Here is a 102,242-nt window from a genome sequence, read left to right as displayed (position 1 = left end):
ATCCATGCCAACACCACAAATACATAAAATGCACTTCTATACTTTTACAAATACAAAACCATCATTGAAAATGGACATCAACTTACTTTCCAGGTTTCTTTGAAATAAAATTTGTAAAACTGAGAATTTTACAGGTGTTGTAAGCACAATCAGAAATGCAAATAAGATTCAATTATTTCAATTCATAAGCTTACTTTGTCCACGTATCCACTTAGAATTAAACCCAACATCACAACTGCACAACCTTTTAGTTACTAGGTAGATGTACAGAGACCAGCAGTGTCATTCTTATGCACTGAAACACATTTTCCTGATTTTGAATCTTATCCGTAATGCAAGTCATTTGAAGAAAGAAACGGCCTGCTTATGTGCTGCAAATGTTTTTAATCACAATATACAATATTTCTGTAGTATTGTACCAATTGTCAAACCAATTGCAGCAGTTACCCTTTCTGTAGATATAGTGATGATCCAATGTGTGATTTATTTCTGTCAGCCAAACATTTTATGTGGAAAATTAAATGCAGTGGTGATATTTTGCAGTCAGTCAGTCAAAGTTGCTGTGACAACATAACTTTTAGTTTTCTTAAAATTGCATAATAGATTTGTTTTATTACGATCATGTAGAATATGCAAGCATAGATGCTGAGAACTTATGACACTTTGTTGGAGATACTAGAACATAGGACCACGGTATTAGCCTAAATTGTGTTACATCAGAGGCAGAGAGAAATTACACTTCTTACAAGATTGTCAATCTTTAGAATTTGCTACCACATATACTCAATGGCTGATCGTCTATACTCTATGTAAAATAGAGATTGATTTTTGGGAAATTGGAGAACTTTGAAATAACAGAAGTGTGGGAAAGTGGAGTTGAGCTAGAATATCTGCTATTAAATGGCTGAGCAGGTTTGGAAGTTTAAAAGCCTTATTGCAGCATCTATTTTAAATGCTCTTATGTGTGCTCATTCACAACTCCTCAATATGCCATTAATGATCCATGCTGACTTATAAATTTAAAATCCTCAGCAGTGCAGTGGTGCCATTTCAGATTTAGATTTTTATTGTCACCTGTACTCAAGTAAAGAAGTACAGCAAAAAGCACACACGGCACTATCTTAAATACAAAAATAGCTAAGTACAAAACAAACTTAGTTAAAAAGGATAAGCATTATTTTTCTGACATAACAAGGCATAGAGCTGGATGAACACAGCAGGTCAAGCTTCATCAGAGGAGCAGGAAGGCTGACGTTTCAGGCTGAAGGAGGGTCTAGGCCCAAAATGTCAGCCCTCCTGCTCCTCTGATGCTGCTTGGCCTGCTGTGTTCATCCAGCTCTACACCTTGTTATCTCAGATTCTCCAGCATCTGCAGTTCCTACTATCTCTGAAACAGCTACTTATTCTACAAGGTAAAGAAATAAGGTCATAGTTAACATTTACCAGACTATAGAGTTGAGCAGAAAGGTGATGCTCAGTTTTAGGCTTGCCATCTTGAAACCATGAAATAAATTTACTTAATCAGTCCCCTAATTAACATACTGGTTTAAGTTAGATGTTATTGTTCCCATTTAAATTTCCAGGAAAGAGAAGGCAATATATATGGCAATTTGTAGCTTGGCATTTTTCTTTTGTTACAAGATGAGCTTGTTTCTCAGCAAAATATTTTGATGCATTGTTAGGATTGATCATCTCCGAGTTGGCCCTCATACTGTAGTATGGAAAACTAACATTTCTACAAAATGTTTGGTCCCGTTATACAAAATGAATATTCTTCAATCTGGTACAGATTACTCCCTGAAAACAGTTTCAGTGATACAAATGCTGTCTCATACAGGTCATCTCAACAAGTGAGAAATGGTTATTTAAGAATCAGGCTAATGTGCTCTTAATTTCAGAGTCAGAGTCACTCTCAAGTCAGATTGAATATTAGCTGCCCTATTTTCAATCTTTCCCTTCATATAACCAACAACTACAATGGAATTACTGAGACTGATTTGGCAAACCACATCTTCCAAACACAAAAGCAAAATACTGAGAATGTGAAATTTTTTGAAAAAAAAAATTCATCATCCAGACTAGTTTCCTGGGAAGAGAAAAAGACATCTGTGACCTTTCATCAGAACACTTCTGACAAAGTCACACATCTAAAAGGTTTAACTGTGTTTTTTGTTTGACAGCTATTGTCAGCCATGAGCATTTCCTGATTTTGTTCCAAACTGTCCCATAAGTTTTCTCAAACCCCAATTCTTCTCTTTGGGCCATGTGATATTCCAAAGCAAGACCAGTGAAAAGCAGTTTCCAAATTTCTACAAACTGGATGACCTGCCAATTAATCAAAAATAAGTAAGCCCTGAGTAACTTCTGCAATAATATTTTTAGCCTTATGAGGAGACGGTCTTTATTGTTGACTCAGGCAGCTGACCAAAGAAGTGTTAACAATGCAGAAATTTGTAGTCATTCTTCTTGTTGATAATTTCTTGCTTATCTTCCAAGGTACAGCATATCAATCACTGGCCTCCAGCATTAGTAGGAATGCAGTAAGTTGTAAGTACTACAATAAATAGATTCAGTTATTGCTCCACCATTTTTGAAATTTTCCTTTATTATGATTTTAATACTCGGTAATTTTGCAGTTGTTAGATTGCACATACACTTTGTAATTAAAACAAATGAAGTATTGATTACACAAAATAGCAAGTCATTAAAATACACGATTGAGCTCCATGGTAACTTTAACAAAGAAAAATAAAAGGTCATAAATGATGACTGTGCACTAAAGTCAACTTTCCATTACATGCCTGTGCAAAACTAAGTTATATATCAAATAATTATGATTCAGCATTTTGTAGGAATCCTTTATTGTGTTTTCAGGAATGCAACAACTATAGCAGAATATACAAACCATAATTACTAATAAGCTACAACTTAAAGACCATGTATATGTCTGTACGAGAGGGGTCAACATGATTTGTAGTGGACATGGCTGCCAACATGTCAGAATTTCAAATAAACTAACATTCTAAGAATGCCACCACTGATCACTTGAGTTTCCCTATCATCAGTATTAAATGTGGATTAGATACAGTTGATAATTACCTTCATTTTAATCTTAAAACGGTCATTACAATATTCCCCCAAATCTGAAATGGTCATCTTTCTTTGAACTACTCAAGTCATTTATTGCTACTTATTTTTCCTGTTCTGACTGAAGTAAATAATGTGTTCCACCAAGTTGGATTTCAGATTGGAAAAAGGACAGCACAAGAAAGTTAGTCAAGTTAAGGGAGGTACATTCACAAGGAATCTCCAGCTTACAAACCCCAAAATCTTTAATGCAGTCTTGCAGCGTTCACCAGCACATCATCGTTTTAACAAACAGTGGTTTTAAGTGGTTGAACAATGCAAATCTTATTTCGTAGACAAAGGTACAGCTATAGCAACTACACAAGTTATCTGTCTGGCTCTAAATCCCCAGAACATCTTTAGTTTCTATGTTGCTCTGCATGAGCTCAAGTTAGTTTTACATCCAGGAGCTTCTATATTTAAAACAAATATTGGTTGGGAATTTCCTAGAAACTTCTGCTGCATCTATATTGTAAAGCTGTTTCCAGCACAGGAGTTAAGGAAGATATTGTGTGGAATAACCTGGTTAATGCCATTCTATTTTGGCAAAACATTCATGAATTAGGTTAAAGTGCTTGTCAAACTCTCCAAAACAATAACACAGGTCTGTCCCCATTTTTAAAAAAAACTGCAAGCGCAAATTTCTTGTATTCATGCTAGTTTTAAGACAGTTATACAAAGTAATCTAGGCAGAGATGGGTCTAATATCACCTAACGTAGACTCATTCAGGACTTTCTGTCAAGCAAAATTATTTGCAATTAGATTTCTGAACTGCAGAATTGATTTTTTTTAGGTTTTTTTGGCATTTTGTTTGAATCAAATTTCCAGGTGCAGAGATCAGCAAGTTCTCATAGTTAATATTTGTTAGAATCCCAGTCTACACATTCCAAATGATACAGCAGCTGCACTGCTTGCTAGATTAGGCATTTTCTATTTATTCATGAAGAGGGGTGGGATGGGACAGGGTGTTGCTGAGGTAAAAAGGCAAGGTGAACAAATAACCATGTTATTAGGAGACAGCAGCTACCACCTCCTCATCCCAAAGAAGTGGGAAGAATGGACTTAAAATTTACAGATTAACAAGAAAGATTATGTAATGGGAGGAGCAATTTAATATCTATGATCAGTGATTGGTAAGTCACATTGAAACTAAGCAGAAATACAACGTGGATTTGTGTCAAATAACGAAGCGGCTCGGCATGAGCATTGTTGTTCATGCTCCCACAAGAAAGCTTTGCCGTTACAATACCTGTAATGATTTGAACTTGGCAGTATGCACTTGGATTGCTGCCCATTCAGCATAGAAAGGTTAATGCAGCAAGTGCTGTCACTGTTACATTTGCCAGTATGATCAAGCCCTCAAATTATTAGGTCAGAAAATGTTTCCAAATGTTACAATGACCAAAAGATGTTAATTGCTGCTTGTGGTTAAAGTCAGCAGTCACATGACATCTTCAGTGCACTCATTCCTTGTTCTCTGACACAAAATGACTAACAAGAAGTATCTGAATCGTGAACCTTGCAATTGGGCATAGATCATGAGAACGTTCTCTAGGACTATGAGAAGAGCAAGTAATACTACAAAGAATAAGGAATACATGGCCAATGATCATAGTCGGGCTTGCCAGAGAACCAGTACCAGCACAGAATGCATGGACAGAAATAATGGAACATTTTGTGAAACTGTACCCACTCTTGCATCACACTTCTTCCAGGGTTAATGGAACAGCATGTCACCGATACCATGTAAAAATTGGTTTTCCCAGCAATTATGGAATAGATACACCATTGGAAGATTGACAACAAAATCAGTGACTCAACACATCTTGCTCAGAAAATCCCATCCAGCATTTTAAAAAAAGTCAATGTTACACTTTGGCTATAATCCTCCATTTTGAATTCAGCAACCACTAGGTAACAATTTAATCTGTTCTACATTATTATATACCACTCATCCTGACAATGCCCATAAATAACAAAAACACAGAAGTCAAATATAAGTGATGAATTCCAAAAGGGAAAAATGGTACAGTGGCAGAGGCAAAAGTTACACCGAACACAGCAAGATGCAAACGGTGAGAAAATACGAAATATGTAGTCAGTGGACTTCTACGTCCACATATTTACTGCCACAGATCTTCTGTACGTCCAAACTTGAAAACCAGACCCCTGTGTGAAAAGAGAAATTTCACTTTTAAATAAAAGCTTCTAAATTTCAGTTGGTTTCAATTCCTGTACACTTTAATCTTTTAAAAAGATTTAGAAATAGGTGTCACATATATTTGACAGTAATGTAAATTTTATGCTTACCCAAAGAAGATAAACGCATTTTGGAAGAAGACAGCTATACCAGGGTAAACATCTGGCTTTTCTAGAAATAAAACATTTTTTCTTAAAAAAAGTCTGCAATAAATTAAAATATTGAAAAGCAAAATAGCACACATTTATATCAAACCTATAATCTTCAATATTTTCTCAATTTTGACCACAAGACATGTTGTCTACTCAATCTCATATACTCACTCATTGTCTACACATTTCGTTACATTCCAAATTTCATTTTTAATAAAATCTAAGAATAAAGAACTTGTACTTACATAGCAATTCTCATATCATTAGAATGTACTGAAGAACTTTACAGCAAAACACTTAAAATGAAAGGAGGATTTTAATGTCTTCTGAGGTATGTTTGCCAGTAGGGCATTTGTTATTTGGTCATGGCTTGTGGGCTAAGAGTCATCTATAGTGCCATGGACCTGGAGTCACAAACAGGCCAGACTAGGTAAGAATGGCTATTTCTTTCCCTCAAGGACAGGAATGAACCGAATGGATTTTTACAACATTCCACAATAGTTTTCTGGCCATCATTAAACTCTTAATTCCAGATTAAGAGTGGCATGGATACATGGTGGGATTCAAATACATTAAATCAAGGGAGGCAATCAGGCAGGAGAGTGTGGATGGAAACTGTAGTCTTCCTGCCTTCCCCTGACTAAGTCTGGTGACAGAAAGGGTCAATAACAATCTTTTCACTTCTAAGTGAGGCCTCGTGGACAAATGTTCACTTAAGGGTTTCACGTCTTCCTGCTAGTATTTACCACGTGGTAGGCAATGGATTCTCAGTGCAGGAAGTCTCTAAAGCAAATGCTGTTGGGAACCAAGATCAGGATTTTATTGTAGAGATGGTGATACAGTAGTAATGTCACTAGATCATTAATTCAAAATTACAGACAAATGCTCTAAGGACATGGTTTTACATCTCACCATGGCAGCTGGTGGTGAGATTTAAAGATAATTAATAGACTTGGAATATATAGCTAGTTTCTGGGATAGTAATTATGGGAGTTATCATTGATTGTTGTAAAAACCCATTTGTTTTCCTAATGCCCTTTAGAGTAGATTATTGGCCATTCTTACTTGGCCCAGCCTATGCAGCAGGCAGTGAAGAAGGCAAATAATATGTTGGCCTTCATTTCTGCATTAAAAGAAGTGTGATCACTTATTCTGAGATTAAGCCCTCTGGTCCGAGACTGCTCCACCAGTGGAAACCACCGTTCTGTATTTACGCTGTCAAAACGCCTAAAGAATCTTGTACGTTTTCAGAAGGTCGCCTCTCATTGTTCTATTTTCCAACGAGTATAGGCCTGCTTAATGCAACCACACCTCACAAGACAGTACCTTCATAACTAATAGCATTCCAGTGAACATTCTTCGGACTGCTTCCAACACTAATACATCTTTCAACAGAGAAAAGACCCAAAACTGTTCACTGTACCCCAGTTGTGGTCTGACTAGTGCCTTGTTTTTGAAAAAAATCCCGAACCTTTTACTCCATTTCTTTTGAAATAAAGTCAGCATTCCATTTGTCTTCCCTATTACCTGCTGAACTCAGATGTTGATTTTGTGATTCATGGATAAGGACTTTGAAATCCCTGTTCTATAGTTTTCTCCATTTGAATAATATTCAGCTTCTCATATTTCTGCCAAAGTGCACAACCTCACATCTTCCACATTACATTCCATCCATCACTTTTTTTGTTCACAGACTTAAACTTGCCTATATCCCTCAGCAGACTGTCACTCACATCACTTGGCTTCCCATCTATTTTTGTGTCATCTGCAAACTTTAGTACAATACATTCATTTCCTCATTTAAGTCATTGATATATATTGTAAATAATTGTAGTACCAGCACTGATTTGAGAGGCACACCATTAATGGCAAATTAGCAACCTGAAAATACTGTCTTTATCCCAATTCGTTGTCTTCAATTAGTTGGCACATCCTCCATCCATGCTAATATACTGCCTTGAAAACTAAGAGTTCTTATCTTATTAGGTAGTCTGTGTGGAACCTTATCAAACGTCCTCTGAAAATCCCAATACATTCCACCATTGCTTCCCCTTTACCTAACCTGCTTGTTACCTCAAAAGAATTCTAGCAGATTTGATATTGTTTTACGTATTCTCTGAATATTAAATGGAAGTTCAATTTTAAAAACTGAACCACTGTTAAATGACAAACTATATGAACTGCAAAAATTCACTAAACATCATTCACAATGATTATATCATTATCAACATGTTTGTGCTGTTATGTTCTCTTTAAACTTTAAGAGTCATTAACAAAGAAGTGACCCAACAACACAAAAGCTAGTAATAAACTAAAACTAATTACTTGAGTTTCAGCACTTGGGACTACATTTGAATTTCACAAAAGCAGATTACAGAATTACTTGCATTCACTTACGTGGCACAACATAACCACCAAAAAGGATCCACATGGATGCAATGAGGGATCCAAATGCCAACATAAAACCAACGAACAGCCAAACTCGAGCACCTGAGAAAATAATCAATTCTCTTAAGGGAGTACAATATACAAGCACTGATAGAAAACTGTCCACATTTGATCAAAACATATAGTTGCAACTTCAAGACCCGTGCTCGGGAGTCTTTCCAAAAGTGTGCTACAAATCTGTGTGCATTAGAGAGAAGATTCTCTATTAACTAACGAGCTGTAAGCAATGTGAATTACAAAACTATTGATAACAATCTATTGCAATCATGTTAAATTACAATAGTTGTACATTTCTGCAGTGATTAAAGTGAAAGGAAACCACTCAGATTATTTTTAATGATAAATCTCAGACGCAATGAACTTCCCAAACTATTTAGCAGAATTATGGTTTCTTCTTGCTAATGAATAGGATAATTAAATACTCAAAAGACATATTATCAGCTGGCTAGCCACGAGGTGAGCAGGTCCACAATCATATGCCCCACTGGGCAACTTAAATCAACAGTGGAAATCCTGAAGAAAGATGGACAGGGACAACATTACCCTCACTGGCTACAACTGTGGACAAAGAAAAGTTGGTGCAACAATTCACCAATGTACCAACTTTATATGTTTATTTACTATATTTTATATTTCTAAAGGGATCATGTTAAAGCAGCCATCAAACTAAGAGGATTCAGACTCAACTTGATAACACGGAATTCATAAAATGAGAATAAAACAAAAAAGAAAACATCAAGAACAGAATTTTACTGGGAACAACCTCAGAGATAGCATAATTCATACCATATTATGGATCAGAACGATAAAGAAATACCTGTTTGGCCCAAACAACCTTCACTATAACCATCACCACGAACTTGTCCGTTTGAAACTGCATTTATCCTAAAAGAAACAAACAATTACAAGTAAAACTTCACCGCAGAATGAGAATGAAAACTTATGCTTGTGAAACAAAGTGTCCGATTTCCTGCTGATTCAGTTATGCAGTTTGGAGACAATGCATAATGCTGCAACATTACACCGCAAGCACAACACATGCTCGATTGATGTGCAATCAGTAAGTTATTAAGTATGCAAGGAAACATGGCCACCTAAAGCCCTGTGGAATTAAACCAATCAAAAAATGAATATAGCTCTAAAAACAATGCTCGGAATATGTATAGCTGTGGTCAGGCTGCATTACTATTCTGCACAGCTGAGACACCAGGAAGACACTGAAGCTTAGGCATTGATATTGAATAGACCCCAAGACTATCCTGAAATCATAAATTCAGGAAAGATCAGAGAAATTCAGATCTGCAGTCCTGGAAAATAAATAAATAAATAATCTCAATAGTATATTCACATTACAGGCTGATTATTGATGGTTCAGTCTGGAAATTTGTCTGGAACACTATGTAATCTCTCCAGTCCTGAATGCTCAGGACGATCACTTCTGGAACGCTGAATTTTCTGAGTTAATTCTGTATAATTTTGAATGATGTGAGAATGTCTAACCACAATTTCAATTCTAAGTAATTAGCCAGCTGTCTTCCGCTGTTATTCATTTCATCTCTCTCTTTCATAGTCTTCCCTCTGGAAGAATCCAAGGATGTCACCCTTGCTTTCAGCAATTATTATTTATTCCCTTTTACAAAGTTCTAATGTAGCAGCAGTATTGTACACAGTCGAAGCAAAACCACGATAACAAAAACAAAGGCTAGCATGTTCATTATTTTCTGATTTGTCACAGAGTGGTGAGTGGTGGGTCTGCAAGTTGTGTGAACCTTCTTTAAAGAATTCCCAAAAGCTACTGTTCCCAATTGTGCTCAAACAAAATTTAATTCTTAAACATCCTGCCCTAATGTATCCCAACCATTATGTAATACAGAATCCAAAACTTAAAAGGTTCAAGTATCTTTTGTGGTAGAACAGAATCATAGAATCCCCACAGTGTGAAAACAGGCCCTTCGGCCCAACAAGTCCACAGTGGCCCTCACAGCATCGCACCCAGACCCATCCTCCTATAACCCACCTAATCAACACACCTCTGAAAACTATGGGCACTTTAGTATGGCCAATCCACCTAACCTGCACATCTTTGTACTGTGGAAGGAAACAGCAATACCCAGAGGAAACCCATTCAGACACAGGGAGAATGTGCAAACTCCGCATAGGTATTAACCGAGGGTGGAATTGAGTCCATGTCCCTGGCGCTGTGAGGCATCAGTGCTAACCACTGAGCCACCGTGTCACCCATGAAAGGGGTTAAATTTTCTTCAGCTCTTCACAGAATATCATAACTGACCACTTTAAATTAGATATCTTTAGTTATTTGAACAAATTATGTTTTAAATATCCAAACAATAAATTCAATTTGATTTTAGACTTTTGCCTCTTCCTTCTTGAGTTTTGTATCACTGCTCTGCACAGATTAATTTTAAAATATTTTGTAGATGGCAGAAAACTTTGTTCGGAAAAAATAGCAAGGTTCCCTGTGCACACAAATGCAGTTTACTTAAATGTCAAAAGGAATTATACAATCCTTCAATGTTAAATTCAAACAAAAGATCTTCTCTCTGAGCAGAATTACTTGAAATACAAAAATATACAATAAAAATTCTACTGTATTCAGTTGGATCAGCAAAAAGCAGGGCTGTGTGTGTACTGGTAAGCTCAGCACAAGAATTATTATCTTCTAACAGGCTTATATCCATATGTTGCATTAGATAGCGAAAGGCTTTTAGATATTTAAGAAAGGTTTTATTGAAAATCTTTAGTTGAGCGTAAACACCTGTTTCTCTCTGGAAGCCAACCCCAATAGTGGTGAAAAACCAAACTCTTATTTTGAAAATATTTTCTAATCTTGTTCAGAGATGTTATTACATGCCATTGGAGCAGGTGGGAATTCAACCTGGGTCTCCTGACTCAGAGGTACAAGCACTACCAATGTGTTGCAAGAACCCTAAACCAAGTTTTTTTAAAAATCAACTAGTATGATGTTATGACAGAGGTGGCACGTGAACCCAGGCCTCCTGGCTCAAAAGGTAGGAACACTACTAATGTGCCACAAGAACATGTCTAAACCAAGCTTTTCTTTTTAAAACTAGATTTGAAATTTCACTACTGCACTGGTGGGATCTGAACTCATATCTCCAAACATTACAGACCTGAAGCCTTTTTTCTATTAAAAACTGAATTCACATTTATTTCAAGACAGCAAAATGTGAGGCTGGATGAACACAGCAGGCCAAGCAGCATCTCAGGAGCACAAAAGCTGACGCTTCGGGCCTAGACCCTTCATCATTTATTTCAGTTGGTGACACTTGATCAAACTCTCACCCTTTTTTTGTTATTAGCTCCACATCCTTATATTTTCTAATCAACCTCTTCAGACCTGTTATTACATACTTAAGGTGCAGTGGACACGTGCATCCCGGCTCCAATGGAGGAACACTTACCAAGCTTTTCCTTCTCTACCCAGAAGTGTTAACATACACAACTGAGCAATTTTCTGACCACCAAAATCACTGTGACCTTTCCACTTTTTCTCCCTTTTCACCACCACTGGTAATCACCCTTATAGTCAACTAAGTATTTGCATTTAAAGCCCATTACGGATGATGCAAAGCATCAAAAGTGAAGGGCAAGTAGGGAGACCAGGAAGGGACTTAATTAAAATGGAGCTGGAGCACGAAATAAGACACTGTACCACCTGAGGTGCCCACCTCTCTCCAAAGACATTGACATTATTGACACACCGCATGCTCCCTCTCCAAGAACAATCAGGCACAAATGTGATTATAGAATCCAAGCTTTTTTTTTTATCCAGAAGCATTATCATGCACAACTAAGCAACTGCCCCACCACCCCACCATCAAAATCATCACGGTTGTTTTTCTTTTTGCTTTCTTTAAAAAAAAGAAACTAATAACCACCACCAGTAAAAACACCCGTGTTGCCAACTGAGTATTTACAACCAAAGCCCACTACAGGCAGGGCAAATCAAATTTTGGAGGAAGTGACTAAATTAAAATGGTGTTTTAGGGGCGGGGGGGGAGGGGTGGTGGAATAAAACACTGTTTCCCATGGCGCCCACCTCTCTCTAAAGGCAAGTCAGATGCCACGTGACACCAGGTTATAGTCCAACGGGTTTATGTGAAATCACACAAGCTTTTGGAGCATAGCCCCTTTATCAGGTGCAAATAAACATTAAATGACACTTGTCAGGAATTAGCTGTAGAAAAAAGTGGAGAATAACAAGGACATAAGGGTGCACCATATCAAAATCAGTGAGTGTGACTTTGATTAAGACCAATCCAATTCAATGACAAAAACAGAAATAAGATTACAATAAAGATAGGGATGGATCTTTGGTGGTAGTGGGGAACTGTTATCATCTTCAAGACTGAGAAAGCTTACTTCTACTTACATGAGAAATGCAAGTGTTGCTATAACACCACAGGTGTGGTAGGAGTGGTTGAATTTGTCCATTTCAGGGTACTTCACAGCAGCATCAATGATAACCCACCAGCCTGTGAAAAACTAGAGAAATAAACTGCTACAATATTCCATAAATGAATCATTTAAATAAAATTCATGACTCAATTTCACCAATTCAGATTGCCATATTACACTGAACAAATAAAATAGATTATAAACAAAATTAACACAGTAAGACACCTGAAAAGAAGTGTTCAAAGAAAATTAGTTAACAGAGAGGAGATTCAATCACTCCCCTCTCCCATGTTAGTTGTTCTAACACCACGATAGCAGTACCAGCGTTTTTATTTACCTCGGCTTATAGATGGAGATAGTTAGTAGATACTTGCTCTTGATCATAGTATAAATGACCATTGACAGCATTTGCCAAAACCATGACCTCTTCCATTTCAAAGGGCAGTAGATGCACAAACGCAGCTGCAAGTTCCTTTCAAAGTCATGCACCATCCTGACTTGGAACAATATTATGTTCCTTTACTGCCACTGGTTCAAAACCCTAGAACATTCTTCCCAATAGCATTGCAGGAACCCTTACATTCCAAGGACTGCAACAGTTCGAGAAGGCAGGTCAACACCACCTGCTCCAATCAATTAGGGTCAGACAATAAATGTTGTCTTCATTAAGAAAGCTCACATCCAAAGAATGAATATGTACAATATTGGGCAAGAATGGGATTTTGGTTGACAATGACAAACCCATAGTCAAACACATGCCAAGACTTACTTCTGAACATTAATTCAAGTAAAATAGTAGATACTACCGAGCATCTATTCAGTTGCCAAATGCAAGGTATTAATGTGTTCAAGATGAAAAAGTTATGAGATTTGGGAGAGTGGAGACAGAGAGGGAGTAAAAAAAAAAGATTAGTATTGTACAGAGAAATAAGGAAGGAGAGGATCAAATATGAAGTAGGCTAGCTAGTAATATTAGAAATGATAGTAAAAGTTTCTTTCAATACATAAGAAACAAACGAGAGGCACAAGTAGACATTGGGCCACTCCAAATTGATGCTGGAAGGGAGATAAGGAAACAGCTGAAGAACTTAATAAGTACTTTGTGTCAGTCTTCACAGTGGAAGACATGAGTAGTATCCCAACAATTAAGGAGAGTCAGGGGGCAGAGTTGAGTATGGTGGGCATTACAAAAGAGAAAGTGCTAGAAAAGCTAAAAGGTCTAAACATTGATAAATCTCCTGGCCCTGATGGGTTACATCCTAGAGCTCTGAGGGAGGTGGCTGAAGAAATAGCAGAGGAGTTGGGTGTGATCTTTCAGAAGTCACTGGAGTCAGGGAAAGTCCCAGGTGATTGGAAAATCGCTGTTGTAACCCCCTTGTTTAAGAAAGGATCAAGACAAAAGATGGAAAATTATAGGCCGATTAGCCTACCCTCGGTTGTTTGTAAAATTCTAGAATCCATCGTTAAGGATGAGATTTCTAAATTCTTGGAAGTGCAGGGTCAGATTAGAATGAGTCAGCATAGATTTAGTAAGGGGAGGTCATGCCTGACAAACCTTTAGAATTCTTTGAAGAGGTAACAAGTAGGTTAGACCAGGGAAACCAGTGGATGTTATCTATCGAGACTTCCAAAAGGCCTTTGAATAAGGTGCCTCACGGGAAGCTGCTGAGTAAGGTGATGGCCCATGGTGTTCGAGGAGAGCTACTAGCATGGATTGAGGATTGGCTGTCTGACAGAAGGCAGAGAGTTGGGATAAATGACTCTTTTGCGGAATGGCAACCGGTGACAAGTGGTGTCCAGCAGGGTTCAGTGTTGGGGCCGCAGCTGTTCACTTTATATACGATAGAACATAGAACAATACAGCGCAGAACAGGCCCTTCGGCCCTCGATGTTGCGCTGACCTGTGAACTAATCTAAGCCCCTCCCCCTACACTATCCCATCATCATCCATGTGCTTATCCAAGGACTGTTTAAATGCCCCTAATGTGGCTGAGTTAACTAATGATCTGAATGAAGGGACTGGGGGCATTCTGGCGAAGTTTGCTGATGATACAAAGATAGGTGGACAAGCAGGTAGTACTGAGGAGGTGGGGAGGCTGCACAAAGATTTAGACAGTTTAGGAGATTGGTCCAGGAAATGGCTGATGAAATTCAATGTGAGCAAATGCGAGGTCTTGCACTTTGGAAAAAAAGAATATAGGCATGGACTATTTTCTAAACGGTGAGAAAATTCATGAAGCCAAAGTACAACGGGATCTGGGACTGCTAGTTCAGGATTCTCTAAATGTTAATTTGCAGGTTGAGTCCATGATTAAGAAAGCAAATATAATGTTGTCATTTATCTCAAGAGGGTTGGAATGTAAAAGCAGTGATGTGCTTCTGAGACTTTATAAAGCTCTAGTTAGGCCCCATTTAGAATATGGTGTCCAATTTTGGGCCCCACACTTCAGAAAGGATATACTAGCCATGGAGAGTGTCCAGCGGAGATTCACACGGATGATCCCTGGAATAGTAGGCCCAACATACGATGAACAACTGAGGATCCTGGGATTGTATTCATTAAAATTTAGAAGGTTGAGGGGAGATCTAATAGAAACTTACAAGATAATGCATGGCTTAGAAAGGGTGGACGCTGGGAAGTTGTTTCCATTAAGGAGACTAGGACCCATGGGCACAGTCTTAGAATGAGAGGGGGTCAATTTAGAATGGAAATGAGGAGATGTTTCTTCAGCCAGAGAGTGGTGGGCCTGTGGAATTCATTGCCATGGAGCACAGTGGAGGCTGGGACATTGAATGTCTTCAAGGCAGAGATCGATAAATTCTTGATCTCGCAAGGAATTAATGGCTACAGGGAGAGTGCGGCTAAGTGGAGTTGAAATGCCCATCAGCCATGATTAAATGGGAGAGTGGCTTGATGGGCCGAGTGGCCTTACCTCCACTCCTATGTCTCATGGTCTTGAGTGAGTAAACTTCATCTAGCAACTGATAGATTGAATCAGTCCATAAAAGAGCAGGTGCTTACATATCACCATTTACAATTAAAAACCGTATCAACATACTCTTGCATATTAAAGATAAGGATACTACTTAAATTATGGTAGGAGACAGCAAGAACTGCAGACGCTGTAGTCAGAAACAATACAATGTGGAGCTGGAGGAACACAGCCGGCCAGGCAGCTTCAGAGAAACAGGGAAGCTGATGTTTTGGGTCGGGTCCCTTCTTCAGAAATAGGGAGGGGGAAGGGAGCTGGGAAATAAATACAGGGAGGAGAGGTAGGCCTGGGGTAGGTGGGTGGGATGATGATAAGAAAATACAGGTAGTGAGTGGTGGGGATTGGTCAATGGGATGAGTGGGGCAGACAGGTGGGAGAGTAGATGAACAGGTTGTGTCAGGTTGAGGAGGTGGGGGGGAGGAGGGGTAAGGGTGGGGTAAGTAAGGGTGGGGTGGTGAGAGATTGGATGCAGGTAGGGGGTAGTTGGGCTTGCTCGGATATGTGGGGATGTGCAGGTGGTGTCAGGTCAAGGAGATGGGGATGAGAGGGAGAATTGAACATGGGACGAGGCCAAGGGTGGGGAAATTTTAAAATTGGTGAATTCTATGTTTAGACCATTGGGCTGTAGGCTCCCGAGGTGAAATGAGGTGTCGCTTCTCCGGTTTGCATGGGGTATCACTGTGGCACCAGAGGCGGCCCAGGATGGACATGTCACCCAGGGAGAGGAATGGGGAGTTAAAAGGGCCAGTGACAGGAAGATGTTGTCATTTGTCATGTACAGAGTGCAGATGCTCTACAAAACACAGCACGAATAAATCTAGCAGAAAGTATTAGAAGGATCACACCAAGAACAAGATGCTGTAGAGCTTACTTACAATATCAAGTCATTACCTCTTTCTCATCACATAAGAATCTTGCACCTAATCAATTCTAATAATAAATTATACAATTACTTCTTATAAAACAAATTAGTCTGTTTTGCATGAATACATACCAACACACCAGCAGCCATTGATGCAATGGCGTTTCGCTTTTCGCTCCAGTCAATACATTCACATTCTGGGCATCTGATGTTATCTAGGAATCCCGACATCCTATAAGCCCAAAAAAAAAGCTTTTTAATGTCTAGTTTTCTTTTTCAACTAAACACATACCTATATTCACACTGAATTATGTTACAAAATCAGAATTGTTCAGCACATTCAGTTCCTTCAGTTAACATTCGATGTTTTTGCAGAACACTTCAATAAATGCCACTCCTCCACATCACTGATTTTTTTTTCTTTAAGTAGCTGTTCAATTCAAATCCTAAATCTTCATTATGTAAAAACAATTTTCCTTATGTTGCCTCTGCTCTCTTGGCTATTCTTCCAAATTGGTGCACACTGTTCATTCACCCTTCAACCACTGAACACACATTCTCGTTATTTCTTCTATCAAAAATCATTAATAATTTTGAATATCTTTAAAATCTCAGCCTTTGTTATCCAATAGGAATAATTGAGGCTTTTACTAGCTGGGAAGGAACTATTTTAAACGGATTAATCATAACTTCCTCACTTTTGGACTTTGGAAAAAAGCCACAAACCAAGGTTTTAAGTTGAAGGGATGTCCAGAGCAAATTGGGCTCACTTATTCTGGGTAAATCTAAAGATGAATAACATTCAGTATGATCCAAAACTCATAGGCATCTTTGATGCAAAGACTTGGCTTGGATAGTTAATCAATCATGATCAACAAATTAAGCGAGAGATTGCATAAAGCTGAACGCAAGTCCACAAAGTTGTAATGTAAAGCAAAAATACAGATTAGGAGAACTACAAAATAAGCAATAGACACAAAATAAAAATGTAGGAGGCATAAAAAGGAATGTGAAAAGAAACAAAGCCTAATAAGCGCTAAGAGTGTTTGGAAAATGATGTACTGAAAGATGGAAAGGGGTAACGTGGGCCTATTAAAGTGGATACAAATAAATGTTGGACTCAAATGAATACCATGTATCCATTTGCACAGCCAGCAAATGGATTTGATTACAAGTTTATAAAAATGCTGGTGGGGAGGACCTGAAGAAAGACAAATTCTCATGAATCTGAATAGTGAACCACATTGAACCAAATTAGGCACTGTTATGAGGACAACAGAATACTTATATGGACTTCCAGAAGGAATTTATTGTTGTGCCACTGGAGATGTTAGCAGCAAAATAAGATCGCGTGGAAGATAATTTTGTGATATGGGTAGGATAACAAATCCATTCCAAAAGATGGGATACAGTCATATGGTGAATCTGTAAAATGACCTTAATTCTTCACCATGCACGAATTAGTTGAGTGAAGAAACTGAATTGTACTTTCACGTCTGCAGGTGACTTAAGGTATGGATGTGAAGATGAAGTTAAAAAGAGACAGTTTTGGTCATTCACATATAACAGCTGGAACTGAATGTACAAAAATTGAGGTCACCCTCTTTGAATTTCTGAACATCAACAGCATATTTTCTTAACAGTGACATGCTAGGAACTGGGGAATTAAATATTTTAGATGTTCCTGCACAAAAAAAAGCCAATGTTGGTTTGAAATACAATTAGAAAAAAAAACAACATTCGTCCTCATTTCAAAGTTTCAAATGCAAAACATGGGTGATGTTTGAGCTGAATATGGATTTGGCAAAAACTCTCAGGAGTACTGTTTTAAATTTTAGGCATTGAATCTCTTCAAAATAATGAAAAACATGATGCACCACTTGCAAGGTTTTACTCCAAGTCACACATCATCCTGACTTGGAAATATATTCCCATTTCTTCAATTCACAGAGTTAAAAATCACTCACAGCTTTGAGGTGGTACCTACACCAAAATGGACTGCAGCAGTTCAAAAAGGAAGCTCACTACCACCTTCTCAAGGGTAGCTATGGATGATCAATAAATACTGTCAATCGGTGACACCCATACCTCATAAATTATCAACTAAAAAAGAACTACCTTTATACCCTTGTTGTGGAAGGAGATGAGGAAGAACTTCTTCACAAGAGGGTTGAGAATCTTTGGAACACTGCCACTGAAAGCTGTGGGGCAGAATCCTTCTGTACATTTGAGAACATAGGAATAGAAATAGGTCTTTCAGCCTCTCAAGCCTGTTTCACCATTTAATCAGATCATGGCTGATCTGTGGCTACTGGCGAATAACTGCCTTTACTTGCTTAACTGAAACGTAAGTAGCTCAGATTTAAAATTAACTGATCCAACATCCAATGCTGTTTGTGGGAAAGAGTTCCATACGTCTACCACACCGTGTGTGTACAAGTACTTCCTAACATCTCTCCTGTACAGTCTGATGATAATTCTCAAACTAGGTCCTTAAGTCTACAAAGTTCTAAGGTTGAATTAGAGTCATTCTTGATCAGTAGGGAATCCAGGGTTAAGAACAAAGACCAGGAAAGTGGAGATGAGGAGTGACAGATCAACCACGATCCTATTGAATATCAGAACAGGCTTAAGGGGCCAAATGGCCTCCATCTATTCTTACCTGACTTTTTCATAAGGCCATAACACATTTGGTATGCCAGCATATTTTAAAATCTGCCTACCACACTGAAAATAAATCCATGCTAGTTTCTTCCAATTTAGAATAAATATTCTTATAGTAGAATTGGAGACTGAAATCTGCCTAAATCATAAATGTTGTTAAGGGAGGCTTAGCATTTGCTTAAAACAACCTATACCTTACGCAATAACAGAAATTGCCAAACTCTGCAGTTCTGTAGGCATCTGTGAAGAAAAAGCAAGCCGCCGAGTTTGTCCAGCAATTTCTATTTTGTTTCAGATTTTCATCATCCGCGGTTGTTTGTTTTATTTTACTAAAACGTTCTTGCCCACGGCAGGAAATAACCATGTTTTAAAATTTACAATCACATTAGTGGAGGAGAATGGAAAGCCATGACAAATTTTACGCTGAGATAAGCCTGAGAAGCGAACGGCTCAGCCCTACAGTGCTCTCGGGATTTATAGTCCTACAAGAATCTCACTTCTTTCCTGGTGCTGAGGATACAGCTGCCAGAAAACTACGTTTCCCAGTGCAAGAAGAAACGGATGTGCGCATGCTCCAAACGCAGCTGCAGCGACCCCTTTAATACTCCGGTTAAGCCGCAGGGCATCTCTATCTAAAACAACGACGACGACGAGTATGACTGCTGCCAGACTGCGAATTAAAACAAACGCACAAATTAAACTCTTTTTAAAAAATCCCCCATCTATGAAAAGAATGCATACTTCCTCGGCCACCGATAAAGACGATCACAAACAATACTGGTTACACCCTCAGACGACAGCTGGAGATGCGCATGCCCCTTAGCGTCGAATAGTCACGTGATCCCTGACGGTTTCAGCGCAGTGACGCACGCGGTAAGTATATAAAGGGCAGTTGAAGGTCCGGCGCATGCGCACCTCCTCGCTGCTGTACCGACGACATGCCGAAGTATTATTGCGATTACTGTGATACTTATTTAACACACGATTCGCCGTCTGTTCGCAAGACTCACTGCGAGGGCCGCAAACACAAGGAAAACGTCAAGGACTATTACCAGAAATGGATGGAAGAACAGGCCCAGAGCCTCATCGATAAGACCACTGCTGCTTTCCGCCAAGGGAAGATCCCGCCCACCGCACCGTTTCCGGCGCCGGCTGGTCCTCCTCCCGGCGGAGCCGCCATCCCGCCGCCACACGGCAATGTTGGTGTTCCACCGCCGCGGCCTGCCATCCTGCCGGGCCCCCCAATGGGAGGGCCGCCCATGATGCCGATGATGGGCCCCGCGCCTCCTGGCATGATGCTGGTAGGCCCAGGGATGAGACCGCCTATCGGTGGCCCGATGCCTATGATGTCGGGGCCTATGATGGGGCCTCACCGGCCGATGATGGTGCCTTCCAGACCTGGGTTAGTCCGCTCGGGAAGATAAGCAGTGACTTACATCATAAGGTTTACTCTGTGCAACTTTTCATATTCTCGTGAAGTAAAGGCCGTTGGAGGACAGCGTCGACGGTTGAAGATTTGTACACATCTTTTGTTGAAGAAACTGCAGCAAGTTGCATGTCAGCCGCCATCTTCCTTGCCATTCCAACAGCCATGGTTAATATGAGTGCGTTTCTAAATGGCCAATCGTGATTTAGACTGAAGTACCCTCTCGAAATTGCTATTTACATTTGGAAATAACTAATGTCTGGTTTCGAAAGCAATTGTTGATTCCGACGTCCTCTAGATTTTGTAGAAAACAGATGGCCCCAGTAGCGCGCTTTGTGGCTTTGCCCCAATCTATTTGACAGTCAAATGGTGTTTTGTCTTTTTAATTCGTTTCAGTTCTAGTCCCTGCTCTGCCACATAGTGTAATTCCCTTTTTATTTTCCTGGTGTACATTAACTTTCTAAAAGATCCCTGAGCACACTGCTGTGGTTGACAGTACAAAAGTCAGACATTAGCATTGGTTTAAATTGTACATGGAATTTATTGTTTGTTTGGTCTTAAGTAATTGAACAGCGAACTGCAGATCTTCGCTTGGAAGTACACTGTTGAACATAACTTGTTGCATTTATTTTGTAATCCTTAACTTAGTGTTGGGAATATTAAAATTTTTATAGGTAATAAATGCCGTATGTTGGACAAATTGTATTTTTTTCCTTCCTCTTAGAACTGCAGTTTCTAAGGCAACTGAATTAATTTCTAAATCCCACACTGGGTGGAATAAAAGATAATTGCAAATAGCAGATGGCACTATCAGTACGGCTGTATTAGAATATCAGAATTTATAAAGCGTCAAGCTTCACTTGCATTCAGACTTGCCAGTGTGGAAACAGGCCCTTCAGCCCAACAAGTCCACGTGGACCCTTTGAGCATCCCATCCCACGATAACCCAAATAATTTACACATCCCTGAATGTTATGGGCGATTGAGCAATGGCTAATCCACCTAGCCTGCATGTCTCTGGACTGTTGGACAAAACCCTTGCAGACAAGGGGAGAATGTGCAAATTCTGCAAGGTCGCTTACGGTTTAGAAGTAAACGTAGGTTTCTAGTGCTGTGAGGCAGCAATGCTAACCACAGAGCCACTGTGCCACCCCTTAAGTGGCAGCAGTGGGCTATGGACACTTACAGTTCCGGTAAAGCTATATGAACAATGAATTTGGAGTACCTGCAATGTTTAAATCAAAGTTGATCATCATAATTGTAATAACTTGGTTGCTGTACTGTATGTAGTTGAATATAGCTAAGTCAGTTTCATAATTTTGCCTGGTCAGTGACTCCTTGCAGTTTGAAAGGTTTTACCATTTGATTTTTCTTCAGTTTGTAATTTGAGTTGGAAATAATGGCTCATTTCTGTCCAACTGCATTGAACTGTACAGAAACACAATGTGTGGCCATTATTGTTGCTAAAGGCACTTTATTGATCTTTGCAAAATGCATTTCAAAAATATTCTGAAATGCCTTCAAATTCATTTCTAACGAGAAACAAAATGTGGTGAAATAAGCGGAATCATTAAAATTTTCATTCCCAAACTGACGTAAAAAATGTTTAAACTAATCATAGTAGGATCCTGATAAATCATTACATGAGTTTTATAGAAAGCCAAGCAAGACAAAATTATACTTTGAGCCATTTCATTATTTAATATGCAAAAAATTAAACTAAGGGTGCTGAAAAATTTAATAACAGATACTGGAAATGTACAGATCAATGAATTGTTTTTTTTTCCCTAAAAAAAATTTCCATAGTTCAGAGGTAACTTTTCAAGTTGTGAATGTTCTGAATCACCCCTGTTCATCAGCCTGATATACACTTTGCCATTCTGTTTGCCTGTTGATTTAATTTCAACATATCATAATACATTCCACCTTTTGTAAGGTCAGATTGAAAACTATTCAACTGATGAGTTCTGAAGGGAGAATAAAGTTATCTTAGTTCAAGATTACATAATAAAATTAAATTGGGAATTACATGCACTTAAGCGAAGAAGATTTCCAAGTTACAGCAGAGAATATAACAGCCAGTTCAATTATGTGTTTTTTTTTGGTCTGGGGATTTGAACTACAAATGTCCAGCCTGTAAAATACAACTTTTCTATAATTTGCAATGCATCATTTTTCTTTTGTTAAATGAACAGAAAGAATGAAAACCTGTTATCCCACAAAGCCTAATCAAAATGGAATGCTTAACATATTCTATGACATTAACATTGACATTTAAGAAAACACCCATCAACAGCTGACAATGCTTGATAGGGATTAGTCATTAAACAAAGAAGTGGTGAAGATGATCCTCATTTCAAAATGGCTGAGCATATAAAGAACTACAGCTGTGCTGTCGGTCATTGATTTTTTTTTATTCCTACGTCCATCATAGTAGTAGAAGTATAATGACTCTTTATCCTGATGAAATAAGGGTTTTAAATGCAACAACCAGAGACAGAAAAATAACTCCCAGTAGACCAATGTATCCATAGGAACCATTCATTCTTTTCTCTGGCACTGTGAAGAAGCAGAAATAAATGCAATCTGATATGAAGTATGGTTTCATTGTGATTGTTAACACTATACAGGGGGAAAAAAAAGGCTTATGTAGTATATTGAAAAGTATGAATACTCAGCCAACTGGACATAGGAATTTCATTTCAGGATGTCCAAGGGTCCAGTGAATTTTATAGCATGTCCCCTTTCCCCCCCAACTTCTTACTTGCAGGCCACACATAGAGCAAGGGGGAAAAGTCTGGACTACTTAGGGCCTGGAGAGATAAAAACAGGCCTGGGCAGAGATGAGAAAAGCAAATAGAGCAGGAGAGACAGAAAACACTGACATTTATAGAGATAAAATTATGATCACAAATGCAAAATCCTGGAAATACATATCCTGTCAGTCAACATTTGTAAAAAAAAATGAGTTGTAACTTTTCTGTTGTATCTGATAAGGTACTGAATGGTCATTCTCGCTAGATTGGGAAAGAGATTGAATCAACAAATATACCATATGGAAAGTAGGATTAAATGAGATATAAACTGCTAGAGGCATAAGTAATAAAATACTTAGAGAGATACAGGTAAAAGTGTGCAAATAACGTGTAAAAATACAGGAAAGGCCATGTGGATGAAAATCTGACATGGAGCAAACTTATAGAATAACAAAAATTCTGCAAATAAAATTAAATTAATACAGAAAGAGCAAGTCATAGTAGAAATAGCAGATATAACACAATGTTTTATCTCTGACTCCAGCATCGGCAGTTCTTACTATCTCATAATAGACATAGCAATTAGTTTCATGTAATTATGAAAAAAGGTTAGGCACTTTGAACAGCTTGAATGAAAAAAGACAGAGTTGAAAAAAAAGGTTTTAAGTAGATACCAAGGTGTGGAGCTGGAGGAATACAGCAGGCCAGGCAGCATTAGAGGGGAAAGCTGATGTTTCGGTTCTGGACCCTTCTTCAGAAATGAGAGAGGGGAAGGGGACTCTGAAATAATGGGGTCGGGAAGGTGATAGAAGGTGGATACTGGAGCAGATAGGTGGGAGAGAGGACGGACTGGTTAAGGAGGTGAGGATGAAGCTCGTAAAGATGAGTGTAGGTAGGAAGTGCGGGTGGGGGTTGGTCAGTGAAGTGGTTTAATTAGGGTCTTCAAGAGGAAATGAAGAATCACAAGTGACCTCTGGAAGGTGTTCGAATGTGGGACCTTGCTGGCTTCTAATGCTGGGGAAGGGAAGGGTACAAAGAGACCACAGTCACCAAACAACAAGTCTGCTGCATGGTATGGAATTGCTGGGCTGTGTGAGACCCGGTACCTTATAGAAACAGATGAGGAGCAAAAGCAGAAAGAAATACAATTAAACATGAGTTCTGAAAATCAGATTTTTAATGAGAAACTTACGTAAAATCAATGTTTTTTGAGAAGATAGCAAATGAAAATAAATGTCTTGTTTATGAAAGCAATAGTCAAGGTTCCACTGCAAACAACTCTTAAAGGGGCAGCCAATAAGTTTGGACAGGAAAAGAATTTGTTAGGACAGAGGAGCAATAATGGGGAAATAACAAGTACTCATTCAAATCTCTTGAATTTAATCAGTTATTTTACACAAAAATCACAAAACTAATAGACCCAAAAGTTAATTGAAAATGCTAATAGAATGTTGGCTTTTATCTCGATAGCTCGATATTGAGGGGTGAAAGCTATGTTACATATTTAGTGCTTCAGACAAACCTGTTTTGCATTGTGTTTGGATAATATTCAGATCTTTTGGGAGCTGTAGTGCAGATTCGACTGAATGATACTGGGACTAAAAATGACTACATTATTAAGGCACAATACATGGAAAAGGCTTGTATTCCTTTGCATTTGGAAGGTAAAGGATTGATCTAATTGAGGTGTTTTAAGAGATGATCAAAGAAATTGATGGGGGTAATACAGGTATTAGTTCCTCAGGTACCGGAGTCTAAAACAAGATGGTGTAGGATTAAGATTAGAACTATGTCTTTAAGGAGCGATGTCCGAAATCACTTCTTTACAAGATATCTTGATAAGGTATACTGTACATCTCACTGCTGAGGCCAGGTCAATTAAACTTCAAAACTAGTATAATCAATACCTTTGTCTAACAAAGCTTTAAGGGTTATGGAACAAGGCAGGTAGATATGGTTAAAATATAAAACAGCTATGATTGAATTCAGGTATGGAATAGACTTGTGACCCTTTTGTGATGACAACTTTAAATCTGAAGCTGTGATCCACTGGGAAGAATTTACTGAGACTGTGAACTTGAATCATCATCATTTCTGGGGCCTATCAAACTCAGCACCCATTTTCACCCCAACCTCTGCAAAATTCTGGAGCAACTGGCTGAAAAGCCACCTTCTGAAATGCTGTTCAGTTAAGCATGGTGGGCAAATCCCCAGGGTGATAGGCCTAATTGGCATGCCTACAGCCCTGGAAAGATGGCACACCTGTTGCTCTTTGAGAGGCACTGTTAGGCTACCTCCATCATTTGGCACCTGCTGAAAAGGTTAGATTTCAATTAATAGAAATCTGATTGCAGCTGCAAGGGTTTCCCCAGACAGAGCCTGGGTGGCAGTGGTAGCAGCTATGGCTCACTGATTGTATTGGAGATTAATACATAAGGCCTCGATGACCAACTACTGGCAAGCTGCCATGCTTGACCTACATCAGGGAACCCATCCACTACTAGGAAGATCATAGTGGTGGCCCCAGTCAGCTCAGAAGTGGGCATTTAATTATGGAATATTGACCACTCACCATGCATCTAAGAAATATCTCCCTGTCCTAACTCAAAGCTCACTGAAAAACACCTGGAAGATTCCATCCACTGATCTGATTTGATTTATTATTGTCAATGTACTGAGATACAGTGAAAAATATTGTTTTGTGTGCTATCCAGGCAAATCATCCAGAGAAAAGTAAATCATTGAGAGCCAGTGTAGATCAGAGAGAACAATGATCTCTGGGAAGCAATACTTGATGACTACTTTGTTCAGAATCTGAGTTTTGGAAATTTTACAGAGAAAAGGGAAGGAGGTGGAATCTCTGGTCAAGAGGAAGAAGAAGGCTTATGTTAAGATGAGATGTGAAGGCTCAGTTAGGGCACTTGAGGGCTACGAGGTAGCCAGGAAAGACCTAAAGAGAGAGCTCAGAAGAGCCAGGAGGAGACATGAGAATTTGTTGGCGAATAGGATCAGGGTAAACCCTAAGGCTTTCTATAGGTATTTAAGGAATAAAAGAATGACGAAAGATTAGGCCCAATCGAGGATAGTAGTGGTAAGTTGTGTGTGGAGTCAGATGAGATAGGGGAAGCGCTAAATGAATATTTCTCAACAGTATTCACTCTAGAAAACGACAATGTTGTCAAGGAGAATACTGAGATACAGGCTACAAGACTAGGTGGGATTGAGGTTCGCACGGAAGAGGTATTAGAAATCCTTCAGAAGGTGAAGATAAATAAGTCCCCTGGGCCGGATGAGATTTAGCCTCGGATCCTTTGGGAAGCCAGGGAGGAGATTGCCGAGCGTTTGGCATTGATCTTTAACTCGTCATTGTCTACAGGAATAGTGCCAGATGACTGGAGGATAGCAAATGTGGTTCCCCTGTTCAAGAAGGGGAGTAGAGACAACCCTAGTAATTATAGACCAGTGAGCCTTACCTCAGTTGTTGGTAAAGTGTTGGAAAAGGTTATAAGGGATAGGATTTATAATCATCTAGAAAAGAATAAATTGATTGGGGATAGTCAGCACGGTTTTGTGAAGGGAAGGTCGTGCCTCACAAACCTTATTGAGTTCTTTGAGAAGGTGACCAAACAGGTAGATGAGAGTAAACTGGTTGATGTGGTGTGTATGGATTTCAGCAAGGCGCTCGATAAGGTTCCCCACAATAGGCTATTGTACACAATGCGGAGGAATGGAATTGTGGGAGATATAGCAGTTTGGATCGGAAATTGGCTTGCTGAAAGAAGACAGAGGGTGGTAGTTGATGGGAAATGTTCATCCTGGAGACCAGTTACTAGTGGTGTACCGCAAGGGTTGGTGTTGGGTCCACTGCTGTTTGTCATTTTTATAAATGACCTGGATGAGGGCGTAGAAGGATGGGTTAGTAAATTTGCAGACGACACTAAGGTCAGTGGAGTTGTGGATAGTGACGAAGGATGCTGTAGGTTGCAGAGAGACATAGATAAACTGCAGAGCTGGCCTGAGAGGTGGCAAATGGAGTTTCATGCAGACAAGTGTGAGGTGATGCACTTTGGTAGGAGTAACCGGAAGGCAAAGTACAGGGCTAATGGTAAGATTCTTGGTAGTGTAGATGAGCAGAGAGTTCTCGGTGTCCATGTACACAGATCCTTGAAAGTTGCCACCCAGGTTGACAGGGCTGTTAAGAAGGCATACAGTGTTTTAGCTTTCATTAATAGAGGGATTGAGTTCCGGAACCAAGAGGTTATAGTGAAGCTGTACAAAACTCTGGTGCGGCCACACTTGGAGTATTGTGTACAGTTCTGGTCACCGCATTATAAAAAGGATGTGGAAGCTTTGGAGAGGGTGCAGAGGACTCGGATGTTGCCTGGTATGGAGGGAAGGTCTTACGAGGAAAGGCTGAGGGACTTGAGGCTGTTTTCATTAGAGAGAAGGTTGAGAGGTGACTTAATTGAAACATATAAAATAATCTGAGAGTTAGATAGGGTGGATAGGGAGAGCCTTTTTCCTAGGATGGTGACGGCGAGCACAAGGGGCACAGTTTTAAATTGAGGGGTGAAAGTTATAGGACAGATGTCAGAGGTAGTTTCTTTACTCAGAGAGTAGTAAGGGAATGAAACGCTTTGCCTGCAACGGTAGTAGATTCACCAACTTTAGGTACATTTAAGTCGTCATTGGACAAGCATATGGACGTACATGGAATAGTGTAGGTTAGATGGGCTTGAGGTTGGTATGACAGGTCGGCACAACATCGAGGGCTGAAGGGCCTGTACTGTGCTGTAATGTTCTATGTTCTATAAAATGTCACCAAGAAAAGTATTCTAATAACTGACGCTAAAGGTGACAAAGTCAGAAATGAGTTTCAGCTTCAGACGGATTGAGTGGAGGCAAAGTGAAGTGCAGGATGGAAGTAATTATTCTTGCCTGTCATTAAAGGCTTGTTTTGGCTGTTAGCTCATCTATGGCTGTTGGTCAGGATTGTCAATTTTCTAAAGCTAACACCAAGAATGCTGAGGAAATAAAACAGGAACATTTCAAATGAGTAGAGAGGGGTGGTATGATGGTAGACTCAGAGAAAGGGCACTTATGAGCAAGGGTCAAAATATACCCCACCCAACAGCTCTTTCAGACAATTGCTCAGTGTTTTTTTTTGTTCTCTAGCTCATTCATTAAATGAAATGTGATCATGTATTAATAGTATCTCCTATATTCGTGTTTACATACAGCGTATTTGCACTCTCACGATCATGGAATTAGAAAACTTCAATATCCTCAATTATTATCACTCCATCGTTAAACTTAACGCTACAACACAAAAAAATCTTTAACTTCATATACACAACAATACTGGCTCAAGACAACAGGCACAAATTAGCAACAAAAGCTTCTCTTTTTATCAAAACGGCTCACATACCCCATAAAGAAAGCAAATCAATTTGTAAAGAATTCATTACCTCAATGACTTCATGATTCCATGGTTGCCAGTTAGCCAAGTATTGCTTTGTTGACAGGTTTAAAGCTCTGCTTCCCTTGATAGACACTATCCCCTTTGTTGCCACCTACTTCTCCCACCTCCACCTTAAAGGCATTCACTTTTTTTCCCTTCTCCTCTTTGCAACCACTCACTCCTCCCCAGCCTTGCATTTTTCCTATGGTCTCACCAAACCTGGATCACCACCACTCACCTGCTCACTGTTGCTCCAATGCAAGTGATCACATTAGTAGCAAGTAAGCAGCCTGCAATGGAGTTGCAGTTCTTTTCGAAATTTCTCATTTTCACATATGAGTGTGATTTTTCTCTGGTCACAGACTGAATTTTGTGTATTTAGAGCATTGCTTGCTGGGCTACATGGTCACTCAGTGGTTGTAACTGCTGCCACAGAGCATCAGGGACCCAGGTTTGATTACACCTATGGATGGCAGTTTGCATTTGGAGTTTTCCCCGGGTGATCCAGTTTCTTCCCACAGTCCAAAGATGTGCAGGTTAGGTAGATTTGCCCGATTAAGTTGCACTGTATTGTCCAGGCATGTGCTAGCTAGGTAGACTAGGAATGGGAAGTGCAGGACTATGGGGTGGGTCTGCCTGGGATGCTCTTCAGAGGGGTGGTATGGACTCAATGGACTAAAGGGCCTGCTTCCATACTGTAAGGATTCTATGAAAGCCATAGATTCTGGGTTGTCCAGGTGTTGGTGATTTCAAAGACCTCGGTCAGGAGATTTGTGTGTGAGGCCAGAGATCTGGAGGTGGAGGAGCTTGATAATCATCAACTTAATGAATGAACTGCCCAGCTACAAAACTATGCTCCTCACACAGTTCCATGTATTGATACTTCCCTTATAATTTGCCTTTTAACCCCACTGATACTCTACATGTCGCCTCTCCACACTGCTCCCATCACATGTACACCCTTCTGTCCAACCACCTCCACTCAGATCCTCTTTCCAATGCCCCTCCCTAGATTCATTCAACAGATTCTCTTCTGAATCTCCCTTTCAACCCATTCAGCAACCCCATTTCCCATACCCTATGCCCCATCTCAAAAGTTTACTCACCAATCTGCTGCACCATTACTAAGTCAGCAGGCCCTCTGCCTTACACCATGCCCCCACCCCACCCACCCCACCCCAACATCCCCAGCACTGCTCCTGGGCCCCTGCATGAGACACAGACCTTCTGGGCCCTGTTGCCATCCAACCATAGAACCCTACAGGTCTGGCAACAATTTAACCTTCCTTTGGATTCAAAAGTACAGTACCAGCCAGTCAGTCCTCCTGGTGACTGAGTGGGCAGTACAGCATATCCACTTGTACAGACACAAAAATATTTGGGCAAAAGCAAAAGGAAATCGGCCAGACATTTTCCAGGACAAATGAAATCCCAGAAAGCATAAACATGGGACCCAGGGCAAACCATAAAACTACAGGTCATCCTGGTTAGTATATTTCCTTCAGTATGTAACTGAAGTATTTAATCAAGAAAATTCTACATAAGCTAAAAGGATGCCATGTGTTTTGATTGACAAAGACGCTTCTGGCTCTTCTGTTGTTGAACTTTTTTTGTTAACTTACATTCTAGTTTGTCTAATTTGGTATTGTCTGCCTCCATATCAGGAAACAGGGTCAGATGTTTAGAACTTTATTACTACATTGGAAATGTTACCCTTCAGAAGAAACATAAACTGTTTACATGTTTTACTGAAATAAGATCAACTTGCTGTTCATTTAAAACAAAAATAGAAATTGTTGGAAAAACTCAGCAGGTCTGGCAACATCTGTGGAGAGAAGTCAGAGTTAATGTTTTAAGGTTGAGTGACTCTTCCTATAAACTGTTGACTTAATTTTTGTAGTGGAAATGGCAGATGCACTGACATTAAACCATAAAATTACTTATTGCCAATGGAAGAAATGTTATTTGTATGAGGGACACTCAGTTATTATGATCTGAAATGTACTGCCAGAAAGGGTAGTAGCAGCAGATTCAATAGTAGAATTCAAAAGATAATTGATTAAAGAAAGATATGACAGGGTTGGGATTAAGGAGAAAGTGAGAGGGGTTAACTCAATAGCTCAACAATGAGTTGGCACAAGCATAATCGACCAAATGGGCTCCTTCTGTGCTGGATCATTGTACAATACACATGGCCCTTTTCTCCCATTAATCCTATGATACATATAACGGATGTTGATATGCATTTAGTTTTTTCAGTATAAACAAAGAACAAGAAGGGAATTTGAATAATACGCACCTCCTGAGTAATATCCCCATGCATATGTAAATCGACTAGTTACCCAGATGATGCCAAGCAAAGAAGCACTGATCTGTGAAATATTAAATAAACTAGATTATGTCATTATTCATTGCATGCAATATGAATTAATATTAAGAAAGTGCGATGAGGTATATCTTAATGAAATACAAAAACCAGTTGAAAATACTTCCCAAACAAGGCTTGTCTAAAATTAATATGTCTCTTCTGGTTTTTCCAAATGTCACTGCACTTCAAAGCATATATAGTACATTGAGATGATTTTCAAGGTGTATTCCAATGTCATACAAATTGTAGAACGCAGGAGAAACTTCTTTATCCTAAGTTTATAATAATGTTCAAATATAGTAACATAGTATTTTTTAAAATCAGACAGCACACATTCTGATTTGCCCATGGTCTGGGGGAACAGAGAGTATTAATTTTAGTTGTTTCCAAGGAGGGGAAGAAGAGTCACCACTGTAGTAACATTTCCCATAGTGAAACTGAGTCATGCTAGTTTGAGAGACAATGAACGTTAGGAACATGAGGAATGCATTTTTAGTGTGCTGAAGTTAGGTGAATCAGTTCATTAAAGGATGATTTTTTTTGGCAGAACTGCATACAGAAATAAGAATAAATTACGTATTTAAAGAAAAACGTTTGTGGAAACACCTGCATAATACATAGTAACTCATGAATCTTAGCTCTACGGATACAAGTTAAAAGAGCTATCAAACTATCAGTAATATGGGATGAGTTGCCTTATTGGCTAAAAGGTAGCATGAAAAATAATATTTCTTTGAGTTATCATTTTCTTACCCTTACCGGATAAACAACTCCAGCTATCAGTTGGAAGATCAACCATTGAGGATATATTTCCACCGTACTTTGATGTGCTCGTTGGATGCAGTTGAATAATGGATCCTTATCACTGTACATGTCTGGATACTGGAAGGAGTTATTATGCATTATTACCAAGCTAATGAATGAGTGCATGACTGAATTTCAGAACTCTTATACATGTTTCAGCTTTAAGTGCGCGTTGCTAAAGACAGTCAATAGGAAATTAATCCAAGTAAATAATAATCCACCTAAACAGTTCAGAGTTTTCCAGAAATGCTTCAAATTATATTGCACAGTTCATTTACATTTTAATGATGAAATTAAGAATTCAAAAAATGTCTTCCAATTAAAATTCTTTCCCTCAACCCTAAAATTAACAATTCTTCTTGTTGCAATCCACATGGAGGAACTATAAATCAAAGTAACCAAAAGTAATTGAACATCCCCAAAATGAAGAAATTTCCTGCAAAAGTTCACTCTTTGCAATGTTTTCTTTGAATATGAATCCTAAATAATGTAAATTAAAATTGAATTAATGAGCATGTGAAACTTCAACTAACATGGTAGATTTCATTTTAAATAATAAAATAAAGTAAAAACAACATCTCAGTTCCTGATATTACAACTTTTGAAAATCAGCCAACTCTTTACTGGTCTCTAAGCTATTCACATCACTTCTCAGATTTTAACTACTCAGACAGTATATCTTCCCTTTCTTTTATGCCAACAAAGAAACTGATCACTTCCTGAGAGTGATTTGCTCTTCCCCACACAAGAATTCTCTGCTCCTCTTTCCGTCTCTGTTTATTCTTTGTGTTTGCATTTGAGCCTTCAACTTCACCCATCCACAGCTTCTCTGCTTTTAGCTCCCCTTTGTGGCTGCAGCTGTCTGCCAGCTGCAAGGGTTCTTTCTTAACTTGCTTTTTGTTGGGACTGTTTCCAAGTTAAGGGTCACTGGGTCATATGGGTCAGTATTCCTTGTTGTTCATGAAAATTACAACTGATCCCTTTACAGTTGATGCAAACTCTTAAAAGTCCCTTTCAAATATTGTTAAAAAGAATTACAGATATCTTGGGTAATAAAATGTGAGGCTGGATGAACACAGCAGGCCAAGCAGCATCTCAGGAGCACAAAAGCTGACGTTTCGGGCCTAGACCCTTCATCAGAGAGGGGGATGGGGGGAGGGAACTGGAATAAATAGGGAGAGAGGGGGAGGCGGACCGAAGATGGAGAGTCACTCTCCATCTTCGGTCCGCCTCCCCCTCTCTCCCTATTTATTCCAGTTCCCTCCCCCCATCCCCCTCTCTGATGAAGGGTCTAGGCCCGAAACGTCAGCTTTTGTGCTCCTGAGATGCTGCTTGGCCTGCTGTGTTCATCCAGCCTCACATTTTATTATCTTGGAATCTCCAGCATCTGCAGTTCCCATTATCTCTCTACAGATATCTTGGGCATGTTTTTATAAGATTACAAATTTTCCTTCCAGCACTGCTTCTGGATCAAAGTTTAACGCACTGTGAATATGATTCTTTGTAAACAACTATAAACAATTGGGATACAAAGGGAATTCACTCTTTTGAACTGTAATTTATTTTATTCTTTTGCAGAATGTGGGGATCACTGGTCAGACCTATTCCCTGTCACTTTTTGCCCTTGAGAAGGTGGTGGTTAGCTTTCTTCTTGAATTGCTGCAATCCATGCAGCAGAGATATATCCACAGATGAGATGACAAGTTGTTGGAGCTACAATGCAGAATTACATGGTGTGGAGCTGGAGGAGCACAGCAGATCAGGCAGCATCAGAGGAACTGGAAAGTCGATGTTTCAGGCTGGAACTCTGTTCTGGTGAAGATTCCCAACATGAAACGTCGACTTTCCTGCTGCCTGATGCTGCCTGACCTGCTGCATTCGTCCATCTCCACACTGTGTTGATTCTGACTCCAGCATCTGCAATTCTTGCAAGTTCTATGCAGAATTACATGCCAGCTAATCAGCAGAAGTTGCATACAACTGACAGACTCAAGCCATCCCACAACCATGGATTGGAACAAATCTCTGCATGCACTTGCAGTCATGAATGGTAGCGAGCACTCAAACAATTGACAGGAGAAGGGGTCTTCGTGAGTTTTCCCCATTCTCAAAGCTGGCAGAGACCAAAATATGAATGCAAAATATAAGGTTGAGGCAATTGGAACCATCTTCAGCCAGAAATGCTAAATGTATAATCCATTTCAGCCTCTTCCTAAGGTTCCTAGAACCATAGAAGCCAATCTTAAAACGGTTTGGTTGATTCCACATGATATCAAGAAATGGCTGAATGCTTTAGCTACTGCAAAGGCTATGGTCCATCCAACATACCAGCTGCATAACTAGATGTGTTTCTAGCAAAACCATTTCAACACAGCTACAACAGAAACATCTACCTGACAAAGTGAAAAATTTCCCAAGTACGTTCTGTCCACAGAAAGCGGGAAAAATCTATTTACCAACTCATCAGCCTAGTTTCAAACATCAGAAAGTGAAGGGAGGTGTCATTGACAGTGCTTAAAGCAACACTCTCATCAATTTAATCTGCTCACCTATGTTGGGACCATTTGTTCTAAGTCCTCTCCACAGCCTAGGTCCGACCATGGACAAAAGAACTGAATTGCGGAGCTGAGATGAGAGTGATTTCACTTGGCACAACAATATGATGTAGTGTGACATCAGGAGTCAATAAGAATCATGTGAAAAATTCTTCACTGGTTGAAATCATACCTAAAACAACTTTGGGGTCTAATCAACTCAGCCTCAGGATATTACTGCAGGGTTCCACGTGACAGTATTCTAAACTCAACTGTCCTCAGCTGCTTCATCAATGACCTTTCTGTCCACTATAATGTTAAAAATGAAGAAGTTCACTAATTATTGTAGTGTTCAATTCTATTTTCAACTCCTCAGATAATGGAGTAGCTGTGTCCTCCTGCTGCAAGACATTGAAGTTTTGGGCTGTTAACTAACAAGAGACACTTTTATTTTATATTGCTTCCTAGGATGTAATTTTCCATACATTATTGCCCTTGGGAAAATGGCAGTGAACTGTCTTCTTGAACCTCTGCAATTCAAGTGATGTACATCCTCAATGTTGTTAGGAAGGGTTCCAAGCTTTTGACTCGATGAAAATGAAGAAAAAGCAACGTGGTCCCAAGTTAAGGTGGTGTGTGCCTTGGTGGGGAATTATGGTGGCAGGTAATGACCATCTCCATCAAGAAAGAGTTTAACTATCTAAGGTTACAAAGAGATCTTGATCATTTGGGTCAATGGGCTGAGGTGTGGCAGATGAAGCTTAATTTGGATATATGTGAGGTATTACATTTTGGTAAATGCAAACGAGGACAGGACTTGTACAGTTAATTGTAGGGCCCTGGATAGTGTTGTAGAACAGAGAAACCTAGGGGTTCAGGTACATAATTCTTTGAAATTTGTGTCACAAATAGACAGAGTGATCAAGAAGGTGTTCAGCACTTATGCCTTCATTGCTCAGACCTTTGAGTATAGAAATTGGGACATCATATTGAGGTTGTACAGGACACTGGTGAGGTGTATTCTGGAGTGCTGTGTGCAGTTCTGGCCACCATGTTATAGGAAGAATATTTATTAGACTGGAGATGTTTCAGAAAATATTTACCAGGATGTTGCCAGGAATGGAGGGTTTGAGATATAAAAATATACTAAAAGACTGGGACTGTTTTCACTGGGAAGGTTGAGGAGTGACTTCATTGAGGTTTATGAAATCATAAGGGGCATAGATAAGGCAAATGACAAGGGTCTTTTCCCTAGGGTTGGGTAGTTCAAAACTACGGGGCATATTTTTAAGGTTGAGAGGAGATTTCAAAAGGACATGAGGGGCAACCTTTTTACACAGAATGGTTTCTATGTGGAATGAAGTGCCAGAGAAAGTGGTGGCTGTGGGTACCGTTACAACATTTAACAGGCATTTGGTTAAGTACATGAGTGGGAAAGGTTTGCAGGGATATGGGCCAAGTGCAGGCAAATGGGCCTTGTTTAATTTGGGAATATGGTCACGATGGACTAATTGGACTGAAGGGTCTGTTTCCAAGCTGTGATTCGATAACTACTTTTTTTGATATTATAGTGGAATCCCACATCACCAAGACATTTAAATATTGTGTCCACAAGAACAGATATAAAGCTATATTTTCATGACAAGCAACATACTTGCTTACTTCCCAAAGCTTTTCCACCATCAACCAGGCACAAGAGGCTGATAAAGGGCTGCTTCCACATTGCAATATTTGTGACAAACAGGAAATGATTTTATTTTCACTTAAAAGTTTTCTGTTCACCCAATTTGTTGTTGTTAATTATAGCTAGTCAGCTGTATTTTAATCCAATCCCACAGACCTTTCACCTGAACAGTAGTTATGTTCCAATGAAACATAAGTTTTTTTTCCTGAATTATTCTGAAATTATCAGCCGCATACTTTGAAGAAAATAGGTTTGCAATTTTTTCTGTTAAGATTTTCTAAGGCTGCAACTACTGGTAGAGACATCTGAGGTGTACAGGATTATGACAATTCTAGAAGAAGCAAACAAGGAAAAGCTTTTTCCCATAGCAGGTGATCCAAGAACTAAGGGGCAAATTTGTGGTTTTGACAAGAGATGTAAGGGGGACATAAGGAAGAATCATCTTATTCAGTGTGATAATGACCTAGAACCTGCTGCATGAAGTTTGGGATGATCAATCATTTCAAATGAAATTTAGATGAGCATTTTTAGGAAATAAATGTGGGAATACAGCAAAGAAACGAGACTGAGCGGAGTCCTACCGAGAGCTGTACATAACATTGCCTCGTCATATATAATCACACTATGATTGGATCGATTCTTGAGTTCTATCATTAGAAGTTTCAGTCAGAGGATATGGACCGGAAACCAAACAATCACCTTTCAAACCAGAGGCTGTTAGAAAATCCTCGGCTTTTTTTAAAATTACAAATCTCCAGAAATAATCATGGGTGAAATAATACATTAAAAAAACATAGGATTCAGCAGAGTGGAATTAAAAACAAAGTGACAGGCCGTAACCAGGGGATAATGGGCAGGAAAGTGGACACTTTATCCTGGTTGGAGCCCCACTATAACGATCAGGGTGTGATGACAGTAAAGCTGGCGAGTGAGGCCTGTGCTGATGGTGCAGTGTCTTCCTCCTTTACCTTGACATTGTATTTCTTCCTGGCAAGGCCCACTTTCATTCCCAGGTAAGCCAACATGATCCAGCTGTAGATAAACACCAGGATCACATAGCCGAAGTGCGGGTGTATGAGTTGGTTCGAGTGGGGCTGAATATTGTGGGTGGGAACGTATTGCATTAGAGACTGTGTGGCCACAAGCGACTAGTACAAAGGATCCCCTGGAGGCTCGAACCAACAGCGGCAGAAACCGAGCCCCCGGGGTGGGAGGAAGGGAGTGGACGGGATCGGGGGGTGTGGTGGTGGTACAAGCCGGCCGTCAGCGACCCCTCTCTCTCTGACAGTGGTACTGCAGCTCCTGGAGGACTGATCCCGGGTAATGGGCTTTGGGAGGTGTCAGCGATGAGGAAGGGGACAGGGACATCTCTGCCAGTCCAATCCATCCTGAGCGGCTCCACTGAAAAATACTCACGGGAGGCACTAAAATAGCTCGGATGCTCATTCTGAAGACGTCACATATTACACTCGAAACGTTAAATGTTGCATTTTTTCCTTGGTCTCTCTGCACACATCTGCAGGTTGCCCCCAGCATTCCCTGTTCTTAATGATATGGGACATAATGTTCAAAAATTATTTCATAAATACATTTTTTACATAAAAACAAAACCTTTGCATTCAGACATCGTCACAAATGCAGTTTGGTGTTGTGCAGTAGCATATCAAGGAAACAAAAATATTTTGAGTTTGACTCTATCCAAAAATCCTAAGGACATCTCTTACAAATACACGACTATATTTTACATGTAAGATAATAAAATGTGAGGCTGGATGAACACAGCAGGCCAAGCAGCATCTCAGGAGCATAAAAGCTGACGTTTCGGGCCTAGACCCTTCATCAGAGAGGGAGATGGGGAGAGGGAATTGGAATAAATAGGGAGAGAGGGGGAGGCGGACCGAAGATGGAGAGTAAAGAAGATAGGTGGAGAGAGTGTAGGTGGGGAGGTAGGGAGGGGATAGGTCGGTCCAGGGAAGACAGACAGGTCAAGGAGGTGGGATGAGGTTAGTAGGTAGCTGGGGGTGCGGCTTGGGGTGGGAGGAAGGGATGGGTGAGAGGAAGAACCGGTTAAGGAGGCAGAGACAGGTTGGACTCGTTTTGGGATGCAGTGGGTGGGGGGGAAGAGCTGGGCTGGTTGTGTGGTGTAGTGGGGGGAGGGGACGAACTGGGCTGGTTTAGGGATGCAGTAGGGGAAGGGGAGATTTTGAAACTGGTGAAGTCCACATTGATACCATATGGCTGCAGGGTTCCCAGGCGGAATATGAGTTGCTGTTCCTGCAACCTTCGGGTGGCATCATTGTGGCACTGCAGGAGGCCCATGATGGACATGTCATCTAGAGAATGGGAGGGGGAGTGGAAATGGTTTGCGACTGGGAGGTGCAGTTGTTTGTTGCGAACTGAGCGGAGGTGTTCTGCAAAGCGGTCCCCAAGCCTCCGCTTGGTTTCCCCAATGTAGAGGAAGCCGCACCGGGTACAGTGGATGCAGTATACCACATTGGCAGATGTGCAGGTGAACCTCTGCTTAATGTGGAATGTCATCTTGGGGCCTGGGATGGGGGTGAGGGAGGAGGTGTGGGGACAGGTGTAGCATTTCCTGCGGTTGCAGGGGAAGTTGCCGGGTGTGGTGGGGTTGGAGGGCAGTGTGGAGCGAACAAGGGAGTCACGGAGAGAGTGGTCTCTCCGGAAAGCTGACAGGGGAGGGGATGGAAAAATGTCTTGGGTGGTGGGGTCGGATTGTAAATGGCGGAAGTGTCGGAGGATAATGCGTTGTATCCGGAGGTTGGTAGGGTGGTGTGTGAGAACGAGGGGGATCCTCTTGGGGCGGTTGTGGCGGGGGTGGGGTGTGAGGGATGTGTTGCGGGAAATACGGGAGACGCGGTCAAGGGCGTTCTCGATCACTGTGGGGGGAAAGTTGCGGTCCTTAAAGAACTTGGACATCTGGGATGTGCGGGACAACCACACATCAACGAATACCAGTCACGGTTGGATATAGAGCAGTTTTTCCGCCGTCTTCGCCTCCATGCCTACTTCTTCAACCGGGAACCCAACCCTCCTTCCACTGACCCCTTCACCCGCTTCCAACACAAGTCCTCCTCCTGGACACCACCCCCAGGCCTCCTACCCTCCCTCGACCTCTTCATCTCCAACTGCCGTCGAGACATTAACCGCCTCAACCTCTCCACCCCTCTCACCCACTCCAACCTCTCCCCCGCAGAACGGGCAGCCCTCCGCTCCAACCCCAACCTCACCATCAAACCCGCAGACAAGGGTGGCGCAGTGGTAGTATGGCGCACTGACCTCTACATCGCCGAGGCCAGACGCCAACTCTCCGACATCACCTCCTACCGCCTCCTCAATCATGACCCCACACCCGAGCACAAAACCATCATCTCCAACACCATTCACGACCTCATCACCACAGGGGACCTCCCACCCACAGCCTCCAACCCCATTGTTCCCCAACCCCGCACGGCCCGTTTCTATCTCCTTCCCAAAATCCACAAACCTGCCTGCCCTGGTCGACCCATCGTCTCAGCCTGCTCCTGCCCCACCGAACTCATCTCCACCTATCTGGACTCCATTTTCTCCCCTTTGGTCCAGGAACTCCCCACCTACGTCCGTGACACCACCCACGCCCTCCACCTCCTCCAGGACTTCCAATTCCCTGGCCCCCAACACCTCATATTCACCATGGACGTCCAGTCCCTGTACACCTGCATTCCGCATGGAGATGGCCTCAAGGCCCTCCGCTTCTTCCTGTCCCGCAGGCCCGACCAGTCCCCCTCCACCGACACTCTCATCCGCCTAGCTGAACTCGTCCTCACACTCAACAACTTCTCTTTTGACTCCTCCCACTTCCTACAGACTAAGGGGGTGGCCATGGGCACCCGCATGGGCCCCAGCTATGCCTGCCTCTTTGTAGGTTACGTGGAACAGTCCCTCTTCCGCACCTACACAGGCCCCAAACCCCACCTCTTCCTCCGGTACATTGATGACTGTATCGGTGCCGCCTCTTGCTCCCCAGAGGAGCTCGAACAGTTCATCCACTTCACCAACACCTTCCACCCCAACCTTCAGTTCACCTGGGCCATCTCCAGCACATCCCTCACCTTCCTGGACCTCTCAGTCTCCATCTCAGGCAACCAGCATGTAACTGATGTCCATTTCAAGCCCACCGACTCCCACAGCTACCTAGAATACACCTCCTCCCACCCACCCTCCTGCAAAAATTCCATCCCCTATTCCCAATTCCTCCGCCTCCGCCGCATCTGCTCCCACGATAAGACATTCCACTCCCGCACATCCCAGATGTCCAAGTTCTTTAAGGACCGCAACTTTCCCCCCACAGTGATCGAGAACGCCCTTGACCGCGTCTCCCGTATTTCCCGCAACACATCCCTCACACCCCACCCCCGCCACAACCGCCCCAAGAGGATCCCCCTCGTTCTCACACACCACCCTACCAACCTCCGGATACAACGCATTATCCTCCGACACTTCCGCCATTTACAATCCGACCCCACCACCCAAGACATTTTTCCATCCCCTCCCCTGTCAGCTTTCCGGAGAGACCACTCTCTCCGTGACTCCCTTGTTCGCTCCACACTGCTCTCCAACCCCACCACACCCGGCACCTTCCCCTGCAACCGCAGGAAATGCTACACCTGTCCCCACACCTCCTCCCTCACCCCCATCCCAGGCCCCAAGATGACATTCCACATTAAGCAGAGGTTCACCTGCACATCTGCCAATGTGGTATACTGCATCCACTGTACCCGGTGCGGCTTCCTCTACATTGGGGAAACCAAGCGGAGGCTTGGAGACCGCTTTGCAGAACACCTCCGCTCAGTTCGCAACAAACAACTGCACCTCCCAGTCGCAAACCATTTCCACTCCCCCTCCCATTCTCTAGATGACATGTCCATCATGGGCCTCCTGCAGTGCCACAATGATGCCACCCGAAGGTTGCAGGAACAGCAACTCATATTCCGCCTGGGAACCCTGCAGCCATATGGTATCAATGTGGACTTCACCAGTTTCAAAATCTCCCCTTCCCCTACTGCATCCCTAAACCAGCCCAGTTCGTCCCCTCCCCCCACTACACCACACAACCAGCCCAGCTCTTCCCCCCCACCCACTGCATCCCAAAACGAGTCCAACCTGTCTCTGCCTCCTTAACCGGTTCTTGCTCTCACCCATCCCTTCCTCCCACCCCAAGCCGCACCCCCAGCTACCTACTAACCTCATCCCACCTCCTTGACCTGTCCGTCTTCCCTGGACCGACCTATCCCCTCCCAACCTCCCCACTTACACTCTCTCCACCTATCTTCTTTACTCTCCATCTTCGGTCCGCCTCCCCCTCTCTCCCTATTTATTCCAGTTCCCTCTCCCCATCCCCCTCTCCGATGAAGGGTCTAGGCCCGAAATGTCAGCTTTTGTGGTCCTGAGATGCTGCTTGGCCTGCTGTGTTCATCCAGCCTCACATTTTATTATCGTGGAATTCTCCAGCATCTGCAGTTCCCATTATCTCTGATATATTTTACATGTATTTGAGGCACTGAGGGACGCACAAATGAGCGACATAGGAATGTGCACGATGGCGAGAATGAGTTTTTTTCATCAGGTTTATTGTCACGTGAGCCTTTATTTTGTGTAGATGCACGAAAAAAAGACACAAAAACATGACCCTAATTAAAGGATGGGGAATCATAGTCACTGTTGGTAGAGAGTGAGAATTCACTTAGGGCAGGATTTTTGGGAATTTGACTTTATGGTTGTGCTGCGTAGGCACTAACTATTTGCCTCTGGGTAAGGTGGGCGTGCTGTCATGTAATGCTAATGCTCGCTCTTTACCTATAATATATCCATTTTTATGTTACCTGATTGTATATGTCACCACAATAAGGGAGCAGTATTGTTGTTTACTGCTATGTATTGGGTCAACCAGTTAAATTGCTGTTGTCAAATGCTGCGGAAGAGGGACGAGGGTGTTTTGCTTTGTGTGCCTTTGTGCTCCTGAGATGCTGCTTGGCCTGCTATGTTTATGCAGCTTGACACTTTGTTATCGTTGATCAACTCAACAATGGAATCGACAGTTACCAAGAGTAGACGAGAATTTGGAATTCGAAACACTATTTGATCACTTTTTTATTCAGGGCAGGCTTGAAGGGCCGAATAGGCTTCTTCTGCTCCTATTTTGTTCGCACTTTATTAATAGAAGATCAGTAACCTAAAACATCACTCCCTGGATTTCAGTGTAAAATTCAAATAAAGTTTTTAAAAATACAAATGGTGTAATAACATTATTTGAAATGAAAGAGGCCGTCTGACCAAAAGGTTAATAGAAAACACAGGTTTGGAGCAGGATTTACAGCCAAAGCATTGGCTTTCCAGATCCTTCCAGGATTTTCTGCGTCTTTCTCGTTTCGGACTTTAAGCAAATGCAACATTTTAGACACTCCCCGCATTTTATTGTTGATTGACAGTAAGTTTCACCAATCGGGCGTCGAGTTGCCGGCAGCGGTGCGGACCACGCTGTGACTGACAGCTGTATTAACCAGTAGGAAGAGGGCAGCTCACTGTTCTATAGGCTATTACTGCATTCAGTCCCCAACAAACGAATGGAGACCGCAATCACTGCGTATTAGCCAATGAGAGGGAGGTGAAGGTGGGGTAGCGGTGACGGTAGGTTATAAAGTAGGGCGAGATCGTCGTAATCGGTGCAGTAAGAAGATGGTGGTTGTTGTTGAGAGGCCTTATTGCAGCAGTCCGGACTCATCCAAGAAGCAAGCCGGTGATATTCGGTGAGTCCTTTTCAGAATACGAAGGAGTCTGACCATCAAAACGACTTTAAATAGAAAACTTGTTGGGGAGGTGTCGGGGTGATCTCATTTCATAAACTGGTTTAAAGCGTCGGTTTTGGGTGTGTCGTAGTTTTGAGCAACTGGTGAAATGAGATCGTTTGATTTAGGATCGGGATTAGACCCAGCGATTCTGTTGTGTTGTCGGGGTTTGTGGTGGATGAAGACCATTGTTGTTATCAGTTCAGACGAAAGGTCACCGGACCTGAAACGTTAACTCTGTCGTTACCTTCACAGATGTTGCCAGACCCGCATGAGCTTTTCCAGCAATTTTGTTTTTGTGGCCATTATTTAGGTTGCATTGCCGTATAAACAATTGATGTCAACGTGTCAATGGATTGGGCTGTCAGTGGGGAGAGGGGGGCCAAAGTGCCAGTGGATTGGGCTGTCAGAGGAGAGAGGGGGGCCAAAGTGTCAATGGATTAGGCTGCCGGAGGAGGGGGGACCAAAGCGTCAATGGATTGGGCTGCCGGAGGAAAGAGGGGGGCCAAAGTGCCAGTGGGTTGGGCTGCCGGAGGAGAGAGTGGGGACCAAAGTCAATGCGCATCTTTTTAAGTGCATTTTAGACAATTGTGGAGGCTTTTCAATCAAGTGTTTGTGTTTCCGGTTTTATATTACCATAATTAATGCTTAGCTTGTTTCTTTTGATAAAGCTACTTTAAATTGTCAACCTTAAACATTCTCATTGGTTTAGTTTTCTGCTGGGAAATGAGATACTGTATTTTGCACGAGTGTTCATACTGGTGAAAGCCAAGTCCTGTGACTCATTGTTGATCAGCAGCTCCACCCTCTGGCCGATTGAATTTCTTAAGCAGTGGAGAAATTTCCAGAAAGTGATTAACTCACCATAGGGTGGTGATATAGAATAGCAAAATAGGCACTTACTTTAGGCTTCAAGATTACTACTTTCTTAAACGAATAGAATAAAAATGCAGTGTTATAGCAGCTTGCATAATATGATATAAAACATTACAATATGCTTCACCAAAGTAATCTCAAAATACAAAAGCTGATAAACAGATAAATTGAAAGCGGGACATAACACCAGCGCTTCACCGGAGGCTCACTGGTGTCACCTAGAATGGTGACGAAACGTCTGAAAACAAACCTTCCAGCTCAGCGAGCAAACTCACATCCAGAACCTCAACCTGAGCTACAAATCTTCTCAAAACAAAAGCTGAATTGAACAGCTGAGGAAGAGAGTATTTGGGAAAAGTGGAGCTTAGATTGTTAAAGGCATTGGTTAAAGGAATGGCACGGTGTGTATATTGACAATGTCATGAAACTTGAGTAGTTGCTTCTGGTTTCTAATTAAAATAACTTCTTTTTGAGGCTTTGGTTGGTCTAGAGCCAGTGGAAATTTTAGTCATATGTGAGCAGTTTCAGATGTAATGTAATTTAAAATTGCATGGAGCTTCTGGAAGGATTTTGGCTTTACTGTGTTAAAATTTTGTTTTGTTCATGTTCTGTTGTTACATTGAATATAATTCCAAATCAAGCATTGTATAGAGTAAGTTTTTTCTTGTGTTAATAGGGTAAATGCCAGTGATTTTTCCTGGGAAAAAATGGAAGAGAAATCCAGCTATGGTAAGTCTTAGTTTTCTTGTATGTTAAATTTATCAAGTTAGTTATAGTTGAAAATCAGTGAGCCTAGCATTCCATAATACCTGAGCGAAACAATGCTTGGAGTTTGGGAATGCTATTATTTTACATTGTAAACAATCTGTATTGATTTGAGTGAATCATTGGTCATGCAGTGACTAGGTTTTATTCAGCGTATAAATTGTGTTTTTCCACTTCAGGTTAATGTGTGGAACTGCAGTGAGGTATTTGAGAGCCTACCATTGCTAGTAGAAACAAAAGTGTGTTTGTAACTTATTCATATTAACAGCACAAAAACATGTGTGCTTTTGAAAAAAAAACTAACTGCAGTCTCCGTGTCTCCTGATGATGGAGCAGAGGTTAATGCAGACTGACGGGGTCGGTTAGTTCACTTGGCTGGATAGTTGATTTGTGATGCATGAGTTTGATTCCAAACCATTTGAGGCTACCGTGAAGTACATTCCTCAACCTCTCCCGTGTCGTGAGGTAGGGTGACCCTCGGGTTAAATTTATCACCAGTCATCTCTCACGCATGAGAGCGCAGCCAGTGGTCTGATAAGACTATGGCAATTTGCATAATTTTTAAAATGCCGATCGTTTGTAACATTGGTCAGCCCTAGTGCATGGAGCACAAATGTCTGGAGTCATCAATGTAGAGAACTTGCGTTCGACCCCATTTGGAATACTGCAAACAGTTCTGGTCGCCACATTACCAAAAGGATGTGGATGCTTTGGAGAGGGTGCAGAGGAGGTTAACCAGGATGTTGCCTGGTATGGAGGGTGTGAACTATGAAGAAAGGTTGAGTAGACTAGGATTATTTTCGTTAGAAAGATTGAGGGGGGACCTGATTGAGGTCTGCACAATCATGAGGGTGGATAGCACGCTTTTCCCCCCAGAGTGGAGGACTCAATTACTAGGGGTCACGATTTCAAGGTGAGAGGGGAAAAGTTTAAGGGAGATATGCGTGGAAAGCTCTTCATGTAGAGGGTGGTGGGTGCAAGGAATGCATTGCCAGCGAAGGTGGTAGAGGCGAGCACGATACCATCATTTAAGATGTACCTAGACAGGTACGTGAATTGGCAGGGAGTAGAGGGATACAGATCTTTGGAAATTAGGTGACAGGTTTAGATAGAGGTTCTTTATCGGCGCAGGCTTGGAGGGCCGAATGGCCTGTTCCTGTGCTGTAACTTTTTGTTCTAGATGAATGCACCTGAGTCACCTGAGCAATGTTTTGGTGTAGTGACATAACGTCACCAAAATATGCAGTTGCCCGCTTTAAAATGCGCAACTGGCAAGAATATATTTTAAAAAAGGGATTTCATTGTTCATCTAAAATGCTGGTGATTGCCTCTGGGTTACTTCAGTCACCAAAAATCGAGGTGGAAAAACATTGGGTGTTTTTTAAATGATCACATGTTGAAACTGTCCCATGAGAGAAATTTTCTGTTCTTAATGGAGAAGATTAAAATTGAAAATGTTATCGTTATCTACATCGAGTTTAAAATTTTGAAATTACTTCAATTTTATACTGAAGTTTTAACTTCCAAACGTGGAAGGAAAATTTAGTTTAAAGTTGAATCGCAACATATGAAACTTGTGTACAGCTTCTGGAAGGATTGCAGTGGGTTGGGGAAGGCATGGCAGAGATTGAAAATAGGTTGAGGAGGGTACAGCATAGATTTACAATAATGACGCCTGAGAAGATTGGCAAATTCCGTGGGCAGTGAAGAGATGCTCCCTGTGGCACGTAGGCCAGTAATTGGAGAACAGAATTATGACCCGTAAACCCTATCTGGCAGGTGGAAATAGATTTCATAGAAAATTTCAGCAAAAATTTGATATATGCAGTCTTTAAATTTGAGGGAGAAAAGGTGCATAGCAATGGAGAAAGCCATGAAACAGTTGAATCATAGAATCTCTACAGTGTTGAAGCAGGCCCTTTGACCAAACAAGTCTGCACCGACCCTTGGAGCATCCCACCCTGATCCATCCTCCTATAACCCACCTAATCTACACATCCCTGAACACAATGGGTAATTTAGTCCACCTAACCTGCACATCTTTGGATCATGGGAGGAAACCAGAGCACCCAGAGGAAACACACGCAGACACGGGGAGAATGTGCAAGCTTCACACACGGTTGCCCAAGTGTGGAATCAAACCTGGGTCCCTGATGCTGAGAGACAGCAGTGCTCACCACTGAGCCACCGTGCTTCTTTTCAAGCACTAGCATAGTTGTGGTGTACTGAATAACTAATTAATTGTGCTTTGCTACAGTGATTAATACTAGACCCTTAAGTTTGATCTTAATAAAATGGAAAATAGCAACACACGAAATTGATTTATTCCACTGTGCTAGCTTTTATTCTTGTGTAATGTGTGTGATATGATTAGCAGAAGGTTTGTTTACTTCATTCTAATATTAGTGTTTATTGATCCATTAGGTAAACTGAATTTACAACAAATGTGTGACAATGTTCTTAAATCGAATTCAAAAACTGAGCAGGCGATGGAGAAGGACATTGAAATGGATTGTGAATCTGGTGGATGCAATGCCCAAGAACCGAAATCAGAAAATACATTTGCTGTGGATGAATTGAGACTTATTTCTCCTTGCCAGGGAACGGAAAAGAATCTCAGAATGTCCCGTTCCAGAATGGTTGCTGTCAAGAGGTCTAAAGACTCCAGATCGAGTTCTGTATCCTCCTCAAGCAGTTCCCGATCTGGTTCAGTGACATCTTCAGGCAGCTCCCGATCAAGTTCTGCATGCTCTCCAGGCAGCTCCCGGTCAAGTTCAATGTCATCATCGGGTCGTTCCCGGTCAACATCAATATCATCCTCAGAAAGGTCGCAGTCAAGTTCAGCATCATCAGCAAGCACCCGATCAAGTTCACTGTCATCTTTAGAGAGGTACGGTTCAAGTTCAGATGATGTCTCTTTCTCTTCAAGAGGCAGATATGTACCACGGAGGAGGAACTATAGAAGATCAAGACGAACCTGTTCAAGGTCCCGGTCTAGGAGCTGGTCACGGTCTTGTTACCGAAGATCCAGATGTCGAATGTCTTACCGGTCTCCGCAAAGATACAGGTCTAGACCCAGATATTCTAGGTCATACCGAAGACCAAGATCCAGCTTGAGGTACAGAAGATCCAGGTCCAGATCGTGGTCTCGGTCCCCATCCAGATTCCGGAGTGGTTACTATGGCTTTGCATACAAAACACAACCACGATCCCACCAAAGGAGCCGAAGCAGATCGAGGGACAGATCTTTCCACTTAACACAAAAAGGTAGTTACTTTTTTGAACATGCATAAGAGCTTTACAGCATGTTTTCAGAAGAATGGGGATATAATTGGTCGCAGTATCTCTTAAAAAGTGGGTCTCCTAAAATACTGACAAATCCTACGAAACCAGAAAAATTTGTAAATTTCACAATGTGCAAACGGAATTTGTAGGGTACTATTGAAGTTAAATAGCATTAGATTAGTCCATTAGCTAATGGCAGTGGATGTTGGAACAGCATTGGTTTGTTTGGCAAATTCGCAAATATTGCACATTGGCTGTTGCAAAACACTGTACTGCTTGTTAATTTCTAAACAACACTACAGTGTTTATTCTGCTGCCTTCCAGAATTTGGGAGAAATGACACTTGGTCATGTGGCATTTCTGCTAACTGTTTTTGAGCCCTAGGTAATCTGCATGATCTAGTATTGTACTTAGTTGCGGGACCTCTGCCTGCTCATTGTGTGTTGTGTTAGCCAAGCGTAGGAAGGTGTTTAATATCTTCAGGGCAGTCAGTTGGTCTAGTTATAACATAGAACATAACAGCACAGTACAGGCCCTTCGGCCCTCGATGTTGTGCTGACCTGACATACCGATCTCAAGCCCATCTAACCTACACTATTCCATGTACGTCCATACGCTTGTCCAATGACGACTTAAATGTACTTAAAGTTGGTGAATCTACTACCGTTGCAGGCAAAGCGTTCCATTCCCTTACTACTCTGAGTAAAGAAACTACCTCTGACATCTGTCCTACATCTTTCAATTTAAAGCTAGGCCCCCTCATGCTCACCGTCAGCATCCTAGGGAAAAGGCTCTCCCTATCCACCCTATCTAACCCTCTGATTGCTCTATATGTTTCAATTAAGTCACCTCTCAACCTTCTCTCTAATGAAAAGAGCCTCAAGTCCCTCAGCCTTTCCTCATAAGACCTTCCCTCCATACCAGGCAACATCCTAGTAAATCTCCTCTGCACCCTTTCCAAAGCTTCCACATCCTTCTTATAATGTGCTGACCAGAACTGTACGCAATACTCCAAGTGCGGCCGCACCAGAGTTTTGTACAGCTGCAGCATAACCTCATGGTTCCAGAACTCAATCCCTCTATTAATAAAAGCTAAAACACTGTATGCCTTCTTACCAGCCCTGTCAACCTGAGTGGCAACTTTCAAGAATCTGTATACATGGGCACTGAGATCTCTCTGCTCATCTACACTATCAAGAATCTTACCATTAGCCCAGTACTTTGCCTTCTGGTTACTCCTACTAAAGTGCATCACCTCACACTTGTCTGCATTAAACTCCATTTGCGACCTCTCAGCCCAGGTCTGCAGCTTACCTGTGTCTCTCTGTAACCTACAGCATCCTTCGTCACTATCCACAACTCCACCGACCTTAGTGTCGTCTGCAAATTTACTAACCCATCCTTCTACGCCCTCGTTCAGGTCATTTATACAAATGACAAACAGCAGTGGACCCAACACCGACCCTTGCGGTACACCACTAATAACTGGTCTCCAGGATGAACATTTCCCATCAACTACCACCCTCTGTCTTCTTTCAGCAAGCCAATTTCTGATCCAAACTGCTATATCTCCCACAATCCCATTCCTCTGCATTTTGTACAATAGCCTATTGTGGGGAACCTTATCGAACGCCCTGTTGAAATCCATATACACCACATCAACCGGTTTACTCTCATCTACCTGTGTGGTCACCTTCTCAAAGAACTCAATAAGGTTTGTGAGGCATGGCCTACCCTTCACAAAACCGACAATCCCTAATCAAATTATTCTTTTCTAGATGATTATAAATCCTATCTCTTATAACCTTTTCCAACACTTTACCAACAGGTAAAGGCTCACTGGTCTATAATTACCAGGGTTGTTGCTTATTACTCTTTCAAGAATTTTACTTGTTCTAAGGTTAACTCAAATTTGCAGAACCTCATCAAATCTACCTGCTGCTTCTTTGTTGAGTTATACATCAGCTATAATGCCAAATAAACGCAAATGTGTATTTATCTGAGATAATAAAATGTGAGGCTGGATGAACACAGCAGGCCAAGCAGCATCCCAGGAGCACAAAAGCCGACACCCCGGGCCTAGACCCTTCAGAGAGGCCCGAAACATCAGCCCCTGCGCTCCTGAGATGCCGCCCGGCCCGCTGCGCTCATCCAGCCTCACACTTTATTATCTTGGAATTCTCCAGCATCTGCAGTTCCCATTATCTCTGTGTATTTATCTGTTCAGCTTCTAATTTAGTATCTAATTTGAAGAAATTTATCTTCAGAATAGTTTTCTCCAAGATATTCAAAATTGTGCTTTATTTTTGATTCATCACTGAAAGTAAATCTTCCCAGCAATATTATTTCTGCTGCCATTAGTTTCTCGTGTGATTATTTATGTTCCTAATATTTATGGATACCACCTGAAATGTCAGTGCTGTTTTCCGTTCTTTTGAATTGTACCTGTTGTTGATTTAGTACTGTTATTGCCTGTCAGCAGTGTGTTTAAGCCAAGTTAAGGTTTCAAAAGCTTGAAGAATTGCAGCCTAAAATATTTTTTTTTGTTTCAGATAAACAGAAGCTACTTGAAATAGCAAAGGCAAATGCTGATAAATTATTGGGAAAGAGTAACATCTGCTTGCCTCCCAGTTTGAGGCCTGCCAGTCCTCTCAACAATGAGAGACTTTTTGAAATGAAAACTAACAGTGATGCAGTGAAAGCACTGACCAGAAAGGTGAGTGGTAGACTATTTATGTTCAATAAATTGTTTTAACTGCATGCCTGTGTCACAGCAAGTGTTTTCTATATAGTTATTTGAGAAGTTCTCATTTGTACAGTGAATTGCTTATCTTTTTTTAAAGTGGCTGTTGTCAATTTACCCACGTTGTGACATTCTTGCCGATTGATGTTCCTGCGGTGAGATGGAATACACTGGGTTATAACCCTTTTCAACTGTACCATTGTTACAGTGGTTTAATATCTAAATTACTGCTTGATAAAGAGACCACTTTTATTCACACAACTGTGCAAGAAATTGCCATGTGAGCTATTCTTAAAAAGCAAAAGCAGAAATTATACCATGCTGTATGGAAAAGAAACAATTTACACTTGCATTGTGCTTTTTGTGACTTCAGGTTTCCCAATGGTTTTATAGCTAATTAGTACTTTGTGTACTTTTTGTTATAATTTACAGTAATCATTAAAATCTGTAGCTTGTCAACGTCATTCAAACATTTCCCTTATATAAAAACTAAAGTTGGTTTGCGTGACTTGATTTATTTCTGTTTTATAGAAGCCTTGAAATGGACTGCACTTCTTGAAGATATGAGGTGGTATCTTTGTATCTGCGTGTGTGCAGTGTTTGGGGGCAGCTAGGCAGCTAAAATGATTAAAGGACAGTTGGCTTTCAGATATTCCATGTTATAAATGAAACCGGGGCATCATATCACCACTACCAAATATTAAGTGGGAAGGTTCCTTAGGATTTTTGTGTATTGTTAATATATTAGTTTTTGAGGATGTCGACTGGCTCGCTGAGCTGCTGTTTGATTGCAGACGTTCTGCCTCCCTGCTAGGTTACATTCAGTGTGCCTCCGGTGAAGTGTTGATGTTCTGTCCCACGTGTTTATACATTTTGGTCTACTAGGGTGGTTGACATCCTTCTGGTTTTTCAGTGGTTTGTATATCACAATCTGCTGTTACCTCCACAACACACCACAAAAGACTCAACATGGCCAGACACACTAGTCACCCTACCGTACATCAGAGCCATATCAGATGACCACAAGATTACTCAGACCCCTAGGTATCAGAGTAGTCCACAAAACAACAACCACCCTAGGACAGCTACTGATGAACATAAAGGATCCCATACCCACAACCAGTAAAACCAACTTAATATACAAAATACAAAATTGAGAAAATTGACTATGAGCAGTTCTCATTAGTCTCTGTTTGTATAGACAAAGAATGACAATTCAACTGGAACAGCACACCTAATAACACAAGCCAAACAGACATGCAAGGGAACTCCTGAAGGACTGGAATTCCAACTGGAACTCCATCAACAAACACATTGAACTGGACCTGCTATACAAATCACTGAAAACTAAAACCAGAAGTGATACCAACCGCTCAAGGAAACCAAGGATGTAGATAACAAGCAAGACTGAACATGAATGCTTCACCAGAGGCGCACTGGTGATGTTACCTTACAAGGTGACGAAAGATCTGCAGTCAGACACACCGGTTCGGTGAGCAAGTCTACAATCTCATCCACAACACAAGCTACAAATCTTCTCTAAAACTTTAAACATTAGTTTTTGTCACAGGACTAAGAGATGAGCCATTTGGCTCTGCTTCTGGGTAACCCTATAATTAGTTACCTGCCCACCATTAATATGTGGAAGGATAAACCAGTGTACATAGACTACTTTTACTGCTCCTCCTGTTTTTTGTTTATTGGGTCAAGGAGCTTCGTGATCTGTCAAGCCAGAAGTATGGTCAAATGGGCAACTAAGGAAAATATGGTAAGCTAGGTCTCTGTCTTGCCGCTAAGAAGACAAGGCAGCACAGTATGTTGTTCTTTAATATATTGCATTGCCTCTTGCATCAGGAAAATTTTCCTTTTATATCATTATTCTGATGTCTGTGGTGTTTAGTCTAGTTTGTTGATGGTGATATCAGCAGGTGCATCATTTCCTCATGACCAGTATTTTCAGAATCATTATTGTTTAGAAATGTTGTCAGTTTTTTTTAACGGAAATATAACTAACTACATAGAATACAAAACACAGAAATGGTGATTCTCCCCAAATAGCCTGTGGTTGTTCATAGTCCACAAGTCTTCTGCACTTCTATTTACCTCATGTCTGCCTTTCAGCATATTCTTATGTTCCCTTTTTTCCTGATGTACTCATCTGATTTATTTTTGGAATCTTCTTGAGATTGATCACGTAATAATTTCCACATTCTAGCCACAGCCATACAAGATCTCTTCTTTTTCCATTGAATGCGTTCTTTCACAAGCAAAAATGCCTTCTATACTGTCCAATCTTTTCATTGTTTTAAAAATCTTCTATAAAGTCATTTTACTTCTAAAAATTAAATCCTTAAATCTACCTTGCACCATTCTTGACTATATATTTTACACTTCAGTTTGTCCTTTTATTGTGTAAGGTCTCAGATGGTACACCATCCTCTGCCTCGTGACCTGATCGGGGTTCTGTACAAACTTAACATTTACTTCATTACTTTCAATTATGTACCTTGTAGAAATTGATCCCACTGGTCTGTTAGCATTTTCATTGTTTTACTGATATGCATGGCTGCTTTTGATGATTGCTCACCTGTATCTCTCTAGATGTGTTTAGGCTTCTACCCGATTCAATTTCTTATTTTTTAAAGCTGATGGGTTTTTTACTATCAGTGTACACCTCCTTTTGCCACTTATTTGCGCAGTTTACAAATTTTCTGGTGTATCCATATATTTAGCATTCTTCCTGTTTATGCCCTCCAGTTTGGAATTATCCCAGATTTCACTAGTTACTTTCTCAAGTATGTTGTTAGTTATAAATAATAATGGACCCATCTTTTGTGGAGCATCACCTTTTTCTGCTGTGGTGTAACCTGAACAATACAGTTTTTTCTTACTCTGTTTTCTATTTTTAGCTAATTTTCTATTCATCCACCAGTTTATTTCATGATTCCACCTGCTCCCTGGCCTTTGTTACAAGCCTAACTGAGTGGTACCTTATCAAAGGTATTTTGATTACTGGGAAATATTTTTTAAAATGTTGAAATATTTAAAAAAACTTTAAGAACTTGTAAGAGAATCTAAACTGTTGAGTATTCCATAACTATATAGCAAATCAATAAAGCCCAGTTCAATTTAAAATAGATTTGCAGTGTATTTTCAGTGGATGCCCAGATAATTTAAGGTATTTTGCACTGTTATCAATGGTTCAAGTCACCCAAGTGACCTCGAATACCAGAATCTTCTGCAGATGAAGTTTGTTTCAAAATGTTGGCATCTTTTTGGCTGTGTTCAAATGGAGCCCAGACTGTCTGTCTTTTTAAGGGGACTAGGATTGCCTGTCTCTCTCGTTCTGAGCAGGCCTGTGCCTACAGTTTAAACTAGATTGACAATTTAATTTTGGCAACATGTAATCTGATGAAAGTGGAAAGGTTAAGTTGCCAGTGTTCTTTCACGGTTGAGATGGATATGTAGTGAGGAGGGAACTGCAGTTTCAATGTGTCCATGTTGCACTTGACCTTGGAGTGCTTGGTCTATTACTGGGTCCAAAAGCATTTGGTGCTCACTTGGAGGAATTCAAAACAATGTGACTGTACAGTGCTTTCTGCTATAATTGTGCACCTGACAGAATTTACTTCACAAACTAATCCCTATGATGAGATCAGAGTTAAAAGTATTAAATTTTCCAAATCAGGACTATTGTGTTTGCGTCAGTTCCTTTGTGCACTGCAATGTCTCCAGTTGATCAGTGTTATTCTTTGCCTTACTTTGTAATGTGAGAAATCATATTTATTGCAAATTCACTTCCTCCTGATGCTTTACTAGATGCTGCTTTTGGAGTCAGTATTGATCATGCTTTACAGCTTTGCTCTAGGATTTTCTTGTCCTCATAACTTATTCACTGTGTTCCAGGAAGTTTTGAATATCAGATCTTTGCCGAAGAAGAGACCAACAGTTTTTGAAGATAAGTTTATTGGCTTTTATAGCCTAGAAAATATACCTTATCAACAGCTGCATACAGTCCTACATTTGTAGTAGAGATTAACATGTTATTGAAAGTGCTCAGAAGCATTTTGAGCTCTGAAGTCGAAACTGTCATTGAAATGACAAACATTCATTGGGAATTCACGTTGATCTGACCCATTGATTATATTGAAGGAGTCAATACCTATTCAGCTTGATCAGTGGATTAGATATTTTGGAATTTTTATCATTCTAAGTCTCATTCTTGTAACCTTGGGTCAGCATGATAAAATAAGGTTTGATGTGCTCTATACTGTTAATTGTTTTGGTGAAATCTTACAGAACTAGTAGAGTGTCAAGCTAGAAACAACAGTAGCAAATTCTGCCACATCAGGTAGAACAGTAGTGTCATTTATTACTCAAAACCCAATACTTTAATGTTGGATCCGTCCAACCAGGGCTAAAAATGCTTCATTCAGAAGGGACTGCCTGAAGTGGGTCACAGTATAATATGTTGGCCACATTTAAGATTAACCTGTAGATTTTCTGTATTTTTGTGCAGGAATACAAAAAAGAAGCTGAAGATGATGAACCACTTCAGAAATTAACCAGTGCCTCTTCAAGAATTGAAACAAACCATTGGATAGCTTTCAGTGTTAAAGTAAGTGATAGATCATAAAATGTTTACTGCATTATATCCGTCTTGATCATCCTTTAAATTTAGTATTTGTAAATTCTTGCCAAAGGAAATGTGTATAGCGAAGTTTGCAGCATCTCGCCAAGTACAGATCTGTAGCTGTTCTTCCTGCTTTGATGTTACACTAGCATGCTATCCGCTGCTTTGTTTACCAATTCTTTAATTGGTTTCCATCCTGTGAATGTTTTTGATTATGCATTAGTACATTGTGTAACTGATCAACTAAGATTGATGCAAAACTGCCTTGAGATGGCTTCAAACTTGTACCAACTTCAGGATGGTGAACAACACTTGCTACTGTGACATAATATATAACTTGCTGAAATACCAACCTACAATCCAAAAATAGGAACTGCAGATGCTGGAGAAGCTGAGATAACAAGGTGTATAGCTGGATGAACACAGCGGGCCAAGCAACATCGGGCTCAGGCCTGAAACGTCAGCCTTCCTGCTCCTCTGCTGCTTGGCCTGCTGTGTTCACCCAGCTGTACACCTTGTTATCTCTAACCTAAAATCCAATTCACGTTACAATTAACCTGAAATAATGTTGGCATACTCATGCTCTTGTGGATTTAAATTATTATTCAGTCAATATCTGTAATGCTAAACTAAATTTTTGCAGTTCTAGTTGCTTTTGGCAACTACTACAAACATATTTTATTCTTTTGCAGAATACAGTGGCAAAACCATTGAATCAAAAAACAGCAAACACTTCTCGAGAGTCTCCTGAATACAAGCGGAAAGGAAGCCCATATGGACAGTGGGTACTGGTACATAATGGCTGCAAGAACACTGATAAAACGAAGACTTGTTGAGCACCTTTTTAAAATGTTTAAAAGTATATATTTTTGTATACAAGACCAATTATTCTGATCCTGAAAGAAGTTTTAGTTGTGCAGAATATTGTGATAACACTCCACTTTGTGAATCATGTACCATTTAGCTATAGCTTAATCCTAAGTTTTCCTGCTTTTGTGAAAGTTAACATAACTGGACTAACCTTCATGAGTGGATCAATGTATATAGCAGTTGTGTGGACAGATGTTCAGGCTGTGACAGTTACATGCCCAGTGAAATGCTATATTTCTGAAATAAGTTGCTGTTTTGCAGGTAAGATGCTGGCGATTTTACCCAAGATTTCAGGTGGGACTTTATTTTGTTCTTGCAAAAAATACTTTCTTTTGTAGATATTCCCTGTTTTCCAAAATTCAATAAAGGTAATTTGTGAATTTAAATTGTTCTTGTATGTTTTCAATAAAATGTATGTATATATTGCTATTGTTTTCATAGAGACACTTTATAGATGCTTAACGGAACTTCAGGATGGTGAACAAATAGCCACCAAATAGAAGAAAAGATGATAAATCAGTTATGCACATTTTTGGTCTGAATTGTTGGGGTCTGACAGCTCTGAATTTAGTGAGTTTTGAGAAGATTTGTAGCTCAGGTTGAGGTTCTGGATGTGAGATTGCTCGCTGAGCTGGAAGGTTCGTTGTTGTACTTGTGCGTGTCTCTGTTTGGCTTGGGACAACACATCCCTCCGAGGACAAGCTAAACAGAGACATGCACGAGAATTCCTAGAAGCATTCCAACCGGAACTCCATCAACAAACACATTGATTTGGAGCCAATCTACCATCCCCTGAGAAAAAGAACAGGAAATGACATCACCAACCCAAGGAAACCTAACCAGATAAATAGAAAGCGGGATATAACACCAGCACCTCGTCGGAGGCTCACTGATGATGTTACCTAGAATGGTGACGAAATGTCTGACAATGAACCTTCCAGCTCAGCGAGCAAACTCACATCCAGCTCTGAATTTCCTAAGACTGACTAAAAGTAAGTAATAAATGTAACAGACTTTAATGTAAAATATTATATAGCTTCCAGATATGATTTTCATTTATCAGTGTTCATTATGTCTGCCTCATTCTTCGCTGGATTTTATTTCACACATTTGAGTTTTGTATCTTTTGGTCTTAATCAAGATGATCAGTAGTCGTCCTTTTGCATATTGTCAGCAATTCAAAGCACGTCTGAAGTGCTACAGACTAAGCTTACGTCATCAATTTGAGCTTTAAAACAGCAGCATTCTCTTTGCATATTTGGTGCCTATACTAGCAAAATTCATTTGCAGTAGATCTCATGGAGACATTATCCTTCACTATGGTGGGCAAATAACCACAAAATACAAGTGAAAGAATTGATAAATCTGTTAAAGAATGTTGTTTAGAGAAAGGGTATTCATTGAGCCTGTGTGTTGGTTCAAGCGTAAGTGCTGGTAAACTGCCAGTCAGAGGGAATGGTCTGGTGAATGGCAGAGAGTGCAGACAAGGTAGTTTTAAAATCATGGCCGCATCATACAATAGCATTTAGTCCTGGTCAACCGCATCTCCAAAACAATCTATTGCTAGATTGGTATAAGAATACCTCTTTCCAACTCATTGTCTACCTCATTCTCTTTGGGGGAGAAAAAAAACACGTCAGTCTGAGTTATTCCTTCAGAGACTTGTATATCTCTGACCTGGAAGGAAATGCATAGTTTGTGGTTATAGAATAGGGTTTTGCTTACCCTGTCTCCTGCCCCCATTGAACAGTATTTACTTACACTACTGTAACTTACATCTGTCTACTGCAGAATTAGAGCTAATGCTGTTACATAGGTTTAAAAAAAATTGCTTCGATCTGTATAACTGAATTGCATCAGTACTTTACAATGAAGTAAGCATGTCTTGGGGAGGTATGAAAGACTGTTTAGACTCAAATGTTATGATTTCAGCTGATAGTAATACTGGACAAGCCAGAGCCCAAAATGAAACTTGGCCTGATTATTTTAGTTAATGTAAAGGTTAAACATTGAAACATTCAAATGAGGCTGCTTTTAATTAGAAGTTTATTTCACAAATTTGAACAGTGTTAATACAGAAGACAATTAGAATGATCTTGCAAACGAAAGTTGCACCCTGTTTCTGCTATCCATTACACAGACTGAAGTCCACGGAAATTAGAGTGCTATCTCTGCTGTATAGGCATGTATGTAACTAGTTGCTGACAGTTGGCTTACCATGGACTTTTCCCATGAATCCTTTTTTGAAATCTGCTGACGTGAACTTTCTGCAACTCCTAGAATATAAACTTTTTCATTTCCGATAAACTGATTTTTAACTGAAGTACTGGCTTGTAAGTTTTACAGACTGAACCCTTCCTGAGGTCACTTCTTTGAATCCTCGAAGAAGAGCTAAACTTCTAAACACTGGTGTCTTCTAGACTTTTTAAAAATGTTGCTTGTTTTTGCTGGGCTGGAAGCAAATGAACGTAAATTTGAAATGTCGTTAAACAACGGTCTCAAACAGCTTCCTGTTAACTTGCAAACATACTGTTTGTGTAGATAACTTATTCAAATAAAAGGGAGGGTCTTTCCATGCTATAAACAAATAGAAGAAGGCAATACTGCTGTTGAAGCCTGCTGCACCACCCATTAAGATCAAGGCTGATTTGATATTGTTTTCAATTATGTATATATTTTTCAAGACCTTTGACTCCCATATAGTTCAAAAAACTGCCTGTCTCAGACTACGCATATACCCATGCAGTGTGCAAGTGTAGTTCTGATTTTTTTAAAGCCAAGTGTCATATCTCCACCTGGGTTCATTAATGATACTTAACCACAAAAGGAGCGTAGCAGTTCAACTGGCAGATTCTGTGGAGAGAACAACAGCAGTTTGGGTTCAGTATGACTTCCCTTTGTTTCATTATAGATTCCAAGCATCCATTGTACTTTGCTTTTCTCACAGTACTACTATTCTGTGTTGGCTGGATTTGACCATCCCATCATCCCTTTCTGAATCCTTCCAATAATGTTCTTAAAATATTTCTCATGAAGTCACAGATGGTATTTTCTGTAATAATGAGCCACTCCTAGTAGTTCTTTCACCTACTTGCAGCTTTTACCGTGACTGTTACTCGGTGGAGCTGCTGCAGCTTTCTTCAATTTTATTTGTATCTGAATAACCTGCAGTAGCATCTCTTTGGGTTTTTACTAATTTGAGGCTTTGCAAGTTCTGTACTTCCCGTTCTGCAACTTCTCGCGAGCATGCGCATCAGCTTTAAGCCCCTCGCGAGCATGCGCATCAGCTTTAAGCCCCTCGCGAGCATGCGCATCAGCTTTAAGCCCCTCGCGAGCATGCGCATCAGCTTTAAGCCCCTCGCGAGCATGCGCATCAGCTTTAAGCCCCTCGCGAGCATGCGCATCAGCTTTAAGCCCCTCGCGAGCATGCGCATCAGCTTTAAGCCCCTCGCGAGCATGCGCATCAGCTTTAAGCCCCTCGCGAGCATGCGCATCAGCTTTAAGCCCCTCGCGAGCATGCGCATCAGCTTTAAGCCCCTCGCGAGCATGCGCATCAGCTTTAAGCCCCTCGCGAGCATGCGCATCAGCTTTAAGCCCCTCGCGAGCATGCGCATCAGCTTTAAGCCCCTCGCGAGCATGCGCATCAGCTTTAAGCCCCTCGCGAGCATGCGCATCAGCTTTAAGCCCCTCGCGAGCATGCGCATCAGCTTTAAGCCCCTCGCGAGCATGCGCATCAGCTTTAAGCCCCTCGCGAGCATGCGCATCAGCTTTAAGCCCCTCGCGAGCATGCGCATCAGCTTTAAGCCCCTCGCGAGCATGCGCATCAGCTTTAAGCCCCTCGCGAGCATGCGCATCAGCTTTAAGCCCCTCGCGAGCATGCGCATCAGCTTTAAGCCCCTCGCGAGCATGCGCATCAGCTTTAAGCCCCTCGCCATCTCTGATTTGCTTTTGCCAGAAGCCAGTAGTACACTTGCAGAAATATCCTTCAATGAAATCTTAGAAAAACAGAAGATATTGAGATTGTGGTGATGAAAAACAACTTCCATTCCTGGTAAATGATTAAATCTAGTTTTGGACACCCCCACTCAACAGTAAAGACTTGGTCTAATCACCCTACCCATGCCCCTCATCATTTTATAAACCTCTATAAAGGTCCCCTCTCAGCCTCTCATGATCCAGATAAAATAGCCCCAGGCCCTTCAGCCTCTCCCTATAGCTCAAATTCTCCAATCCTGGCAACATCTTACGTCCTTGCAAATCTTTTCTGAACCCTTTTAAGATTATCAATGTTCTTCCTACAGCAGGGAGACAAGAGCTGAACACAGTATTCCAAAAGTGGCCTAATCAATGTCCTGTACAGCTGCAACATGACCTCTCAACTCCTATGCCGAATAAAGACAAGCATGCTAAATGCCGCCTTTACTATCCTATCTACGTGTGACACCACTTTCAAGGAACTGTGAGCCTGCATTCCCAAGGTCTCTTTGTTCAGCAACACTCCCAGGACCTTACTATTAAGTATAAGTCCTACTCTGATATGCCTTTCCGAAATGTAGCACCTCACATTTATCTAAATTAAACTCCATCTGCCATGCTTTGGCCCATTGGCCCATCTGATCAATATCCCATTGTACTCTGAGGTAACCACCTTCACTGTCCACTACATCTCCAAATTTGACGTCATCTGCAAACTTACTAACCTTACCTCTTGTGTTCACATCCAAATCATTTATATAAATGATGAAAAGCAGTGGACCCACCACAGAACCTTGTGGCATGCTGCTGGTCACAGGCCTCCAATCTGAAAAGCAACTCTCCACCACCACCACCCTCTGTCTTCTAGCTTTGAGCTAGTGCTGTAACCAAATAGCTAGATCTCCCTCTGTTCTGTGTGATCTAACCTTGCTAACCAGTCTACCATAAGGAACCTTGTCGATCACCTTACTGAAGCCCATATAGATCACTTCGATCGCTCTGCCTTCATGAATTATTTTTATCACTTCTTCAAAAAACTCGAACAAGTTGGTGAGACACACTTTCCCACACACAATGCCATGTTGACTGTCCTTAATCAGTCCTTCCTTTTCCAAATACATGTAAATCCTGTCCCTCAGGATTCCCTCCACTTGCCTACCACTAATGTCATGCTCACCTGTTTATAGTTCCCTGGCTTTTCCTTACCATCTTTCTCATATAGTGGCACCACGTTAGACAACCTCCAGTCTTCCAGCACCTCACCTGCGGCTATCAATGATACAAATATCTCAGCAAGGGGCTCAGCAATCACTTCCCCAGCTTTCCACAAAATTCTAGTGATCACCTGATCAGATCCCAGCGATTTATCCAATTTTATGCCTTTTAAGATGCCCAGCACCTCACGCTCTGTAATGTGGACATTTTTCAAGATGTTGCTATTTATTTTCCCATGTTCTCTACAGTAAAAACTGATCCAAAATACTCATTTAGTGATTCCCCCATAATGTGCAGTTCCACACATAGGTGGCCTTGTTGATCATTAAGGGGCCCTATTCTCTCCATAATTACCATAGTTATGTATTTGTAGAATCTCTTTGGATTCTTCTCAACCCTTTTTGCCTATCCTATCTCATGTCCCCTTTTTGCCTTCCTGATTTCCCTCTTGGGTATACTCCTACTGCCATTATAGTCTTCTAAAGATTCACTCAATCCCTGCTGTCTGTACCTGACGTGCTTCCTTTTCATTCTCAACCAAAGCGTCAATTATTTTAGTCATTCAGCATTCCCTACACCTCCCAGCCTTGCCCTTCACCCTAACAGAAACAAAATGTCTCAGGATTCTCATCTCATTTTAGAAAGCTTCCCATTTTCCAGCATTGCTTTACCTGCGAGTATCCGCCCCCAATCAACTATTGAAAATTCCTACCTAATACGATCAAAATTGGCTTTCATCCAATTTAGAAACTTTAACTTTTAGATTCAGTCTATCCCTTTGCATCACTATATTAAAACTAAAAGAATCATGATCACTGGCCCCAAAGTTCTCCCTCACTGACACTTCAGTCATCTAACCTGCCTTATTTCTCAAGATTGGATCAAGTTTTGCATCTTCTCTAGTCGGTACATCCACATACTGAACAGAAAATTTTCTTCTACACATTTAACAAATTTCTTTCCATCTAAGCCCTTAACTCCTTGGCAATCACAGTCTATGTTTGAAAAGTTAAAATCTCCTACCATTAAAGCCCTATTGTTTTTACAGATATTTCAGATCTCCTTAAAAATTTGCTTCTCAATTTCCCAATAACTGTTTCGGGGACCTGTAATACAATCCCAATAAGATGATCATCACTTTCTTATCTTTGTTTCACCCAAACAACTTCCCAGGATGTATTGCCCGGAAAATCCTCTGTAAGTACAGTCGTAATGTTATCGAAAACACCACTCCCCCTCCTCTCTTTCCGTCTTTCTATCCTTCCGAACACATCTATACTCTGGAAGGTATGGGGAGGCAATGGCCTGGTGGTTTTATTGCTGGACTGTTAATCCAATGACCCAGGTTCAAATCCTGCCATGACAGACGGTGGAATTTGAATTCAATAAAAATATCTGGAATTAAGAGACTAATGATGACCGTGAATCCATTGTTGATTGTTGGAAAAACCCGTCTGGTTCACTAATGTCCTTTAGGGAAGGAAACTGCCATCCTTATCTGGTCTGGCTGACATGTGACTCGAGACCCACAGCAACGTGGTTGACTCTCAACTGCCGTCTGGGCAATTAGGGAGGGGCAATAAATGCTGCCTGGTCAGTGATGCCCTCATCCCGTGAATGAATAAAGAGTAAAAGAACATCCCTGAGCCATGTCTCTGTAATTGCTGTGATACCCCAGTCCCATGTTCCCAACCATGGCCCTGTGTTCAGCTGTCTTACCTGTAAGGCTTCTTGCATTGAAATAAATGCTGTTTAATTTATCAGTCCTACCTTATTCTCTACTTTGTTCCTGCCTGGTGTGACTGACTTGCTTCTTTTCCCAACTGTACTAGCCTCAGACTAATCTCTTACCTCACTATCTCCTTGGGTCCCACCTATCTCTTGTAAATTCTTCATTGCCTCTAACTGCTGTTCCAACCAAGCCATGCAATCCAATTGGATTCACAACTAAACACACTTCATGCAGACATAATCATCAGTAACATGGAAACTCTCCCTAATCTCCCACATCTTACAGGAAGAGCACATCACTCTACTAAAGGCCATCTTTGCACCTTTAACAGTCTACAGTCACAGAAAATAGCAAATCTTACTGCTCTAAAAACAGTCTTGAAAACATCAAACTTAAGGAAAAAACATATAACTGTGCTCAGCTAAATGGCAAGTTAAATGACTGATTAAAATATGAAGAATGACAGGGAATGATTAACCGGTTAATCAGGAATAAGAAATAAGAGTATGAGACAAAGTTAGTAATGTAACAATGGAAAGTGAGTTTCTACAGGTGGTTAGAAGAGAAAAGAGAGCAAGTAAGTGAGTGAAAATGGGGAGTTAATAGATAATAAGGAAATGGTGGATGAAATGAATAATTATTTTGCTTTTGTCTTGACTATTGAGGATACAAGTAACTTACAAGTAATAGTTGTAAATCAGGAGTTGGAAGAACAGAGGAAGTTAGTAAAATTACAATCACAATGGAAGTGGCATCAATCAAACTGATCTAGCTGTTGGCTGCAAACCTTCAGGTCCTGATGGATTTCATCCTAAACTCCTAAAAGTGGTTGCTAATGAGATAATTGATGTGTTGGTGTTAATTGTTCAAAACTCCCCTGATTAAGCAATGGTTCCAATGTAAAGTGGTAAATCTGACATCTCTGTTCAAGAAAGGAGAACATTATAGATGAGTTAGCTCGGCATTTATTATGAGGAAGGTCTTAAAATTGATTACTAAAGAAATTACAGCCACACATGGAGGAAAACACAAGGTTATTGGGAAGAATCAACATGGTTTCATCAAACGGAAATCATGTTTAACAAATTTATTGGAGTTTTTGAAGAATGTGGATAAAGAGAAGTCATAGATGTATTATACTTAATTTTCCAGAAGGCAATTGATCAGGTGCCACAGCAAAAGTTATTGTAGAAAATAGAAACTCTGGTGTAGGTGATAATACGTAAGCTTGGGTGGAAGATTGGCTTGCTGGCAGAAATGCTAGCAGAAGGGTATACATAAATGGGTATCCAAAACAGAAATTGCTGGAAACTCTCAGCAGATCTGGCAGCATCTGTGAAGAGAAAGCAGAGTTAATGTTCGGAGTCAAGTGACTCTTCTTCAGAACTGTTTTGAAAAAAGGTCACAGGACCATTTAATGCATAAATAGATCTTTGATTGACAGGAAATGAGTGGAGGCACGGTAACAAAGTTTGAAAACAGCACAAAGATAGATTGAAAAGTATATAGTGAATCGGACATAAAAATGTTGCAAATGGTTGTGGATCGGTCATTAAGTGAACAAATGAATTGATAGATGAATATAACGTGGGAAAATGTGAAGTGGTTTACTTTGGCAAGCAGTATGTGACAGGATATTACTTAAATAGCGAACGACTGCAAGATTCCAAGTTTAGATATTCTGGTGTATGAGTCACAAAAAGTTAGCATGCAGGTATAGCGTGGAATCAAAAAGGCTAATGAGACACTATCCATTAATATGAGAGGAATTGATCATAATAGTAAGGAAGTTATGCTTCAATTACATGGGGAATTGGAGAGTGCATCTTGAAAATTGCTTCATTTTTGTCACCTTATTTAAAGATGTAAATGCAACAGAGTTGGCTCAGAGGATGTTTACTAGATTGATGTCAGAATGAGTCCCTGGAGAATAGGTTGGACAAGCTGCGATTATTTCCGCTGCAGTTTAGAGGATTGAGGATCAACATGATTGAAGCAAATGAGATCCAGCTCATGGCTGATGTAAAAAAGATGTTATCCTTGTGGGTCAGCCCAGAACTGGAGGGGCCATTGTTGTACAATTAATGAACAGCATTTCAGTCAGAGTTGAATGTGTTTCTCTCAGAGATTTGTATTACTTTGGAAATCTGCCTCAGAAGACGAGGTCATTGAATATCTTTAAAATAGAGGAAAATCAAATCATGTCAGGCATGGGAATGAAGTGTTATCGGGGTCAGATGCAAATCTGGAATTTGAAACAGAAACATTCAATGGTGACATAGACTTGAGGAGCTGATGGTTCTGATTTGTCTGCAGCTTGCCTTTTGTTTGCAGTTTGTAAAATAGGATTAATAAACCTGGAGACTCAAACTTGAGTATATTTAAGACGTTAGCTATAAAGACAACAAATCATTTGTCCTTGAACTTGTCCAGTTAAAGCTAATAAAGAGATAATGGGAACTGCAGAAGCTGGAGAATCCGAGATAACAAAGTGTGCGGCTGGATGAACACAGCAGGCTAAGCAGCATCTCAGGAGCACAAAAGCTGACGTTTCAGGCCTAGACCCTTCATCAGAATTTCTGATGAAGGGTCTAGGCAAGAAATATCAGCTTTTGTGCTCCTAAGATGCTGCTTAGCCTGCTGTGTTCATTCAGCTCCACATGTTATCTCTAAAGCTAATAAAGACACAGTTTGTGGGATCGTGATCAGCAAGAAAATTTCTTCTTTGGAGCTGACCGCCTTACCCCATTTTTTTTTAAGTGTAGGGACTCAGTGAAGACACTATTTTTGCAAATAAATTTATTCAATATTTCCACTATCAGGAAAAATACCCACATGGCCAGCAAACCAATAATAAGCAAAGCCTGGTAAAGGCAATGCCTTCTTACAACAGGGCATTCAAAGTGAGGTACTGGCAGTGGTGGAATTTGAGCCCATGATCTACCTGTTTAGAAAGGCAAGCACTTTAACCAGTTAAACCACAGCACCACCAGCCCAATAAACTTTTAGCACAGTGACCATTAGACTGTCATCATGTATGAGACAATTGAAAACTCCTCTTTTGACTAAGAGAGTACCCATGGTATATTGAAACTTTCAAAGTGGACGTTGATTCCAATTTTACTGATGAATAGGTTGTGCAATATTACCACTAGATGGCAGCAAAGCAACAGCCAAATCTAAAAATAAAGCATTGTGTTTGCAGTCCCCTAATGCTCATCATTTTGGTGAAAAAAAATGGAATCTTTCACTCAAAAACCGCAATTGAACAATGATGAGAGGAGCACAATCAGCTCATTGAAAGTACAAGTTTCAAATTGATTCTTGTTCATTAATTGCACACATTTTCCAGTCCTCTGGGACCCTCCCTGACTTCAGCGATTCCTGAAAGATCACCATCAACGCCTCTACAGTCTCCGCAGCTATCTTCTTAAGAACCACGGAGTGCAGTCTCTCTGGACTGGTTGATTTATCTATCTTCAAACTTTTCAGCTTGCCCAGCACATTCTCCTAAGCGATGGCCACTACATTCACCTCTGCCCTCTGACTCTCTTGAAATTCTGGTATGTTGCTTCCACTGTGAAAATTGAAGCAAAGTACCTATTCAGTTCCTCCACTATTTCTCTGTTCCCCATTACTACTTCTCCAGTCTCAATTTCCAGTGGCCCAATGTCCACTCTTGCCCTTTCCTTACATTTTATGTTATTAGTTGGCTTACCCTCACACTTCACTTTCTCCCTCCTTATGGCTTTTTTAGTTGGCCTCTGCTGGTTTTTAAAGTCTTCCCAATCCTTTGGCTTCCCATTAATCTTTACCACATAGTCGCTTTATCTTTTACTTTTATGCTGTCCTTGATTTCCCTTGTCAGCCATGTTTGCCTTGCCATCCCCCTTAATATGTTTCTTCTTCCATGGGATGAATTTCTGCTGTGTCTCCCGAATTACCCCCAGACACACCTGCCGCTGTTGCTCCATGATCTTCCCTGTTGGTCACCCCATCTAATCAGCACTGGCCAGCTCCTCCTTCAGGTCTTTGTAGTTACTCAATTGTAACACCATTACATCTGATTCTAGCTTCTCCCTCTCAAACTGCAGAGTGAATTCTATCATTTAATGGTCACTGGCCCTTGGGGGTTCCTTCACCTTAAGTTCCCTAATCACATCTGCCTCATTACACATCATGTAATCCAGAATTGCCTGCCCCCTAGTGGGCTCTAACACAAGCTGCTCCAAAAAGCCATCTTGTAGACATTCCATGAATTCCTTTTCTTGGGACCCGCTACCAACCTGATTTTCAGTCCAACTGCATATTGAAGCCCCCATGGATACGGTAATAGCCTTTTCTATCTCCTGATTTAGTTTCCGCTCCACATCCTGACTACTGCTACATAATTCCCATCAGGGTCTCCTGTCCTTTGTGGACAGAACTCAACTCTACCCCAGCAGAATCTACGCCTTTTGTTCTATATCACTTCTTCCTATGGATTTAATTTAATCTCTTTCAAACAATGTAACCCTGGTCCCTCTGCCCATCTGCATGTTGTTTAAATAGGATGCATATCCTCAGATATTTAGTTCCCAATGCTGATCCACTTGTGACCACATCTCTATGATACCCACAATATCATACCTGCCATTTTTTTATGTTTCACAACATAGCCCCCTTAATAATAGATTCTAGCATTTCCCTGTGACATGTTAATTGATCTTCAATTTCCTGCTTTCTGTCTCCTTCCTTTCTTCAACAAAGTAGTCATGTTCATTATTTTCCAATATAACAGGATCTTTCCAGAATCTGGGGAATTCAGAAAAATTAAAAGCAATGCATCCACTATGTCAGCCATTTATTTTAAGACCCTTTAGTGAAATCCATTTGGGCCTAGGAACTCCTCAGTGTTTCGTTCTAATAACTTTCTCAGCACGCTTTCCCTGGTAATTGTCATTGTTTCAAGTTCCTCCCTCCTGATTCACAATTATTTCTAGGATATTATTTATATTCTGTGTGATAAAGACAAATTCAAAATATATAAGGTGGAGGAAGCTAGGGTCAAGTTCAGCTAGAGAGGATTACATGCAGGCAAGGAAGGAGCTCAAAAATGGTCTGAGGAGAGCCAGGAGGGGGCACGAGAAAGGCTTGGCAGAAGGAATCCGGGAAAACACAAAGGCATTTTACACTTACGTGAGGAATAAGAGAATGGTCAAAGAAAGAGTAGGGCCGATCAGGGATAGCATAGGGAACTTGTGTGTGGAGCCTGAGGAGGTAGGGGAAGCCCTAAATGAGTTTTTTGCTTCTGTCTTTACGAAAGAAACGACCTGTGTAGTGAATGAAACCTTTGAAGAGCAGGTGTGCATGCTGGAATGGATAGAGATAGAGGAAGCTGATGTACTGAAAATTTTGTCAAACATTAAGATTGACAAGTCGCCAGGCCCGGATCAGATTTGTCCTCGGCTGCTTTGGGAAGCGAGAAATGCAATTGCTTCGCCACTTGCGAAGATCTTTGCATCCTCGCTCTCCACTGGAGTCGTACCTGAGGACTGGAGAGAGGCAAATGTAATTCCTCTCTTCAAGAAAGGAAATAGGGAAATCCCCGGCAATTATAGACCGGTAAGTCTCACGTCTGTCGTCTGCAAGGTGTTAGAAAGGATTCTGAGGGATAAGATTTATGACCATCTGGAAGAGCATGGCTTGATCAAATACAGTCAACACGGCTTTGTGAGGGGTAGGTCATGCCTTACGAACCTTATCGAGTTTTTTGAGGATGTGACTAGTAAGGTTGATGAGGGTCAAGCTGTGGATGTGGTGTATATGGACTTCAGTAAGGCATTTGATAAGGTTCCCCATGGAAGGCTCATTCAGAAGGTCAGGAGGAATGGGATACAGGGGAACTTAGCTGCTTGGATACAGAATTGGCTGGCCAACAGAAGACAGCGAGTGGTAGTAGAAGGAAAATATTCTGCCTGGAAGTCAGTGGTGAGTGGGGTTCCACAGGGCTCTGTCCTTGGGCCTCTACTGTTTGTAATTTTTATTAATGACTTGGACGAGGGAATTGAAGGATGGGTCAGCAAGTTTGCAGACGACACAAAGGTCGGAGGTGTCGTTGACAGTGTAGAGGGCTGTTGTAGGCTGCAGCGGGACATTGACAGGATGCAGAGATGGGCTGAGAGGTGGCAGATGGAGTTCAACCTGGATAAATGCGAGGTGATGCATTTTGGAAGGTCGAATTTGAAAGCTGAGTACAGGATTAAGGATAGGATTCTTGGCAGCGTGGAGGAACAGAGGGATCTTGGTGTGCAGATACATAGATCCCTTAAAATGGCCACCCAAGTGGACAGGGTTGTTAAGAAAGCATATGGTGTTTTGGCTTTCATTAACAGGGGGATTGAGTTTAAGAGTCGTGAGATCTTGTTGCAGCTCTATAAAACTTTGGTTAGACCGCACTTGGAATACTGCGTCCAGTTCTGGGCGCCCTATTATAGGAAAGATGTGGATGCTTTGGAGAGGGTTCAGAGGAGGTTTACCAGGATGCTGCCTGGACTGGAGGGCTTATCTTATGAAGAGAGGTTGACTGAGCTCGGTCTCTTTTCATTGGAGAAAAGGAGGAGGAGAGGGGACCTAATTGAGGTATACAAGATAATGAGAGGCATAGATAGAGTCGATAGCCAGAGACTATTTCCCAGGGCAGAAATGGCTAGCACGAGGGGTCATAGTTTTAAGCTGGTTGGTGGAAAGTATAGAGGGGATGTCAGAGGCAGGTTCTTTACGCAGAGAGTTGTGAGAGCATGGAATGCGTTGCCAGCAGCAGTTGTGGAAGCAAGGTCATTGGGGTCATTTAAGAGACTGCTGGACATGCATATGGTCACAGAAATTTGAGGGTGCATCCATGAGGATCAATGGTCGGCACAACATTGTGGGCTGAAGGGCCTGTTCTGTGCTGTACTGTTCTATGTTCTATGTTCTATGTTCTATATGTTTAATTAATCTATTTCCTTACTTCCCATTATTAATTTCTTGTGTTATTGTGTTATTTAGGGCGGCACGGTGGCTCAGCGGTTAGCACAGTTGCCTCACAGCGCCAGGGACCCGGGCTCATTCCACCCTCGGGCAACTGTCTGTGTGGAGTTTGCATGTTCTCCCTGTGTCTGCGTGGGTTTCCTCTGAGTGCTCTAGTTTCCTCCCACAGTCCACAGATGTGCGGGTTAGGTCGATTGCCGATAGTGTTCAGGTATGTGTGGATTAGGTGGGTAATATGCGTCTGGGTGGGATGCTCCAGAATGGAGCAAGACATTGCTCCAAGATGCTCCCAGACATTGGGCCACTGGAAATTAAGACTGGAGTAGTAGTAATGGGGAACAGAGAAATAGTGGAGGAACTGAATAGGTACTTTGCTTCAATTTTCACAGTGGACTTGTAGGGCCGAAGGGCCTGATTCCACACTGTAGGGATTCTATGATCTATGGTCTATTCTTTAGAGGATCAAAACTCACTTCACTTACTCTTTTCCTTTTGAAATACCTATCTGTTTTTATATTTCTAGCTAATTTTCTCTCATAGACTAATTTCTCCCTCCTTTTTAATCTTTTAGTCATTTATTGCTGTTCTTGACATTCCAAATTTATGATCGATTACTCATCTTTGTTCATTCGATTTGATATTATCTTCAATTGCTTTAGCTCACAGAACTACCCTCAGAGTAATTTATATTCAGAAAACCAAATTTGAGTATTCTGAAATATCTCCCTAAATAACTGCTACTGCATGTCCAACTTAATTGAAACATATAAAATAATCAGAGGGTTATATAGGGTGGATAGCGAGAGTCTTTTTCCTTGGATGGTGACGGCAAGCACGAGGGGTCATAGCTTTAAATTGAGGGGTGAAAGATACAGGACAGATGTCAGAGGTAGTTTCTTTACTCAGAGAGTAGTAAGGGAATGGAACGCTTTGCCTGCAACGGTAGTAGATTCGCCAACTTTAGGTACATATAAGTCATCATTGGACAAGCATATGGACGTACATGGAATAGTGTAGGTTAGATGGGCTTGAGATCGGTAGATCGGTATGACAGGTCGGCACAACATCGAGGGCCGAAGGGCCTGTACTGTGCTGTAATGTTCTATGTTCATTTGCCAGCCTACTCTTTAATTGCCCTTATTTACATTTCAAACTCCAATATTAGATCCATTATTCTCTTCCTCAAACTGAGTGTGAAATTCAATCATATAATGATAAATGTTCCCTCAAATTTTCCCTGCTGTTGCAGGGACATAGAACATAGAAAAGTACAGCACAGTACAGGCCCTTCAGCCCACGATGTTGTGCCGTGGAATAATCCTAATACAAAAATAAAATAACCTAGCCTACATTCCCCTCAATTCACTGCTGTCCATGTGCATGTCCAGCAGTCACTTAAATGTCACTAATGACTCCACTTCCACGACTACCACTGGCAAACTATCATGCGCTCACAACTCTCTGGGTGAAGAACCTCCCTCCGACGTCTCCTCTATACCTTCCTCCTAACACCTTAAAACTATGACCCCTCGTGGCAGTCAATCCTGCCCTGGGGGAAAGTGTTAGAGATCTGTGTGTGGCAACAGCTTCTGGAAGCTGAAGCTAAATGTTAGTAAGCCAATTGGTATACATGGAGATTCCATTGCTGCACAGCTTACAGGGATCATCCATTATGATTGCTATTACCTTCTCTATGAGGACATTAATTCTACCTCATTGCTCATTAGCAGAAGAAGTACAGCTTGCTCTCTGATTGGCTGTACTACTTTGATAAACTGTTCCAAAAACCTATCATCCAGGTTACCTTGACCATTTGGATTCATTCAATCTACATGTTATTTAAAATCATTAATGACTATCACTGTACCTTTATCACAAGCCCCATTACTTCTTTCTTACTCCACCCTACATATTTCTAGGGAGCCTGTTAATCACTCCAACTAGTGCCTTCTTAATATTGCTATTTCTCTTCTCTATGTAAACTATTTCTCTATCTTGATTGCCAGAACTAGACATTTCTCCCCAATCTACCAATGTCATCCTTAATTAACAGAGTTATCTCCGCAACTTTTCTTGGCTTTTAGTACTTCATAAATAATGTTACATGCCCAAAATAACTGCACAGAGGCCAGTACCCCATCCCCAAGTCACCCTTTACTAACATGCACACAGCACATGGGCTCTGATGAGCCAAATCACAGCTAGTCCCTAGAGCAAGGAGACTCTCTGTATCTCCTGTTTATATCCATCATTCAGGGCTTCCTGATTGGGCCTTGTTAACAACCCCAATCAGGGACCTCATGATCAATGATTCACCTGGCCCTCATTTCAATCATTACAGTGCCTTAGATTGTTCAGTTCACAGTCTTTGTAATCTTGAAGCCAGGTTTCTTTAATTATTATTACTTCAAATTTATTTATTTCTATCTGCTGACAATTCATTTGTTCATTTACAAATGTTTTATACATTCATAATAAATCTGAATGGAAGGAAAACCAGATACTTGATATTTTGCATGTGGAATGCTCCTGCTGGATTTTTCCTTTGTGCTCATTCAGATGATTCTTCATTACCAGGGCTATAAAGACTGGAAAAAAGGGGGAGAAAAGTTCCTCAAGCTCATACTGTAGTCAGACTCTACTGTGTGGCACTGATGGAGAGTTGCACTGTCAGAGTTATAAAAGTAGTGTTAGTAAAAGATTTCATGGCACTTTAGGACGAATGCTGGGTGGTATAGTGGCTCAATAGTTAGCAGTGCTGCCTCACAGTGATAGGGAGCAGGGTTCAATTCCACCCTTGGATGACAGCCTATAAGGACTTAGCTCTCCCTGTGTCTGCATGGGTTTTCTCCGGGTGCTCAGATTTCCTCCCACAGTCCAAAGATGTGTTGGTTAGGTAGAGTAGCCACAGGGAATGCAAGGATAGGGTAGGGGGTAGATCTGGGTGAGAGGGTCAGTGCAGACTTGATGGGCCAAATGGGATTCTATGATCTGGGAAGCCCTCCCATTCTATCCTTTGACTGAGGTCACTAAAAAGAAAGATGATCTGGTTATTAGTTCATTCTGTTTGTGGGATCTTGCTGTGCAAAATAATTTTTGTTATTTTACTACATTACCAAGCACACTATACATTATAGAAAATTATGTGGTTATGAAAAATGACATTTAAATGCAAGTATTTAAATATGCATACATATGTGTAAATATATAAGTATGAAAATTGATGTAACAAATCTTTGAAAAAGAAAATATACAGAAAATTCCATGGTCAGTAACAAAAAAGTTATTGAATTCAATCTAGTCAGGACTTTTGTAAAGTAAGATTTCAATATGAACACTAATACGCCCTATATTTGCTTCAACAGAATAGACTGGCGTACCTGTGTTGGTATCTTAAAGTGTATTAATATGATCTTGATTTAAATCCAGACATCAAAGAGAATCATTCTGTACTGAGTTGAACCTGATCCGAGTTCTCACAGTTGGACAAAGATTTGCCTGCTCGTTTACCAATTAATGTTTTGATGGTTTTGGCTCTTGCACAGTAATCTGTCACAAGGGCAGTTTTTATGTCTGTTCATCAATAGAAATTTAGTCCTTTGAACAAGTCCCTTCCTGATCCCCTGGTGAACAGGTGTGCTATGGAACAGCCAAAATCAGTTTTTATTTGAAGGTACTAATCTCAAGTGCTTTCTACTGAAAAAAAAAACTCCTGGACTCAACTTAAGTGTAAAAATGTATTTCATGCTGTTGGATGGAACTTTTTACTTATATGTCAGGCCAAGTTGCAATTTGGTAATTGAACTCGTGGTAGTATTTTTCTCTTCTCAAAGAGCTTTGGCTGAGAAAGATATGACATTGAAATAAAAGATCAATGATGAAATTCACATTAATTTTTAAGAGGCTTAGCTATTTCCCTATGAATCAAACCAACAACAATGGTAAGTAATGGAAATGCCTGAAGTACTTAGCAGTTCGAGTTGCAGCAATGCCGTCCTCAAGGATTATGCTGGCTATTAGTTATAGCCCTCTTTATTTTCACCTTATGTAAGGTTAGCCCTGATTGCCAGTTCTTACATATTGTAGAAACACACTGTCCTTCAAAGGGGCGGTACAACTTTTTTAAGATGTTGCTTTTCATGGTTGTTTGACAGCGATCATTTACTTATTAAGAAGTATGAATTAGGATGCTAAGCATAGTTATTTTATGCTGTTTAACTCCAACTTTCTGTATAAAAGACGCAACTCAAAACAAAAGCACTACTAATCAGGCAAATATTCTCAGACAAACCATAGAATGGGGTGGTTCAGCAATGTTAGGGTTCATGATCGTTGACAGGGAATTCAATGGAATGAGAGAACTTTGAATTGTATTCAACTCATTTTACAACAATCACAGTTACTGATACCAGGTGACACCTGACCTGAAATTAACTGAAAATGCTGATTAGCAGTCACTGAAAACAGAAAATAAACGCATTCCATATAATGTCACATTTTTGAGAAATATATCAAACACCATCTAGTATTTACATTGGTTTCACCTGCTTGTAGCTTAACTATATTAATCCTGTTTGTATTAATCCATGTCTTGGCTTAGTATTCAACATGAATCAGAAGTTCTTGGTTTGAACTGACACTCAAGAAACTTGACATTTTAACATAGGACAATGCTATGTTGTGCACTGAAAAGATACTTTTCTGATGGAGCGCTGTCATTGGAAGAAAGTAAAATGAGGTTGTCTCTAGATCAGTCACTGCTGGAAGCCACTGATACCAGAAACTGCTGTGATGCACAGGGGATGACATCATGATAGATCCATTGTGATTTGAGATGGAAAAGCCAATTGCTCACAATTTAAATGTGAGACGACGTGATTGGGGGGTTGACGAGAAAACAAAATGAAAACCAACCAATGTTTTCTGTGTCCCAGTCAGTTCAGGAGGGCAGTTTATAAATAATGCCAAGTGAGACATTGTACAGTATGTTATTTTAAAATGTAGTTAGTCTGAAATTGCCATAGGCCTAAACTGTCAAATGAGAAATCAATACAGCTATCATACAAAATCTGACAACGTAGTTGGTTATCAGAGTACAACTTTTGGAAAGAAATACCTAGACCATGAATTTTTTCTCATATATAAAGCCGTGTGTTAGTTTTGATATGAATTTCTGGCTGTTTTTCTTTACTTCCAAGAGCATTTCCTCTTTCACCAATATTTGTGCATCTACAGCTGGAAGTGCAATTGGTTAACCTGCTCTCGATCCATCACAAGCTCATCCTTCATCCGTCACCAAGTGACATTGCCACATTTGACTTTGCACCCGCCCTCAATTTTCTCCCATTTTCCGCTCTGACAGCCACATTCCATATTTTTGTTTTGTGCCTCATTAATCAATACAGCGGCGATCAATGTTCTAATGCAAAAGTCTTCAATAGCATTACCTGTGTGACCTACATCTTAACAACAAAAGCTCAAAAAGCACAAAACCCTATTGGCAACTGCCTTGAAATTTATTGCATCACATTCCCTTTCAAAAGTCTTATGTGAGTTGCGATTGATTGCAGTACAGCAATTGCACTAGCAAGAAAATCAAGTTACAACTGATGCCTTCACCATCCAGTTTTGGATATTAGTATAATTTTATGTGATATTTTTCCTGAGATTTCCCAGTGATTTCTCTCATCCAACATCTTGCTGTGTTGGCAATTCCGCACTTGAGACAAGGCAAGCTATTTTCAATAGTTGAACCTGCTCTGATGTAGAGTCACCATGCTCAAACTTTTAACACTGCTTTCTCCCCAAAGATGCTGTCCAACCTGCTGAGTTTCACCAGCAGTTTCTGTTCTTGTTTCAGCTTGTCAGCGTCCACATTTCTTTGTTTTATTTTATAAGCATGTTAGTAAAATCAAAATATTAATTGCAATATCTATTGCAAAGTTCAATTGAAAACCTAGATATCATGGCTTTTTGGTATGTTAAATGGCCATATCTACCCAGCATCATCTGAAAGCCACCCTTTTCCTTGTGATACCTTTAGAAGTTTGGCTTGCATTTAAGTCATATTTTGGATATTATAAATATATTTGACTGCAGTTCAATTAATTGTTATGAATTTGTGCTTTGGGGAAGATTTCCAAATGTGTTGCCTGATTGTAAGTTTGTTTTACGTTTCAAAATTTGAATTTTAGTTGTAAGCATTTGAATTTAATATAGTGAGGTTTCGTGGACAAGTACAAAGACATGTTTGTTTTTCTCCTCACAATTGCTTCCTACTGTGTGGCCCTTGTATTTTCTTGCAGTGGATAGCATTTTTTATTTAACATCAAAATGTCCTCTGAAATTTTTGAAGGCTTTTTGTTTGTTGAGCTAATTTACTCCTTTAATTTATTCCCATAATTTTTCTTCCCACCCTATAGTTTTCTGCTACATTTTTTATGGTGAGTTAGGGATTGTTATTGATTATTGTTTTTTTTTCTTGCGCCGTTGCATTCTATGAAGCACTACTATTGGTCAGGTCCAGCTTTGTTACATCCAGAATTCTGATCAATTTTTGTTGGCTTGTTTAGATTTCACTACTTTAAAGGGTTCAGAGCCATAAACTTTGTGACCTTATTATTTGACCTCAGCCTGGACTCAAACCCCAGGCCTCAGTGTGGACTTGATCTTCCTGCCTCAGTGTGGACTCAAACTCCTGACCTCAGTTTGGACTTGAACTCCAGGCTCCAATGGGGACTCAAACTCCTCACTTCAGTTTGGACCAGAACTCTAGGCCTCAGTGTGGGTTCAAACTCCAGGCCTCAGTGTGGACTCAAACTCCTGGTCTCGGCGTGGACTTGAACTCCTGGCCTCAGTGTGGACTCAAATTCCTACCCTCAGCGTAGACCCGACCTGCCGGCACTCTCGGCCTCAAGGTGAAGCCCAGCACAGTCTGCATTGGAAGGACTGTCATTCTGAACTTTTATTTCTCAATTTCCCTAATTTATCACCGGATTTTAAAAAAAATTCATTTATTTTCCCTAAGAGTTTCTACTGATGGATCTAGGTACCTTGTGAGTAGGATGGTGCCGTAATGGCAACTTGTAAACTTTTCATTGTATCCACTTGAGTGCGTGTGACAGTAAAGCTAATTCAGAATTCACTCAGAGATAGTAAGAATTGCAGTCGCTGGAGACAGAGATAACACAGCGTGGAGCTGGAGGAACACGCAGGCCAGGCTGCTTTCTGAAGAAGGGTCCTGACCTGAAACGTCAACTTTCCTGCTCATTTGATGCTGCCTGACCTGCTGTGTTCCTCCAGCTCCACACTGTGTTGTCTCAGTCAGAATTCAGTTCCTTTTTAGTAACTTTCTTTCTTTTGAGTTTTGGCGTAGTGTTTTTATGTGTAATTGAATTTTTAATAGTCATTTGTTAAAACGCTTTTATTTGACAAGTGTTAGCGCAAAGGGAAGCATGCCCTGGAGTAGCTTGAGAAGAAACGAGTCCTGGAGATTTGCGAGAGGAAAAGTGAGTCCCAGAGCAGTGCACCTCACCTTGGTGCAGCCGAGAGTCTGGCAGAACAGACTGGAGGCTTGGAGCAGAGCAGGACTTTTGTTGGATTGAGGATTGGAGTGGGTGGTCAGAGCACGTGATTGCTGAGTCACTGCAATGTATATCGACAGTAAAAATTTTTATCGGACTGTATTGTCAATCCTTTACCCATGTTATAACTATTTTACTTCTAACTTATTTTTTGGACACTATGTAATGCTACTACCATTTCCTTTTATTCTACTTTCGTATCCAAGAGTTGTACCTCGATACTTGTATCTAAGATGGTACCGTCAGAGACAGCTATTGTAAAAACGTTTTACTGTACTCCTGTACTTCTGCATTGGAGTACACATGACAATAAAGGATATTCTTAATTCTTTAAAGAGTCTCAATTCAAAAGTATGATTTGGGTGTGTAGTTATTTTGTAATCATGTTTCGATTTATAATTGTATTGTGCCATTACTGAGTGATTTACAGAAGCTTTTCATCCAAATACATTTTGTTGTATTGAAATTATTCTGCTAATTTTCAGTCTATGTATTCAAGCCCACAAGTAGTATGGCTGCTAACTGAGTTAACTATGGTTTTCCTGAAGAGAACAGAAGAAATAGGAACAAGGGATAAGTGTCTGAACCACTATTCAATAGTGTTGATCTGGTTGTGACTTTTATTCTATTTTCTTGCCTGGCCTACCCTCAACCTATGCTTATTTTCCCTGTCACATTTTTGTCCACTTGCAAACACGTCTAGCTGCCAGGTAGAACATGCTAAATTTTTGAGGCCAAGAAAACATCCCTCAGCTACACTCCTTGCAGCTTCAGAATGCTAGAAACCATTAAACTTTTATGCAGTTGCAGCAACAGCCAGTAGGAGTTGACCAACAAGCAACCTGAAAATGCTGTCTCATCACAATCTTTTGAAGTAGTGCTAGTGAGAAAGCTGTGTTGGGATTTTGGATGTGGGTCTGAAAGGTTTAGTAATGAGTGCTGTAATCATCAACCACTATAGTGATGTCATATAGAATTGCTCACAGAACAGATTCAGACACATTGGGAACTGCCGATGCTGAAGAATCTGAGATAACCAGGTGTAGAACTGGATGAACACAGCAGGCCAAGCAGCATCAGAGGAGCAGGAAATGTACTTGGAATGTGAAAAGCGCTGTATATGTCCATGTTTGTGCTTTCTCAGAAATAGTTCATGAATATTTTCTTAACAGACATTAACAGAATATAACCTGGAGTTTTCAGCTGTACTGACAGCAAAACTAGTGGTATTTACCATGATAACAATCACAGAACTGAAAGCAACTTCTAACAGAAGCATATGTAGTTAAACATAGAAAATTCATATGTTGTTGCCTATGGATTCCTTGCTCCTTCATGGGATAGACAGCATATGCTTCACATGGAAACCTTAAAAATGACTTGAAATGGAGTGAATGTTCACTCTTTATGCTATTTAAACTCTATGTCTTCCAATTGTTTTGCTACCTCCTTTCTCAATGCTGTCCCAGAGCAAGTTATGGCTTGAGCTTTGGATGTAGTGTTGAACAAGGATAGCAGGCCATATAGAGCCTGACAGAAACCAAGGCATCAACATTCTTGTGGTCCCAATTACCTTGTGAAAGTCCTTGAAACAGTTTTTAACAGTGCATCAACTTTTAAATTGTGAAAAAAAACTCCACTCAAAAGGCTCATTCTATGCTTTTGGAATATCAACTTCTCCATTACAAGTTTCATTATATTTATAAAGCAATCCCAATTTTTATGGTATTTCAAATTTTACCATAATTTCATGTGCAAAATGACTAGTCAAGCATTATTATACCACATTAGAAGTCAATAAATCTGTGGCAATGGCTTTTAGTGATAACTGCTATTGACTCCAAAATAACCGTCTGTCATGTGACTTTGGACCAAAATCTGGGATTGTATTGTAGTTGGGAACTTCAGGTCACTGAGACTTACTTGTAACATTGACATGTAAAAATACTTGTGGTCGTTGGAAACCAACAATACTAGTCTCAGGGCATTGCTGGAGGAATTCTGCAAAATTATATCTGGGGCTCGATCATCTTGAGCTGCTTCATTACTGATCTTACCTCCAACACAATATCTGGAATATTTGTTTGATGATAACTCAACTTGCAACTTCTCAGAAACCATCCATGTTAGCATACAGCAAGATCAGGACAACATTCATACTTGCGCCTCTAAGTGGCAATTAATATTCATTCCACAAAATGCTAGGCAAAACCAGTTTCAGCAGTAGAGAATCTATCTCCCCATGACATTAAATGTGCATCATTATCACAGAATTTCCCATCACCACCCTGAGGTTAACATAAACCAGAACCTAACTGGACCATCCATACAAGTCATAGAAAACAGGTCAGGAATTGGGATTCCTATGGTGTGGAACTCACTTCCTGATACCCCAAAGCATATCTAACATCAACAAAATGCAAGTCAGGAGTGTAATGGAATGCTTTCCACTTGGTTGAACAAATTGAGTTTCGACAACACAGTAGAAGCTGAACTCCATGAGGCACAAAGCAGCTCACTTGTTCAGCATTCCATCTCCCAGTTTATAATTTACTTAATTCCCACAGGACTGGTGAAAATCATCTGTAAGATGTCCTGCAGTGATTTACCAAGGTCCCATTGTTAGTAGCTTCCAAACAACTAAGCCCTACCATCTGGAACAAAGGTCAGCGAATTGTAACTTACTTGCAGCTTCCAACTTTTATCAGCCAGTTTGCATTTCATGAAAAGAATCTAGAACTATTGAGGAAATAACAACCCGAAGAAATAGGAGACAATCTGACTTCCACAGTTAGGTAACATTACATAATTTTGGTAAATTTTATTGGGACTGAAAAAATAAGCACAACAACTTTAAGATAATAAAATGTGAGGCTGGATGAACACAGCAGGCCCAGCAGAATCTCAGGAGCACAAAAGCTGACGTTTCGGGCCTAGACCCTTCATCAGAGAGGGGGATGGGGTGAGGGTTCTGGAATAAATAGGGAGAGAGGGGGAGGCAGACCAAAGATGGAGAGAAAAGAAGATAGGTGGAGAGTATAGGTGGGGAGGTAGGGAGGGGACTGTCAAGGAGGTGGGATGAGGTTAGTAGGTAGGAGATGGAGGTGTGGCTTGGGGTGGGAGGAAGGGATGGGTGAGAGGAAGAACAGGTCAGGGAGGCAGAGACAGGTTGGACTGGTTTTGGGATGCAGTGGGTGAAGGGGAAGAGCTGGGCTGGTTGTGTGGTGCAGTGGGGGGAGGGGACGAACTAGGCTGGTTTTGGGATGCGGTGGGGGAAGCGGAGATTTTGAAGCTGGTGAAGTCCACATTGATACCATTGGGCTGCAGGGTTCCCAAGCGGAATGAGTTGCTGCTCCTGCAACCTTCGGGTGGCATCATTGTGCCACCTCCTTGACCTGTCCGTCTTCCCTGGACTGACCTATCCCCTCCCTACCTCCCCACCTATCTTCTTTTCTCTCCATCTTCGGTCTGCCTCCCCCTCTCTCCCTATTTATTCCAGTTCCCTCTCCCCATCCCCCTCTCTGATGAAGGGTCTAGGCCCGAAACGTCAGCTTTTGTGCTCCTGAGATGCTGCTTGGCCTGCTGTGTTCATCCAGCCTCACATTTTATTATCTTGGATTCTCCAGCATCTGCAGTTCCCATTATCACTCACACAACAACTTTAAACCTATTTGGGTCATACATCTACATAAAATAGATAAACACTTTGATTCAAAGATTGTTGATTCTCTCCTGTTGAAAGGGTTGTTTTACCACTGCAATATTAATAGTTTTAGCAGAGCTGAAAATAATAAATTATTTTTCTATGACCAGAATGTGTGTGCTGGGAAAATGACTTAATTCTTTAATTATGATCTTAATATACAAATTTAGAATTAATAAATAATTTTGCTGATTACTAACTCATAAAAACATGAAACCAAAAAGCATTCTTTATGTCAATTTCTTATTGATTTTCTTTAATTCGGAATAGATAATTGATGTTTGTCAAAACATAATTTTGCTGCTGTGTAGTTTTGAAGAGTTCGCATTTTAGGTAAAGTCCTAAAAAGGGACAACAGGAGCTGCCACATGGACGTCAATACAGTTACAACATTGCCCTTATCTGGAATTATGTTGCAGCTCTTTCACGATCACCAGATCAAAATCTTGGAACACTGTCCTTTACAGCACTGTGGGCATACTCATCCTACACAGATGGCAGTGACAGCTCACCATTCGCATTTCAAGGGTAATTAGAGCGGTCAGGCCTTACATATGCATTAAAAAAATCTTTTCCAAAGAACTCTATATTGGAAATTTATTTCAATCCCTTTCAAAATTTGAAACTATCTTAAGAACATAAATCAAATTAATGTGAAGCTTTGTTAAATCTATACAATTTATTATGCACTATTACAAGGATATTTACATCGAATAAATTTTACAGAAAAGTGACTTTCAACAGCACAGATTGGTGTCCAGTGACCATTGTTTTCTGATGAATATATTTACAAAAACTTTACATTTATATTCATGTATATTTTGTAAAAGTTTGGAACTAAAATAGCTTCATGACTGATAAAAGCAAGCTTTACTCAACAATATATCTTCAATCTTCATGAGAAACAAGAAATGGTAATCAGTCGAGAAATCATCTTAGACATTATACCAAACTTCCTTTTGAATAATGAATATATAACAAAAACCAAACAGTATTAATTGTTTGATAATCCAAAGCAAAAGTGACAAAAAACACACTGCATGGAGATATAATCCAGGGACACTTTATAAACCTTAGCAGTCATCAGCAAAACATATTCCAGTAAATGATATGAATATGGATTCTCTGTTATACATCATAAGAGATGTTCATCACATCATATATTTTGCAACATTAGTAAAAAGGTTGAATTTGTACACCTGTCTGGGATAAAAATATCATAATTTCTACATAGCTTGAGCGCATAAGCGATTTGAATCTTTTAGAAAAAGATGTCAGACAGCAGTTCCTCTCTCCAAATTTTGCTTGATCTCTGCAGTGTATTTTCCATAGAAGCGTTCTGCCTTCTTGTTAAAATTGGCATTCCTTTCGTTGATATAGTCAATGTCAGCATCATCATTGTAACGGCGACGTCTGCTATATTTGGCACGCTTCTCAATTCTGGGAAAAAAAAGAGGCAAGCTTTATACTACTGCAAATAATAATGCAAAGCAGAATGACATTCAAAAAACTGTCCGGGAGAAATTTCTGTCATCTATGCTAACTTGAAAGGTCTCACTGATACCAACCCTACTGACAGTACTTCTTGGTTGAAAGATGTGTATTTACAGACAATACTACTTCATGAATTACACTAAATACATTTGACATACATAGGAACTGCAGTTCTTAGTATCTCAATGGAATGCAGTTTCTCCACTGGCTCCCAAAGGAGACATTGTAAGTGAGGTACTGACACTCGGAAATACTTTTGTGCCACATGTCTGACTGCCTTGTATTCTGGCAGTCTGGTTAGCTCCTGAAGGGTTTTCATTCAATGGCTGTAATTAGAATTTTACAGGGAAATTTCATTGGGATGGGGGTGGGGTGTACTTTCAGAAAAGTACTCCTATCAAACAGGCTGTAAAAGAACAAGCTTATTTGTTCCAGTTCAGCAACAGCCTCATGGAGACTCACTGTGTTGGGTTTCCTGGCCGGAAAAGACATGCTTGAATAATGTATTCAAGGGATTTGTTTCCTGACAGCTGTCATTGAGACGAGATGGGGAATTAGCTCCTTCTAGAGCTCTGGATGCCAGTCTTGGCACCGGGAAACAACTTTAATATTCAGATCCAGCCAACATCCCTATAGGGTCCGTCCAGTAATTTGATGCACATTCCTCACCAGTCCACAGATCAGAACATCTTGGAAACTGGGAGTCTTCCAACTGAAGAGATACATCAGGTATGCTAAATAATTATAAATATAAACAGACACCAGTCCCTGGCAGCATTTCAGGAAACAGTGCAAACTATTACAAGCCACACCCGGGCTATCTAGTAATCATTGTCTAGTCACACTTACTGAAAGTTACAGTAAGGTACAGGTTGGTTAAAACATCGGATAGTTGAACACTTTCATCAGTACTCTCAATTCCCAACACAACTATGCCATCACAATTAATCTATGCTACTAGGGTAGTATGCTACTATTCTGTCCTTCCAGTTCTGCAAAATTAATTCCTGTTGTGTTATTTACATTTTACAAACACAGAACAGGCATTATAGCTATTAAAAAAAACTCACTGTTTTTCAACATCTGCCACCAGCCTGTCCACACCTGCTTTGGATGGGACATGAGTGCCGTGTATTAGACTGTTTGCAGTTGCGTAGAACTCCTCCCCACTATTAGAAAGAAATACAAAAGCAATCCCTTTAGTAAAACGAGAAAGGTGATTTTAACTCCAATGACAATTTTAAAAACCAGCTAACGATTTCAGTTATTCCATTGTGATATCAGAGGATTTTTTTGAAAACTAAATGAAATGTGAGGAGCTGTTCACGAGAAAGTAAAAATACACTCTAAATGGAAGGTTTTGCAATTATCACATGAGTTCAAGTCTAACAGAGACCGACAAAACATTTGCATTCAGATTAGTACCTTTACTGCACAACAGTACTTCCTTAAATTCAATATTTCTAGTTCCCCAAATACACGACCACTTCGCTCTAGTAAGACAAGGGCAGCAGCTACACAGGCACATCACCACCTGCAAGTTCTCCTCCAAACCACTTAATTTTCTGACTTACAAATATATTGCCATTCCTTCGTTGCCTCTGGGTCAAGGTACTGGAATTTCCTCACCAAAGGGCTTGGGTCTACCTACTGTACATGGACTGCAACAAATTAAGGCGGCAACCCACCAACACCTTCCTAAGGGCAACCAGGGACGGGCAATATATGTTGACTAGCCATATGCCACAAGAAAATTTAAAAACACACAAACCACTGTGTCAATGGAAGTAAGTTATCTAGTCATCTAAAGAACTGAAGATCTATGGCAAAGAAAAACAATTTTGAACAACACCAGGGGTGTTATTATAGTGATTTGTTATGAAGAATTGTTATTTTGAATTTTTTTTTAAGTCCAGTCTGGATGCAGATTTATCTACTTTGTAACAGCATTTGGGCAACAATAAGTACTAGTAGCTTTGTGAGAACTACTATGAAATTGAAAACGTGCAAGGGAATAGGGTGGAAGAGGCCGGGGGGGGCCAGGGTACCAGGTAAGTAAGTGGGTGACGCTATAAGATGCCAGACGGACGACAGGGCAGAATAGTGTATCATGTACTGTTAGAGGGGGACAGCATTTGGATATCCAGAATTGTATGGGGGCTGTGGGGAGATGGTTGTGGGCTGATGCATCAGCTTCCTGTGAGTCATTTACTTTTCTGGTGGGTAGGTGAGGGGAATTTCAGAGTGATTAGCAGTCAATTTTATAATTAGCTGGGAGTGAGAGTTGAGTTTAATCCCAGTAATTTAATCAACACAATTAAGCCAGAATTGTCTTGAGTTGCACAGTTGGGGACCATTTTAGTGGGTTCTAAATGCAAAGTAATTGCCAATTCGATGTTAAATTCCTGAGCAATTCCCACGTCATTAGAGCAGACTAGAATAAAATATAAACAAACAAAAATCATTTAAAAATTAGTTTCTTTTTCCCATGGGAGAAATTTGACATTCCACAAATGAAAAATTAGCTTTCACGATCATTGAGGTGTTTAGTTATAATTAAGGAAGTACACCTTTTAAACTCCAATTACAACACATTCAATAAGGTATATCTTATTTAAATGTTAAGACTTTTCTTTACGGCTCATGGTTATACATCACAGTTGCCTTTATTTCCTCCCTGATCAGAGAATAGGATGAAGATCAGAAGGTACGTTTTTAAAAACGTGACTCACGCATCATCCTTCTGCTTGTCATATTCCTCCAAGTCTGGTTTAATCTGCTTCACTAATCTCTGATACTGGCGGAACTGAGCAGCTGCAAAGTCTGCAACAAAAATATAAACATTGTTAACCAACAACTTTATGCTAGAATGACAAACCTAGATCAGAAATGAACCAAGTCTGTAATAATGTAATTGGCCCGAAACGTGAGCCTTCCCACTCCTCGGCTTGCTGTGTTCATGCAGCTCTGCACCTTGTTATCTCAGATTCTCCAGCATCTGCATATCCTGCTATCTCTACCACAAAATCTTATATGTCTCTTCGTTTACAAATAAAATCGGTTCAATCCTGTTAAGCCACAGAAGCTTGTCACCTTAGAATTCCGTATTTACAATAAAATGAAGAAAAATGAAGCACAACTGTGAAGGATTCAACAATCGGGAGGTCATACTGCACTCAGGACCTTCCCCACAATGTGCCCGCCGCCATTAGCCATGTGGCCACTGTTGGAGCACCCACAGGTGATGTCACATCCTCCGATGCCGGGTACTCCACCTCTGGTAGAGTGAACACCATCGACACCGCTGCTGATGCCACCCCCTCCACAGACATCGAGGGCACATCTGCTGACACTGTCTCTTCTGCCGCACCCAACATCCAGGGCTTACCGAATGACTCCGCTCCTCCCACTGCCAATGCAACTCTGCCTGCCACTGATGCCGACGTGGCTCGACCCAGCATCGACGCCAATGTTGTTCCGCCCACCGCCTCCACAGCCAGCAGCTCCAGAGGAGGCTGTAGCACCCAGCCCTGCCAAGTCTTCACCATCCCCCCAGACCTCCCCCTTACTGAGGACGAACGGTCAGTCCTCAGTAAAGGGCTCACCTTTGTCCCCTTCCACCCGCACATCAATGAATACCGCTCACGCTTGGACGTTGAACAGTTTTTCTGCTGCCTCCACTTGTGTTTACTTCTTTAACCATGAGCCTAACCCTCCCTCTACTGACCCCTTCTCCTGCCTCCAACACACCCCTTCCTGCTGGACCCCACCCCAAGGTCTCCTACCCTCCCTCGACCTCTTCATCTCCAACTGCCGTTGAGACAACAATCGCCTCAACCTCTCCAACCCTCTCAACCACTCCCCCACAGAACGTGCAGGCCTCCACTCCAAGCCCAACCTCACCATAAAACCCATGGACAAGGGACACACGTTTGTAGTATGGCACACTGGCCTCTAAATCATCGAGGCCAGGCGCCAACTCTGACTCCTCCTCCTACCACTCCTTGATCATGACCCCACCCCTGACCACCAAAACATCATCTCCCAAACCATCCACAACCTCATTACCTGAGGTGACCTCCCACGGACAGCCTCCAACTTCATCGTTCCCCAACACCTCACCGCCCGCTTCTATCTCCTTCCCAAAATCCACAAACCTAACTGCCCTGGTCGACCCACTGTCTCCACCTGCTCCTGCCCCACCAAACTTACCTCCACCAATCTCAACTCCATTTTCTCCCCCTTGGTCCAGGAACTTCCTACCTATGTCCATGACACCGCCCACGCCCTCCACCTCCTCCAAAACTTCCAATTCCCTCGTGCCCAACACCTCATCTTTACCGGGGATGTCCAGTCCTTATATACATCTGCATTCCCCATGCAGATGGACGAGAGGCCCTCCACTTCTTCCTGTCCCACAGGACCGACCAGTCCCCCTCCAATGACACCCTCATCCACTCAGCTGGACTCATTCTCACCCGTAACAACTTCTCTTTCAATTCCTCCCACTTCCTACAGAAAAAGGGGGTGGCCATGGGTACCCGCATGGGCCCAAACTATGCCTGTCTCTCTGTAGATTACGTGGAACAATCCCTCTTCCGTACCTACATTGGCCCTAAACCCCACCTCTTCCTCCGTTACATCAATGGCTGTATCGGTGCTGCTTCGTGCTCCCATGAGAAGCTTGAAAAGTTCATCCTCCTCATCAACACCTTCCACCCCAACCTTAAGTTTCACCTGGACCATCTCTGATACCCCTCTCTCCTTCCTGGACCTCTCTGTCTCCATCTCTGGCAACCACCTGGAAACCAATATCCATTTCAAGCCCACCGACTCCCACAGGTACCTAGAATACACCTCCTCCCACCCACCATCCTGCAAAAATGCCATCCCCTATTCCCAATTCCTTCGCCTCCTCTACATCTACTCCCAGGACGAGGCATTCCACTCCCGAACATCTCAGATGTCCTTGTTTTTCAAGAACTGCAACTTTGCCCCCTCAGTGGTTGAGAATGCCCTCGGCTGTGTCAGTCGTGTCTCCTACATTTCCTGCAACTCATCCCTCACACCCTCTCCCCGCAATAATAACCAAGACAGAATCCCCCTCGTCCTCATGTACCACCCCACCAACCTCCAGATCCAATGCATCACCCTCCAACACTGCCACCATCTGCAATCCGACCCCACGCTTATCTGCTTTCCGGAGGGACCACTCTCTCCGTGACTCCCGTGTCCGCTCCGCACTCCCCTCCAGGCCCAGCACATCCGGCACTTCTCCTTGCAACTGCATGAAGTGCTACACCTGCCCCTAAACCTGCCCCCTCACCCCCATCCCAGGCCCCAAGACGACCTTCCACATCATGTTCACCTGCACATCTGCTAATGTGGTATACTGTATCCGCTGTGGCCTCCTCTACATCGGGGAAACAAAGTGGAGGCTTGGGGACTGCTCTGCGGAACACCTACGCTCGGTTCGCAATAGACAACTGCACCTTCCAGTCGCAAACCATTTCAACTCCCCCTCCCATTCCTCAGACAACATGTCCATCCTGGGCCTCCTGCAGAGCCACAATGATGCCACCCAAAGGTTGCAGGACAGCACCTCATATTTCGCTTTGATACCATTGGGCTGCAGGGTTCCCATGTGGATTTCACAACTTTCAAAATCTCCCCTCCCCCCACCGCATCCCAAAACCAGCCCAGCTTGTTCCTGCCTCCCTAACCTGTCCTTCCTCCCACCTCAAACCCTACCCCCATCTCCTACCTACTAGCCTAATTTCACCCCCTTTACTTGTCTGTCCTCCCTAACTCCCCACCTACACTCACCTTTACTGGCTTTATCCCCGCCTCTTTAACCTGTATGTCTCCTCTCCACCTATCTTCTCCTTTATCTATCTTCTATCTGCCTCCCCCTCTCTCCCTATTGATCTCAGAACCCCTTTCCCCTCCCCCATTTCTGAAGAAGGGTCAGCCCGAAATATCGGCTTTCCTGCTCCTCTGATACTGCTTGGCCTGCTGTGTTCATCCAGCTCTACACCTTGTTATCTCAGATTCTTCTGCATCTGCAGTTCCTACTATCATGGAAACAGACCCTTTGGTCCAACCAGTGTGTGCCGAACATACTCTCAAACTACACTAGTCCCACCTGCCTGCTCCTGGTCCAAATCCCTCCAAACCTTTCCTATTCTTGTACTTACCTAAATGCCTTTCAAACGTTGTAACTATGCCCATATCCAGCATTTCCTCAGGAAGTTCATTCTACATGCGATACATCCTTGATGTAAAAAAAAATCCCTCATGTCTGTTTTAAATCTCTCTCTCCTCTCACCTTAAAAATATGCCCTCTAGTCTCGATATTTGAATCCTAGGTAAAAGATACCTCCCATTAACTCTATCTATACCCTTCACGATTTAATAAACCTCCAGAAGGCCACCTCTCAACCTCAAACCTTCACATGTGGCAACATGCTGATAAATCTCTTCTGAGCCCCTCTAAGCTTAATATCCTTCCTACAACAGGGCAACCAGAACTGGACACAATACTCCAGAACAGGTTTCACTAATGTCCTGTACAACCTCAACGTTTTCTTGAGAGTTTGTTATTTAAGGCGGCATTGGCACATTTAGTAATGAATTACATATCCCCAAGTCATGGGCTCGTGGGCCGAGATGCTGTTGAACAAGTTGTCTGCTAAAGCATTTCAGACAGCATATTAAATAGTTAAAAGTTTGGTTAGACCACATGTCTATACCTTTTTCTCGTCAGCATTTCATTCCACCTCTCACATCACAAAACACTAATCCACTAATTACTTTAATATCCAATTCACAACCAATTATTAATTAATTATTACCATTACATGTGCCCTCATTTAATTTGGTCATATTTTGGTTAGTGCTGTATTGTATTTTAAATGCATCTGTGAAATACATTTTATTCAAGATGCTATGTAAACATGAATTGTTGCTGTTGAACCTACCCTGCAGATCTTCACACAGATCATAGCCGCTGTTTATGAAGTGGTAAAGGCAGAGGACTAAGAACAGCTTTGTTGCTCGTGCTTTTAGCCACTGAATGATGCTTGCAGAATTTTCAGTAACATAATGAATCTAGTACAGACAGCAAATCACCTATTTTATAGAAACAACCCTTTCCAATCTTAATTATTAATTTTTCTGCTGAAATTCAGTGTAAGATGCTCAAAATACTCTCTCATAAGTGGTTGAACCATACAAACCAAGGTTTATAATTTATGTTGGGTTAACCGATCTCAATTAGTGTATTAATAGGCTGTTACCATTAGCTTCAACATCTCAAAGGAAATGACAATAGAGGGAGAAAAAAAGTAGGCAGAGTTTCTCTTTCAAATTATTGTCCAGTGGCACCTATTTAATGCAGACACATTCACGCACTGGGACACAGGCAGGGTCAGGCTCTGAAAATACTTTGTTTAAGTTCACATATGAATAATAACCACCATAATGGTGTACTAGAGAACAGCCACAAGACCATACACCAAAGTGTCAAGGTTTTTAGGAGGCAACAACAAATAGTGGCGGAATTTTTTAAAAAAATCTTCCTGCACTCAGTGTATTGATTTTGTTTAAAAGTAGTAATAGATGGTTAAGAATCACAAATTTATCGTGACAATGTTACAATGTTTTCCACTCTGATCCTTTGGAGCACGCTGCCTAGAAAAGATAGACAAGGACATGCAGCTATAGTGCCAAGTGTTCATCAAACTCTGCAGGAAAATCAGTGTACAAGTTTGGAAAAAATCAAAACACTTTTCAAGTGTTATTAATGGATAAATGGCAGTATTTCAAGCAGTGAATGGCCATTAAAGTCAAATACCTGAAAATCCTGGATCTGAATTTTTCTTTTTTTTCTTCCTTTCCCATCGCTCTGCATCATCAGCACTTATTTCCAACCGTTTAACTCGTTCATAATCCTCTCCCTTCTCCAGACACTCCTAGAAGGTTAAGCAGGAAATAGAGATGAAAATCACTGCTCTAGAACCATTATTTTTTATCATTTCACGGTGACACGTTTTAGCTTGTCAAGGACCAAAGAAATACGTTCCAATAAACTCACATGGGCAAGAAACATTTTGAGTTTTATACTAGAGTTAACAATGTATTTACTGTTCTTTGTTATGAAAATAATGGCAGCCCAAATGACTCCCCTCTGCAGAAATCAATTTTAAGATTCTAATTTTATACAGTCAATACAATCATACCTGCCAAAAAGATTGTAAACAAGGTACAAGGTGGCATTCTTAAAACTAGATTTACTATTGTGTTTCAGTGGTTATACGCAACTGTGGTACTCATTTCGAGTATAAACATCCTGATGGCTTAAACTGTTAAAAGAGACCTTTAGAAGATTAACCACCCAACTGCACTTCATTATTTGATTACTTCCAAGTTTCCTGTTCCAGCTCTCATCATAATGGGATAATCAAAAGACACTATTATTTGGTGAGCTGATTAAATACACAGGCAATAACAATCCAATTCCTGCCCCACAAACATACAATTTGTATTTTCATGTAATTTCCATATTAGAAACAAGAGACTTGCATTTATAGGGTGCCATATCATATTTCCTGAGGAATGGGACTAAATTTCCATATAAAATGGACTTCTTTGGGTTTGTAATTGCTACATGGGCAAATGTGAAAGCTATCTCAAAAAAAAAGCTCTGTGTTATTCTCGAGTGTTGTCATTTACTTGCAATTTAAGTAGCTAATAATGCGAAATGCTGATATACTTCATAATCTTAAACTTTCAAGGAATACCTAAGGTTAAGTGACTGGTTAACTGAAGATGGTACAAATTTCATAGTTTAAAGTTAGAATTCAAACAATATTTTTGCAAGTGGTGGGATGCTTTATATCACAAGTTCAAAGGAAACATTTTTTTCAAAATTTAAAATAAATCTTCGTCCTTAGCCTCCAATTTGTGGATTGCTCCAAAGGACACAACAGTTCAGATATTCAAAAAGAGATAAAATATGTGGATACCTTTTTTTTCTCTTCCACTTTTAGTTCCCACTCCAATCGTGCTTTTTTAGACTCCCAGTTAGCTGGTAGTTTCAGGATTCTGTCCTCCTCCGCCACAGCCTGATGATTCAATTTCCGAGATTCATTCTGTGAATAAAGTAACAATGACTTTTACAGTGTGGGTCCGAAATTCAAGAATTCTTAAAGAACGTGTGCACTCTTAACACAATAGCCTTCCAAATTCACACTCAGAAAGGAGGCAGCTGGCACAGCAAAATAAAACTTCGTTGCAGCAGGTGGTTACCGGAAGGACAACAGAACTGCCTCAGGAATATCCTTAAAGCATTTCGTAAGATGTCAAACAGCTCCACTGACATGGGAGACACTGGTTTGTGACCAACTAGAACGAAGAACATACATGTCAAGAAAGAAAAAGCCCATTTAGCTACTTTGGCAAAAACCTACAGAGCCAACATGAAAGGTAAAGAACACATAAACCTCCCAGCCCCAAGTAATCTATCAGTGACTCCAAGCACCAACTCTACCACATATGGTAGAGTCTACAGATCAAACATAAGACCACAAGATGTGGTCACTGAGGTACAATTCAGCCCATTAAATCAGTTCTGCCACTGAACGAGATCACAGTTCATTTGATAATCCTCAACTCCTCTTTCCCATAAGCCATGATTCCCTGACTGATTGAAAATCTGCCCATCTGCTCATTGAATATACTTAATGACCCAGCCACCACAACTATTACAAAGAACTTCACAGATTCACAAGCCTCAGAAAGAAAACAACAGTCTCCCTCATTGCTTCCTGAATTGGCGTTTTCTTATACTGAGGTTATGGCCCTCTGATCCTAGACTGTCCCACATGGGGCACAAACGTCTACCTCTATCCTTGTCAAGTCCCTAAGAATCTAATATGTTTCAAAAAGGTTCCTCTCATTTTTCTAAACTCCAGTGAGTACAAGTCCAACTTATTCAAGCCTTCCATATAAATAAAAAATCCCTCCATATCCAGAATCAACCAAGTGAGCTTTCTTCGGACTGCATCCAACACCACTATCTTTCCTCAAATAAAGGGGCAAATATTGCTTACAGTATTGTAGGTGTAACTTGACTAGTCCCTTGAATTGCTTTAGGAAGATTGCTCTATTTTATACTCCATTCCCTTTGAAACAAAGGCCAACAGGCCACTTGCTTTCCATATTACCTGCTGAATTTGGGTCGCTCCATGCTGCAGGTTTATGATATCTTTCCCCACTTAAATAATATTCACTACTTCTACTCTTCCTGCATAATCCCACATTTTCCAAGTCTATCTGTGTGAAGTTTGCACAGTTTCCCTGTGTCTGCATGGGTTTCCTCCGGGTACTCCGGTGTCCTCCCACAGTCCAAAGATGTGCAGGTTAGGTGGATTGGCCATGCTGAATTGTTCACAGTGTTCAGGAATATGTAGCTTAGGTGGGTTGTAAGGGGTTGGGTCTGTGTGGGATGCTCCAAGGGTTGGTGTGGACTTGTTGGGCCGAAGGGCCTGTTTCCACACCATAGGGATTCTATGATTATATTCCATCCGTCTTTTTTTTCCCACTTATATAAACTGCCTGTATATCCCTGTAGACCCCATCTTCCTCTCAACTTAAGCTTCCCACTCATTTTTGTGTGAAGTGCAAAACTGGCAGAAGTCCATTCACTTTTTACCATCAAGTCATAAATATATATCGTAAACATTTGTGACCCCAGCAGTGATCACTGTGGCAGTCTACTAGTTACAGGTGTCCATCCTGAAAATGCTCTCCTTACCCCAATTCACTGTCTCATATTAGTTAGCCAATCCTCTAAAAATATCAAGGCTAATTAACATTTTTAATCACTATTCAGATGTCTGGAGCACGTGCAACTTGAACCTGGACCTTCTAACTCAAAGGCAAGGACATTATTGCAGCATCATAAGAGCCTCTGATCCATGTTAATGTACCAATCCCCCAATATGTGGGTTCATACCTTGTTATGCAGGCTTATGTGCAGGACCTTACCGAATGTCTTTTGGAAATCTCAACATATTAATCGACTGGTTCTCCTTTATCTATCCTCTTTGTCAACTCCTCAAAGAACTGCAATAACTTTGTCCGGCATGATTTTCCCTTTCAAAGCCAATTTGACTCTGCTTATTTAAATTACTATTTCAAAATACCATGATATCACACTCAATAATAGACTCTAACAGTTTCCCAATGACAGATGTAAAGCTAACTGACCTAAAGTTACCTAATGCTTGTCTCCCTCCCTTTTTGAATAAAAGGTGTTACACTGTGATTCTGCAATCCTCTGTGACTACCAATGCATCCACTATTTCTGTAGCTAACTACGTTAAAATCCAAGGATGCAATCCATCAGGCCCAGGGAGCAAAGGTTTAGACCTGTGATCATCCAATCAAGAGGATCCCAAATCATGTGAATTACTAGCAATAGCATTCCCAATTTTTAAAAAAATCAACTGCAGAGCAGATTGAGGAATATCTCCTAATACAATCAAGTGATCTACATTACTTGTGCTAAATGAACTCAGCAACTATGCACAGACAATATGACAATGGTCAATTAAGTAGTAAAATACACTTTAACAAGTTAACATCGTGGGTAAATGGTCCCAATACGACTTATTTCACATTAAGAAGACAAATTTTATATACAATTGAATTTATTCATTATTTCTCTTATCAATTGGCTTGCATTGACTTACTACATTTAATAGTTCCTGGTCATTTTTTCCATGAATGAAAGACCAGCTCACTCAATGATGCAAACAATTTGTTAAATAACACAGCTAGTCATTTCTCACCCTCTTAAGGTGCAGATCTCTGAATCTCTTCAGTCTTTCCTCCCGCTTTGCTGCTGAAATTGCAGGCTCTCCACTGCTGCAAGGAATGTCCTGAACCTATAAAAAGTTAAATTCAGGCAAAAATTCAAACTTATTTCTAAAATAAGACAGCTTCCAAATGCAGTTTGATGCAGAGAAAAACTTGGAGTAGAAAGTAAGCTCATTGTGTTGATGAAAAGCAGTGGTTATAGAACCCGGGAAAGAAATGTCAGAATTCTACAGGCCAGTACAAAGAACAGAAGTTTGCAGAAAAAGTTAGAAAAGGAACGTGGTATGCAGCTGAGGTCTGTCATAACTTCAGGGGTGAATCCCAAGTTACAATACAAAAAAGGAAGCAGGACTAGGCCATATTTATCCTTGACTTTGCAAATCTTTGACGTCAAGTCTATTTTCTAGTCAGTCCCAGTTTTGTTTATTCCCTTAAGAAAGCAAAAAGCTACAAATTTCAGCCTTGAATATGCTTAATGTGAATAACTACAGCCTTCCCAGGTACAAAATTCTAAGGGTTTACACACCTCTGCGTGAAGAAGTTTCTCTTCAACTCAGGCGAGGTGACTAACCTTTTTTCCTGAGACTACATAGCAGGCACTCAAATCTACATTGTTTGAGGTACTATGCAAGTGCAATCTGTTGATGCAGGTCAGTGGAGAACCATTACAGCTCATCCCATTATCAAACATTCCTGCTTTATGTCCATATTCGAAACCTGCAGGAAACAGGTAGCTGGATCGATCAGCTGTTTAAAACAATCAGTAATTCAGTTATTCGAACAAAATTTGCTTTTCCTACCCAATATCAGCCAAGATATTTTAATTAATATTGATTGGAGCTTTTTTCTCCTGAGACATTCTGGTAATGAGTATTCCCTCACCATCACAAGCCTGTTTTTGTAAATATTAATGGATCTGTTAGGCCTGAAGATCACTGCCTTTATCAGTCACCCCCATTACTCCAGACTCAGAAAGACAAGCGTATGGGGCGAGATCTGAAACAAACACAGAGAGAATGCTGGAGAAACTCAGCAGGTCCGGCAGAATCGGTGGGGTCAGAGCAAAATTAATGTATCAGGATAACGGGAACTGCAGATGCTAGAGAATCCAAGATAACAAGAGTGTGGAGCTGGATGAACACAGCAGGCCAAGCAGCATCTCAGGAGAACAAAAGCTGACGTTTTGGGCCGAGACCCTTCATCAGAGAGGGGTTGGGGAGAGGGTTCTGGAATAAATAGGGAGAGGGGGAGGCGGACCAAAGATGGAGAGAAAAGAAGATAGGTGGAGAGGTAGGGAGGGGATAGGTCAGTCCAGGGAAGACGGACAGGTCAAGGAAGTGGGATGAGGTTAGTAGGTAGGAAATGGAGGTGCGGCTTTGGGTGGGAGGAAGGGATGGGTGAGAGGAAGAACAGGTTAGGGGGGCAGAGACAGGCTGGGCTGGTTTTGGGATGTAGTGGGGGGAGGGGAAGAGCTGGGTTGGTGGTGTGATGCAGTGGGGAGAGGGGACGAACTGGGCTAGTTGTGGGATGCAGTGGGGGAAGGGGAGATTTTGAAGCGGGTGAAGTCCACATTGATACCATTGGGCTGCAGGGTTCCCAAGCGGAATGAGTTGCTGCTCCTGCAACCTTCAGGTGGCATCATTGTGGCACTGCAGGAGGCCCATGATGGACATGTCAGCTGAAGAATGGGAGGGGGAGTTAAAATGGTTTGCGACTGGGTGTGCAGCAGTTTATTGCGAACCGAGCGGAGGTGTTCTGCAAAGCGGTCCCCAAGCCTCCGCTTGGTTTCCCCAATGGAGAGGAATCCACACCGGGTATAATGGATACAGTATACCACATTGGCAGATGTGCAGGTGAACCAAAATGACTTTCCATATTAAGCAGAGGTTCACCTGCACATCTGCCAATGTGGTATACTGTATCCATTGTACCCGGTGTGGATTCCTCTACATTGGGGAAACCAAGCGGAGGCTTGGGGACCGCTTTGCAGAACACCTCCGCTCGGTTCGCAATAAACTACTGCACCTCCCGGTCGCGAAACATTTTAACTCCCCCTCCCATTCTTCAGGTGACATGTCCATCATGGGCCTCCTGCAGTGCCACAATGATGCCACCTGAAGGTTGCAGGAGCAGCAATTCATTCCGCTTGGGAACGCTGCAGCCCAATGGTATCAATGTGGACTTCACCAGCTTCAAAATCTCCCCTTCCACCGCCGCATCCCAAAACCAGCCCAGTTCGTCCCCTCCCCCCACTGCATCACACGACCAGCCCAGCTCTTCCCCTCCACCCACTGCATCCCAAAACCAGCCCAGCCTGTCTCTGCCTCCCTAACCTGTTCTTCCTCTCACCCATCCCTTCCTCCCACCCCAAGCCGCACCTCCATTTCCTACCTACTAACCTCATCCCACCTCCTTGACCTATCACCTCCCCACCTATACTCTCCTTTCCACCTATCTTCTTTTCTCTCCCTATTTATTCCAGTTCCCTCTCCCCATCCCTCTCTCTGATGAAGGGTCTAGGCCCGAAACGTCAGCTTTTGTGCTCCTGAGATGCTGCTTGGCCTGCTGTGTTAATCCAGCGCCACACTTTGTTAATGTATCGGGATCCGGTTACTCGTCATCAGAACTCAACACTCCTGCCCCTCGCTCTGAACACGCTTAAGGTTTGGCTTTAAAACCCTGCTCCAGGCGGGACTCAAAGACACCTCACCTCGCTATTCACCGCCATCTTCCCTTCCCTTCCCTTCCTGTCCGGGCCGGGCGGAAATGACGTAATAATCAGGCGTCGACGTACGTTACACCGCGACGATCGGTTGCCATGGTAGCGCGTTTGGGCCTGGAGGAGAGCGAGCATCTTCGCAGCTGGATCCCCAATGATTGGAATGACCCTGGACAGCCCCAAAATATAATTATATATAGATACAGAGACAGCTACTGAGACAGCCAGAAACCTGACATTAAAATTAAAAACAAAACACGGCTGGAAATGCTCATCTAGTCTGACAGCACCTTTGTAGTTCTGATGGTAAGTCAGCGATCTGAAGCATTAACTTCTACCTCTGCACAGATGCTGCCAAATTACTGACTGCACCATTTTAGGTTTGTATTTATTGTAGAAGTCTCGTAGTCACCGCTTCATCCTGAACCATTGTTTCCTCAAAGCCAGCTTCAACATCATGTCTACCCTCAAAGGTTGATAATGGAAAAAAAACCTGCACTGAGGATAGGTCCATAAAGTGAAATGCTTTTAGGTGGATTGCCATAGAATAAGTTTAGTGATCTGTAACCAAAATTCTATTCCAACACTTGTTTTGCACCAATGATGATTTGAGAAATAACTGACAGGATTTGCTATATAACAAAGTGTGGTGCTGGATGAACACAGCAGGCCAAGCAGCATCTTAGGAGCACAAAAGCTGACGTTTCGGGCCTGGGTTGTGGCACCTATTACGATTCTGACTTTCAAACCAAAATTACCATTGAAGGCACAGAGACATTTTAAGTATGAGGATGAAGATGTTTTACAGGATGGTTCTGTCAACCTAAGTGTTCCCCATTAATGCAATGAAAGGTTAAATTATTTTACATAGAGTCACACAGCACAGGAACAGACCCTTCAGTCCAACCTGGCCATGGCATCCCAAACTAAACTAGTCCCATTTTCCCCTGCTTGACCCATATCCATCTAAACCTTTCCTATTCATGTACCTGCCCAAATATCTTAAACATTGTAAATGTACCTGCATCTACCACTTTCTCTGGCAGTTCATTCCACCTACAAACCATCCTCTGTGTGAAAGTTGTCCCTCAGGTCCCTTTTAAATCCTTCTCTTATCTGAAAAGCATGCCTTCTTGTTTTGAGATCCCCTACTCTAGTCACCTAATCAATGCCCGTCATGATTTTGTAAAGCTCTATAAAATCACCCTTCAACTTCCTATGCTCCAATGAAAAATAATCACAACCTCGTCAGCCTGTCCTTATAACTCAAGCCCTCCAGTCCTGGTAACATCCTCGTGAATCGTTTCTGCACACTTTCCAGTTTAATGATATTCTTCTTATAGCAGGCCGACCAGAACTCATTTGGTATAGTTTTTAATATGTAGGGCAAAGATACAATGAAACTAGTAAATGGAGTAGCAATTCAGCTAAAGATAATAATTGATGCAAAAATGAGAACTCTACATCTCTTCAACAGCTATTCTAAAACAACATATCCATTTCATATTTATAGAGGTATTTCAAGTACTTTTATCAGTTGGAAATAATGAGTCTGACCTTATCTATCTGCAAAAAAAAGTATTGCTCTTTCTAGCAACACAGCTTTTAGAGAAGGCAACTTAGAATAATTCCGAAGGTCCCGTTGATGCAGCTAATTTTGAACACTGAGTGAAATCTGACCTATTGTACGTTGGCCGTAGTTCATGCGCATCTAAAAAAAAAGACTCCGCGGCAACTTCTGGGCAATGTTGGAATTTTATATCAGAAGGATTTTAACCTAGAAACATTGGACAATGGGATGAAATTGTGGCAAAACAAAATACTTTTTTCCCTTAGATATTGTGCAATAATATATTAAGAACTGCGGGACAGTGGTGCCTTCTTTTTCTTAAACATATATCATTTCTACAGGTACAATTTTCAGTCTGTAAAATTAGCTGAGTTCATTTTACAATAAATTAGCAGCTGACAACAACAATCTCACATTTATGGACAGTAGCTTAGATTTTTAAACTGAGATAGAATTGGAGCTCATCTTTTCTTTACTACGAAGACACATTTCTATTCCCTCATATCTCTGTCCCTAAAGCCTCAAACAAATATTTACTCTGTGTTTGTTGAGTTTATTACAGATCCAGGTGGAAATAGCCTGTAGAAGATTTACAACAGAACTCATGGAAGATATTTTACAGTTGAAAAGCCGTCAGCTCAAGTCAGATAGGATAGCCCATGGCATGCAGTCATAGACATCTTTGCCATTGTTAAATGTTGCCTACTGATTCAATATTAATAATTAGTTGTTCAAGCTAAAGTAATTATGAGTGATGGGAAAAATAAACCGTATTGATTTTCTGTAATCATAATTCTATACTAACAGTTAGAAGATGTGAACCAGTAATGATATGATTATACTGTAATCACATGTATTAGTTTAATATGATAGGACAATAAAGTACTCGTGTGGAATGCAAACAATGTAAACACTAATATGGGTAGAAATACTGGTAAGCACTTGTGTAATCTTTTGACTGGAAATTATTATCTGTAGGAATAGTGGTTTGGAAGCTCTGTAAAACTGCCATAAAACCATTGTTCTTCTAATAAAGACTTGAGCTTTATGCCATTTTTTGAAGTGTACATCTTCTATGCCTGCATGCATGAATAAATGTTTTAACATAGAAACCCGAGTTCTTCTGGTTTAGTAGAAAAAGTTTAACTCACCCTTTCAATGAGAGATTCAATTCTCAACTGCATTCCAGTATAGCTACAGATGTGAATTCATGCACCTTGACACAGAACGAGAAAACACATCTCTCTGGGATGGTATATTTAATTGCCAATTTCTTCTGACACCTTTGAGAAGTATTGAGAGTCATTGATTGGCTGGGTTCATGTGTCTAAGAGATTGATGTTCAAGTTTCTTCTACTGGAATTGGTTACCACAGTGTAGAAGTAACTGAACAGCTCGCACTGAATACCGAAAAACGTATTAGAGTAATACAACACTTTTATTGTAAGTTTATCTAATTCTATTCTACCCTGTCTTAAAGATGCTCACATTTTGCTAGAGTACAATTCCACAGCTAGTGGTTGCTCTACAGAGCTTTGCTCAAGTTGTCACAAATTCACAAATAAACTTTGGTATTAAATGCAGATAGCCCATTAAAATAATGGAAATATCACAGATAAGCCTGATGATGTTCTCATCTGGCATCAATATGCACTGATACAACTGGAATCATTGCATAACACTGGATGATTTTATTCTGTAGTCCAGAGGCACAGAGGACCAAGAAAATTGCCCTTTCTGAGATCATAATCCCAATTTTGTAATGTTGACGGTGTTTCTTAATGTTTCTATAAGGCGTTTCTTAATGATTCCTGTTCCAAGCAGAAAAGTCCTAACATTCTGAAGTCCTCAATCCTTGTAATATCCTGATAAACCATTATGTTTTTGTAAGGCCTTTACATTCTTTCTAAAATATGGTATCTGTAATTATCCACAATACTCCAGCTGCAGCCTAATCAGTGATTTACAAACTTAGAACATTTTCTCAGCTTTTTTGTTATCAATTCCTTTATTTAGAAATGTAAACAATGCATATGACTTTTCAATTACCTTATGAATTTACCTTATCAGCTTTTAAATATTTGTATTTAAACATTCACAGAGCATGGCAAAGGAGGAGAGCAATCAGTAAATTGAGTCCGTGTCAGCTCTGTGTACACCAATCCAGTCATCCTGTATTGCCAATCTATTTCTGTGTCTTGGCAGTTAATTTCTCTCAAATGCCTGTCCAATTTTATTTGAAATTAATCTTTGTTTTCACTTTATAGAAGCAAGTTCCAGGTCTTTGTCAGTGTGTAAACTGTTCTTCTTCACAATCCCTTGGACCTCTTGCCAAAAACCTTAATTCTGTGTCCACTAGTCCTTGTACAAACGGCAAATGGGAGCAGATTTTCTTTGTTGCCATGTTACCTGTACACCAATTTTAAACTTACACATAAACAAGAAAAACAATAGAACTGCCATGCTGGAAATTAGAAACCAAAACGGAAATTGCTGGAAAAATTCAGCAAGTCTGAACATGTTCAGGGAAGGGTCCCTGGACCCGAAATGTTAAACTCTGCTTTCTCTCCACAGATGCTGCCAAACCTGCTGAGTCTTTCCAGCTGTTTTTGTTTTTATAACCTTGCACAACTCCATTTGATCTGCCTAGTTCTTTTGCTCCAAGTTGAACAACAGCTTCTCCAGCCTAACCTTGCAGCTAAATTATCTTGGCCCTGGAGCCATTCTGGCAAACTTTCTCAGTTCCTTGAGCACCTTTAAATCCTTCCTAAAATGCCCAGTTACGGCCAAGCCAAAGTTTGATAAAGGTTCTGTGTAACTTCTGTCATAAACTGCTTTTGTACTCAATACCTCAATTTATGAATTACAAGATCTCATGTGCCTTGCTAAGGGCTCAGTATGCCATTCCACATTCAAAATCTATGCCCATGAACCCTCAGATCCCAAAGTCTCTCCACACTTAGAACAATGTCATTAAGGACAAATTATTTCCACAAAGTCCTTTTGCCAAAGTGCAATTAACATTCACACCACACAATTGCCAGGTAACGATCACCTTCAAAAGGGTGAATCTAACCATCGCTCCATGACATTGAAAGACATTAGCATCACTGAACTTACGCTGTCAGCATCGTGGGGTTAGTAATGACCAGAAACTGAAGTGGACCAGCCACATAAATACCATGGCTACAACATCATGTCAGAGGCTGGGAATTCTGCATGTCACCTCTGGTATCCCCAGTGTTAATCCACCAAATACAAGACTCAATACAGCAGCCTGATGGAATACTCCACTCTTAACCTGGATGTGTGTAACTCCAACAACACTCAAGAAGGTTCACACTGTCCAGGATAAAGCATCCTGCTTGACTTGTACTCCAGCCATCACATTCAACAGTCACTCCCTTCACTATTAGTGCAGTGT

At 41.0% G+C, this 102,242-nt stretch overlaps 5 protein-coding genes across 12 annotated transcripts; 2 read left to right on the top strand and 3 right to left on the bottom strand.

Moving 5' to 3' along the window:
• Nucleotides 1-2,576: 2,576 nt before the first annotated feature.
• Nucleotides 2,577-19,749, bottom strand: tmem50a (transmembrane protein 50A). Of its 2 annotated transcripts, none has more exons than XM_048557851.2 (7): nucleotides 19,628-19,749; nucleotides 16,355-16,454; nucleotides 12,342-12,454; nucleotides 8,745-8,812; nucleotides 7,877-7,969; nucleotides 5,438-5,498; nucleotides 2,577-5,296 (listed from the first exon to the last, which is right to left on the bottom strand). In XM_048557851.2, the coding sequence occupies exons 2-7, from the start codon at nucleotides 16,451-16,453 to the stop codon at nucleotides 5,251-5,253; spliced, it is 480 nt and encodes a 159-aa protein (XP_048413808.1). In that variant the 5' UTR covers nucleotide 16,454; nucleotides 19,628-19,749; the 3' UTR covers nucleotides 2,577-5,250. The 2 variants fall into 2 exon arrangements, with proteins under 2 accessions (XP_048413808.1, XP_048413807.1); XM_048557850.2 differs by lacking the exon at nucleotides 19,628-19,749 and adding an exon at nucleotides 19,384-19,512.
• Nucleotides 19,750-19,783: 34 nt separating this feature from the next.
• Nucleotides 19,784-21,012, top strand: snrpc (small nuclear ribonucleoprotein polypeptide C). The gene has a single exon (XM_048557852.2). It carries the CDS (start codon nucleotides 19,825-19,827, stop codon nucleotides 20,308-20,310), a length of 486 nt encoding a protein of 161 aa, XP_048413809.1. The 5' UTR covers nucleotides 19,784-19,824; the 3' UTR covers nucleotides 20,311-21,012.
• Nucleotides 21,013-21,987: 975 nt separating this feature from the next.
• mgst3b (microsomal glutathione S-transferase 3b) lies at nucleotides 21,988-37,141 on the bottom strand. Its single transcript, XM_048557853.2, has 4 exons — nucleotides 36,888-37,141; nucleotides 31,657-31,779; nucleotides 30,829-30,901; nucleotides 21,988-22,871 (listed from the first exon to the last, which is right to left on the bottom strand). Exons 1-4 carry the CDS (start codon nucleotides 37,041-37,043, stop codon nucleotides 22,768-22,770), a joined length of 456 nt encoding a protein of 151 aa, XP_048413810.1. The 5' UTR covers nucleotides 37,044-37,141; the 3' UTR covers nucleotides 21,988-22,767.
• A 5,472-nt stretch (nucleotides 37,142-42,613) lies between these two features.
• On the top strand, nucleotides 42,614-56,319 carry rsrp1 (arginine/serine-rich protein 1). 7 transcript variants are annotated; one of them, XR_007250139.2, is made up of 7 exons: nucleotides 42,614-42,722; nucleotides 44,314-44,366; nucleotides 46,827-47,669; nucleotides 50,240-50,403; nucleotides 50,962-52,198; nucleotides 53,363-55,048; nucleotides 55,756-55,782. XR_007250139.2 is itself a non-coding variant. In XM_048557908.2 (6 exons), exons 1-6 carry the CDS (start codon nucleotides 42,652-42,654, stop codon nucleotides 55,897-55,899), a joined length of 1,374 nt encoding a protein of 457 aa, XP_048413865.1. In that variant the 5' UTR covers nucleotides 42,614-42,651; the 3' UTR covers nucleotides 55,900-56,319. The 7 variants fall into 7 exon arrangements, 1 of the variants encoding a protein (XP_048413865.1); XR_007250135.2 differs by having other exon boundaries at nucleotides 50,240-52,198; nucleotides 53,363-53,430; nucleotides 54,337-55,048; XR_007250136.2 differs by having other exon boundaries at nucleotides 50,240-52,198; nucleotides 54,337-55,048.
• Nucleotides 56,320-81,815: 25,496 nt separating this feature from the next.
• syf2 (SYF2 pre-mRNA-splicing factor) lies at nucleotides 81,816-97,294 on the bottom strand. Its single transcript, XM_048557653.2, has 7 exons — nucleotides 97,240-97,294; nucleotides 94,502-94,597; nucleotides 91,673-91,798; nucleotides 90,502-90,619; nucleotides 85,379-85,469; nucleotides 83,717-83,815; nucleotides 81,816-82,592 (listed from the first exon to the last, which is right to left on the bottom strand). The coding sequence occupies exons 1-7, from the start codon at nucleotides 97,255-97,257 to the stop codon at nucleotides 82,427-82,429; spliced, it is 714 nt and encodes a 237-aa protein (XP_048413610.1). The 5' UTR covers nucleotides 97,258-97,294; the 3' UTR covers nucleotides 81,816-82,426.
• Nucleotides 97,295-102,242: the final 4,948 nt, after the last annotated feature.

This window comes from Stegostoma tigrinum, chromosome 24 (assembly GCF_030684315.1).
Source record: "Stegostoma tigrinum isolate sSteTig4 chromosome 24, sSteTig4.hap1, whole genome shotgun sequence".
Classification (NCBI taxonomy): domain Eukaryota; kingdom Metazoa; phylum Chordata; class Chondrichthyes; order Orectolobiformes; family Stegostomatidae; genus Stegostoma; species Stegostoma tigrinum.
This window is presented reverse-complemented; position numbering and strand designations above follow the sequence as displayed.

Bases quoted from the DNA above. Each gene is read 5' to 3' on its own strand.
- tmem50a (XM_048557850.2), bottom strand. From the start codon at position 19,457: ATGCGCACATCCGTTTCTTCTTGCACTGGGAAACGTAGTTTTCTGGCA. The intron at 8,813-12,341 runs GTAAGTAGAAGT...TGTTTCTTTTAG, and splicing joins GCAACACTTGCATTTCTCAT to GATAAATGCAGTTTCAAACG. The intron at 5,297-5,437 runs GTAAGCATAAAA...CTTTTCACACAG, and splicing joins AATGCGTTTATCTTCTTTGG to GGGTCTGGTTTTCAAGTTTG.
- snrpc (XM_048557852.2), top strand. From the start codon at position 19,825: ATGCCGAAGTATTATTGCGATTACTGTGATACTTATTTAACACACGAT.
- mgst3b (XM_048557853.2), bottom strand. From the start codon at position 37,043: ATGCAATACGTTCCCACCCACAATATTCAGCCCCACTCGAACCAACTC. The intron at 30,902-31,656 runs GTAAGGGTAAGA...AATATTTCACAG, and splicing joins TAGCTGGAGTTGTTTATCCG to ATCAGTGCTTCTTTGCTTGG. The intron at 22,872-30,828 runs GTGCGTATTATT...GCTTCTTCACAG, and splicing joins ATGGGGATATTACTCAGGAG to TGCCAGAGAAAAGAATGAAT.
- rsrp1 (XM_048557908.2), top strand. From the start codon at position 42,652: ATGGTGGTTGTTGTTGAGAGGCCTTATTGCAGCAGTCCGGACTCATCC. The intron at 44,367-46,826 runs GTAAGTCTTAGT...TTGATCCATTAG, and splicing joins GGAAGAGAAATCCAGCTATG to GTAAACTGAATTTACAACAA. The intron at 47,670-50,239 runs GTAGTTACTTTT...TTTTTGTTTCAG, and splicing joins TTTCCACTTAACACAAAAAG to ATAAACAGAAGCTACTTGAA.
- syf2 (XM_048557653.2), bottom strand. The intron at 83,816-85,378 runs GTGAGTCACGTT...TCTTTCTAATAG, and splicing joins GACAAGCAGAAGGATGATGC to TGGGGAGGAGTTCTACGCAA. The intron at 82,593-83,716 runs GTGAGTTTTTTT...TTTTTTTCCCAG, and splicing joins GTGGCAGATGTTGAAAAACA to AATTGAGAAGCGTGCCAAAT.